Raw genomic sequence first — 137,862 nt, forward strand, 5'->3', positions numbered from 1 at the left:
GCTTATAAAGCCAGTGCTTAGAAAGTGGTTTATTCCTTCTTAAAGATTTGCTGTAGCCATAATGCGGAGATGGTAAAAGCTTGGTGTGATGACAATCTCCTGTTTCAATCAGCCAGCATCCCCGGGGGCACATTTTTCTAGATAATTATGCTTGTTCCTAAAAATAGAACTCTTCATTAAGAAACAATCACTAGCATTACTAATAATTATGAACATTTATTTAGCTTTGTTTCCATTTACCACATAGCCTCTCAACACAGTAACTTAACTAAGGTTTAGCTGTTTTCAAACACTGCTTGCTCTACTGTGAACCTTTTTCAGAATTGGAACTTGTCTGTAGTTCATCCCTTACCAGCGCTATGAAAGGGTTCTAGTTAGCCGGCAGTTCTCTGAATTCTCTCCCTACCTCCCGAGGGACCCCCTCTCTCCTGGCTGGAAGAAAGCATCATCTTGCTCCATAAAGCTGAAGGGCGGGGGACGATGTTCCAGGTTTTGCAAACATTTCTTTCGGTGGCCTGCCTTCTCCTCCCATCTGGTATTTGTCCTGCAGAGCTGCTGGGTATAAGCCAGTACACACACGTGCTCAGCGGGGAATTTGCTCATAGGCTGCCTTGTAAAAAGAGCCTGGCGTTCCTAAAACTCAGCACTACCAGAACCCAACTTTCAAAAATACATTCCTACAGAATTCATTTTATCAGTACTCATGGGGTGCCCACGATGTGCCATGTTCTGGGTGCTGGGGATATAGCATTGAGCCGGTGCCCTCCTGGAGCTCACATTCCGGCTAGGAGACAGCAATTAGACAATTAGGACTGAGTGATTTTTGTAAAGGAAGAGAAAAAAGATAAATTAGAGCAGAGTAAAGGGGCTGGGAAGCGCGGGGCGGGAGATGCCCCAGGCTGGCCGGGCAGGCCTCGCTGCTGTTTGAATTGGGCAGTGGGCGGTCCAGGCGGAGGGCACGGACTCTGAAAGCAGAGAAGTGGTGTTTCTGGGGGACACAAGATCGGGGCACTCTTCCGGTAGCAGCTCGCTCTCTGGCCACCGTCTTCCCCAGCCAACCAGGCCTCCCGGAGGCGGCCGGCCAGAAAGCATCGGCGGGACCCCAGCTTGCCGCCTCCCCTCGGCGGGACCTAGAAACTGCGCGGAACCAAAGCTTGAGGGCGGCTCGAGTTTGCGGACCGCGGGGAGGAAGCGCCAGCCGGAAGCAGTCGCAAGACCTGAGCATGGCGGCCACCAGGTGCCTGCGCTGGGGCCTGAGCCGAGCCGGAGTCTGGCTGCTCCCACCGCCCGCACGGTGCCCACGCCGGGCGCTGCACAAGCAGAAGGACGGCACTGAGTTCAAGAGCATCTACAGCCTGGACAAGCTCTACCCCGAATCTCAGGGCTCGGACACCGCCTGGAGGGTCCCGGTGAGCCGGGAAGGACTGGACGGAAGGGGCGTTTTGTCAGGCTGCTGGGTGACGTTAGGAACCCCAGGCCCATTGGCCGGATGTGGAGTTACGTCGGGGGGCTACGTGATGGTCGCCGCGGGAGGGGGCTGGCTGTCCGCGCTAACCTGGCCGGGAGTGGGGTGCTCGCTGTAGCGCGAGATGTGCAGGAGCCCGGAAGGCCGGCTGGGTATGCTTCTTTCGAGGCTGCCAGCTTTTCTACGTTCGTGTCCTTGGCCCTCAAGACCAAATTCCAGTCCCAAGGGGAAATATGGGCATTCTGGCCCTCCAAGGCGGACAATAAAGGCAAGAGGCTGCCAAGTTGTTTGCTACCCTTTGGGACGTTACAGTGTCCATTGTCTCTAGTAACCCCAGGACGCGCGAATAAAACAGCTTCTCGATCGTTCCTTCAGGATGCATTTATTTAGCCCGCTGTGTGCAGGCATTGAATCAAGCCCCGGAGCAAGAGATATAAGACCCCCCCAAACCCATTGAGCTTCCACTTACAGGACTGGAAAAGAATATCCATTCATTTGTTCATTAATTCACTCACTCACTCAACAAAAGCTGTGCTAGGCTAGGGGATGGAGTAGCAAACAAAATGGAAATTCTAAAGCTTGTGGAGCTTATGTTCTAGTGGAGGGAGACAAGCAGTAAGTAAATGACTAATATAGAATGTGTGAGGTAGTACTTTGCAGAAGATAAAGCCAAGAAGGAAGAAGTAGTGCCAGAGGTAGGAAGTAGGGTTGCAATTTTAAGTAAGATTGTCTAGGAACGCTGTCAATGAGGTGACATTTGAATAACGACCTGGAAGAAGCCAGACAGCAAGTCATGAGAATAGGGGGCAGATGAGCATCCTAGGCAGAGGGAAGAGAAAGTGCAATAACCTGAAGGCAGTAGCAATCCCCAGGTGTGGCTCAGCAGGGGTCAGGAGAGAAAGCCAAAGAGAGGGATGGCTGGGGAAAGGCCTGTTACTAGGACTTAATGGCCTCCAGCCTTTCCTCTGAACGCAAGGGAGACCCATTGGAGAGCTTGAAGCAGAGTGGAATTATCTTAGTTTTACAAGGATCACTCAGAGAGCCTTACAGAGAACAGATAGAGGATGCCAAGATCAGGGAGACAAGTAAGGAGATTGCAATATAGGGCAAGAGATGATAAGCAGGGTGGAAGCAGTAGGAGTCATGAGAATTGGTCAGATCCTAGACATATTTTGGAAAGAAAGCCTGCAAGATTTGCTAATTGATTGGATGTGAGAAGTGAGAATAGAAGAGGAATTGAAGTCTGGGGCCTTTTTTTTTTTTTTTTTTTTTTTTTTTTTTTGAGACGGAGTCTCACTCTGTCGCCCAGGCTGGAGTGCAGTGACGCAATCTCTGTTCACTGCAAGCTCCGCCTCCCGGGTTCACGCCATTCTCCTGCCTCAGTCTCCTGAGTAGCTGGGACTACAGGCGCCCACCACTACAACCGGCTAATTTTTTTTTTTTTTTTTTTTAGTAGAGAGGGGGTTTCACCGTATTAGCCAGGTTGGTCTTGATCGCGGGCGTGAGCCACCGCGCCAGGCCTTTTTTTTTTTTTTTTTTTTTTTTGAGACAGGGTCTTACTCTGTCATCCAGGCTGGAGTGCAGTGGCGTGATCTCAGCTCACTGCAACCTCCGCCTCCTGGGTTCAAGTGATTCTTGTGCCTCAGCCTCCCGAGTAGCTGGGATTACAGGCATGCACCACCATGCCCGGCTCATATTTTTGCATTTTTAGTAGAGACAGGGTTTTCACCATGTTGGCCAGGCTAGTCTCAAACTCCTGACCTCAAATGATCTGCTCGCCTCAGCCTCCCAAAGTGCTGGGATTACAGGCGTGAGCCACCATGCCCAGCCAAGTCTGGGGCCTTGAGCAGTGAAAGGATTGAGTTGCTATTAACTGAGATGAGAGAGTGGCAATAGCATTCATTTGTTTGTTCATTCATTCAATAAAATGTTTATTATATATCTACTGTGTCTACTACTACTTGAGTCTAGCATATACAGCCATGATAAACAAAATACAGGATCTCTCTCCTTCATGGAGCTTAATTCTAATGGAAGGAGCAGACAGTAAACAAATAGGGAAAATATCAGGTAGTGAGAAGTAGTGTAATGAATAGGCCAGGGTGCTGCAACAAAGTGCTGAGGCTACCTCAGATTATTAGTAAGGGAAGTCCTCTGAGGCAGCTTAAGGTTTGAGTCCATTAGACATCTGAGAAGAGACGTTGAGTAGCAGTTGGGTATATGGGTGTGGAGTTGAGAAGAAAGGTTTGAGTTTGAGCCAGAAAGTTGGATGTCAAAAACAGGCTATTTTCTGGCCAGGCGCAGTGGCTCATGCCTATAATCCCAGCACTTTGAGAGGCCAAGGGTAGATCACTTGAGGTCAGGAGTTCGAGACCAGCCTGGCCAACATGGCGAAACCCCGTCTCTACTAAAAATACAAAAATTAGTCGGGCGTGGTGGCACACGCCTGTAGTCCCAGCTACTCAGGAGGCTGAGGCAGGAGAATCGCTTGAACCCAGGAGGCAGAGGTTGCAGTCAGCCGAGATTGCACCACTGCACTCCAACCTGGGCGACAACCTTAAGACTCCGTCTCAAAACAAAAACAAAAAACAGGCTCTTTTCATCAGCATAGATGAAGTATTCTAGAGAAAGAAAGAGGAGAGAGAGAGAAGTATTTCAAGGGCATGTCAGTGTTTAAAAGTTGCAAAGAGCTAGCAAAGGAGAGTGAGAAAGAGTCCTAGGAAGGTAAGAGGAAAATTTCAGAAGGAACAGAAGGAACATGCTTCAGGAAGGAGGGTGTGGCCCATGATCTTCAGTGCTGCAGACAGGTGGAGTAGGATAAGGGTTTCACCCCCAAATAATTCTTTTTCTTTTTCTTTTTTCTTTTTTTCCGAGACAGTCTCGTTCTGTCACCCAGGCTGGAGTGCAGTGTCCCAGGCAGGAGTGCAGTGTCCTGATCTCAGCTCACTGCAACCTCCATCTCCTGGGTTCAAGCAATCCTGCCTCAGCCTCCCCCAGTAGCTAGGATTACAGGTGTGTGCCACCATGCCTAGCTAATTTTGTATTTTTAGTAGAGGGGAGGTTTCACCATGTTGGCCAGGCTGGTCTCCAACTCCTGACTTGAAGTGATCCACCCGTCTCGGCCTCCCAAAGTGCTGGGATTACAGGCGTGAGCCACTGCACCCGGCCAACTCCCAAATAATTCTAAGATAAAAGAAATGAAGACAGGCTGGGTGTGGTGGCTCACGCCTGTAATCTTAGCACTTTGGGAGGCCAAGGCGGGCAGCTCTCTTGAGGTCAGGAGCTCGAAACCAGTCTGGCCAACATGGTGAAACCCCATCTCTACTAAAAATACAAAAAAAAAAAAAAAAAAAAAATAGCTAGGCATGGTGGCATGCGCCTGTAATCCCAGCTACTCAGGAGGCTGAGGCAGGAGAATCACTTGAACCCAAGAGGCGGAGGTTGCAGTGAGCTGAGATCGCACTATTGTACTCCAGCCTGGGCTACAGAGCGAGACTCCATCTCAAAAAAAAAAAAATGAAGGCAGTCAGGGGGAGTGCACCTGAGGATACTGATGCTTTGAGCCTGGAGGGCCAGAAAAGCCTCAGAGTGGGTGGCATTTGCACTGGGCCTTGTGGATACAAAGATTTAAGGCTGAAGGGCGTTGCTGCTTGAGGAACAGCAACAGAGAGAGAGACATGGAGGTGAGAAGTCCTGGAGTGAGTAGTTAGTTTGACAGAAACCCTCAGGGTGCAATTATAGTCACTGTCCAAGGTGGACTGCCTTGTGTGGGAGTCTCCTGTGGCCCCGGAAAGAACAGGGTGGCCCACCAGGCTTGTTGCTCCAGGTTGACAGAGGGTGTTGCTTTTGGAGGTTCCCTGATGCATGTGCACTGTGGCTCCCCCTCCCGCTGGAGCCAGGCCTCTGATGGTGCCTGACACTAGCTAAGGCTAGAGCAGGGAAGGCTGGAGACATCAGATCCATTTTCGTAGAGGAGTGTTTCTGAGGTGGTACCTCTGGAGTCTGAGGGTGCTTTTTCTGTCATCGTGATATCATTTTGCAGGGGACCTGAAAATACTAATGTACAATGTTTGTGTTGTGGCTTTACATCATTTCTTTGTTGCCTTGAACCAGTTAGGAGTCACCCAGCAGGTAATATTTATTTGACACTGTGTACATTACATTACAGGATGGTGCAAAGCAAGCCGACAGTGACATCCCTCTAGGTAAGTAATTTTGTTTTCTGAAAAATCAGTTGGCTGCGTGGTGGCATGTGCCTGTAATCCCAGTTACTTGGGAGGCTGAGGCAGGAGAATCGCTTGAACCCAGGAGGTGGAGGTTGCAGTGGGCCGAGTTTGTGCCATTGCACTCCAGCCTGGGCAACGAGAGCAAAACTCTATCTGGAAAAAATTAAAAATTTAAAAAAAAAAAATCATGCCTGTTGGCCGGGCATGGTGTCTCATACCTGTAATCCCAACAATATGGGAGGCCAAGGTGGGTAGATCACTTGAGGCCAGGAGTTTGAGACCAGCATGGCCAACATGGTGAAACCCCATCTCTACTAAAAATACAAAAATTAGGCCAGGCGCAGTGGCTCACGCCTATAATTCCAACACTTTGGGAGGCCAAGGCAGCTGGATCATCTGAGGTCAGGAGTTCAAGACTAGCCTGGCCAACATGGCAAAGCCCCATCTCTACTAAAAATACAAAATTAGCCGGGTGTGGTGGCGAGGGCCTATAATCCCAGCTACTCGGGAGGCTGAGGCAGAAGAATTGCTTGAACCCAGAAGGCAGAGGTTGCAGTGAGCTGAGATCCTGCCATTGCACTCCAGCCTGGGCAACAGAGTAAGACTCTGTCTCAAAAATAAATAAATAAAAATACAAAAATTAGCCGGGTGTGGTGGTGGGCGCCTGTGATCCCAGCTACTCGGGAGGCTGAGGCACAAGAATCACTTGAGCCTGGGAAGCGGAGGTTGTGGTGAGTTGAGATTGCACCACTGCACTCCAGCCTGGGCGACACAGCGAGACTCTGTCTCAGACGAAAAAAAAAAAAATCAGTCATTTCTCTCATCCCTCACACGTTCCTTCCAGATCTCTCCAGCCCAATTAAAGTAAAGAGACTATCTCGGGTGTACAGAAGTAGAATCTTTGCAGCATTATTTAGAATAGCAAATAAATGATGGTGTGGCCAGTCGCATTGTACTGTGCCATGTGCCACGTGAGTGTAGAGCTCTTAACATTCTCATGACGTGGAGCACTCTTTACAATAGATGAATTGAAAGAGGAAGACACAGGAGAGTTTATAAGCTACCATTTGTTTTTTACATATCTATATCTCTGAAATATCTTTTTTTTTTTTTTTTTTTTTGAGATGGAGTCTCGCTCTGTCGCCCAGGCTGGAGTGCAGTGGCCCGATCTCAGCTCACTGCAAGTTCCGCCTCCCAGGTTCACACCATTCTCCTGCCTCAGCCTCCCGAGTAGCTGGGACTACAGGTTCCCACCACCATGCCCGGCTAATTTTTTGTATTTTTTAGTACAGACGGGGTTTCACCATGTTAGCCAGGATGGTCTCGATCTCCTGACCTCATGATCTGCACACCTCAGCCTCCCAAAGTGCTGGGATTACAGGTGTGAGCCACCGTGCCCAGCCTGAAATATCTATTTCTGAATATCTGTATCAATATATCTCTATCTATATTTATATCCCTATCTGTGTAGAGAGATATCTATATCTGAAAGGAACACCCTGGATACAGTGACTGCCTGAAGGAATAGAGAGATAAGACAAACTTGGTGGCTGAGAGACAAGAGTGAGAGACATTTCCATGTAAATAAACCATTTGCATAACTGTAAAATTTTTTACCTGTCAAGCATAAGGAAGGCCTAACAGTTACAGCCTGTAAAGAAACAATGAGCCTTTTTTAGATTCGGAGAGTGTATGACTTCCATAGACAGTGTGAGGAAGAGCAGCCAAAGGTGCTGGCTCCCTGTGGCCCTTGCTCAAGATGACTCTGAAACAGAGGCCAGATGACCACAACCCAAGGGACAGGACACCCTGTGGCTGAGGAGCAAATACCATGCTGCAGTGAAGCAGTTTTGTAGCTTGAAGCTGTGCCCGCCTGTAGTCTCAGCTACTTGAGAGGCTGAGGTGGAAGGATCCCTTGAGCCCGGGATGTTCGCTTCAGCCTGGGATGTTGAGGCTGCAGTGAGCCGTCATTGTGCCACTGGACTCCAGCTTGGGTGCCAGAGTGAGACGCTGTCTCAAAAAAAAAAATGAAGCTGTGCCCTAAGGGGTGCATGTGTGTAGGGGAGGAGGCAGAAGGCCTCCTATCTCATCAGAACTGGAGGCGAAGAGAAGTGTCTTGTGACAGCCTCCTAGGGGGAGACAGGCAGGCAAGTGGGCAGTAGCTCGGTAGTAGCTCCTCACCAGCCTCCCACACTCATGGATCCCGAAGCGTTCCATTCCTATGAAGACTTTGGTCAGCTGCAGCTCAAGCTTTGCCCATGTGCAAGGTTGCCAGCAATCACCATGGCAGAACTGTTCCCCTGCAGTGGCACGTGTGCCTGTTACCTAGTCAGAAAGTGGATGGAATTCGGTTTTCCCACAGGAGGAAATCCTCTTAAAAGCAGTCCCAAGATGAGTCACTACTGCTCCCTGGGGCCAGCTCTCTGCCACCGCGGTGATGAGTCACCACTGCTCCCTGGGGCCAGCTCTGCCACCGCGGTGATGAGTCACCACTGCTCCCTGGGACCAGCTCTGCCACCGCGGTGCCACAGTTCCTTGCCACCCAAACTTCTTGCAGTTTTTGAAATTTTCCCAATATAATGCCTTCCCTACATTCCTCAGACCCAACAAGACTGCTTTTCATTAATTATAAAAAGGGAAGGATTAAACCTCATTTTACAGATTAAAAACAAAAATTAGACCCAGAAAAACAGTGAGACTTTGCCAAGATCATGGTCACTTCGTGATTGAGCCAGTGTTTGAAGCTAGAGCTCCCAGCTCCTCATATATCCAACAGATGTTTTAACACTAACTGTGAGCTAGGCCCAAGGAACACCTATGAACACACCATGAATTAGACACAGTCCTGCCCTCTTGGAGCTTATAGTCTGTTGAGAGTCCACATCCACCACATCTTGGATGAAACTAACTCTGTCCCTTAGTTTGAACTTTTGAAATAATCCTTGCTTTAAAACAGAAAACAAGCAGCAAAAAGTGAGGGCAGCAGATACAGGTGGAATGTACAGGAGTAGAAGCAGACAGCCAAGTCCTGATTTTACTTTCTTTTTTTTTTAGATGGAGTCTCACACTGTTGCCCTGGCTGGAGTGCAATGGCATGATCTCAGCTCACTGCAACCTCTGCCTCCCGGGTTCACGCCATTCTCCTGCCTCAGCCTCCCAAGTAGCTGGGACTACAGGCGCCCGCCACCACGCCCAGCTAATTTTTGGTATTTTTAGTAGAGACGGGGTTTCACCGTGTTAGCCAGGATGGTCTCCATCTCCTGATCTCGTGATCCGCCTGCCTCGGCCTCCCAAAGTGCTGGGATTACAGGCGTGAGCCACCGTGCCCGGCCCTGATTTTACTTTCTTTGCTGTCTGTGTGACTTTGAGAAAGTTACTTGCTCTAATTTCAGTTTTGACATCTGTGAATAATCTCCAGCTTCACTGATCTGAATGTTACATTTATATATATAGTTGGCCCTCTGTATCTGTGAGTTCCACATCCATGGAATCAACCAACTGTGGATCAAATATATTTGAAAAAGAGGCTGGGCACAGTGGCTCACACCTGTAACCCCAACACTTTGGGAGAATTACTTTAGACCAGAAGTTTGAGACCAGCCTGGGCAACATAACAAGACCCCATAACTACAAAAAAATTTTTTTAAAAAATATTCAGCAGGGTATGGTGGTACATGCCTGTAGTCCTAGCTACTTGGGAGGCTGAGGCAGGAGGATCACTTGAGCTCAGGAGTTTGAGGCTGCAGTGAGCTATGATCGCAGCAGTGAGCTTTGATTGCATCACTGCACTCCATCCTGGGTGACAGAGTGAGACTCTGTCTGAAAAAAAAAAAAATTTTGAAAAAGAACAAAAAGGATGGTTGCAGCTTGTGGAGAATTTTTTTCTTCTCATGATTCCCTAAACAATACAGTATAACAACTATTTACATAGTGTTTATACTGTTTATATTGTATTAGGTGTTATAAGTGATCTAGAGATGGTTGTAAGTATGCAGGAGGATGTGTGCAGGTTATTTACAAATACACCATTTTATATCAGGGACTGTGCATTCACAGATTTTGGTATCCACAGGAGTCCTAGAGCCAATCCCCCACAGCTACTGAGGGATGACTATATATAAAAGTCATTGATTGGGAGGCCGAGGCGGGTGGATCACGAGGTCAGGAGTTTGAGACCAGCCTGACCAACATAGTGAAACCCCGTCTCTACTAAAAATACAAAAATTAGCCGGGTGTGGTGGCACACGCCTGTAATCTCAGCTACTCAGGAGGCTGAGGCAGGAGAATTGCTTGAATCTGGGAGGCGGAGGTTGCAGTGAGCCGAGATTGCGCCATAGCACTCCAGCCTGGGCGACAAAGCGAGACTCTGTCTCAAAAAAAAAAAAAGTCATTGAAGGAGAAAGATATATAATAGCGATAGCTGTGTTGATAGTTAATTAGCAGTATGCACATTTGCCATGAGGTAATCAGTTTTGCGTGTGTACTTTCTTCTGTTTTACAGATCGCTTGACAATATCTTATTGTCGGAGTAGTGGTCCTGGGGGGCAGAACGTGAACAAAGGTACGGGGTGCCTTGTTGCTTTCTTTTGCTTTAAAATGTAGCTGGGAGATGGGCTTGAGGAGCTCTGTGTTTGTGTTCATATGGAATAAAGGGATTTTTCAGCAGAAGCTTTAATACTGCCAGCTTATAATAATCCTCTTTATTCTTTTGAATGTGGTCTGATTCTCAGACATTCAGCTGTGGGTTGCTAGGACTAGGATCGGCTTGTGAGTCTAAACAAAGAGAAATCACAGTGTGAGGTGGCAGCCAGCTCCAAGAACAGGTTTCTTTCATTCTGGTGCAACCCATTCCCTCCATTTTTTTTTTTTTTTTTGAACCCAGTAAAACTGTAAGAGAAGCACTGGGTGCTTAGTTACTGGAAGTCTATTTTTGCCCAAAAGTGCCTCACTGTCTTTGCAGGCTTGTTCATAGCCAACTTGGACATAGGCTACAATGTACATGGTTAGGTGTCTGGCCTCCCTTTGTTTCAGAATGGTCACTGGTCACCCAGGGGTTGATCCTTCCTGGAAGTCTCAGGCACCCATGCTCCCTTCTCCCTTTCCTCCACAGTGAATTCCAAGGCGGAAGTCAGGTTCCATTTGGCAACTGCCGAGTGGATCGCGGAGCCCGTGCGGCAGAAGATAGCCATCATGGTAACCACCATCCCTTTCTTTCCCTAGAAATCCCTCAGTGGCTTTTAAACCTTTACTCTGTAGGACTCCAGTTTTTCATTTGTTCTCTGCAGCATAAAAACAAGATCAACAGGTTAGGAGAGTTGATCCTCACCTCTGAGAGCAGCCGCTATCAGTTCCGGAATCTGGCAGATTGCCTGCAGAAAATTCGAGACATGATCACTGAGGCCAGCCAGACACCGAAGGAGCCAACAAAAGAAGATGTTAAACTTCATAGAATCAGGTACCAGGAAATGCCCTAAGATGCTATAAACTGATTTGTGTGGATGAGAGTCTACACAGGTAAGGAAGGGGCAGGGGAGAGTCCAAGGCCGGCCTTGGGAGAAACTCTAGGAAGAGGAGAGGATGCTGACCTGGGACCGAGGCCTGCGGGCTAGTGCCTGCTGGTGTAACTGCTCGGCTTCCCATTGAGCTCCCAACTCCTCTCACCACTTTGAAAAGCACTGATTGGGCATCTGGGCCTAATTGCAGTCTTTTTGTTTTCAGGATAGAAAACATGAATCGGGAAAGGCTGAGACAAAAGAGAATTCATTCTGCTGTAAAGACAAGCAGGAGGGTCGACATGGACTGAAATCACCCTCTGCAGCTGGGAGGGCTCTTCTGGGCGTGCGGGCAGCTGCAGCTGAGAGGACTTTCACACCATAAGGAGATTTCTGTTTTTCTTTTTGGCTGTTAATGCTTGTCTATAACATTGGAGCCATCACGAGAATGTTCATTTGGAATGAAGGCTGCAGGCACTGGTTGCAGAAGTCTTTATAGGCAGTCACCATGTTGTCAAACCTTAATAATGCATCGAATGTATTAGCCACAATAAAATTCAAAACTCATTAGGTTTCCCTTCTCATTCAGAATGCTTCAGAAAACAATTCCTACCTTTTCTCTCAGTTAAATCAGCCGCACAGTTATCGACACAGCACTGGGGAACAGGAAAGGGTTCTGGTGTCTGCTGTGAAAGAACACACAGGCCAGGCGTGGTGCCTCACGCCTGTAATCCAAACACTTTGGAAGCCAAGGCAGGAGGATCACACGAGGTCAGGAGGTCAAAACCAGCCTGAGCAGCATAGCAAGATCTCATCTCTACAAGAACTACAAAAATTAGCCAGGTGTGGTGATACATGTCCATAGTCCCAGCAACTTGGGAGGCTGAGGCAGGAGGATCACTTGAGCCCCCAGGAGTTCAAGGTTGCAGTGAACCATAATCGCACCACTGCAGCCTGAGCGACAGAGCAAGACCGTGTCTCAAAAAAAAAAAAAAAAACCACCGGGCGTGGTGGCTCACACCTGTAATCCCAGCACTTTGGGAGGCTGAGGTGACCAGCCTGGCCAACGTGGTGAAACCCTGTCTCTACTAAAATAGGTGGTGGGCACCTGTAATCCCAGCTACTCGGGCCGAGGCAGGAGAATTGCTTGAACCCAGGAAGGTGAGGTTGCAGTGAGCCAAAATCACACCACTGCACTCCAGCCTGGGCGACAGAGCCAGACTCCGTCTCAAAAACAAAACAAAAAGAAACTACACACACAACCAGGTAGGAGGGCTGAGACAGGTAAGTGGGCATTTGAGCCGAGCTATGGAAAAGGCATGGGACTTTCATCAGTAGACGGGAGGCGGACATGCCATTTGAAGGGAACAATGAACACAGGAGACAAAAGAGGCTGAGGTGGAGGGGGTGACAAAGAAGGCAAAGGCACTGAATGGTGGATTTGTGCAGGGTGATCCACCATTGCAGCAGGAGGTGAACCCAGAGAGAGGCCGGCTTGATGTGGAGAGCCTTGAATTCAAGTTAAGGAGTTTAGGTTTTTTTATTTTTGAGACAGAGTCTCACTCTGTCACCCAGGCTGGAGTGCAATAGCGTGATCTTGGCTCACTGCAACCTCCTTCGCCCAGGTTAAAGCGATTCTCCTGCCTCAGCCTCCCCAGTAGCTGGGGTTACAGGTGCACGCCACCATGCACAGCTAATTTTTGTATGTTTGTAGAGATGGGGTTTCACCATGTTGGCTGGGCTGCTCTTGAACTCCTGACCTCAGGTGATCCGCCCACTTCGGCCTCCCAAAGTGCTGGTATCACAGGCGTGAGCCACTGCACCCGGCAAAGGGGTTTAGGTTTTAAGAGACGTGGGTAACAGAAAGCTGTTGGGAGAAAAGCTGAGCGTTGGGAGAAAAGCTGAGTGTTGGGAGAGAAGCTGAGGCAGGGCTTGCATGTCTGTTAGACTTGCTGGCTCCTTGCTTCTAGCACTCCCATTCTCTCAAGCAGCCATATGTTTCTCCTTCACTTGATACACTTTCTTTTCAACCCCCACATCCTCACCACCTGTTTCTTTGAGCACCAATAAATACCGTGGGCTCCCAGAGCTGGGGGTCTTCACAGCCTCAACACTGGCGATGGCCCCCTGGTGCTACTTTCTCTCTCAAACTGTCTTTTTCTAATTCCTTTGACTCCGCCAGACTTTGTTGCCCCCATGACCTGGTGTTGGGTCTGATCACCCCAACATTCCTGGCTGCCCAACGTGGGGTGACAAAGACCCTGGTGAAGGAACGCTAGAGCGTGTGAAAGCGGAGAACGCATCGTCAAAGGACACCCAAAGGCGTCTAAAAGAAGCTCGGCAGGAAAGCTGAGCGCTCGGAAGAACCAGGGTAACAATGGGATAAAGTGAAAGCAGACATTCTGCTTATTTAAATTTATTTATTTATTTATTTATTTATTTATTTATTTATTTTGAGATGGAGTCTTGCTCTGTCGCCCAGGCTGGAGTGCAGCAGCACGATCTCGGCTCACTGCAAGCTCTGCCTCCCAGGTTCAGGCCATTCTTCTGCCTCAGCCTCCTGAGTAGCTGGGACTACAGGCACCCGCCACCGCGCCCAGCTAATTTTTTGTATTTTTTTTTTAGTAGAGACGAGGTTTCACCGTGTTAGCCAGGACGGTCTCGATCTCCTGACCTCGTGATCCGCCCGCCTCGGCCTCCCAAAGTGCTGGGATTACAGGTGTGAGCCACCGCGCCCGGCCTTATTTAAATTTCTTAAGGCATTTATTACGAAGAGGGGGAGTGAAAGTTAGTACTCAGAATTTGTTATCACTCTTTAGTACAGTAAAGCAGTTTTGCCCATGGCTTCCGGAACAAGCGACTATGGAGTTGGATGAATGGGAGAGAATCGGCAGAGATTTTAAAAAGGCGTATAAAGAGGGAGCAGATATTCCAGTTTCTGTTTGGTCATGTGGGCGCTAATAAAGGCAGCTCTTGAGCCATTTCAAACAGATGATGAGGCAGATTGAGATGAGGAAGAGGAGGATGAGTGTAAAAAACTAACTTCAGATTCTGAGTGTGAGGAGCAGCTACCAGAGGAGATTAAAGGAAAACTTAAAAAAGTACGTTTTACTAGCCCGTCGGCGCCCCCTGCTAAATTAAGTGAATGGCCACCTCCTCTCTCTCCTCTTAATGGGTGAGAAGATGAATTAGCTGAAAAACTTACTACTCCTATAGTTACAATATTAAAACCTGGAGCAATTGGTGATGCTATAGAAAATTCTATTCATAAAGCTAGAGCCGAGGGAGACCTTGAAGCATGGCAATTTCCTGTTACTATCATCCAGCAGAGAAGACAATACAGTTAACTGGCCACTTTTCCTTTTAAGTTACTAAAGGAATTTAAGCAAGCCATTAGTCAATACGGACCGAACTCTCCTTTTGTGCAAACTCTATTTAAAAATATGGCTCTTGATAATAGATTAATACCATGTGGCTGGGATACTTTGACAAAAATCTGTTCTCACCCTATCTCAGTATTTGCAGTTTAAAACCTAGTGGGCTGATGAAGCTCAAACTCAGGCAAGGGAAAACATACAAGCACAGCCACCTGTGCCTGTTTCCTTTGAACAGTTAATGGGAGTTGGCCCTAACTGGGGTCGATTAGAGAAATCAAGCAGTAATGGAGGATGCTGCCATTGTTCAGCTGCGCTTTGTGTGCTTACGGGCATAGGAAAGGATAAATGTTACAGGCGAAAAATATCCTTCTGTCAGTTCTATCCGTCAAGGACCTAAAGAACCATATATTGATTTTATTGCTCGGCTCCAAGAGGCTGTGTATAAAGCCATTACTGATAAAACGGCTCAGGATGTTGTAATACAGCTTCCTGCATAAGAAAATGCTAATGCAGAGTGTTAAACTGCTATTAGACCCCTGAGAGGGACGGCTCATTTAGCTAAATATATTAAGGATTGCGATGGCATTGGAGGTAACTTACATAAGGCAACTCTTTTAGCTCAGGCTATGGCTGGATTAAGAGTAGGAAAGAATATACCCCATTTCTCAGGCCCTTGCTTTAATTGTGGTCAATTTGGACACCCAAGAAAGGAATGTAGAAAAGGAAATCAAAAGGCAAACATTACTACCATCAGTCAACAGAAAAGTCCCGGTATATGTCTCCAGTGTAAGAAAGGCAAACACTGGGCAAGTCAGTGTCATTCTAAATTTAACAAGGATAGACAACCTCTTTCAGGAAACGGGAAGAGCGGCCCGCCTCGAGCCCCTCAACAAACCAAGGCACAGCCAGTGCCCTTACAAACGTGCAACAATTGTCCCCCACTTCAGCAGGCAGTGCTGCCATAGACCTCTACAGCACAATTCCCATCTCCTTAGGAGAGGTGAAGCCGACTGGGCTTCTGGGTCGGGTGGGGACTTGGGTAACTTTTCTGTCTAGCTAACGATTGTAAACACATCAATCAGCACTCTGTGTCTAGCTAAAGGTTTGTAAACGCACCAATCAGCACTGTGTAAAAACGGACCAATCAGCAGGATGTGGGTGGGGCCAAATAAGGGAATAAAAGCTGGCCACCCAAGCCAGCAGTGGCAATCCGCTGGGGTGCCCTTTCATGCTGTGGAAGCTTTGTTCTTTTGCTCTTCACAATAAATTTTGCTGCTGCTCCCTCTGGGTCTGCACTACCTTTATGAGCTGTAACACTCACTGTGAGGGTCTGTGGCTTCATTCCTGAAGTCAGCAAGACCACGAACCCATCAGGAGGAACCAACAACTCCGGACGTGCCACCTTTAAGAGCTGTAACACTGTGAAGTTCTGTGGCTTCACTCCTGAAGTCAAGCGAGACCACAAACCCACCAGAAAGAAGAAACTCCGGACACATCTGAACATCTGAAGGAACAAACTCCAGACACACCATCTTTAAGAGCTGTAACACTTACCATGAGGGTCCGCGGCTTCATTCTTGAAGTCAGCAAGACCAAGAACCCATCAGAAGGAACCAATTCCGGACACACTTAACTTCCTGGGGAGCCACCAAAGAAGGTCCCCATGGGAGTTAGGAGACCCTTATCCTCAGGAACAGTCGATCTATTACTTGGAAGGTCTAGTCTAAATTTAAAAGGCGTGCCAGGTGTGGTAGCTCACGACTGTAATCCCAGCACTTTGGGAGGCCAAGGCAGGCAGATCATGAGGTCAGGAGATTGAGACCATCCTGGCTAAGGTGAAACCTCGTCTCTACTGAAAAATACAAAAACTAATAGCCAGGTGTTGTGGTGGGCACCTGTAGTCCCAGCTACTCGGGAGGTTGAGGCAAGAGAATGGCATGAACCCGGGAGGCGGAGCTTGCAGTGAGCCAAGATCGTGCCACTGCACTCCAGCCTGAGTGACAGAGTGAGACTCCATCTCAAAAAAAAAAAAAAAAATTAAAAGGTGTTACTATACATACGGGAATAATTGACTCTGATTATACTGGAGAAATTCAATTTGTTATTAGTTCCTTGCCTCCCCAGGAGAAAGAATTGCTCAGTTGTTGCTGTTACCTTACATAAAACTAGGCAGCAGCACAGTGAAAAGAACAGGAAGCTTTGGTAATAGTAATCCAGCAGGAAAGGCTGTATATTGGGTTAATCAAGTGTCTGACGAAAGACTTGTTTGCACAGTAACTATTCAGGGAAAAGATTTTGAAGGACTAGTAGATACTGGAGCTGATGTCTCTATTATTGCTATAAGGCAATGGCCCCTGCACTGGCTTAAACAAAAGGCATCCATTGGTATTGCTGGAGTAGGAGCTGCCTCAGAAGTTTTTCATAGTTCTTTGATTTTACCATCTCAAGGTCCTGATGGTCAGGAAGGGACAATTCAGCCTATCATTATACCTATTCCTGTCAATTTATGGGGTAGAGACTTATTGCAATAATGGGATGCTGAAATATCTATTCCTATGGATCAATATAGTAATAATAGTAGGCAAATAATGAAAAATGTGGGATGTCACCCAGGAAAAGAACTAGGAAAAAATAAAAACGGCCAATCAGAACCTTTAGAAGGACAAACAGATCGGACCGGATTGGGGTGTCATTTTTAGGAGCAGCCATTGTTGAGCCTCCAATTCCCATTCTTCTTGTGTGGCTAACTGCCAAACCAGTTTGGGTGGAGCAATGGCTGCTGAAACAGGAAAAACTGGAGGCTTTAAAAGAACTGGTGCAGGAACAATTGCAAAAGGGACATATAGAGCCTACTTTCTCCCCTTAGAATTATCCTGTATTTGTCATTAAGAAAAAATCAGGGAAATGGAGAATGTTAACAGATTTAAAAGCTGTTAATGCTGTGATTCAAGCCATGGGTGCGCTACAACCATGGCTGACCTCCCCAACAATGATCCCAAAATACTGGCCTCTCATAGTGATAGATCTAAAGGATTGCTTTTTTACCATTCCTTTAGCTGCCCAAGATTATGAAAAATTTGCTTTTACTGTTCCTGCCATAAATAATAAAAAACCCAGCAGATGATCTCATTGAATGGCTTTTTCTACCTCACAATACAACCAAAACACTCACTCTGTACTTAGATCAAATTGCTGTGCTAGTAGGGCAAGCGAGGCTGTGCACAACAAATCTAATGGGATATGATCCAAATCAGATTATAGTTCCATTAACTAAACAACAAATTCAACAAGCCTATATTAATTCCCAAGAATGGCAGGTTAATTTGGCCAGTTTTGTTGGCATTCTTGATAATCATTATCCTAAGTCTAAAATCTTCCAGTTTCTGAAATTAACATCCTGGATATTGCCTTCTATTACACAAAAAGCCCCTATTGAAAGAGCCATTACTGTTTTTACTGATGGATCTAATAATGGAAAAGCCTCATTTGCAAGACCTCAACAGCAAGTTTTTCAAACAGACTGCTTCTTTCTGCTCAAAGGGCTGAACTTATGGCTGTGATAATAGTGCTAAAAACTTTTAAACAGCCAGTAAACATTGTTTCTGATTCAGCCTATGTAGTGCAAGCCATGCAAAATATTGAATGTGCCTTAATTCAAAATGTGACTGATGGAACAACTTAATCTTTTATTTCATTCTTTACAGAAAGCAGTGCAATAAAGGCATTCCCCTTTCTATACCACTCATATGAGAGCAAATACTAACCTCCCTGGTCCTTTAACTAAACTTAATCAAAGGGCGGATGCATTGGTGTCTGCAGCCTTTGCTGATGCACAAACATTTCATTCTTCAACCCATCTTAATGCCTCAGGCCTTAGAAAAAGATATGGTCTATCATGGAAACAAGCTAAAGAAATTGTGCAACACTGTTGTGCCTGCCAAGTCCTGCATCTGCCACATAAAAGAACAGGAGTTAACCCTAGAGGTTTATCTCCAAATTCCATCTGGCAGATGGATGTAACACGTATTCCTGCTTTTAGAAAACTGTACTTTCAGGGCCAGGCGTGGTGGCTCACGCCTGTAATCCCAGCACTTTGGGAGGCCCAGGCAGGCGGATCACGAGGTCAGGAGATCGAGACCATCCTGGCTAACATGGTGAAACCCCATCTCTACTAAAAATACAAAAAATTAGCTGGTCGTGGTGGTGGGCGCCTGTAGTCCCAGCTACTTGGGAGGCTGAGGCAGGAGAATGGCATGAACCCGGGAGGCGGAGGTTGCAGTGAGCAGAGATTGTGCCACTGCACTCCAGCCTGGGCAACAGAGCAAGACTCTGTCTCAAAAAAAAAAAAAAAGAAAAAAAGAAAATTCTCCTTTGTTCATGTTTCAGTAGATACCTATTCACATTTTATTTGGGCCACATGTCAAACAGGGGAAGCTACAGCTCATGTTAAAAGACATCTTTTATCTTCCTTTTCAGTTATGGGAATCCCAGAAAAAAATCAAAACTGGTAACGGCCCAGGATACTGTAGTAAAGCCATGGCTACATTTTTTCAACAATGGAATATTACCCATACTACAGGTATTACATATAACTCAGAAGGACAAGCATTACTGGAAAGAGCTAACCATACTTTAGAAACTCAAATATAAAAGCAAAAGGGAGGGGACCAGGAATATAAGACACCGCATATGCAATTGCATTTAGCTTTATTAACATTAAATTTTTTTAATTTACAAAAAGATCAACCCGTGACTGCAGCTGAACAACACCTGACAGGACAAAAGGAAAATAAAAAGGCTGGACAATATATATGGTGGAGGGATGCACAAACAAAGAGCTGGGAAAAACGAACGATAATTTATGGGGAAGAGGATTTGCTTGTGTCTCTCCAGGTGACAATCAGGTGCCTGTGTGGGTGCCCACCAAACATCTGAAGATCTATCATGAGCCACAGCATCTAGTGGACCCACCTGTACAGTGCAAATTGAAGGTTTAAGGATTGCTTTTATTTATTTATTTTGAGACGGAGTTTCACTCTTGATGCCCAGGCTGGAGTGCAATGGCACGATCTTGGCTCACTGCAACCTCTGCCTCCTGGGTTCAAGCGATTCTACTGCCTCAGCCTCCCGAGTAGCTGGGATTACAGGCATGCGCCACCATGCCTGGCTAATTTTTTTGGGTGTGTGTATTTTTAGTAGAGATGGGGTTTCTCCATGTTGGTCAGGCTGGTCTCGAACTCCCAACCTCAGGTGATCCTCCCACCTCAGCCTCCCAAAGTGCTGGGATTACAGGCATGAGCCACTGCGCCCAGCCTATGGATTGCTTTTAAGCTTCAATTTGCTTTCTCTGTGCCTTCTGTTAGAAGGGGCCTGCTTCTCGTTATCAAGGGTAAGTTTTACCCCATGGTAATTAACCAAAGAGGCAGAAGCTGAGTTACAAATGCTTCAGCAATGGCCTGCCTCCCAGCTGCAGCCACAAAAGTTTTTGCTTCTGTTTCGGTAGATTTACTAACATGGGGGTGAGGGTATGCTTGTGTTTTTGCAGGAGATGAGCAAACCGTGTAGGTGCCCTCAAAATGTGTATGACCATGGAACAGGAGACTGGAAGGAGCCATGGATCCCAATCATGGACCGGGTTCCCCCAGTACGAGCCATGCTGAGAAACTGCTGGAACACCAGGATTTTACCTATAGATGCTTAACGGACCAATGCTTTCTGACTGAACTCCTCTCTACCCTGAATACAAGAGACCCTAATAGGTAGGCAGGAATATCATCACCCCATTCAGCATGAAGAAGTTACAGAAAACGGACCTTCATCCTTCTGCAACCCCTAGGATTAACGGTCCTCTCGTAAAAGGGAAAGGGGAGATATGTGGGAAGCATTCAAACCAGAGCAATTCCATTTTGAAAAAGGCCTAAGAAAAATGAAGCTGGATCACCAACCGGCAATTAAGAGCTGCACAGCCTGAAATTGCCTTGCTCAATTAATTTTAAAAAGAGGCCACCTTATGCTAGTAACAATGATAGCTGTGGCAGTTTTACAAAAAAGAGAAGGGGGGCATGTTAGGAGAAAAGCTGAGTGTTGGGAGAGAAGCTCAGGCAGGGCTTGCATGTCCGCCAGACTTGCTGGCTCCTTGCTTCTAGCACTCCCATTCTCTCAAGCAGCCATATGTTTCTTATTCACTTGATACACTGTTTCCTTTCAACCCCCACATCCTCACCACCTGTTTCTTTGAGCACCAGTAAATAGCGTGGGCTCCCAGCACTGGGGGCCTTCATAGCCTCCACACTCGCGATGGCCCCCTGGTCCCACTTTCTCTCTCAAACTATCTTTTTCTCATTCCTTTGACTCCACCAGACTTTGTCGCCCCCATGACCTGGTGTTGGGTCTGATCACCCCAACAAAACCACTGGGTATCTTGAGTGAGAAAAAGTATTGTGTGTTAGGTGCTGCATTAGGCAGTGGATTTTAGAGGCACGAACAGTAAGTTGGAACTGGAAGGAGATTTTTGCAGTCCTTTCAGGCTAGCATTGCAGTAGTAGATTGCTCTGGCATGTATAAATTTCTTAAACTGTTCTATATGATTTTGATCTATTTTATATGAGTACATGAGTCTAAACAAGGGGAAATTCATCTATAAATGACTTACAAACTACAAAAATTTGCTCACTTCAGCAGCATGCATACTAAAACTGGAATGCCAGGCACGGTGGCTCATGCCTGTAATCCCAGCACTTTGGGAGGCTGAGGCAGGCAGATCACGTGGTCAGGAGATCGAGACCATCCTGGCTAACATGGTGAAACCCCATCTCTACTAACAATACAAAAATAAAATTAGCCAGGTGTGGTGGTGGGCGCCTGTAGTCCCAGCTACTTGGGAGGCTGTGGTGGGAGAATGGTGTGAACCCAGGAGGCAGAGCTTGCAGTGAGCCGAGATCGCACCACCGCACTCCAGCCAGCCTGGGTGACACAGTGAGACTCCGTCTCAAAAATAAAATAAAATAAAATTGGAATGATACAGAGAAGATTAGCATGGCTCCTTTAAAGTAAAGATGTGGTCCCTGTCCTCAAGGGACTCAGAGCCTAGGAGGGGGCTGAGGCTCATATGCAGGATGTACAAAATTTCCTAGTTCATTCAGTAATTCAGCAAATGTTAAGTGAATGCCAGGCACTCACAGCGTGGGGTGGGGAGGAGTCAGAAGTGAACAAAGCAATATTCTTCCAGAGAATTGACATTTGATCAGGTGATAATAAAAGCTGAGAGGAAAAATTGATTCCTCTTACAGTAGCAGGACCTGAAGCACGATGAATGACATAAGAAAGGTCTCAGTAGATTGCTGGAGGCAGAGGAGTGACTAGTTGTAGCTGGAGGGTTGGAGAAGATGTGCTTGAGATGGGCCTGAAGGGAGGGGAGAACTGGCAGGGTAACAGCATGTCACTTGGAGGCTCCAGTGGTGGCCAACAGCAAAGGCTAGGAAAATGGCAACTCCGAGGCCTGCCTGCGTCTGGACAGGAAACTTGTGATTGAGAGAATGGGCTCTGAAGCAAACTGCTCAGGGTCAGCTCCCATCCGTCCACCTCCCCCAGCTGCTATCTAACCTCTGAACCTTAGTTTCCCCACCTATAAACTAGGGTTTCTTTTGTTTTGTTTTGTTTGTTTTTTTGAGACAGAGTCTCACTCTGCCACCAAGGCTGGAGTTCAATGGCGCAATCTCGGGTCACTGCAACCTCCGCCTCCTGGGTTCAAGCGATTCTCCTGCCTCAGCCTCCCAAGTAGCTGGGAACTCAGGCGCCCGCCACACCCAGCTAATTTTTGTATTTTTAGTAGAGACGGGGTTTCACTATGTTGGCCAAGCTGGTCTCAAACTCCTGACCTCAAGTGATCAGCCTGCCTCAGCCTCACAAAGTGCTGGGATTACAGGTGTGAGCTATGGCATTCAGCCTAAACCAGAGGTTATGTTATTAGCGCCTTCCTCACAGGGTTATTTTGGGATTTCAGTGAATAAATACGTGGTTAGTGGCACTGAGCTAGTACTTGGGGAATGTCAGCCATGATTTGTAGCCCAATTTGGCTGGAACCCAGAGGGCAAGGAGCTGTGCAAGATGAGTCTGCCACATTGACTGGGATCCTTAAGAAAGGACTTAAAAGTGACAGCTAAGACATTTAGTCTTTCCCCTACAGAGGCTGTGGCAGGAAGACTGCTCTGCCCATGACAGAACGAGGAGACTGTAGGAAAGTGTGCATGGCTGGCAACTGACCCCCTGTGAGCAGTCAGGGACACGTTCTGGAACTAGGGCGGCGGCAGCAGGGATGGGGAGGAAATACTGGATGCTGGAGGATTATGAGGACAGAAAATTGGCCTGGGTAGTGTGGGAGTGGGGGTGTGACATGGATGATGCTGTGCACTCACACAGCAACGTCATGAAGGGGAGTGGCCTTGGGAGGACAGCTGGATCAGTGTGGTTTTGCCTTCGAGGAGGGGTGCCCAGTGGTGATGCCCAGGAGAGGGAATGGAAACCTGGAGCTGGGAGTGAGGTTGGAGCTGTAAGATCCAAGACCCAGGGAGACAAGAGGACCCTGGGGACAGATAGGAACAGCTGAGCAAGGCAAGACCGAACCCCGGGCGGGCGGGTTGGGGGAACATGCCTAGCTAGAGGGCGGCAGCAGGAAAGCAGAGAAGGCATCCCTGCAGGTTGGCCCTGGGGCAGAGTGCTGGATCCCAGCAACGGACAAGTTAGTTAACTTAAAGGGGGGCATCCTCAAGGCAGTAAACTGGAGCCAAGTGGGTTAAATCCTTTTTGCTGCTATTACGGGGAGGAGACAGGTTTCTGCAGACTCTACATTTTGGAGAGAAACAGAAAAGAATGTCCCCAAGTCTCCTTTGCCCTGCGATGCTGGGGCAGATTGGCAAGGTCCCAAGAGAAGCACAATGGTAACCGACGCTGCCCTTGGCTGAACTTCTTCTGTTAAATCCTTCGGATGTGAGTAGACTTTTATTTAATATATTTTTTCTTTTTTTTCTTTTTTTCAAATGAGACTGCGTCTCGCTATGTTGCCCAGGCTGGTTTTGAACTCCTGGGCTCAAGCAATCCCCCCACCTCACCCTCCCAAAGTGCTGGGATGCTGGGATTACAGGCGTGAGCCACCGCACCCGGTCTGTAGCCTTTAATAATGGATTTTAAATGTGTGTAACATTTTAAAATGTGCTTATTCTTTGTTAGAATTAGGGTGAAATATCTACTTGGCTGATTTTCCTTTCTATCTATACTTGTAGTATCTAGTATATATATATTTCTACTATTACAACTGGAAGAACTTGTTCCCCCTGGTTGTACATTCCCTCATGATAAGCAAGATTTTCAGTGTTTATGTTTCAATATTCATGATTAATACTTGTCTGTTCTCCTTCACTTCCTACGCTACTTTTTCCTAAAATTCCTGGATTTTTTTATCAGTTCTGTAGAGGCGGACAGCAAGGCTCAGGGCGGTAGGAAGGAAACTCCTCCAAACCTCAGTCTTCATACCCCATGGTCCGGGTGTCCAGGCAACCTCCAAGCGGACCCTCGGGGCTCCATGGGGCGTCCCAGTGCCGGGGGCTGGGGGCTGGTGCTCGCTAAGTAAGGATGGGGGCAGGTCCCTGTGCACCGCGGTATCTTCCCGCCCGCTCACCAAAAGTGCGCGCGCAGGGACGGACCCATTCCATGGATCGCGCCTCTGTCAGGCCTTCTCTAGGAAAAGGGGACACTCGCTTATGAGGGGAAGAGATGGCAGAGCCACGTGCCCCAAGCCCCAGTGGCCTAATGGATAAGGCACTGGCCTCCTAAGCCAGGGATTGTGGGTTCGAGTCCCACCTGGGGTAGAGGTGAGAGTTCCTTTTACGGAATTTTTTATTTCTTTTCTCTTCCCTTCTCAGGGATGCTGGAATCGACCTTGGTCTCTAGTTCGACTCCCGTGCAACGTGTTGAGGAGGAGCCACCTCCTCCAAGCACCTAAAGCCGGTAAGCTCGGGTCTTGCCAAGCCCTTGAATGAACAGCTTTCGTCCGGGTAGGGCCCCACAATTTCGAAGCTGGGGAAACTCGTAAGAATAAAGTTGCCCAAAGGGTTCCCAGGACACCCCAGCTCCACCTGGCGGGGCAGCCCCGGAGAACCAGAGGTAAATGACCACCGCGACTGCAAACAGAGGGTCCTGCAAGAGAAGGCGAGGGGCGCAAACAGGGCAGAGGCAAGCAGGTAGCCGGCAGGTGGTGGTGGATTCTGAGGTCTCTGGCTGCCGGCACCAAAAGTAACCTTTCGAGCACAGCTCCTTTCGACACCCCAGGTGGGACTCGAACCCACAATCCCTGGCTTAGGAGGCCAGTGCCTTATCCATTAGGCCACTGGGGCGCGGTAAGACGCTAAACCCACGTGCTCCTTGATAGGCGTCCAACCATAGTGCCCAAACACGGCCCTGCTGTGGGTCACCGCGCTCCAAGCCTGAGAAGCCATGGGGACGACAGGATGAACCGCTGGCTGGGCGCGGCGTCCCCACCGGGCTACACAAGAGCTCCATGCGGTGACGACGCGCGGGGACCAGGAGCCCGCGGTGCCCTGTAACCCCGAGAAGAAGTGCTCGGCGAGCGCAGAGGCCGGTGGAGCATAGCTGGGAGGAATAGGGATGGACGAGGGCGGAGGGAAGAACAAACCCTCAAACTATGCTGGGATTCGGGCACGGGCTGCTCGCTCCAAAAGAGCCCGACCACAAAGGAACCCTCAATCTTATGATCTGACGTCAGACGCCTCATCCCTTAGGCCACGCGGTCGCAATTCCCAGGGAGGCTCAGAGACTAGTCCAGGTGCCGCTCCGCTCGGGGGTGACTAGGCGGGCGGCTGGGGCCAGAGGAAGGGTGAGCGCTTCGCTCAACAGGCGGCCAGGGTGCGAGCAGTGAAGCTGCGGCACGCCGGAGCGTTTAATGGCCATCAAATTGGTCTCTCTAGGAGGTCGCTACAGCAGGAGACCGCGTGGCCTAATGGATAAGGCGTCTGACTTCGGATCAGAAGATTGAGGGTTCGAGTCCCTTCGTGGTCGGAACGTTTTAATCCCTGCAACTACAATCTTCCCTCCGTTGTTTTAGACCCAGAAACGCCTCCCAATCCCTCCACACCGCGGCTCCCGGGATCCGAAGCTGGGGAGCGGCTTCTGTCCAATCAGGTTTTGCATCCCGGGACGCTTCCGGTTATGGCATCATTATGCAGCCAGGGTAAGTAGGGCCCCATTTCTTGTTGTCTCTCTTGAGCTGGTACCTGGAACGAGTTCAACATCCAAACATTCGCCTCGTAAACGTGCTCTACAAGCTACAATCCCACAAGCAAATGACACGGAGCGGGTTATGTTTCAGTCTATCGTTATGAAGTTAAACAGCAGACAAAACTCCAGTCTCTGGCCGGGCCCAATGGCTCACGCCTGTAATCCCAACACTTTGGGAGGCTGAGGCGGGCGGATCACGAGGTCAAAGTTCGAGACCCGCCTGACCAACATGGTGAAACCCTGTCTCTACTAAAAATGCAAAAATACAAAAATTAGCCGGCCAATTGTGGTGGCACGCGCCTGTAAACCCAGCTACTCAGGAGGCGGAGGCAGCAGGAGAATCGCTTGAATCCAGGAGGCTGAGGCTGCAGTGAGCCATGATCGCGCCACTGCACTCCAGCCTGGGCAACAGAGCGAAAGCCGTCTCAAAACAAACAAACAAACAAAAAACTCCAGTCCCTAGCCTCAAGGGCAGTGGGGGTGCTGCCCAACTCTGTGGCCTCAGTCCTGCTAGTGGGCTCTGTCCACACTCAGACGGCACCCACCACCCCACTACCCTGTGCTTGGAGGAAGAGGGTGTCAGGATGCATGTGTGTGCAAGTGTACTTGGACATAGGGGAGAATAAATGCTAATTTTCTTTTTCTTTTTCTTCTTCCCTGAGACGGAGTCTCGCTCTGTCACCCAGGGTGGGGTGGAGTAGCGTGATCTCGGCTCACTTCAAGCTCCACCTCCTGGGTTCACGCCATTCTCCTGCCTCATCCTCCCAAAGTGTTGAGATTACAGGCGTGAGCCACTGGGCCCGGCCAGGGACTGGAGTTTTGTCTGCAGCAGACAAACAAGCTGGGACTACAGGCGCCCGCCACCACACTGGCTAATTTTTTGTATTTTTAGTATAGACGAGGTTTCACCGTGTTAGCCAGGATGGTCTCAATTTCCTGACCTAGTGATCCGCTCACCTCGGCCTCCCAAAGTGTTGTGATTACAGGCGTGAGCCACCGCGCCCTGCCCAATTACCTTTTTAATGTAAAATTAATGCATGTACAACGCAAAAATGCTGAACAATCCAAGAGGGCATAAAAAATAAAAGTACCCCCTTCCCACCCACGTGCCTTTAGCTGAGCCTGTTCCCAGTTGTTTGTTCACTGTTATTTAGCACAGGGAATCTCCCAAAGGGCTCCCCCTAATGCTGGGGGTGCCCCCTTCACATCCCAACACCTTCACGGGGCTCAGCGGTGCTCTCCTTGAACAGCGCGAGCTCTAACTATGCTCCAAGTAAACTGCATTTTTTCTCGAATCCCTGCGCTTTCACTTGGCTGTCGTCTGCATCCTCAGATCCTCAGCGGGATGGCTGAGTGCCAGTTCAGTGACTGCAGTCTCGCAGGGGAAGGGTGTGGTACTTCTGTTACGCACATTAAAGGCCTTGCACAGCTACCGCTCCTCATCTCGGCCCAGTCTTCTTGTTGACTCAAGCAGTTTTGGGGGGAGTAGACTCCGCCCCTCCGCTGCCTTCCATCTTCAACCCGGCCTTACTCCTACCAATCAGGAGCCATGCACCCAGGCTCTCCTCTGCTTATGTTAAGACTACGCTGATTTCTCGAGGGTTGTCAGGCATTGTTGCTCTTCTCCAATATACTCCGCCTGCAAAAATGGGCCAGGTGCGGTGGCTCACGCCTGTAACCCCAGCACTTTGGGAGGCCAAGGCGGGCAGATCACGAGGTCAGGAGATCGAGACCGTCCTGGCTAACACGATGAAACCCCGTCTCTACTAAAAATACAAAAAATGAGCCGGGCGTGGTGGCGGGCGCCTGTACTCCCAGCTACTCGGGAGGCTGAGGCAGGAGAACGGTGTGAACCCGGGAGGCAAAGGTTGCAATGAGCAGAAATCGTGCCACTGCACTCCAGCCTGGGCGACAAAGCAAGATTCCATCTCAGAAAAAAAAAAAAAAAAAAAAATGGCAGAAATGTCACAAGTCTCCCCTGCGTAGACCATGCAGACTTTTCCTACAGGATTTAAGCCACATTAAGTCAGCCTTTGCTTACTTTCTTACCTAGAAACTTCCCAGGTTATCTGATTTAATTCTCATTACAATCCTGATATTTGTAAATGAGAAAATTAAAGTCTCAAGACAGTAAACAATCTAAAATCAGCAATTGGGTTGTAGGCATAACAGGTCCTCTGACTTTAAGGACAATTCTTTCTACCACCATACTTTTTTTTTTTTTTTAAATACTTGCATTACTCTATGATCTACTACCTTGCTTTAAACCATGTCTATTTCCTGACGTTGCTCAGGTCTGCTAACCATAGTAAATAGTGGGGATTTTAAAAATTAAGTTAAAATAATTCTCCATGTTCAGGCCGGATGCGGTGGCCCACGCCTGTAATCCCAGCACTTTGGGAGGCTGAGGCGGGCGGATCACGAGGTCAGGAGATCGAGACCATCCTGGCTAACATGGTGAAACCCCGTCTCTACTAAAAATAAAACAAATTAGCCGGGCGTGATGGCGGGCACCTGTAGTCCGAGCTACTCAGGAGGCTAAGGCAGGAGAATGGCATGAACCCATGAGGTGAAGGTTGCAGTGAGCCGAGATCGTGCCACTGCACTCCAGCCTGGGCGACAGAGTGAGACTCCGTCTTAAAAAATAATAATAAAATAAAATAATTTTCCATGTTCAAATGCAAAAAGCTGTTAACTGTGCAACATAAGTTTCCCTTTTTTTTTAGAGGCAAAGTCTCGCTCTGTCACTCAGGCTGGAGTGCAATGGCACGATCTCGGCTCACTGCAACCTCTGCCTCCCAGGTTCAATCAAGCCTCAAGCTGAGGCCAAGATGCCTCAGCCTCCCAAGTAGCTGGGATTACAGGCGCCCCCCGCCCCACCACCACGCCTGGCTAATTTTTGCATTTTTAGTAGAGATGGGGTTTCACCATCTTGGCCAGGCTGGTCTCAAACTCCTGACCTCAGGTGATCCACCCGCCTGGGCCTCCCGAAATGCTGGGATTCCAGGCGTGAGCCACCATGCCCAGCCCAAAGTTTCCTTTTCTAATACCACTTTTGTGCTCAAAAGCTGAAGCACAGAGAAGTAAATCCCTGCTGTTACACCTAGCCATTTGGACCAGCTGTTCTTGTGACTTACTAATGGACAGGCAGGAGCACTCCCTTGGAACCAGGGGTTTGAAACCAAAGAGGAAGTTGAAGAGAATCAGCAGATAACAATTCTTTACTACATCACAGTGAAATACACTGCCATAGCCCCTAGTGTTATTTGTTGCCATTTCAGCAGTCCTGGGGCCTCAGTAAGTGGCGCCTACACAGCCCGTCAGACAACCAGCCCAACAAACCTGTCGAGGCTCACCTTTCCATTTAAACAAAAACCCCGCTGCCAGTGAGGCCACCTCAGAAGAGAGGCTTAATTATCTCAACCACAGAGAAGAAGACACACCCAGAACTGTATAATTATTATTTTTAATGTCCAGAATGTGTAATACAAGGGCCAGAGCTTCCTCCTGGACTCAATTTTATAAATTCTCAATTGGTTGGTGAGGCCAATAGGGATACTTTTTCTTGTCTAATTTGGTTTCTGGGAAAGCTTCATTCAAGTCCTCAATGGTCATCTGATCAAATGGAATTAAGTTCTTCATCTTCTTCATCTGGAAAGAGGGGGAATGTGTTTAGTTAATGTAAACAGAGACGGAAAGCAGAATATCCAAGGCAGGTTCCTGCCACCAGGTGAAAGATGTGTGGCCGTGAAAGAGAGAAACCATATTATAGGCAACGGCTACCCATCATCCTTACCTCTTTCTCATATTCTACAATCCTGGCCTTTGAGAGAGACACCCACTCAGCACAAGATTTCACCTTTAAGAAGAAAGAGAAATTCAGTTCTGAAACCAGGCTGCATTCTACCCCAGCAGCTGCCAAAGTAGGAGTCGTCCCAGCCCACTCCTGCTGTCCTATTGCTCTATGGAGAAACCGTGGTTACCCTGAGTGGGGGTGCTCACTCTGACAGGCAAACCACAGCTTTTCCTAACACTCACAGAGAAGCCCATATGGAAAACCAGCTTAGGATGGCAGCACCCGGCTGCTTCTGCAAGTTCCTCATCTGAAGACCTACAGAATGCCTGTTTTCACAGGGCTCAGCCACTGAATGGTCAGGACATGCCACCTGAGCACCTAGCCAGACTTCTCTTTGGTGGAGCCACTGAGTTCCATAGTTGGCCTTCAGTGCTTTCAAGCAAATAATTAGGTATTTGAATACTACTTGGGTAATTTTTCTAATTCCAACTCCTTGTTTCTAACAGCTTTGTTGAGGTATATCTGAAATATGATAAAATGTACATATTTAAAGAACACCATTTGATAAGTTTTGATATTTGTATCCACCTGTGAAACCAGCAGTCCCCTCTCAACCATCCCCAGGCAGCCACTGTAGACAAACTACATTTTCTAGAGTCTTACAAAGATGGAATCATATGCTATACTCTTCTTTTTCTTGTTGGCTTCTTTCACTCCGCATAATTATTTTGAAATTCGTCCATGTTGTTGCATTTATTGACAAGTCATTCCTTTGTATGGCTGTTAACTCTTTTCCATTTAATTCACTCTAACTTAACTTAGCTATAATAGAGAGCTGTCAAGATCAAGAGAATTTTAGAATAAGCAGGAGCCTCAACTACTTACATCTTCTTTTTCTTCGGCATCCACCTGGGCAGTATATTTATCCTCTGGCACGGGAACCTTCAGCGCATTAAACTACAAACACAAGGACAGTGAGTCGTCACCAATACACCCAGGAGCTCAAAGGGCTGGAAGCTACGAATCCTTAAAGGTCATACTGAAAGACGTTCTGTGTCCCAAGCGGAAACGAATACGCATCTCAATACTGGGTAGAAAGAATATTAGACTGGGAACAGGAGCTCAAGGGTCTTCTCAGCCCTATCGCTAACTGGGAACCCTAGACAATTCTTTATGATGATGAGCTTCATTTTCTTCATCTGAAAAGGACAGCTGGACTTGATGACCAAAAAATGGCCTCTTAGCACCTTGAATTGTAAAGAAATTCTGATTTCTCTTCTGCATGGAACCCTAGGGAGCTGACTGGTGGAAGGAGCACTGCGTAATGAATGGTCTCCTTAGAAGACTGCTTAGTGTTAGCCGGGCGCGGTGGCTCATGCCTGTAATCCCAGCACTTTGGGAGGCTGAGGCGGGCGGATCACCTAAGGTCGGGAGTTCGAGACCAGCCTGACCAACATGGTGAAACCCCGTCTCTACTAAAAATACAAAAATTAGCTGTGCAAGGTGGCCAGCACCTGTAGTCCCAGCTACATGGGAGGCTGAGGCAAGAGAACTGCTTGAACCTGGGAGGCGGAGATTGCAGTGAGCTGAGATGGCCCCATTGAACTCCAGCCTGGGCGACAGAGCAAGACTCCGTCTCAAAAAAAAAAGAAAGACTGCTTAGTGTTATGGCTCCAGCACTTAACACTACCTGGCACAGAGTAGGCCCTCCATACGCATCTTTGAATGAATAAGCAAATGAACTCTGGATATTGAGACTTGTGTAAATATCAGAGGATAGATGGATGAGAAATTACAGCTATAAGGGACAGTTAAAAAAAGCAGAGGCTGGGCATGGTGGCTCACGCCTGTACTCCCAGCACTTTGGGAGGCCAAGGAGGGTGGATCACCTGAGCTCAGGAGTTCGAGACCAGTCTGGGCAACATGGCGAAACCCCGTCTCTACCACAAATACAAAAAATTAGCCAGGCATGGTGGTGCTGTGGTCCCAGTTACTCGGGGGGATGAGGTGGGAGGAAGGCTTGAGCCCGGGAGAAAGAGGTTGCAGTGAGCTGAGATGGCGCCACTGCACTCCAACCTGAGTGACAGAGTGAGACTCCAACTCAAAAAAAAAAAAAAAGAAGAGCAGAGAGGTGGATTGCCTGAGCCCAGAGTTTGAGACCAGCCTGAGCAATATGACAAAAACCTGTCTCTACCAAAAAAAAAAAAACAAAACGAAAATTTATCAGGTGTGGTGGTGGCATGCGCCTGTAGTCCCAGCTACTCAGGAGGCTAAGACAGAAGGATGGCTTGAGCTTGGGAGGCAGAGGCTGCAGTAAGCTGAGATTGCGCCACTGCACTCCACCCTGGGTGACAGAGCAAAACTCCGTCTCAAAAGAAAAAGGACAGGAAAAGAGTAGAAAAAAAGTCAGTTTGTTCCAAAGGGAGACAAGAAGGAAGCTAAAAGGAACCCAGGAGGTGGGCAAACATTTAACTTGAAAGCCCCCTGGGGCGTGGTGGCGCATGCCTGTAGTCCCCGCTACTCGGGAGGCTGAGGCAGGTGGATTGCTTGAGCCCAAGAGTTCTGGGCTGTAGTGCGTTATGCCGATCGGGTGTCTTCACCAAGTTCAGCATCAATATGGTGACCTCCCAGGAGCGGGGGACCACCAGGTTGCCTAAGAAGGGGTGAACCGGCCCAGGTCAGAAACAGAGCAGGTCAAAACTCCTGTGCTGATCAGAAAGCCCTCTGGCTCCCAGATTAAGGCTACACTCTACTGCTGAATGAACAGAGCCTAAATTCCTGCACCTATTTACTGTTCAATCGACCACAAGGCCTTTGGCCATACGCATCCTTCCTAAGCTTCCTTAGGGATCTGGCTGTCATGCTGTGTATGTAATTATCCGTGTTCCTGCTCCCTACCCACAGGCATGTTACAAGCTCAGTGCTTTAGAGGTGTGAAGTCTCACCTTCTTCTCAAAGTCATCCACCAAGCCAGCCTTGGCCACATTGGCCTTGTAGTAAGCCCAGTCGATAGCTGGTGGATTCTCAGGTAAAGCAGCCAACCTGCCCACAAGGAAAGGCAAAAGTTAGGATTGTTCATAAGCAGTAGAAAATTCACATGGTAATTTTCCTATCCCTTCTTCCTATGGCCTGGAGGGTTACCACACTTTCCTCTCCTAAGATCATCATGAAAATGCAAGGATTTCTTTATATGTTGTCATAAGGGCATCAAGAATTCATATGTAATTCCTTAATACTGTTTTGTTTCTAGATTCAGTGACAAGTATGGGGTTCCCTCTCAGAAACATACTGACCTGGAGGTGAGGGTCTCATTCCAGGATTTCAGGGAACTAGCAATGGCCTTTTGGTTCTGGGGTATGATCTCTGCAAAAGCTACCCAGTCAATGGTTTTTAGAGCAAGTTTTCGCCCAGCCATCTTGGGATCCTGAAAAATAAGTCAAATAAAAACAAGGCTTTTTTATGAGGTGAATTTTCAGTTGGGAAAAATGATAAATAACAAAATAAGAGCTCTTAGAGAGAATCCTTTAAATCTTAGAAACATGCAAGTCTTCACAAGAATCACTTGAACCCAGGAGGTGGAGGTTGCAGTGAGTCGAGACTGCATCACTGCACTCCAGCCTGGGAGACACAGCAAGACTCCAACTCAAAAAAAAAAAAAAAAGACAGTGTGGCTTTTCAAATTCAAGGTAATTCAAGGTGTGCGGCCAGGCGCAGTGGGCTCACGCCTGTAATCCCAGCACTTTGGGAGGCCAAGACGGTTGGATCACCTGAGGTCAGGAGTTCGAGACCAGCATGGCCAACATGGCAAAACCCCATCTCTATTAAAAATACAATAATTAGCCAGCCGTGGTGGCCCGCGCCATAATCCCAGCTACTCCAGAGGCTGAGGCATAAGAATCACTTGAACCCAGGAGGCAGAGGTTGTAATGAGCTGAGATGGCATCAGTGCACCCTAGCCTGGGCAACACAGCAAGACTCCGTCTCAAAAAGAAAAGGAAAGGACAGTGTAGCTTTTCAAATTCAAAGTGTGCAACGTGGCATACAAATACATTCTCTCCCAACTCCTATTTAGCCTTAAAAGCCCAGCTCTCTTGGCCGGGCGCAGTGGCTCATTTCTGTAATCCCAGCACTTTGGGAGGCTGAGGCGGGTGGATCACTTGAGGTCAGGAGTTCAAGACCAGCCTGAGCAATAGGGTGAAACCCTGTCTCTACTAAAAATACAAAGATTAGCCGGGCGTGATGGCATGCACCTGTAGTCCCAGGTACTCAAGAGGCTTAGACAGGACAATCACTTGAACCTGGGCGGCGGAGGTTGCAGTGAGCTGAGATAGCGCCATTGCACTCCAGCCTGGACACAGAGTGAGACTCTGTCTCAAAAAAAAAAGAAAAAAAAAAAAACCCCAGCTCTCTCTATCCCCTCCATGTGCCTCTGGAAAAATTACTAAAAATAACACTCTTATTGCATAAAAGTTAATAAAGACATTTCCACCCAGATTGTGTTTTATTCACTGATTCTCCAGTAGACAGAAACTGACACACACCTAAGTTTCAACAAGCCTTAAATAGAGCACTCTCTAGGCTAAAATTTACTTATGTGTAAAATGGGCATTATCAGTCCTGCTTGCCCCAGGGGGCTGCTAAAAGTATCACATGAAATTGTGCACAGCAACTTGCTCCAGAGTTTTACAAACTTAAAAGGGCTATCCCCTTCCAACTAGATTAGTAATACACCTGCACCTTCTTATTCACATCGGATTATACCCTAGCAGCACCAGCACACGTTGTGCACTTTTTTTTTTTTTTGAGATGGAGTTTCACTCTGTCCCCCAGGCTGGAGTGCAGTGGCATCATCTTGGCTCACTGCAACCTCCACCTCCCAGGCTCAAGCGATTCTCCTGCCTCAGCCTCCGGAGTAGCTGGGATTACAGGCACCCACCACCACACCCAGCTAATTTTTGTATTTTTAGTAGAGACAGGGTTTCTCCATGTTGGCCAGGATGGGCTAAAACTCCTGACCTCAGGTGATCCACCCGCCTCAGCCTTGCAAAGTGCTGGAATTACAGGCATGAGCCACCGCCGCCCAGCCTGCATTTTAAGAGGTATTCAACACATGTGAAAATGTGAGAAAAATACGGAAAATGACTACAGCCACTTAAAAAAAAAAAGTCAGAATATAGGAAAATAGTCCTCTTTAAGTAAGATCAGGGTCAGATATTAAAAGACTGCAAAGTCAAAAATCTCTATAAGCTTGGAGTGGAATGCAAGGGAGGCGGAAGCAATCTTTCTCAGGATCTTCAAGAAAGTTGTCAAACACCTGTCCTGTCCTTCCTTTCTTTCTCAGGACAGCTTGTTTCCTGTTGTGGAGGGGAGGTGTTAAGGCAATTGGCATGTGATTTTAAAGTTACCAGGGAACCAAGCACCCTTACAGACTTTCCCAAACATCAGTGTATCGGGGAACTTGCCCCGATAGTCACATAGGTTTTTTTCTATTTTCCTAAGCGTCGACTGGCTTGACAGAGTACAAAAGAGGGAAATTTTAAAGCTGGGCGTCCGGGGGAGACATCACACGTTGGTAGGATCCGTGATGCCCCACAAGCCACAAAAACCAGCAAGTTTTTATTAGGGAGTTTCAAAAGGGGAGGGAGTATACGAATAGGTGTGGGTGACAGACATCAAGTACTTAACAGGGTAATAGAATATCACAAGGCAAGTGGAGGCAGGGTGAGATCACAAGACCACAGGACCAGAGCGAAATTAAAATTGCTAATGAAGTTTTGGGCACCATTGTCATTGATAACATCTTATCAGGAGACAGGGTATTGAGATCAACCGGTCTGACCAAAATTTATTAGGTGGGAATTTCCTTTTCCTAATAAGCCCGGGATCGCTATGGGAGACTGGAGTTTATTTCACCCCTGCAGTCTCAACCATAAGAGACAGGTACGCCCCAGGGGGGCCAGTTCAGAGACCTACCCCTAGGTGCGCATTCTCTTTCTCAGGGATATCCCATGCTGAGAAAAAGAATTCAGCGATATTTCTCCCATTTGCTTTTGAAGGAAGAGAAATATGGCTCTGTTCTGCCCGGATCACCGGCGGTCAGAGTTTAAGGTTATCTCTCTTGTTGCCTGAACAATTGCTGTTATCCTGTTCTTTTTTCAGGGTGCCCACATTTCATATTGCTCAAACACACATGCTGTACAATTTTTGTAGTTAACACAATTATTACAGGGTCCTGGAATGACATACATCCTCCTCAACTGACAGGATTAAGAGATTAAAGACAAGACAGGCATAGGAAATCACAAGAGTATTGACTGGGGAAGTGGTAAGTGTCCATGAAATCTCTACAATTTATGTTTAGAGATTGCAGTAAAGACAGGCATAAGAAATTACAGAACTATTAATTTGGGGAACTAATAAATGTCCATAAAATCTTCACAATCCACGTTCTTCTGCCATGGTTTCAGCCGGTCTCTCTGTTTGGGGTCCCTGATTTCCCGCAACATCAGTGGAAAATGGAAGTCACAAATAATTTTGTGTGTGTGTGTGTGTGTGTGAGTGAGACGGAGTCTCGCACTGTCGCCTGGGCTGGAGTGTAGTGGCGTGGTCTCGGCTCACTGCAACCTCCGCCTCCCGGGTTCAAGCGATTCTCCTGCCTCAGCCTCCCGAGTAGCTGGGATCATAGGCGCCTTCCACCACGCCCAGCTAATTTTTTGTATTTTTAGTAGAGGCGGGGTTTCACTACGTTGGCCAGGCTGGTCTCGAACTCCTGACCTCGCGATTCGCCCGCCTTGGCCTCCTAAAATTCTGGGATTACAGGCGTGAGCCACCGCGCCCGGCGAAATTTTTTTTAATTCTTAAAAATCTATTGCTTAATCCCCAGCGCCTAGAACAGATCATGCGCATAGGAGGTGCTCAATGAATCTTTCTTGAATGAGTAACCGAACTCTGCACCCGAGGAGCCCTGAACGCTCTATACGTTCGAATCCTGGAAGCTGCCGAAGGGGAAGGGCGCAGCCCCGCAGCCAGCTGAGCCTCCCTCGGCAAGTTAACACTGTCTGCGTAACGTTTCCCCAGTCCCCCCACCAAACTATTGAAGTCTGCCGCGCTGGGAGCGGACTGCACGAGACACGGCTTGTGGCAGCGCCTACATCAGCGGCGCCTGGGACACAGCCGGGCCCCCCTGACCCCGCGCGCCAAGGAGGGCTGAGGAAGGGATCGCGGGGCGAGGAGCGGCAGCTACACAAGGGACACTCTGCCAGCGGGGCAAGCCGAGGGCCCAGCGTCCTTGACGGGGGCGTGACAAGGGTCGGCGTGAGGTTTGGAGAGGGCAGAGCAGAGGAGCCCTCCAGGGATCGGATCCAATGCCCCAAGCCCCACTCACCTTCACCGACCCTGGCTGCCCACGGTCCTCCGCAGCAAGTAACGGAAGTGGGTCACGGGAAGATCTTTCCTCAGCCAACCCCAAAGCCAAGGGGGTGGGCCTTGCTTCGCAGATCAGCCAATAGAGATGAGGGCTGGTTCCGGAAGTATCTTCCCGGGGGCGGGCACAGCGCCTCCCCCGCGCGGGTCCCCGGGCGCTGGTTGGGGGCGCTCCCGTCCCTCTCCCCTCTGCCCCACCCCCGCCGATGGGCCGGCCCGGCTCTCCCTGCCGAGAAATGGGCCGGCCCGGCTGCGCGCGGGCAGCAGCGGCGGCGGCGGCGGTCCAAGATGGCGGAACTGCAGCTGGACCCGGCGATGGCGGGGCTGGGAGGGGGCGGCGGGAGTGGGGTGGGCGACGGGGGTGGCCCAGTCCGCGGGCCCCCCAGCCCACGCCCGGCTGGCCCCACGCCCCGCGGGCACGGCCGCCCGGCTGCCGCCGTCGCGCAGCCGCTGGAGCCGGGTCCCGGACCACCCGAGCGGGCAGGGGGCGGCGGCGCGGCCCGCTGGGTCAGGCTGAACGTGGGAGGCACCTACTTCGTGACCACCAGACAGACCTTAGGCCGGGAGCCCAAGTCATTTCTCTGCCGCCTCTGCTGCCAGGAGGACCCGGAGCTGGACTCAGACAAGGTGTGCCCCGCCCTCGGGCGCGCCCCCGGGCCTTCGAACCCCCTGGTTTCTCGTAGATCGGTCCCCAGAGTCCTGAGACACGCTCCTCACAGGCAGCCCCCTCAGGCCGGGACCCCATCCTCCCCCTCCCTCCCACACTACTCGCAGGGGCCTCAGAGGGACCTCCCACTCCCCTTCTCCCATGCTGAGGCATACTCTGGCTTTCTCCCCGACCCCGCCCTTCGTTCTCCGAGACTCTTTCCCACACTGCGCCCACCTGCACCCACGAGAACGCACTCCACACCCCTTCTCCATATTCTCTGCCCCTGACATCCCACTGAAATCTGCATGAGTTTTCCCTGGCTCCTTTTCAGTCCCCCCACTGCCGGTGCCAGATGCATCCAGAACTGGGTCAGGGTGAGCTCAGGCATCCTTGTAGCTTTCTCAGACTCCCTCTCGGACCCCTCTGCCAAGTTGGGCTTCCACAGCTGCAGGAAGCGCTCCTTGTGATATCACACTGCTTTCCTATAGTCCTGGTCGCAGAACTTTTATCTGTTAACAGTCACTGGTTTAGGTCCATATTTAGATCAAATGCGTTTTTTGGAAAGAGGTTACTGTTTGCCGCTGCAAATCTAGGCTAAGACAGAAGGAAAATGAAAATTTTCCCGGGAAAATTTTGGGCAGGATGCATGGCTGCTAACCAAAGGGTTGAGAGGTGACAAGACACTTAAACCATTTCCAGTTTGAACTGTGTCAGTTTCTTTTTAACTTTACGTATTCACCTTTAAGTTCTCAACTTAAAGGCACTGACCATAACTCACACCATCTTATATCCCATATAGCACTCAGCTGGTGACCTCAAAACAGAGCTGGAGTTGCGTAAACATTTGTTGTTTTCGTTTATTCCTCTCCTCTAAGAAATCTCAGATTGATGGAAACCTATCCTGCCCTAACTTTAAAGAGATTTCAAAACCCTTGCTTATAAAGGAATTATTTTTATCTACTCTATATCCTCCTTGTGGTAATAGAAGCCAGTTTCTTCTTGTTCCTTTTACTGTAAAGATGAGTAGGATTAAAGCTGCTCAGAGCCAAGTCCTGGCAGTACCGAGCTTCCTCTGGGCACAGAGCTGGGGTGTGTGAGATTACAGCTGGCAGTGCAAACTCCCACTGATGTTGGCCTTGAGCTCAGGAGCATTGCCAACTACACAGAGGTTTTCTTGGAATTAGGAATGCAGTTCAGAGGCAGTGGAAAAGTCAGAATGTCCATCTCAAGCAAAGATTTCAATTACACAGCTACGGCATTTTCTCCCTTTCTTAATAACAAACACGCTACAGAAGAATGTTTGTCACTGTAATTATTGTCCAGGCAAAGATTGCGAATTCCAGCCAGTAAGTAAACGCCTAAATGAGTATGACTGTCTGTAACACCCTACCTAAGATGATCTTAATGTACAAGATACATAAAGCTATAGCTTTCTTACCAATAGTTTGTGACAAATGTTTAACAAAACTTGCCATCACTAAAGTCTTTTTTAGCTGATGGAATGAATTGTTGTCTTGGGGCGCTGACAAAGATGGTGAAATCCTGCCCTGCCTTTGTTTAAAATACTCCTCAAAGGTCCACAATGATACCCTTGTGTTTGGTTGGCAGGATGAGACAGGAGCCTATCTGATTGACAGGGACCCCACCTACTTTGGTCCTATCCTCAACTACCTCCGCCACGGGAAACTAATCATCACTAAGGAGTTGGCAGAAGAAGGTAAGAGCACTGTTTGCATTGGGGATTTTCAAAATGCAAGTAGAATCTTTAAAGTTGTTTTACAGATTTCAATTTTGTTTGACATTTTCATCAGGCGCATGTGCAGATATAGTTTCAGGTTTATGAAACAGAGCAGAAACTACCAGTCTTGTCTGAGGGAGTCATGATTAAGGAAGCCTCCTTAGGCTTTGTTCAGCTTCCTGGGTGAGAAGGAAGATAGGTAGCTCCGCTTTGCAGATAACTTCAGGAGTTCTTTCCGAATCTCCAGAATTGTCACGATCCTTTTTTTACATTTATTTGTGTGCTAGCAGTGAGTGTCTGTAGTCTGAAGAAGCAAGACATCTCTGACATTCAGTTATTTATAGTTTTAATTTTGGTTTGAACTCACAGTTGTACAAAAATAATAAAGGCTTGGCCTCATTTCTTTTAAGACTCTGGCCTCATGCTTCCCTGTAAATGTTTGCAGCTGACCTAATTCATTCTCTAGTTCATTGTCAGGTGTATCATCATTTGCCTCATCTTTGTGGTTTGTAGGGCATTGGGACTATAAGTGGGTCTAGTCCACTTTCTACAAGGCTTGGCATGGTCCCACTGAAGGCATTCAGTTGTAAAGGGGACTGTCCCTAAATCCAGGGCACCCTGATCTGGGAGCTTTGGCTCTGAGTAAGAAAGCTTGTAATGGCTGTACTAGTTAATGAAGTGACTGTGAAACAACTCTGTTTCAGCTAGTAGAAAGAGGAATTGCTCTCTCTCTCTTTTTTTAAATGTCCCTTTTTAAACAATATTTCAAACGCATACAGAAGTAATGGGAATAGTACATACAGTGAATTCCTTGCATCCACTATCCAGCTTCAACAGTTACCAACTCATGGGTGATCTTAATCTTATTTATTTTTCTTTTTTAATTTTTGTAAGTACCTAGTAGGTGTATGTATTTATGGGGTACATGAGATTTTTCTTTTTTTTTTTCTTCGCTCAGGCTGGAGTGCACTGGCACAATCTTGGCTCACTGCAACCTCAGCCTCCTGGGTTCAAGCGATTCTCCTGCCTCAGCCTCCCAAGTAGCTGGGATTACAGGCGTGCACCACCATGCTTGACTAATTTTTTGTATTTTTAGTAGAGACAGGGTTTCACCATGTTGACCAGGCTGGTCTTGAACTCCTAACCTCAAGTGATCCACCTGCCTCAGCCTCCCAGAGTGCTGGGATTACAGGCCTGAGCCTCTGCGCCCGACCTGAGATGTTTGGATATAGGCATGCAGTGTGAAATAAGCACATCATGGAGAATGGGGTATCCATCCCCTCAAGCATTTATCCTTTGTGATACAAAAATTCAATTACCCTCTTTTAGTTAAGTATCTTTTCTAATGCCTTTAATTAAAAAAACTTTATTTTGAAGTAATTTAAAACTTCAAAATAAGCAAGAAAAGAGCAAGAATAACACAGAGAACTCCCTATATCCCAGATTAACCAATTTTCAATGTTATTTTTGTCATATTTGGGGTATGGGGAGATCTTTTTGTTTGTTTTTTTAAGAGTCAGAGTCTATCTTATCTTGCCCAGGCTGGTCTCAAACGTCTGGCCTCACATGCTCCTCCTGCCTCAGCCTCCTGAGTAGCTGCGATTATAGGCACGAGCCATCATGCCCAGCTTTTTTGTTTTTTTTTTTTTTTTTTTTGAGACGGAGTCTTGCTCTGTCACCCAGGCTGGAGTGCAGTGGCGCAATCTCGGCTCACTGCAAGCTCCGCCTCCCAGGTTCATGTCATTCTCCTGCCTCAGCCTCCCGAGTAGCTGGGACTATAGGCGCCCACCACCACACCCAGTTAATTTTTTGTATTTTTAGTAGAGACAGGGTTTCACCGTATTAGCCAGGATGGTCTCGTCTGGATCTCCTGACCTTGTGATCTGCCTGCCTCAGCCTCCCAAAGTACTGGGATTACAGACATGAGCCACCACGCCCGACCATTTTTTTTTTTTTTTTTTTTTTTTTTTTTTTGGCGACAGAGTCTCCCTCTGTTGCCCAGGCTGGAGTGCAATGGCACTATCACAGCTCACTGCGACATCCACCTCCCGGGTTCAAGCGATTTTCCTGCCTCAGCCTCCTGAGTACCTGGGATTACAGGTGCATGCCACCACGCCTGGCTAATTTTTTTATTTTTGGTAGAGATGGGGGTTTCACCATGTTGGTCAGGCTGGTCTTGAACTCCTGACCTCGTGATCCACCCGCCTTGGCCTCTCAAAGTGCTGCGATTACAGGCGTGAGCCACCATGCCCGACCTTTTTTTTTTTAAAATCATATTTGCATTGTCCTTCATTCTCTATTCCCTGCTCCCTACCCCCATCCCCTTGCCTCTCCCACCACGGTTATTTCTGAACTATTTGAGAATAGATTGCAGATTTCACCCCTTAATATTTGTATATATTTCCCAAGAACAAGGATACTCTTTTATGTAACCACAGACAGTACAGTTATCAAACTCAGGAAATTTAATACTGATGCTTTTATCTACAGCTTATATTGCAGTTTTGTCAGTTGTCCTAATAATGGCCTTTATAGCAAATTTGTTCCTATAAGATCACAGGTCTCATAGTTGCCCTAAGGCCTTTGAGTTCATTTAGCATGCAAGTCTTTTAAATGGTTGCCTTTTATATTGTTGAAATGATTAGCATCCTATTAAGTTTGGCCCACATAAATTTGTACACACACCTCCACCCCCACCCCCAGTCCTTTTGAGGGCAGATTGGACAAAAATATCAAGTTCAGGAGGTGTCCAACATGACTAGTTCCAGGAACTAAGTGACATATGGGAAAAGTGTCCTGCAGCTAATGGGCAGGTGCCAGGTAGGGAAAGGAGGGTAGAAATGGAGTGAGCAGAACATACCCTGGCGTTTGATTAATTTATGTTGGAGAAAAGGTCATGGGTTTACCGAAAATAGCAAAGAGATATTTCCTAGCAGAAGGAGAGAGATTGGATTTGCATTTAAATAATGCAGTTTTTAGGCCAGGAGCTGTGGCTCATGCCTGTAATCCCAACACTTGGAAGGCCAAGGTGGGCGGATCACTTGAGGTTAGGAGTTTGAGACCAGCCTGGCCAACATGGCAAAACCCCGTCTCTGCGAAAAATACAAAAATTGGCCGGGCGCGGTGGCTTTACGCCTGTAATCCCAGAACTTTGGGAGGCCAAGGCAGATGGATCACCTGAGGTCAGGAGTTCAAGACCAGCCTGACCAACATGATGAAACCCTGTCTCTACTAAAAATACAAAAAATTAGCCAGGCGTGGTGGCAAGCGCCTGTAATCCCAGCTACTTGGGAGGCTGAGGCAGCAGAATCTCTTGAACCCAGCAGGCGGAGTTTGCAGTGAGCCAAGATCATGCCATTGCACTCCAACCTGGGCAACAAGAATGAAACTCTGTCTCGGGCGGGGGGAAAAAATACAAACAGCCGGGTGTGGTGGTGTGTGCCTGTAGTCCCAGCTACTTGGGAGACTGAGGCAAGAGAATCATTTGAACGCAGGAGGCGGAGGTTGCCGTGAGCCAAGATCGCACCACTGAACTCCAGCCTGGGCGACAGAGTAAGACTCCGTCTCAAAAAATAAGTAAATAAATAAATAAGCAGTTTTTAGCAAGCATGTAACCTTCATCCTCTCCTTGGTGTTTTTCTGGCAAACCCTCGCACCTATCTGACTGCAGTTTTGTCCTTGTTCCAGGTGTGCTGGAGGAAGCGGAGTTTTACAACATCGCGTCCCTTGTGCGGCTGGTTAAGGAAAGGATACGGGACAATGAGAACAGAACTTCACAAGTAATGTATTTGGAACTGTTAAGGAGGGTTGTCTCAAGTGGGCTTCTGTCGGTCGGTCTGTGATTTGAAAAGGATGCCTTTACCCTTAGAGCTGGAGGTGTGTGTGGAACACCGTTTGCAGTGCAGGGAATGCACACTCAGCCAAACTGCACAGGAGAAAAGAAGAAACCACAAAGAAAACAGAATAGGCCTATGTCCCAATAGAATGAGAAGATTGTCGCTGCTTACCAGATGGCAGGAGGAGGCGCCCAGGGCACTTTAGGTCTAAAACCTGTTCTCTGCCGGAGTATGTCTCCCTCCTAAAGACCATAGAGGTCTTGGTTCCACCCGTTGGCCGCTCTTTTTTTTTTTTATGAGATGGAGTCTTGCTCTGTCACCCAGGCCGGAGTGCAGTGGTGCAATCTCGGCTCACTGCAACCTCTGCCTCCCAGGTTCAAGTAATTCTCCTGCCTCAGCCTCCCGTGTAGCTGGGACTACAGGTGTGTGCCACCACGCCTGACTAATTTTTGTATTTTTTTAGTAGAGATGGGGTTTCACCATGTTGGTCAGGCTGGTCTCGAACTCCCGACCTCAGGTGATCTGCCCACCTCAGCCTCCCAAAGTGCTGGGATTACAGGCGTGAGGCACTGCGCCCAGCTTGGCCGCTCTTTACGGAGATGAGCCTTTAGCATGTGATCGAGTCACATGCAGCTCCTGTGAACCACTTGAAACCAGTCTCATGGGGTAGGCTTCAGCAGCTGCTTGTGAACCATGGTTTTTTTTTTTTGTTTGTTTGTTTTTTTTTTGAGACAGAGTCTCACTCTCTCCCCCAGGCTGGCCTCCCAAAGTGCTAGGATTACAGAAGTGAGCCACCGCACCCGGCCTGAACCATGCTTCTAAGAACATAATATCAAGCTGCTCTTTATGATGGTGTCTTGATTTTGGCGGAGAGAGGGAGGACAAGGTCTCACTCCCGTTGCCCAGGTTGGAGTGCAGTGGCATGATCAGAGCTCACTGCAGCCTTGGCTTCCCAGGCTCAGGTGATTTTCCTACCTCAGCCTACCGAGTAGCTGGGACTACAGCTGCAAGCGACCATACCTGGCTAATTTTTTGTATTTTGGGTAGAAATAAGCCTTGTTGGCCAGGCTGGTCTCAAACTCCTGAACTCAAGCAACCCGCCCACCTCATCCTCCCAAAGTTCTGGAATTACAGGTGTGAGCTACCGCACCTGGCCTTGATTTTGGTATTAAGTCAGATACAGTAAGAAGAGCGAAAGGGAATTTGCCCACCTAGTTAGAGGAAGGAAAGATGTTACGGCACATCTATTTCACATCCTGCCATTCGTCATATGTTTGTCGTGTGTTTGAATGGCCATAATAGCTTCTATTTGGCCCTTGGGATTCTGTAAGTAATTGAAAGTCCTTGCCCTCAAGAAGCTTGAAGTCGGCCAGGCGCGGTGGCTCACGCCTGTAATCCCAGCACTTTGGGAGGCCGAGACGGGTGGATCATGAGGTTGGGAGATCAAGACCATCCTGGCTAACACGGTGAAACCCCGTCTCTACTAAAAATACAAAAAAAATTAGCCGGGCATGGTGGTGGGTGCCTGTAGTCCCAGCTGCTCGGGAGGCTGAAGCAGGAGAATGGTGTGAACCCAGGAGGGCGGAGCTTGTAGTGAGCCAAGATCGCACCACTGCACCACTCCAGCCTGGGCGACAGAGGGAGACTCCATCTCAAAAAAAAAAAAAAGCAGCTTGAAGTATAGCCAGGAAAATAGACCCCTCTCTTTCATGAGATTAGACTGTTTTAAGAAACTGCAACTACAGAGTTAACAGTAAGAAGGCAGAGTCTTGCTCCACCATGACTACCTGTGTTGTACCATAATTGCCTCTTTTCCCATCAGACACTGGTAGTAGATGCTTTAGGTATAATCTATTGCAGCACAGAATTTTCCTGCCATTAAGAAGGCAGGAAAATTATTCTTTTTTCTTCTTTTTTTTTTTTTTTTTTTTTTTTTGAGACAGAGTTTTGCTCTGTCACCCAGGCAGGAGTGCAGTGGCATGATCTCGGCTCACTGCAACCTCTGCCTCCCAGGTTCAAGCGATTCTCATGTCTCAGCCACCTGAGTAGCTGTGATTACAGGTGTGTGCCACAATGCCTGGCTAATTTTTGTATTTTTAGTAGAGATGGTGTTTCGCCATATTGACCAGGCTGGTCTTGAACTTCAGGCCTCAAGTGATCCACTTGCCTCAGCCTCCCAAAGTGCTGGGATTGCAGGCGTGAGGCACCATGCCTGGCATAAGTTTACTTTTAAAAGTAAAAAATAATGCCTTGGTCTTTCTGTGTTAGATTTAATATATCAAAGTTTTCTGGCTCTAGGCCAGGTATGGTGGCTCACGCCTTTAATCCCAGCACTCTGGGAGGCTGAGGAGGGCAGATCACTTGAGGTCAGGAGTTCAAGACCAGCCTGGCCAACATGGTGAAACCCTGTCTACTGGCCGGGCGTGGTGGCTCATGCCTGTAATCCCAGCACTTTGGGAGGCTGAGGCAGGTGGATCACCTGAGGTCAGGAGTTCAAGACCAGCCTGACTAACATGGAGAAACCCCGTCTCTACTAAAAATACAAAAGTAGCCGGGGTGGTGGCACATGCCTGTAATCCCAGCTACTTGTGAGGCTGAGGCAGGACAATCGCTTGAACCGGGGAAGCAGGCTGTGGTGAGCCGAGATCACGCCATTGCACTCCAGCCTGGGCAACAAGAGCGAAACTCCCATCTAAAAAAAAAAAAGAAAGAAAGAAACCCTGTCTACTAAAAATACGAAAATTGTCCGAGTGTGGTAGCAGGCGCCTATAATCCCAGCTACTTGGGAGGCTGAGGCAGGAGAATCGCTTGAACTAAGATAGCAGAGGTTGCAGTGAGCTGAGATGGCACCACTGCACCCCAGCCTGGGCAACAGAGTGAGACTCCATCTCAAAAAAAAAAAAAGTTTTCTGGCTCTAACTGGAATATTTGGATGAATAACTGACACTAATGATGAAAAATTAACTCTTTTATCCACTTTATCTCCAGCAGTTTCCAAAGTGAAGAGAAGGGCTTATTCATTTAGTTTTCTTCCATCTAGCTGACAGCTCAAAGGCTCCTTTTTGATGTTCAAAGGTGGCTTTGTAGTTGGTTTGCAGATTACCACTTGGAATGTGATCCAGTGTCACCAGTCTCTTTGCTATCTTACCTTTACGTGGTATCTTTCACTATTGTAGATATTTAATAGTTTAGACATTTTGGTAATCTAGCCTTATCCTCAATTTCCCACATTCTAAAAAAATGATTGCTTACTATAGATTTTAAAGTACCATGAATTATGTAATTTGAAATGATTCAAGTCACGGTACCTGAACATTCTCCCTTCTTCGTCATTAGCTAATTCCTGGAGAGCATTATAAGATTTCTGTTTGATGACCACAATTAAATTAATTAGTCTTCTAGATTCTGAAGGCTTGTGGATTTATACCCCTTTGGAAGCTTTTTTGTTCTAGGAATGTCAAGACCTTTTTGATGTTAACTATCTTTCCATCTGTCCTTTTTATGTAGTGAAACTGAAAAATGGATTTGATGTTATTCAAAGACACCCTCTTTTGTACTTGTTGTATGTGGCTCTAAGATGAAGTTGGCTGTGTGTGGATTTTCGTTTTGTTTCATTTTGTATTTTTCTTTATTTTTGTGTGTGTGGATTTTCAAACATGTTACCTCCTTGAACTTACCTGTAGCCCCTCACACATGCAGGATTCAAGCCAAGCCCAAGATGTGGGCCTCAACCCTACCTTCGGTTTCATGATCATGACCTCTTAGCTCTTAGTGGCTGCCACCTAACTACTTTCCTCTGTTTCTTTTTTTTTTTTTTTTTTTTTTTGGAGACAGAGTCTCACTGTGTTGACCAGGCTGGAGTGCAGTGATGCGATCTCAGCTCACTGCAACCTCTGCCTCCTGGGTTCCAGCGATTCGCCTGCCTCAGATTCCCGAGTAGCTAGATTACAGGTGTGCACCACCACGCCCAGCTAATTTTTGTATTTTTAGTAGAGACAGGGTATCCCCATGTTGGCCACACTGGCCTCAAACTCCTGATCTTAGGCGAGCCACCGACCTCAGCCTCCCAAAGTGCTGGGATTACAGGCGTGAGCAACCATACCCAGACTCCTATTTCTTAGAATAGTATTTTTTGTAGGTGATTGATCCTGGTGCATTTCAGAGCACAAGTGGTTTACTTTGGAAGAGAGAAAAAAGAGGCAGTATAATGGCATCTTAAATACCTGGGACTTTGACAGCTGTGGCCAACATCACAGATCTTTTGTGATACTCTGAATTTTGTACTTATACAATTGGTTTCCAAAATAAGTGGTTACAACCAATTAAAATCTTCAGAGGATTTGTACTATATGTAATATGGAAGGAAATCTTTGAAATCCCTAGTACTTTGGTTATTGACAGCTATACCTCTTTTTTTTTTTTTTTCCCTCGAGGCAGAGTCTTACTCTGTCGCCCAGGCTGGAGTGCAATGGCGCGATCTCGGCTCGCTGCAACCTCTGCCTCCCGGGTTCAAGCAGTTCTCCCGCCTCAGCCTCCCGAGTAGCTGGGATTACAGGCACGTGCCACCTCACCCGGCTAATTTTTTGTGTTTTTAGTAGAGATGGGGTTTCACCATGTTGGCCAGGCTGGTCTTGAACTCCCAACCTCAGATGATCCGCCCACCTCGGTCTCCCAAAGTGCTGGGATTATAGGCGTGAGTCACTGCACCCGGCGATTGTTATACCTCTTTTGGGAGAAAACATAGAAGAAAAAATACAGCATTGTCGGCCGGACACAGTGGCTCATGCCTGTAATCCCAGCACTTTGGGAGGCCGAGGTGGGTGGATCGCCTCAGGTCAAGACCAGCCTGGCCATCATGGCGAAATCCCGTCTCCACTAAAAATCCAAAAAAATTGGCTGGGCACGGTGGCTCATGCCTGTAATCCCAGCACTTTGGGGGCCCAAGGCGGGCAGATCACCTGAGGTCAGGAGTTGGAGACCAGCCTGACCAACATGGTGAGACTTCGTCTCTACTAAAAATACAAAACTTAGCCAAGCGTGGTGGTGGGCGGCTATAATCCCAGCTATTCAAGAGGCTGCTGAAGCAGGAGAATCGCTTGAACTCAGGAGGCGGAGATTGCAGTGAGCTGAGATGGTGCCACTGCATTCCAGCCTGGGCGACAGAGCGAGACTCTCTCAAAAAAAAAAAAAAAAGGAAAAAAAATAAAACAAAAATTAGCTGGGCGTAGTGGCACATGCCTGTAATCCCAGCTACTCGGGAGGCTGAGGCAGGAGAATCGCTTGAACCGGGGAGGTGGAGGTTGCAGTGAGCCAAGATCACCCCACTGCACTCCAGACTAGGCAACAGAGCGAGACTCCATCTCAAAAATAATAATAAGGCTGGGTGCGATGGCTCATGCCTGTAATCCCAGCACTTTGGGAGGCCAGGGCAGGTGGATCATGAGGTCAGGAGTTCAAGACCAGCCTGGCCAACATGGTGAATCCCCTTCTCTACTAAAAATACAAAAATTAGCCAGGCTTAGTGGCAGTCGCCTGTAATCCCAGCTATTCGGGGGGCTGAGGCGGGAGAATCGCTTGAACCCGGGAGGCGGAGTTGCAGTGAGCTGAGATCGCGCCACTGTACTCCAGCCTGGGCGACAGAGTGAGACTGTGTCTTAAAAAATAATAATAAATAGGCCGGGCGCGGTGGCTCATGCCTGTAATCCCAGCACTTTGGGAGGCCGAGGTGGGTGGATCACGAGGTCAGGAGATCGAGACCATCCTGGCTAACACAGTGAAACCCCGTCTCTATTAAAAAATACAAAAAATTAGCCGGGCGTGGTGGCGGGCGCCTGTAGTCCCAGTTACTTGGGAGGCTGAGGCAGGAGAATGGCGTGAACCTGGGAGGCAGAGCCTGCAGTGAGCCAAGATTGCACCATTGCACTCCAGCCTGGGCGACAGAGCGAGACTCCGTCTCAAAAATAAATAAATAAAATAATAATAATAAAAAATAATAATAATTTTACCTTATTTTTGACTTGGGGAAATGGATTAAATCTAAGTTTGTTGGCATACTTGCTCAAGCATTCATCCCTCTGAAGTTCAGAATTATTTTACCTTTTTTTTTCTTTCACTCCTTGGATACGTTTTTATTGAAAAGCCACAGTATGCTGGCTTGTGGTCATTTAAAAAGAAAAACATTTTTTAAAGAGAAGGGAAAAAAAGAAACGCCACAGTACTATTTGTAAAAGGGGATAGTGGGTGGCTGCCAAGAAAAGATTTCCAAGCAAACTCCTTTTCAGTGTTTATTCATTTGAAGAGCCTCCTTGGGGCAGCTGCAAACTGTGGTGTCCTTGGTGCTGTTCTCAGTCTGCGCCTGGTCATTGCAGGGCCCCGTGAAGCACGTGTACAGAGTCCTGCAGTGTCAGGAAGAAGAGCTCACGCAGATGGTGTCCACGATGTCCGACGGCTGGAAATTCGAACAGGTACATCTCTTAACAGAGCAGCAATCCCAGGCCCCGTTCAAGGGGTCTGCAGCTCTTCAAACAATCAGTGTGGATGGCCAATTAATAACCACGGGAGACGGCTACGGCCAGGTGGGATCCTATTCCAAAACATGGGCAAAGAGCTATTTGGTGGGCACTGCTGGCCTAGTGGTACGTGAGGAGTTGGGGAAACAGAGGAGCATCATGTCTTAGCTTCACACCCAGACTTTCCAGGGGAGCCAACGAGCAGTTTAGGCTTGAAGTGCCTCAAAGCCTTTGGTTTTTGTTCCCTCACAGGGATTGTAGAATGAGTCCCTAAAGGAGACTGGGATTCGACAACAATCCTTCCATTTCTTTTCCCAGGGTCAGAACTTTTTGGTTCTGAATGTCTTATGTAATCCACCATGAAGAGCTTGGTGAACAGCTGTGCTAGGAAGGATCAGGCGCCATGGGAAGTGTGGTGCGGCCGTTTCCCCTACTTCTGTCCGCCTCGTGCTTACGATTGAGCTATCAAAACAAAGCTATGACAGTTGGAGCTTCACTGTTTTCCTCCATTAGATGGCAGACTTGTTGAATTCTGTTGCCTTCAAAACATAGGAAGGCCAGAGCGAATAGAGTAAATACGATTTTTTTTTTTTTTTTTTTGGAAAGTCAAGTCCCTTTCTTCAGTCCATCCCTTTTAGACATGGCATTTAAAACAGACATTGCTACATCACTAACTTCCCACAAGCTGTGGTGTCCACTGGAAAAATGTAGTCCTTGATATTTCTATTTCACATTCAAGTGATCCTCTGCCACTTATTAACTGGTTCACTTCAATTTCAAAAAGCCAAAAAAGTCCTCTAACATAAGCCTTCCAAGGTGATACTTTCAGAAACCAGGGTTGGAACTAACCAGACAACAGCGTGACAGCCAAGACCAGCTGCTCTTGATGCCCTTTTCACTTCTGTGTTGTCCTGGTTGAAGTTGGCAAAGAGCAGCTGGCCGGCGCCGGCCTCCCCGCTCTGGCTCGCCAGGTTCATGGCTGGGCGCGCGGCGAGTGGGCCCGGCCAGGGAGGGCGCGCGTGCGAGGGCGGGTCAGGCTGCACTCAGGGTCTCGGTCGCCGCCACTCGCCACCCTGGGATCAACCGCCTGAGTAAATATGATTTTATACGGATTATGCCTACTTATGTGTAGAGTTTTAACAGGTCAACAGCTGTCTCACCAGATGCTTACCTTCTAAAAGAAAACTCACACTTTGCATTAATGCTGTTATCTCACAGATCAAGTGCAAAGCTGTCTCTGCCTTCAGAGCCAGCGGTGATTATTTCTCACACTTAGCTTCCACCACGGAATCCACTCTGCCTGTGTCTGTCATCCTGGTTCTTACTGGGCATGGGTTGTAAAACGTTGCCAAGAGTTTAATGCCCTCCACTCCAGAAGTATTTTTCCTAATATGAGCTCTTAAGCAAAGGATTTTTTTAATGTATTCTTTGTGAAACTAAAATGAATAATTTCTTGTTAATTTCTCATCTTATTACTGTCCCGTGGGAAGACGGAGGGTGTTCCTATTGCCTCCCTTCTGGATGAGGAAGTTTGTTTCAGACAGGCGGAGGCGCCCCCAGCCCCATCCTACCACAGTCAGCCATGCCGCCCATGTGAGGCCCCGCCTGCTCACTGGGATGCCCTCACCCTCTGCCTGAGCTGCTCCCCTGCGTGTGTATTTCCTCTTTAGAATTAAATTCTGAATTCCATTATCCAAAAAGGTTAAAAGTACCAGCATGCTGGGCACGGTGTTTCACACCTGTAATCTTGGCACTTTGGGAGGCCACGGTGGGAGGATTGCTTGAGTCCTGGAGTTCGGAGACCAGCCTGGGCAACATAGCGAGACCCCCCTTCTCTATCAAAAATAAAAGAATTAGCCAGGCATGGTGGCATACACCTGTAGTCCCAGCTACTCAGGAGGCTGACGTGGGAGGATCACTTGAGACCAGGAGGTGGAGGCTACAGTGAGCTGTGATTGCACCACTGCACTCCAGCTTGGGTGACAGAGCTAGACCTTGTCTGGAAATAAAAAGTACCAGCAGCATATGACTTCCAGTAGCTGATCAGTGATTGGCTTGGTGCTTTCCAGAGCCTCCTGTCTCCAGTCTAGGGCTTCTGCTGATAGAGGAGCCAGCTGTGTGTGTGACTGAAGCAAGTGTCCATTTTGTTGGCAGATGCGTTCTGTCTTCCCTTGGTGTGCTCGACGGGGCGTGGGCATGTTAATCCTGCCGCTGACTGGGGGGGGACTTCAGAGCTTGGGTGAGGGGACAGGGGAGCTCATACTTTTCCTCCTGGGGAGGCCTCACCAATGATGCCCTGATGAAGAACAGGCCCATTTCTCCCCGGGGGCTTTGGTAGTCACAGAGAACTCATATAAAGAGTTAAACCTATGATAACTTAAAAGTTCAGTCGGAAGAGGGGTGATTTGTGTAGCACTTTCAAAAGTATGTTAAGGTTGCCACATGAATGTTCACTGTATTCTTGGTTCATCAGCTCATCAGCATCGGATCTTCCTATAACTACGGCAATGAGGATCAGGCAGAATTCCTCTGTGTTGTCTCCAGAGAACTAAATAATTCTACCAATGGCATCGTCATAGAGCCGAGCGAAAAGGCGAAGGTAAGGAGCCCCTTCCCTGGGCAGCTGCCTCTGGCTTCCTTGTTCGCACCCCCTCCGTGGGCTTTTCCTGAACTCTTGCTCCTCACTTCTTCCCTGGCCTTCTAGAGCCAGCGTTGCATTTTCCCCTCGTTTTGTTCTTTTTGACTGTTGTAATTTAAATTGGGATTTACGGAGCACTGACAGGTGTTTTTAGTTAGAAAATATGAACCTAAAAAGGGTAGACTTTCTCCATCCTCTGCCAAATCAATGAAAAAGAAAAGCTGGTTGCCACTAATTACTACAGGGTAGGATTTCTGAACTCAGACTTGGAAGATATTTTGCGTTTATTCTTTAAAACTGTGCTTTTTTCACTGCCTCAGGAGAAAAGGGTGTTTTCTTACCTTGGTGACCTTTACCTCCCTTAAGTTCCTGGAAAACTGTTTCTTTTCCCTCCACTGTGCACCCCCCTCACCCCAACACACACACACACACACACACACACACACACACACACACACACACACACACACAGCTTCTAAATCGTGGATACCAGGTAAGCTGGAACCACTTCCTTTCAGTTGGCAAAGCTTTGGTCCAACAGCACATAAGCTTTAGACCCAGCTGTGCCCAGCAAGAGAGTGTTTCGCACCAGAAGCACTGCGGGTGAGGCTGCGGCTGCACCCCTGCTTGCTTCCTGGGATGACAGGACCATCATGCCACTCATCGGGTCCAGTGGAAAGCATCCCCCGACATCTCTGTCTTTCCCTCAGCAGCCTCAGCCTCTCCCCCATCTCCAACTTTCAGATTCTTCAGGAGAGAGGATCGCGGATGTAAACTAAGACCCCGAAAACTCCAGACCTTCAGGAGAGCAGTCAGCAGAGCCCCTCTGTGAAGTGAAACCTCGCTCCTGTCCAGTGACCGAGCCACTGCAAAGCACAGCTGATCCTGGCCCCCTGTGAAGAAGTGTTCTGGTCAAAACTAAAGGAACTCCCTCCCCACCTGCAGGACTCCGAAGACAGTGCGACTTCTGGCTGCAGAATACCTTTTCAGAAACCTGCTTTCATTTGCTTAGCCAGTATTAGAACAGATCTTTACAACAGCAGCTGGGCTGGGTTCCCATTCGGAGCCTTTCAGGGATCTGGGGGATGAGGGCGGAAGGCCTAGCTCCTTGGAAATGGCCTGTACTTTAAGGACACTGGAGCCAAGAGGATTGTTCCCGTGCCGTGCCATGGTTTCACCCTATGTGTGCCACAATGGACGTTAGCAGCTGCTTCGGAACACCGTCCCTCCTGTGCACCCTCCAAGACCTGCAGCAGATGCAAAGGGTTCTAGTTGCAGTTTGTCGAATTGAGGTTTTAGGTAAAGCATAGAGTTGCCAGAGTACCCCGCATTCCCATGAATAGAGCCTCCAAGGAAAGGGAGGATGGGGTGTCCTTTGTTGTGGTTGGAGGTTGGTGATCATTGCTCTGGATTTGGGGCTCCCGGCTGCCACCACATGCAGCTTTGCCTCAGCTTTCTCCAGCAGCCGGGACCCTCTGGAGAGCTTGTTTTCCCTCCAAGAGGAGGTTTGAGACAGGCGGCATCCTGCACTGAGTCAGACAGACAAGTGGGAGCTGTAGGAACTGCACCTGCAGCCTCTTCTTACTCCCCATTGACCCTGTCTTCCTTCCCTGGCTTTTTCAACTGGACCAAAGATGAAGGCACTTATGGACCCTTTGATGGCTTGGAGTGGGGAAGGCTGTTTCTTTGAAAGTTGCCAAATGTGTTATGTTGTTGTGTCTCAGAGAGAGTTATTTCTGTGACTCTCTTGGAAATGCCTTGACTGAATGTGCAATATTTGTGTCTCTTGGTTTCTAACCTTGGCGGACCTGCTCCCCTCTGTACTGTCCCCAGTGGTATGTATGTATGTGCTAGGCAGTCTGGGGACCCCCTGTGTGTCTGACCACCCCCCCGACCCCCGCCATTACTTTCTTTTCTGGAGTGCCATGCTGGCGAGGATCCGGACGCGGCAGCACCCTCTTTCGGGCTGCATCCACAGAGTTGGTGTCCACACTTTCTCTCCGAGCATGTGGGTCTCGCTGAGCAGTCGTGGAATGCGGTGGAGCCAGGGGACCCTGTCTGCCCCGAATAACTTTCAGTAGTATGGCAGATGGCACAGAGAAAGGGAAGGGGCTCTGGGGACTTCTCCTTCTATGAAAGCCTCCTCGAGCCAGGTGCTCCTGGGCACCTTCAGAAGTAATGTCCTGTGTGCTTCACAGCTCACCTGCTTGCCAAGGTACGTCTGGGTAGTAGTTTCTGGAAATGACTGCAGACTGTGCCAAATGTCTTTTGAGCTTCTGACCTGACCATGCCCAGATGGCATAACTTTTCCCTAGGACCCTCACTCTCCTTGTTTCTCTGTATCTGTAGCATAGCATAGAACCCGGTATACAGGGGTTTCTGCTGACACATTAACGTCTACACACCTATGCGCCACATTTTACAGCTGTAAAGTGTTAGATGAACTGCCGTCCTCAGTAAAAGCAGCCACCCCTTCAAGAGTCACAGGCATCCATCCAGTTGTATCTTTCAGAGAAAAAAAAAGTTAGATGTAGCCAAGGAAAGTAGTGATCACGGGAAGGACTGCTCTGAGCCGGGTAGGATGGAGGACTTTGGAAGAGGCGCTCCTTGGCCAGGTCCAATGAGTAACATCAGACTGACAGAGGAAAAGCAGCTTGGTTTGCGGCCTTGTGCCCAGTCTCGTTGAGGCGCTTGTCCCTGTCTGCTTTCCTGGGGCATGCCTGATCAGCGTGGGCTGGAGCTCCTAGGCCCCAGCTTTCTCACCAGGTTCAGCAAGGAGGCCTGGGGGTCAGACACCAATGTTGAGCACCACCTGAGGGCGCCGTTTCCTTCATTCCTCTTAGATTCCATAGTTGCCGCCATGAAAAGACTGCTCTTGAGCCCCAAGGCACAGGCACGTGCTCTGGGAAATAGACAGGAGTGGTATTTCCGCCCTCTCGGAGGGCTGGTGTTCACCAAGTTTCCCTCCTCGCTGCAACCCAATGACACCTGTATTGTTCCAGCGCTCCAGGACTCTGGGTTCTTAAGATTTCTGGGAGCGTTGTTCACCCACCCCCTTTAGGAACCAGGCTGGTGTTCTTGCTTGAAAGCGTTGTGCCCTCTGAGTGTCTGGCTGATCACATCAGAGAGGTCTGCGTGGCAGTTTGGGGCTGTCACGTGACCAGTGACCCACACTCTCTGCTGCCCAGTACTGCCAAGTGGGGAGGGTCCTGCCTTTTTCTCTGCCCCAGGTCTGGGACGCAGGTGATGCCAGCCAGGCCCAGGAGTGCCCAGCATCCCCCAGCTGATGACACAGTAGCACGGATTCTGTCTTTTCCTCAGAATCTGGCCTTTTTCCATGGCAATGAGGTGGGGCCCAGCCTCCTCTAAAGTGGCTTTGTTTCTGCACAGTTGTAACTGCTCTTGGGGGTGTCAGTGAGGCTGCGAGCAGGGAGCCACGGGATGCTGAGAGAGGAGGCCCGAGAGGACACCCCACCCTCCAGCGTGGCCTTTGATCCAGACTTAGGGACGAGGCTGTCACTGGTGGGCACCCTCTGTTCCTGTTTGTGTGTTTGAATAGTCTGAAATGCTGTGACTTTTTTTGTGTGAATAAAGATATGAAACAAACTTCTGAATCTCAAGAACTGTGGTGTGTTTTCCATTACTGCAGTCTCCCGGTTCCCACTGTCACTTCCTGTCGATGGTTCTCACATGGGTTTCAGGAGATGACTTAACTACCTTTCCTACCAGGACAGCTGACCAAGTCCTTTTCTCCTGCTACTGAAACCACCAAAGGGGGTGTTGGGCCTTCTCCCTCCTCCCTTTCATTTTACTGAATCTGAAAAGACCCAGAGAATGCAGAGAAACAGAAGGTGGGACAGATGGGCTGCCCACCAGAGAGCTGGAAAGAGACAAGGGGAGGAGTGTGAGATTTTTTTTTTTTTTTTTTTTTTCCCCGAGATGGAGTCTCGCTCTGTCACCCAGGCTAGAGTGCAGTGGTGCAATCTCGGCTCACTGCAACCTCTGCCTCCCATGTTCAAGCAATTCTCCCTCGGCTTCCTGAGTAGCTGGGATTACAGGCGCCTGCCTGCGCGCCTGGCTAATTTTTGTATTTTTAGTAGAGACAGTATTTTGCTGTGTTGGCCAGGCTGGTCTCGAACTCCGACCTCAGGTGATCCTCCCGCCTCAGCCCCCCAAAGTGCTGAGGTTACAGGCATGAGCCACCATCCCCGGCCGTGAGATGGTTTTTAAGGGACAAGTCTTTCTGGAAGAGAGTGAGTGACTAGGTACAAGGAAGAGGATGAGTGAGGAACGTTTGGTGACAAGTAACCAACAAGTATTGATCACTTCAGCATCAGGCGGGGCATGGGATCCTCAGAAGGTGTTAGTCCCTTCCAGACAGCATTTTCAGGTAGGGAGACAAAATGGACTCATACAGCTTAGTGAACAGGATGCGTGGGTGCATCCGTCAGGGTCCAATTGAGACCACAGCAGTTGTTAACTGGTAGTGGAGAAAGGAAAGGGCAGGAGTGGACACTGAGGCATCACAATGTAGGGATTGCAGGGTGCAGTCCTCACTCCTGGGACCTGAGAACAGTGGGAAGACATTGGGATTATTAGAGTGGAGATTTGGCCGGGCGCGGCGGCTCACACCTGTAAGCTCTTTGGGAGGCCGAGGCAGGCGGATCACCTGAGGTCGGGAGTTCGAAACCAGCCTGACTAACGTGGAGAAACCCCATCTCTACTAAAAAATACAAAATTAGCCGGACCAGCTACTCGGGAGGCTGAGGCAGGAGAATCACTTGAACCTGAGAGGTGGAGGTTGTGGTGAGCCGAGAGCACGCCATTGCACTCCAGCCTGGGCAACAAGAGCAAAACTCCGCCTCAAAAAAATAAAAGGGCTGGGCGCAGTGGCTCACGCCTGTAATCCCAGCACTTTGGGAGGCCGAGGCGAGCGGATCACGAGGTCAGGAGATCTAGACTATCCTGGCCAACATGGTGAAACCCCGTCTCTACTAAAAATATAAAAATTAGCTGGGCATGGTGGCAGGTGCCTGTAATCCCAGCTACTCTACTCGGGAGGCTGAGGCAGGAGAATGGCTTGAACCCGGGAGGCAGAGGTTGCAATGAGCAGAGATCACTGCACTCCAACCTGGTAACAGAGCGAGACTCAGTCTCAAAAAAAAAAAAAAAAAAAAAAAAGATTCACCTGCACTTTGGGAGGCCCAAGCTGGGAGGATTGCTTGAGCCCAGGAGTGTGAGATCAGCTTGGGCATCGTGGTGAGACTCTGTCTCTATGTAAAATTAAATCTAAAGATAAAATAAGGCCAAGTGTGGTGGCTCACACCTGTAATCCCAGCACTTTGGGAGGCCGAGGCAGGCAGATCACTTGAAGTCAGATGTTTGAGACCAGCCTGGCCAACATGGTGAAACCCTGTTTCTACTAAAAATACAAAAATTAGCCGGGCATGGTGGCACATGCTTGTAATCCCAGCTACTTGGGTGGCTGAGGCATGAGAATTGCTTGAACCCGGGAGGTGGAGGTTGCAGTGGGCCGAGATCACACCACTGCACTCCAACCTGGGTGGCAGAGATTGTGTCTCAAAATAAAATGGAGATTCAAGAGGAGGGGACCGATGGAGAAGGACGTGCTGGCCAGTGGCAGCTGCTGCCTCTCAGAGGGTAGAGAAACCACCAAGAAACCAGCACCACTCCTGGAATCAGCTATGCCAGCACACAGCAGTGTTCTGTGGTTTGGCTCACAACAGGAAATACATTGTCCCTCCTTTTTTTCTCTCGTCTTGCAGTCTCCCTCAGCCTGTCCTACCAGGTTGAGCTAGGAGGGGGAAAATGTGGCTTGGAGCAGAGTTCAGAGGGTGGGTTTGGGGCTGAGAGACAACAATGTGGTGACTGGCTCAGTCCACCTGTTTGGTTCCCCTCACATGTACATGCTTCTGCACATACTTGAACTTGCATAGGATGGTGAAAAATGCTGGGTGTGGTGGCTCATGCCTATAATCCCAGCACTTTGGGAGGCCAAGGCAGGTGGATCACTTGAGGTCAGGAGTTTGAGACCAGCCTGGCCAACATGATGAAACCCCGTCTCTACTAAAAATACAAAGAATTAGGCTGGGCGCAGTGGCTCACGCCTGTAATCCCAGCACTTTGGGAGGCCGAGGCGGGTGGATCACGAGGTCAGGAGATGGAGACCATCCTGGCTAACACGGTGAAACCCTGTCTCTACTAAAAATACAAAAAATTAGCTGGGCGTAGTGGTGGGCGCCTGTAGTCCCAGCTGCTCGGGAGGCTGAGGCAGGAGAATGGCGTGAACTCGGGAGGTGGAGCTTGCAGTGAGCCAAGATCGCGCCACTGCACTCCAGCCTGGGCGACAGAGCAAGACTCCGTCTCAAAAAAAAAAAAAAAATTAGCTATGCGTGGGGGCGGGTGCCTGTAATCCCAGGTACTCTGGAGGCTGAGGCAGGAAAATCGCTTGAACTCAGGAGACAGAGGTTGCAGTAAGCCGAGATCATGCCATTGCGCTCCATCCTGGGCAACAAGAGCGAAACTCCGACTCGGAAAAAAAGAAAAAAAAAAGGTGGTGAAAAAACAACTTCATGCCTCCATGGAACAAGATACAACTACCCTTCTACAAGCAAAAATAATCTCTCCTTCCCTCCAAAATAAACACGAAGTGCCAAGTCATTGTATCCCTGTCTCAGAGACAGTCACTATTTCTGGGCTATGTTAATTGCTCCTAATTGCCAGGCTCACACCTGGAATCCCAGTACTTTGGGAGGCTGAAGTGGGAGGACTGATTGAGGCCAGGAGTTCAAGACCAGGATGGGCAACATAGGCCCCATCTATAAAAATTTTTTTTTAATTAGCCAGGCGTGGTGACACATGCCTATAGTTCCAGCTACTCAGGAGGCTGAGGTGGGAGGATCACTTGAGCCAAGGATTTCAAAGCTGCAGTGAGCTGTGCCCTCTAGCCTGAGAGACAGAGTGAGACACTGTCTCTCTTTTTTTTTTTTTTTTGAGACGGAGTTTCGCTCTTGTTGCCCAGGCTGGAGTGCAATGGTATCATCTAGGCTCACTGCAACCTCCGCCTCCCAGGTTCAAGCGATTCTCCTGCCTCAGCCTCCCGAGTAGCTGGGATTACAGGCGTGTGCCACCACATCCAGCTAATTTTTGTATTTTTAGTAGAGACAATGTTTTACCATGTTGGCCAGGATGGTTTGATCTCCTGACCTCGTGATCCACCCGGCTCGGCCTCCCAAAGTGCTGGGATTACAGGCGTGAGCCACTATGCCCAGCCAGAACCTCTCTTAAAACAAACAAAAAAAAAATTGGCCAGGTACCATGGCCCACACCTGTAATCCCAGCACTTTGGGAGGCTGAGGTGAGAGGATTGCTTGAGGCCAGGAGTTCAAGACCATCTTGGGCAACATAGCAAGACCTGTCTCTACAAAAGAAAAAAATTTTTGTTAATTACTCCTAATTCGGTTGGTGTAATACACAACACCTAGTTGGTGACGGGCAGCTCAGGCCACAGGGTCACTTGATGTCCCATGAACTAGGTGTTCCATCTCGGTCAGGGCCCGGTGAAATAGTTACTTGCAAAAGAGGACATGGACCTGCCCAGAACCCTGGAGTTCTGCATGGCCACAGTCCAGCTGGGACTTGCAGGAGGCTCTGATACAGCATCTGTACTGGCAGGAGATAATTTCAGTATCACTGGATCTCCCCAGCCATAAAGCCCAGGTGGCAGCACAGAGCTAAATTTTTAATAAGAGTCATACCACACAGAAAGATTTTCATCAGTAAAGCTTTCCCCTGGAGTAAACTGTTACTCCATGAAGCCAGATTAATTCCTTGATCAATTTTCTATACAGGGTAATTAAATTGCTTCTAAGTTTTCTATTTTTATTTTAATTTTTACTTAAATACTTTCATTAAGATCATGGTTTTCCTAGAATCTTTCTGAACTTACGCTGATTCAGAGGACTGCCCAATTTGAAAAAAAAAAAAGATTGAGGCCGGGCGTGGTGGCTCACGCCTGTAATCCCAGCACTTTGGGAAGCCAAGGTGGGCAGATCACCTGAGGTCAGGAGTTCGAGACAAGCCCAGCCAATATGGTGAAACCCCGTCTCTACTAAAATACAAAAATGAGCCAGGCATGGTGGCGGGTGCCTTGTAATTCCAGCTACTCAGGAGGCAGAGGCAGGAGAATCACTTGAACCCGGGAGGTGGAGGTTGTAGTGAGCCAAGATCACGCCACTGCACTCCAACCTGGGCAACAGAGTGAGACTCTGTCTCAAAAACAAATAAACAAATAAAAATAAAATATCGGCCAGATGTGGTAGCTCATTCGTGTAATCCCAGCACTTTGGGAGGCCGGGGCAGGTGGATCGTATTCGAGGCTGCAGGGAGCTATGATTGTGCCACTGTACTCCAGCCTGGGCAACAGAGTGAGAAACCCTGTTTCAAAAAAAGAAAAAAATATATGCTTGGCCAGGAGTGGTGGCTCATACCTATAAACCCAGGTACTTGGGAGGCTGAGGTGAAAGGATTGCTTGAGCCTGGGAGGTCAAGGCCTGCTTGCTTGCTTGCTTGCTTGCCTGCCTGCCTGCCTGCATGCCTGCCTGCCTGCCTGCATGCCTGCCTTCCTTCCTTCCTTCCTTCTTTCTTTCTTTCTTTCGAGGCTGAGGTAAAAGGATTGCTTGAGCCTGGGTGGTCAAGGCCTTTCTTTCTTTCTTTCTTTCTTTCTTTCTTTCTTTCTTTCTTTCTTTCTTTCTTTCTTTCTTCCTTCCTTCCTTCCTTCCTTCCTTCCTTCCTTTCTTTCTCTTTCTTTCTTTCTTTCTCTCTCTCTCTTTCTTTCTCTCTCTCTCTTTCTTTCTTTTCTTCTCTCTCTTTCTCTCTTTTTTTTTTTTGATGGAGTCTTGCTCTGTTGCCCAGGCTGGAGTGCAGTGGCACCATCTTGGCCCATTGCAACCTCCACCTCCCAGGTTCAAGCGATTCCCCTGCCTCAGTCTCCCGAGGTAGCTGGGATTACAGGCGCCCGCCACCACACCCGGCTAATTTTTGTATTTTTAGTAGAGACGGGTTTTTGCCATGTGGGCCAGGCTGGTCTCAAACTCCTGACCTTAGGTGATCCACCTGCCTCGGCTTCCCAAAGTGCTGGGATTACAGGCCTGAGCCACTGTGCCCAGCCGTGTGAGGGTATTTTCAACCGTCCATCTGTCAGCTCTTAGGACACATTCCCAGAAGAATGGAAAGATAGTTTATGTAGAAATACATGTGAAGTGTCATTAGTGGAAAAACATATTTTTTTAAACAAAGTATGTAACCATATTTAGCTGTATAAGAGAAATTTATTTGTGCACACAGTATAAAGTTAATTTTTCTTTTTTTTTGAGACAGAGTTTCACACTTGTTGCCCAGGCTGGAGTGCAATGGCACTATCTCGGCTCACTGCAACCTCCACATCCTGGGTTCAAGTGATTCTCCTGCCTCAGCCTCCTGAGTACCTTGGATACAGACATGTGCCACCATGCCTGCCTAATTTTGTATTTTTAGTAGAGACAGGGTTTCACCATGTTGGTCAGGCTGGTCTCGAACACCTAACCTCATGTGATCGCCCACCTTGGCCTCCCAACGTGCTGGGATTACAGGCCTGAGCCACCGCATCCAGCCTAAAGTTAATTTTTTCAAGGATTTAAATACATCTTTTGTAAGGTTTTTAAAATAAAGGCAGATTGAGTCAAGTTTATTGAAACTTTACATGGAGGGAAAGAATATGCTAATTTGACATTTTAGAGAAGTTTAAATGCAAGCGTTTGTTGTCCCAGCTTAGAGATTGGTGGGTGAGGTCTGTGTGTGTCATTTTCATGTTCCAAAACGGTGAGCTTTATCTTATGTTATTTTTGGTGGATGTTGACTTAGTTCATGAATGTTGTCACTTCTAAATGTGGACAGTTGGGCTGGAAGATAACACAGCCTCTTCCGGAGCCTAGTAATCCCTGCCAAGCCCCCATCAGTCATATTTCTAAATGAAGACATTATTTTGTTCACATTTCCTTGGAAGAAAATTAAGCAGCTATTAAAGTCATGGTCACCAGGGTCATGTTGTGACATAAAAAGTACTAGTGAGTTAAATAAGGATTCAGAATTGTATGTATGAAACCTCTATCAACATATCAAAATCCAAGCGCATCACTTTAGGTTGTGTGACTCTCCCCCTTTCCTCCATTTTCCTTTCTTTTTTTTTGAGATGGAGTTTCTCTCTTGTCGCCCAATCTGGAGTGTAATGGCACGATCTCAACTCATTGCAACCTCTGCCTCCTGGGTTCAAGCAATTCTCCTGCCTCAACTTCCCAAGTAGCTGGGATTACAGGCACCTGCCACTTCGCCCAGCTAATTTTTGTATTTTTTGTAGAGACGGGGTTTCACCATGTTGGCCAGGCTAATTTTGAACTCCTGACCTCAGGTGATCTGCCTGCCTCAGCCTCCCAAAGTGCTGGGATTACAGGCGTGAGCACTGGTGCCAGGCCACCTCCATTTTCAAATTGTGTTTAAGGCTGGGAGCGGTGATTCACACCCGTAATCCCAGCATTTTGGGAGGCCGAGGCAGGCAGATCATTTGAGGCCAGGAGTTCAAGACGAGTCTGGCCAACATGGTGAAACCCCGTCTCTACTAAAATATACCAAAAAAAATAAAATTAGCCAGACGTGGTGCCGCACGCTTGTAATCACAGCTACTCAAGTAGCTGAGGCATGAGAATCAAGAATCGCTTGATCCGGGAGGCAGAGGTTGAAGTGAGCCAAGACTGCACCACTGCACTCCAGCCTGGGCAACAGAGTGAGACTCTGTCTCAAAAAAAAAAAAAAACAAACCAAATTGTGTTTAATATGCTGCATATATATATATATATATATATATATATATATATATATATATATTGAGTCTCTGGATAGCAGTAACTCAGTCTCAGCTCACTGTAACCTCCACCTGTCAGGTTCAAGCAATCCTCCTGCCTCAGCCTCCCAATTAGCTGGGATTACAAGCATGCACCACCACGCCCGGCCTATATATATATATACTTTTTTTTTTTTTGAGATGGAGTCTTGCTCTGTCGCCCAGGCTGGTGTGCAATGGGGTGATCTTGGCTCACTGCAACCTCTGCCTCCCAAGTTCAAGCTATTCTCCTGCCTCAGCCTCCTGAGTACCTGGGATTACATACAGGCGCGCGCCACCACACCCAGCTAATTTTTGTATCTTTAGTAGAGACGGGGTTTCACCGTGTTGGCCAGGATGGTCTCGATCTCCTGACCTCAAGTGATCTGCCCCCCTGGGCCTCTCAAAGTGCTGGGATTACAGGCGTGAGCCACCTCGCCCGGCTGACACTTTTTTCATTGCAAGATTTTGTAGCCTCAGCTACTCAGGAAGCTGAGGTGGGAAGATGGCTTAAGCTGGGAATATGGCTTCAGCCAGGGAGGCAGACAGAGGTTGCAGTGAGCTGAGATTGCACCACTGTGCTCCAGCCTGGGGGACAAAGCGAGACACTGCCTTAAAAAAAAAAAAGACTTTGTCGTGAAGGAAGGACTACATTGATTTACAACCTGGCATGAGCTTCTTATGTTGCTAAGAGCCAGCAGTGGTTCATGGACAGCACTTGGAATTGCACTGTTGTGTAATATAACAATGAAAATCCCCGTTACTGGGATAGGTGGAGACTAAAGGCTTATGTGGGACTTGGGCCTGGCAGCACTGCCACAGGGCGCCCACATGGCTGTATACCTGCTATGCCCCTTCTGGCCCTGCCGCCTCCTGAGCTCTCCAAGGCCCTTTCCTGTGGCCTGAAACCCTATGATCATCACTGTTAGGAGCAAGTAACCTGATTCCTTCGAATTAGAGACAGGCTCTCAGGGAGTGGGAGCAGCCCTCCAAGCAGAGGGCTAGGCCGTGGGCCATCCAGCACTGCACTCTCATTCTCATTAAGCTGAACAGAAGAATGAATGAGGGACATCTCTTCTGGGCTCGGACATGGGCCTGTTTGCAGTAGGGCTTCTCTGAGGCCACCTCTCTGAATCAGGGGCCCCTCCTCCTCTCCCCCAACACCTTACCCCAGGTCGAGGTTCAAAAGGTCCAGGACACTGTGGGGAAGCAGATGCTGATCATCGCTGCTGACAGCCAAAAGCACCAGGGTCGGGTGGCCTTTCTCTCAGTAAGGTTGGCCCACCCCACCCCAGGCCCAGGCTTCCCCAGTGCCCTGCATCAGGCTGCAGGGACCTCCCAGGACTCTGAGTGGATGGCATGGGACCAGGCAGTCAGGGACAGGATGCCTAGGTGGGCTCCAGGCTGTGACAGTGGTGGTGCTGGAGTGGAGCTCACGGACGCCTCTCTACACACCCCACAACCTCCAGAAACTGATCCAGACAATGCGAGGTGAGGCGAACACCCACTTCTCGGAGATCATCAGGAGGTCAAACAGCTGCAGATGCAGATCTTGGATTTCGTGGAGAAAGAGGAAGCAGCCGCCCTGGGGATGCTGAGCAGCTCCATCCAGCAGAGCTGCAACCGGCTCCTGAAGCTGGAAGGAGACAGCCTCTGGCTCCACACCCTGCTCATCAACCAGAGTGACCAGCAACGTCTGCAGGCAAGGTCCCACCCCTCTGCCTCTGGCTCAGGCCCCATCACAGCTTCCACTCTCCCTCCACCCACAAACACATCAGATCTCGGTCGGGAGTGGTGGCTCATGCCTGTAATCCCAGCATTTTGAGAGGCCGAGGCAGGCGGATCACCTGAGGTCAGGAGTTGGAGACCAGCCTGACCAACATGGTGAAATCCCATCTCTACTAAAAATACAAAAATTAGCCAGGCTTGGTGGCAGGCGCCTGTAATCCCATCTACTCGAGAGGCTGAGGCAGGAGAATCGCTTGAACCTGGGAGATGGAGGTTGCAGTGAGCTGAGATCATGCCATTGCACTCCAGCCTGGGCAACAAGAGCACAACTCTGTCTCAAAAAAAAAAAAAACACACACACAAAACACACACACACACACACACACACACACACACAGCCGGGTGTGGTGGCTCACACCTGTAATCCCAGCACTTTGGGAGGCCGAAGCGGGCAGATCACCCAAGGTTGGCAGTTCGAGACCACCCTGACCAACATGGAGAAACCCCGTCTCTACTAAAAATACAAAAATTAGCCGGGTGTGGTGGCACATGCCTGTAATCCCGACTGCTCGGGAGGCTGAGGCAGGAGAATTGCTTGAACCCAGGAGGCGGAGGTTGCGGTGAGCCGGAGATTGCGCCACTGCTCTCCATCCTAGGCAACAAGAGCGAAACTCCGTCTCAAACACACACACACACACACACACACACACACACACACATAGATCAGCCTTTAGGGTGCATCACTGTGTCCATTCCCCTGCCTCAGGGAGCCTCCCCATTCCAGGTCTTCTGTCTTGAGCTTGCACCAACACCCTTGGCTTTCTCCACTTCAGAGCTCAGCCTTACCCTAACTTTCCTGCCTTGGTTTTCCTGGAACACATGGGATTCCAGGCATCTAACACAGTCTAAGTTTCTCCAGACTTCCCTGGATCATGGCTGAGAGTGAGACCAGAACAATCTACATAGCCTGGATTGAAATCCCTTTTCCACCCCAGGAGGTGGAGGTTGCAGTGACCCAAGACTGCACCATTGCACTCCAGCCTGGGCAACAAACTAAGACAATGTCTCAAAAAAATTTAAAAAAAAAGAATCATGAAATCCCTTTTCCTTCCCCAATCCTGGCCTGGCCCTGAAGCCTGGACTGATGCTGCTGTAAGTAGCGGGTGGGGCCAAGCAGCAGCCTTTTCTGGACGGTGCCTGGAGTTGCCCAAACCCTGTGCTTGGGAACTCCAGCTTCCTTTAAGCTGCCATCACACCCTGGGCAGACATCTAGGGCAACTGCTCACCTTGTCCCCTGTGCACAATGGGAAGCATTTGGCAATGGCTTTTACTAAGCAGTTCAAGGCACAACAAAAATCCTCCCATCATTTTCTGAAAATCCCCTTTGCCTAATGCACACTAGGCCACAGTGGCCAAGCCCTTGGCAAAGCCCTGACCTCTGATGTCCAAATAGCTAGGAGGAGGGAAAGGAGATGCCCAGGTTTGGAAAGGGGAAGCTTCTGCTCCACCGGCCCATGGTTCTGGAGGCCTCTGGGCCTGTGGCATCGGCCTAGGTCCTGGCTAACAGGTGGTACCTCTGGCCCCTCCCTGCATCCAGGGGTTCCTCCGACTGAAGCAGTTCTCAGCCTGCATGGAACCCCTGATGGGCATCAAGTGTGAGGAAACGCAGAGCTTCCCCCAGCTGCCAGAGACCCTGGCTGAGCTCTGGATGCGGCTGCTGGACATGGGCCTCAGCTTCTTCAACCAGCTCTCAAAGTTCTGGGATTACAGGATTACAGGCGTGAGCCACCGCGCCTGGCCTTTTTTTTTTTTTTTTTGAGACAGAGTCTCGCTCTGTCTCCCAGGCTGGAGTGGAATGGCGCCATCTCGGCTCACTGCAACCTCCCCCTCCTGGGTACAAGTGATTCTCCTGCCTCAGCCTCCCGAGTAGCTGGGACTACAGGTGCCTGCCACCATGTCTTGCCAATTTTTTTGTATTTTTATTAGAGATGGAGTTTCACCATGCTGGTCAGGCTGGTCTCGAATTCATGACCTCAAGTGATCCGTCCGCCTTGGCCTCCCAAAGTGCTGGGATTACAGGCGTGAGCCACCTCGCTGGGCCGCCACTCAGTCTTGTGTGCCTGAACAAATACAAAGGGAGACGATGTTAGGGTCTGATGGCAGGGGGAGGAGGGCGACCTGGGGCAGCACCCACTCACCGTCCAGGCTGTGTCTGAGCAGCGGGCTGAGTTTGGGGACAGGAGCGTGGGTGGAAGCATCCCGTGACTTGTATGCAAATGCCTTGCAAGCCAGCGTCCTGCCCTGGAGGCTGCTGACCCTGCTTCTCCACCTCCACCCTCCAGGTTACTGCAACCTGAACTTTGACCCCACCACCGCCGGCGATGAGCTGTTCCAGCTCTTGGAGACCCGCTGGGTGCTGAACCTGGGGATCCTCCTGGAGCCCCTGACAGGGGGCGGCCCCTTCCCGGGCTTCAAGCAGTGACCGCAGATGCTGTGCTCGCGCGGCCTGTCCGAGGGCCGCCACTAGGACGGGAGGTGGAGGTGTCCAACTCGTGGGTGTGCCTGGGCGTCACCTACCACCGCAGCTCCCCGCTCGGCGGCCGCCCGAGCCGCAGCGTGGTCTACCTGCTGGGCCGCAACCCCTACTCGTGGTGCCTGGAGTGGGACTCGCTCAAGTTATCGGTGTGGCACGACAACGCGCAGACCGTGCTGCACGGCGCCTACCACCGCACGCTGGGCGTGGCGCTCGACTGCGACGCCGGCGGCTTGTCCTTCTACGGCCTGGCGGGTGGCGCCAGCCTCTTCTACCGCTTCCTGGCAGCCTTCCTCGAGCCGCTCTACCCCGCGGTCATGGTCAGCAGCGGCGCCTCGGCCACGCTCAAGCGGCGCCCGGAGCCCGCGCCGCCCGTGACAGCACCCCATAAATAAACCTGGACTTATCTAAGCGCTGGCTGGCGCGCCAGGAGGGTTCCCGGCCCTGCGCCATCCCACCTCCCAAAACGCAGGCGACCCTTTCTCGCCACAGCCACAGGAGGGCTCTAATCCGGCTAGAGCTCCCCCAGGCACTGGGGACAGTCCCGTGGCCTTGTGGGTGGGGGATTCCTGACTGCGGTGCACAGCCCACTCCCAAACCCCATCCCAGCAGCGTCCTCTGGCCTTGGTTCTCCAGGCTGGTCTTGGCCGCTTGGCGCTGGGGCCTGTCCCAAAGGCCTTGTCGTCTGAGAGTGGGCAAGGTTTGGGCCAGGTGGTCAGACTGAGAGGTGGCGCCAGCTGGATTGGGGTAGGCTGTCTGAGTGGCTTCATTGTCGCCTGAGAGGTTAAACTGGAGGAGCCCAGGCCTACCTCAGATCCAAAAATGTTGGGCTGGGGACCCAAGCCCAGGCAGGGGTGGGGCTGCTGCCCAGAGCAGAGCTGCTCACTCAGCTGGTGTTTTACAGCCCAGAGGGGGTGTGACGCTGTCGTGGGGGGGTAAACCTTAATCCCCCTCCACCCTGCTGAATGCTGCTGAAAGCTGCTCCCCCATCCCCAGCCATCACCAACCCACTCAGCTCCCAGAAGGTAGCACTGCTCACAGCAGAGGGGCTACGTCCATATCCAGGCCTCTGCCATCCGACCGGAGGCTGAATCCAGGCCGAGACCCTGCCAGGGGACCTTGGCCAGGCCATGACTGAGAACTCAGCTCCTCTGTCTGGGGAAGCGGAAGATTTGGGTGCACCATGGAGCCACCTCCACATTTCCAGCCTCAACCAGCCACTTGTTCCTGTGGCTTCTCAAGCAAGGGTTCTCAGCGAGGTTAATGATTGGCTCTGAAGAGGAACTGATACAAATCACTGAAGAAAAAAATCCCAAGGGCAACGCATTCCAGAACCAGCCCACGCGGTGCCCCAGGGGTGTTCCTGAATTCCGTCTCCACCTGGCCTGTTCCGGGAAAAATTAGTGACCCGGTTTTTCCTTCAAGGTGGTCATTTTGGAGCCAGGAGGGCACAGGAGGAGCAGAGTGTTCTCTGAAGGTTGGTGGGGGCGGGGGGGCTCCTCTGAGGAAGCCCTGGCTACAGCCTCGTGGTGGCCTTTCTCCCTGGAGCCTTCACTCAGCTCCGAGCCCAGTGACTCATTCCCCACAGGCTGCTGCCCCTGTGAAGTAAGGAATGAGCTCGAATTCTTTGCCCCTTATTGAAAGACCTTTTACCCAAAACCCACATCTTGCCTCCCCACCCCACAGTCTTCCTCCTGGCACCAGTGGCCACAGGCTTCTGCAGAGGAGCGCTCAGGTCAGGAAATGCTGAAAAGGTGAGTCCATGACCCAAGCGGGTAGCAGCAGCCGCATACATCTCAGAGTCTTCCCACATCACGGGGCTGGCAAGGACAGGGGCTTCCTCGCCAAGTCCTCCCAGCTCTGAAAGACACTTGGTGGCAGGATGGTGCGTGACACCCTCAGGCACACATCCAAATGTCCCGGGGATGATACTTGCTCTCAAACAGCTGTTCCTTATTTGGGGGAGTCCTGGGCCCCCATAGGTCCACAATGGTGGTCCTGAGGGTCCTGAAACTCTTTTCAGTATTTCCACGAGCCAGATGGCAAGCAGGCCTGTGCTTTCAAGGAGGCAGGTTAGCAAACCGAATGTCAGGGTGTCTGGTCTCTGCCTGGCCTGTTCCTGGAGAAATTAGTGACCCAGGTTTCAGCCTGTGCTTCATGGGGGAAAACATCACAGGGCGGCCAGGCGTGGTGGCGCATGCCTCTAATCTCAGCATTTTGGGAAGCTGAAGCAAGAGGATCACTTGAGCCTAGGAGTTCCAGACCAGCCTGGGCAATTAGCTGGGTGTGGTCACACATCTGTGACCAGGCCAGGCTGGTCTTGAACTCCTGACCTCGTGATCCACCCGCCTCGGCCTCCCAAAGTGCTGGGATTACAGGTGTAAGCCACCGCACCCGGCCGGAAACGTTTTTCAAATAATCCTTGGAGGCAGATTTGTTTACAGCCTGTTTGGATTTAGCCTGAGTGCTAAAGCAGGACCGGAAGAGTGAGTGGGTGGCATTCAGGGACAGTCCCTGCCCTGGGCCCCACAGTGGGGGAAAAGGGAGGGGCAGGGTCCACTGATGTGGGTTATTCATGAGCACTGGCTGAACTTGCTGCCCCCAAAGAGCCCTTCTGTGATTTCTTTTTTTTTTTTTTAAGCAGGCTCTCCCTCTGTCACCCAGGCTGGAGTGCAGTGGCATGATTACAGCTCACTGCAGTCTCAACCTCCGGGCTCAAGCGATCCTCCCGCCTCAGCCTCCTGAGTAGCTGGGACCACAGGCGCAGGTCACCATGCCAGGCTAATTTTTCATTTGTTGTAGAGATGGGGTATCACTATGTTACCCAGGCTGGTCTGCACTTTCTGACTATAAAAGTAATTCTGCATTTATGTAATGTACTTCCATAGTGCCTACAATGTGCCAGCCACCGTTCATAGCAAATAGAATGTTAATAAGTATAAACTTGCCAGGCAAGGTGGTTCACGCCTATAATCCCAGCACTTTGGGAGGCCAAGGCGGGCAGATCACCTGAGGTCAGGAGTTCAAGACCACCCTGGCCAACATGGTGAAACCATATCCCTACTAAAAATACAAAAATTACCCGGGCATGGTGGCGTGTGCCTGTAATCCCAGCTACTCGGGAGGCTGAGGTAGGAGAATCGCTTGAACCCAGGAGGTGAAGGTTGCAGTGAGCCAAGATCACGCCACTGTACTCCAGCCTGGGGACAGAGGGAGACTCCAGCTCAAAAAAAAAAAAAAAAAAAAAAAGTACGAACTCATTCAATTCTCATAACCCTACGAATATGTATCATTAATTATCCCCATTTGTATGGATGAGGAAACTGAGGGATGAGAGGATAAAGGACTTGCCCGAGGTCATGAAGGTATGCAAGTTAGGAAGCCAGGATTCAAACCCAGGCAGTCTGCTTTTTTAATCACTGTACTACACCGCTTCTCTTATAATGCATACATTGTAGAAAATCTACACAACATAGAAACACATAAAATAAAACCTGCTGGGCATGGTGGCTCATGCCTGTGACCCCAGCACTTTGGGAGGCCGAGGCAAGTGGATCACTTGAGGCCAGGAGTTCAAGACCATCCTGGCCAACATGGCGAAACCCCAACTCTACTAAAAATACAAAAAATTAGCTGGGTGTGGTGGCGTGCACCTGTAGTCCCAGCTACTCAGGAGGCTGAGGCAGGAGAATGGCGTCAACCCGGAAGGCAGAGGTTGCAGTGAGCAGAGATTACATCACTGCACTCCAGCTTGCGCAACAGAGTGAGACTCCCGTCTCAAAAAAGAAAAAAAAAAAACACTCATAATCCTACCCCCAAAAGATAGCCTCTCCTGCAGTATTTCCTTCCAGTCTGTAATAGACAGAGCAATGTATCAGCTGCAAATGTAGGAAGCTAGAAGACAGAGTAACAGGTCATATAGTACTTTTTTTTTTTTTAAAGAGATGAAGTCTCACTATGTTGCCTAGGCTGGTCTCGAACTCCTGAGCTCAAGTGATCCACCTCAGCCTCCCTAAGCACTAGGATTACAGGCATGAGCCACCATACCCAGCCTGAGCCACCACACTATATGGTACATTTTTACCAGTATCCATACTGTGCATATTTTCCCAAATTACTATCAAAATAGAAAAAGGGCTTGTTTATTTTAATCATGAGACAAAAACGGGCTTGTTCACTGGCAGCATATTATTAATACATCCTACAAATCTGTCCAATAGCTTTGTTTTGTCCTTAATCTCTTCCCTAGTTCCCACTACAAGTGGGTGACAAGAGGCAACCCAGTCAAAGCCATATATGTTGCTTCCTGGATGTTACTCCAAGTTTGACCCAGACTCGGGAGGGTCCAAGTAGAGCCAAAGAACCTGGAGGCATCCCATCATCCCATTTTCACAGGCGGGAGGAAGCAGGCAGCAAGACCAGATGGCAGGAGACTGGGGAAGGAGCCTTTAACCCTTCCCTTCCCACAAGGGCAGTGTGCTCAGGGCTGGGCTGGAAGGGAGAGGGTGTCTGTGGGAACCTCAACAGAGGCCCTGCCTGGCATACCATGGGTACCCGATGACTGTCAGGAGCATCTTTCCCAAGAGAACATAAGCTCACCTCTGCACTTTTCCTGGGATGGAAGGCAGCTGATGGCAACCCGGACCAGGCTCCACCAGCTAAGGAGAGGTGGGCCATCTTCAGCCCGCCCTGCCAGCCCAGTCCTTCCCCCATTTCTTTCCAGCTCCCTACCATGAACACCTGTCTCCATAACTCCCATTGTCTTCATTACCAGCCCCCTTCATCCCCACTCTTACCCCACTCCATTCCACCCCCAAAGCATCCCACCTCCTGGCCTTTTTGCTCATGCCATCCTCTCTGCCTGAAGCACCCTTCACACCCACCCCCTGCTTGTGTTATTCCCACTCATTCCCTAAGACTCAGCTAAGTGTTCCAGGAAGTCTCAGTCTCCACTCTCCAAGCCAGGCGGGTTTCCCTCGCATCTGCTTCATAATACCCTTTGCACATGTGCCCCCTGCCACCCACGTTGTCCTGTTTCATGTGTGAATTCACCATCAGACTCAGGGGTCAGCTGGGTATGTCATGCCTATGACTCCAATGCTTCACGCGTGCCTGACACACAGCAGATGCTTAATAGTAGTGGACCCGAGAACTAAGGAACCCTTCCAGAGGTTGGAGGTTGGGGACCACTGCAGATCCCTTCCTGGGCCAGGCTGGGTGTGGATGGCCCAGGCATGCTTGCTTCCCTCCTTCCTTCCCCTCTCGTGCCATCCCCTTCGTCCCTTCTGAAGCTGAGTCCATGTACCCACTGCATCTAGGCAGGACAAAGAAACTGCCTGTCTCCTTCTGTGTCCATTTTGACCTCCCTGTAGCCTGAAGATTCTTGAGCCTGAGGACCCTCCTGAGCAGGTGGGTCAGGGGAGAGACACGTGCCTCTCCCAGCCTGTTGCCTGATGTGTAAAACAGCATGCATAGGGATGCCATTCATATTGACTGAGGCTTATATGACTCCAGGGCTTCTCAGATGACTAGGGGGTTGGGAAACACAGGGCGTAGTGAGCGGGGCAGTGACCAGAGTGAGGGAAGTGAGACAGTCACCTGGAGTGCAACATTTAAGGGAAGGCATCAAAAACTTAGCAATCAAGATAAATTAAATAATATTGGCCAGGCGTGGTGGCTCATGCCTGTAATCCTAGCACTTTGGGAGGCCGAGGCAGGCAGATCTCCTGAGGTCAGGAGTTTGAGACCAGCCTGGCCAACATGGTGAAACCCTGTCTCTACTAAAAATACAAAAATTAGGGAGGCTGAGACAGGAGACTCACTTGAACCCGGAAGGCAGAGGTTGCAGTGAGCCAAGATCACGTCATTGCACTCCAGCCTGGGCAACAGGAGTGAAACTCCCTCTAAAAAAAAAAAAGAAAAAATTAGCCAGATGTGGTGGCGCATGCCTGTAATTCCAGCTACTGGGGAGTTTGAGACAGGAGAATTGCTTGAATCCAGGAGGCGGAGGTTGCAGTGAGCCAAGATCGTGCCACTTCACTCCAGCCAGGGCAACGGAGCAAAACTCGGTCTCAAAAACATAAATAAAAAAATAATAAAATAAAATAAAATAAGAACAGATCGCTGGGTGCAGTGGCTCACGCCTGTAATCCCAGCACTTTGGGAGGCTGAGGCGGGTGGATCACAAGGTCAGGAGATCGAGACCATCCTGGCTAACACACTGAAACCCCGTCTCTACTAAAAAATACAAAAAATTAGCCGGGCGTGGTGGTGGGTGCTTGTAGTCCCAGCTACTCGGGAGGCTGAGGCAGGAGAATGGCGTGAACCTGGGAGGCGGAGCTTGCAGTGAGCCAAGATCGCGCCACTGCACTCCAGCCTGGGCAACAGAGCAAGAATCTGTCTCAAAAAAAAAAAAAGAACAGATCTGACCTGACCTGACCTGACACTTGCACTCCCTGCCAAACTCCTCTCAAAGGAATTCTCTCGCTGGTTCCAATGAAATTTTATTCACAAAGCCAGGTAACTGCCCCAAGGCCCATGGATTGCTGATGGGATTTTCTAACAATATTGCATTAACTTTTTGTCTTAATTACTGAGCTTTTTTGGTGTCCCCTAATATTCTGAGCCGGAGGCGAGTGGCTCAGTCACCTCATCCTAGCAGGGGATGTCACAGACAAGGAGGGGGTGTCAGGGATGCCAAATGTTCTGCAATGCTCAAGTCCTGCCCCCAACACAGATAGCGCCCCTGTTGTTGGTAATGTGTTGGTATAGCAACACTGTGTGAAAAGTGATGAAAAGTGAAATAACATTCCTGGAGCCAGTTGCTCACTCTTGCCAAAGTAAATTAGAATCAAAGTGTCAGAAGTCAGTGTCAGGGGCACTGGTTAAAAGGCTTTTGGGTCCTTGCCAAGTGTTTCTGGAAGCTGCATCTTTCTCGTTGACATTTCCTGTCTGGAGGTCAAAGGCCTTGTTGCCTTTGAGTTTCACACAGCGAACCACACAGCCGGAGATGGTTCGATTTCTGCCCGGTTTGCTTCAGTGCTCTGTAAGTGTCCCGTGAGTGGCTCCTGTGGGCCAGGCACAAGGCTCCGCAGGGTGGGGAGCAACGTAGATCCATTCCCTGCCCCCACCGCAGCTCAGGGGTTTGGGGGAACAGACCCTAAGGTTGGTCACAGTGGTGCCCACACTAAGCTACACACTGAGATAAAGGCTTTTCAGGGCTGGGCGTGGTGGCTCACACCTGCAATCTCAGCACTTTGGGAGGCCGAGGCAGGCAGATCACTTGAGACCAGGAGTTCGAGACCAGACTGACCAACATGGTGAAACCCTGTCTCTACTAAAAATACAAAAATTAGCCAGGTGTGGAGGCGGGCACCTGTAATTCCAGCTACTTGGGAGGCTGAGGCAGGAGAATTGCTTGAACCTGGGAGGTAGAGGTTGCAGTGAGCTGAGATCGTGTGGTTCCACTCCAGCCTGGGCGACTGACTGAGACTCCGTCTCAAAAAATATATATATATATATATTTCCATCCTTAAAGTAAACAAAGATAGGACACAAAAAGAATGAACTGTAGGAAAAAAATATATAAACTGGACTTCATCAAAACTAAAAACTTTTGCTCTTCAAAAGATACTGTTAAGAAAATTGTGCTGGTGCCGTGGCTCACACCTGTAATCCCAGCACTCTGGGAGGCCAAGGCAGGCGGATCATGAGGTCAAGAGATCGAGACCATCCTGGCCAACATGGTGAAACCCTGTCTCTACTAAAAATACAAACATTAGCTGGGCATGGTGGCACGCACCTGTAGTCCCAGCTACTCAGGAGGCTGAGGCAGGAGAATCGCTTGAACCTTGGAGGCGGAGGTTGCAGTGAGCCGAGATTGTGCCACTGCACTCCAGCCTGGTGACGGAGCAGGACTCCATCTCAAAAAAAAAAAAAAAAAAAAATTAGTTGGGCGCAGTGGCTCACACCTGTAATCCCAGCACTTTGGGAGGCTGAGGTGGGTGGATCACTTGAGGTCAGGAGTTCAAGATCAGCCTGGCCAACACGGTGAAACCCTGTCTCTACTAAAAATACAAAAATTAGCCTGGCATGGTGGCATGAGCCTGTAATCCCGGCTACTCAGGAGGCTGAGGCAGGAGAATCGCTTGAACCTGGGACACGAAGGTTGCAGTGAGCTGAGATTGTGCCACGGCACTCCAGCCTGAGTGACAGAGTGAGACTCTGTCTCAAAAAAAAAAAAAAAAAAGAAAGAAAGAAATTGCGGTTTAGGGGTCATGCAGCCCCTGGCTGCAGGAGTCTGAATCTTCCCAGATTGCTCCTGGGGATAACATCATTATTGCAAAATCTAAGATCAGTGCTTGAGATATTTTGTAGACTCTGAACTCCATGGATCAGCTGACACCACCCAGACTGGTAATCTGACTCAGCCACTTCTGCCATCCAACCCAGGAACAGAGGACAGCAAGAAAACCTCACTTCAACCCCTTATGAGTCCATCTCCAACCTGACCAATCAGCACTCCCCACTTCCCCAGCACCTACCCACCAAATTATCTTTAAAAACTCTGATCCCCAAATACTCAGGGAGACTGATTTGAGTAGTAATAAAACTCCCGTCTTCCCCGCAGCCAGCTCTGCATGAATTAGTCTTTCTCTATTGCAATCCCCCATTTTGATAAATCGGGTTTGTCTAGGCAGCGGGCAAGGTGAACCCACTGGGTGGTTACAGTGGCTGAGGTCAGTGAGTGAGGAAGAATGATTTGAGGCCAGAAAGGTGGGTAAGCGCCAGGCTTGGAAGGGCCCTGTAGCCACCCCAGGGGCTCACCTTCATCTCCAAGGTCTGCAGGGTTTCAGTTTTTTGTTTTTGTTTTTTTTTTTTTTGGAGACCAAGTTTCACTCTCATCACCCAGGCTGGAGTGCAATGGCACGATCTCAGCTCACTGCAACCTCCACCTCCTGGGTTCAAGTGATTCTCTTGCCTCAGTCTCCCAAGTAGCTGGGATTACAGGCATGCGCCACCACACCCGGCTAATTTTTGTATTTTTGGTAGAGACCGAGTTTCACCATGTTAGCCAGGCTGGTCTCGAACTTCTGACCTCAGACGCTCCTCCCGCCTCAGCCTCCCAAAGTGCTGGGATTACAGGCATGAGCCACCGCGCCTGGCCAAAGCCTGCAGGGTTTTAAGCAGGGTTGGCAGTAGGGCAAGATCAGGCTTAATGGATCCAAAAGATCAGTCACCTACAGTGTTGAAAAGGAATCTGAGGTCTGAGCTGGACAACGGGTGGCGGTGGATGGTGTGGGGATGGAGATGAGGGTAAATGGTCAGGTTTGAGAAACAGTAAGGGGGTAAAGTGAGTGGGACTTGGTTGTGGATTGGTTGTGAAAGAGGCAAAGGTCAAAGAGACTCATGGGATTTGGCCCAGGCACCTAAGTAGATGTGGTGCTGTAATTTGCTCAAGCATGGAGCACATAAGGTATCCCAGGTTTAGCAGGGGGCGGCAGAGGACAGTGTCAATGGTCAGTGTTGAGTTTTAAAGGCCTTTGAGGCACACAAGGATAGGTTCCAGGTTGAATATCTGGACTGGACATAAAAGGCACCGGATCGTGAGTATACAGGGTGTGGTTGGAGTCACCATGTGGAGTGAGAAGAGGGAGGGTGAAGGTCTGAGGCTGTGAAACTCCATCGTCCACAGATCAAAAATAAACAAGGCCGGGTGCGGTGCTCATGCCTGTAATCCCAGCACTTTGAGAAGCCGAGGTGGGTGGATCACCTGAGGTCAGGAGTTCAAGACCAGCCTGGCCAACATGGTGAAACCCCATCTCTACTAAAAATACAAAAATTACCCGGGTGCCGTGGCCTGCACTTGCAATCCTAGCTACTCAGGAGGCTGAGGCAGGAGAATTGCTTGAACCCAGAAGGCGGAGGCTGCAGTGAGCTGAGATCGCGCCGCTGCACTCCAGCGTGGGCAACAGAGCGAGACTCCCGGCCAACTGAGTACATTTCAACTAATGCACATCAAGGACTACCCAGGTAGGGGAAGAGGGAAAAACCTGAAAAGGGCCTGTAGTTCTGAGGGCCACATGCAGAAGTGGTGGGTGTCCTCTCACCTGCTCCCAGGGCTGAGGGGTCTGCCTGCTCCCCTACAAGGGACTGCCTGGACTCCCACCCGCAGGCGCAGCCCTCAAAGCTCGAGGCTTTCATTGGAAGGGCTCCTGGGCAGGGAAAACGCAGAAAGAAGGGATCCTCAACCTCGGGCTCTGCGCCTTCCCCACCCCACTTCCTGGGAGGTGTGGTCTCTTTATGGCATGTTATCTCCGCCCCAAGCCCGGGGCCCTAGACCCTGAGCCGGGAAAACCAGAAGCTAGAAAGAGGGCATCCGGGTTGTGCAAATTTCAGACACACGGATATCCCGTGGCGCCTGCGTCCGGAGCCCGGCCCTGCTGCTGGACTGTCCCCGGCCACGCCCGCCGCCCCTCCCGCGTCCTGGCCCCTTCCCCACCCGACGGAATCCCGGGGAGGCTGGAAGGTGGGTCCCCGCCCACGCCGCCCTGGGCCCGCCCTGCCTGGCCGCGGCGCTTGGCCCAGTCCCGCGGTCCTCGTCGCTACCGGCCCGGGCCGCAGGACGCCGCGCTCGGGGGAGCTGAGCCACCTCTCCGCCAGGCCCGTGCGAGCGGGTGAGCGGGCTCCCTGGGCCCCACTGCCTCGGACGCGTCCCCTCCTCGCCCAGTCCCCTCTAGCGCTGTCGCAGACCTCCTGCCAGGGCCCCAGGTCTCCTCCCGCCTGGGCGGGCTCGGTGGCGGTGAGGATCTAGAAAAGTCTTCCTGTCCTGGTTCTGGGCTGCCCCGGGGCCTGGGGTGATGACCCGCAAGCCCGAGGGCGCTCGGACTCCTGGCCCGAAATTCCAGGGCGGACACAGCCCGGGATCCCAGCAGCCCCAACTCGGAGGAGCTCTGCCCCGGGGAGGGAGGGACAGCGGAGTGGAAACCAGATTCCGGGGCAGCACTGCGGGGATGGGCAGGGCGAGAGTACGGCATGAGGTCTCAGTTGCCTGTCCCAAACCCTTGCTGGTTTTGCAGTGAATATGGGGGGATAAGGGGAAGGGAGAGAGTGATTTGCCCCAGCCACCCCACCTCTGGGGCTGCCTCCCTCCTCCCTAGGCCAACCACAGGGTTGAGGGTTCCTCAGCCCCAAGCTCAAGCCTGCCCTTGCTGCTCTCTGCTGGACGGGAGCCCTTCTGCTGCCTGCCTGGGTCCAGGGCTCCAGCCCAGGAGCCTACTTGATATGGGAAGGAGGGAGGGGTCCCCAGGGCCTGCCTCATTTCCAGCCCGGGGCTCTCCCACCATGGGAGGAGAGCTGGGAAGAAGAAGAGGAGGCCCCCTCGACTCTGGACACCAGGCCCCTAACACGAGACCCCTGGATGAGAGCATCCGCTCTCCCGTGACCAGGCGTTCGAGCTCCAGGGGCAGGGAAAGGATTCCCAGGGCCTAGTGAGGCCCCTGTTATCAGATGAGGCGCCCTGAAAAGATAGGCTGGGCTTGTGTGAGATGGGAGAAAGACCAGAAGTATCATCTAAACTTCTCCCTGCCCACACATCCAGCTTCATGGCACTGGGCTACGAAGCTGGTCTCATTGGGCCTAGGGGTCTTTGAGAGCTGAGCTTGGCAGCCCCTGGGGCCCAACCTCACCCCTAGTCCCAGCAAGTGAGAGCGAAGCATCTTGCCCTGTCTACCTCCTTGCCCAAAGCACACACCAGGCAGTGACCATGACTCATGGTTCCCAGTACAAAGAAAAGAGCACTTCCCTGCTGGGGCAGAGGCCAAGCCAGAGCCCTGGCCCCATCACCTCTCTGCCCTGCTTGAGTCTGGAATGGACCTCCCTGCCTGGAAGCTGCATTGCCCTTGGTCCTGGGCCTGCCTGCCCCCTGGGGAACACAGGTGGGTCACATTCATCTCCTATTTTGTGCTCAGCCAGAGGCTGGGTGAGGGTTCATGAACAGGTTCTTGCTTATAGTGTGGAAGGGGTAGCAGGGTGGGGGGTGACAATAAAGAAGGGAGTGATCCACTCCAGTGTGGTGTGAAGACCACTATTAAGGTGAGAAAACAGGCCAGGTGCGGTGTCTCACACCTGTAATCCCAGCACTTTGGGAGGCTGAGGCAGGCGGATCACTTGAGGTCAAGAGTTCAAGACCACCTGGCCGATATGGTGAAACCCCGTCTCTACTAAAAATACAAAAATTAGCCAGGCATAGTGGCGTGTGCCTGTAATCCCAGCTACTTCGGAGGCTGAGGCAGGAGAATTGCTTGAACCCGGGAGGCAGAGATTGCAGTGAGCTGAGATTGTACCACTGCACTCCAGCCTGGGAGACAGAGCGAGACTTCATCTCAGAAAAAAAAAAAAAAAAAAGGCGAGAAAACAGGAAGGAGGTGCAGCCCAGCCTGGGGTGGGAGTCAGGTTAGCTCCCAGGGATGCTGCTAGGGCTGAATCTTCTTTTAAGACTACTCAGGAGTGGTAGTAAGAAGGAGGGAAAGAGTAGAACAAGGAGATCGATCTGTACCTGCCTGTGAACAATTAACTGAAATTACTCACTACCTTTGCACCCGCCTAAGGGGTGAATTTTTTCTTTTTTTTCTTTTTTTTTTTGAGACAGAGTCTCACCGTCACCCAGGCTGGAGTGCAGTGACGTGATCTCGGCTCAGTGCAAACTCCGCCTCCTGGGTTCAAGCGATTCTCCTGCCTCAGCCTAGTTTTTTATTTGTAGTAGAGACAGGGTGTCACCATGTTGGCCAGGCTAGTCTTGAACTCCTGACCCCAGGTGAGCCGCCTGCCTTGGCCTCCCAAAATGCTGGGATTACAGGTGTGAGCCACCGTGTCTGGCAGGGCTGAATTTTGAAAGACCAGTTGACTGGAGAAACCGCTCGATGGGAGGGGAGGCTGGAGAGCCGACTGGGCATCCACACCGTGTATGTGACCTGGGACTTACTGGGAGTGGGAGAGGAGACAGGGAAGGCCATGTCTGCAGTGGGGGTCCCAGAGAGGCGGGGGAAGGGGGTCCTCAGACCTTGGTGGCAGGGTTTCTTTTCTTTTCTTTCTTTTTTTTTTTTGAGACGGAAGTCTCACTCTGTTGCCCAGGCTGGAGTGCAGTGACGCGATCTTGGCTCACCACAACCTCCGCCTCCCGGGTTCAAGCAATTCTCCTGCCTCAACCTCCCGAGTAGCTGCGACTACAGGCGAGCCCCACCACGCCCGGCTAATTATTGTATTTTTAGTAGAGACGGGGTTTCACTATGTTGGCCAGGCTGGTCTCGAACTCCTGACCTCGTGATCCACCTGCCTCAGTCTCCCAAAGTGCTGGGATTACAGGTGTGAGCCACCGCACCCGGCCTGGCAGCAGAGCTTCTAGTGTGCAAAGGTGCATAAGGGTTCCTGGGCTTGGATTGGCCTGGGGCCTGGAGAGAGGAGATGTTCAGGAACAGCCAGCTCCACTGAAAGGTTCCGGAGGGAAGGTGGGATTCAGAGTGAAGGTCACAGGAGCCTGGGCAAAGTCCCCAAAAACACTGCCCCAAAAAGTGGATGCCGAGAAGAGCTCTTCTCATAGAAAGAGACTTCTCCATAGACTTCTTCCTGGCAGAGCAAGAAGGGACCAGAGCCAGGCAGTGGGGAGAGGGAGCAGGGCTGGGGTCCAGCCTCCAGGCCTCCCAAATGCTACCAGGGCCTCGGGGCCTGGGAGTGCCAGGGCTAGGTGGCAGGGAACAGGGAAAGGCAGGAGGAAGCCAGGAAGGCTGTGGCCTTTCTGGGAGGAAGAGGTGAGAGTATCAAGTGGGAGAGTGGAAGAGCTGGGGAGGAGAGGCGAGCTATGGAGCAGGGCTGGAACCTTGACATCGGGGCAACACAGAGGATCAGGTGGCGCCTGTGGCCTTTCCGTTTGCTGAGGGAACAGAAATCCTGGGAGAGGCCAGGGCTAGTTTGCTGGAGAAGCCCCATCTGTGATATTGCCTGGCCTGGAGCTGGGCCAGGAGGAGGGCCAGGCTGGGAGTATCTCTAGCCAGAGGTCGCATGCAGAGGGCAGGAGGGCAAGCAGTGCTCCGCCCTGCACATGGGTCACACACCCTCATACCCTGAGGCTGCGATGAATGGGACGGTCACCTTGGTGGGGCTCCCAGGGTCCTCTGGGAGGGCGGAGGATTGGAGACAGCAAAGGAGGCAGTTCAGAGTGGAGCCGGCTTAGGTGCTGCTTTAAAACTCCTAGGCCTGGAGGGAAGCACTGGGGTGCTGGGCTTGGCAGGAAGAGGGGGTTTCATATTTCTGGTAGTTGTCCGAGTTTCCCCAGAGCTTCCCAGGACCTGGGGTGAAAGGGAGGGAGGCTGTGGGAACAGCAGCTCCGGGATGCGTGGGCTTCACTGAGGTGGAGGCTGCTCCCTCGCAGTGCCTGCTGCAGCCTAGAGCCCCCAGGCGGTGAGGTCTGAGGGGGTTGGGGGGCCAGGGCGCCAGGAGGCAGGACAGGAGGGGGTTGAAAAAGGGGTCCAAACTTGGTGAGGGGACCTTGGGACTTTGGAGGCCTGGTTATGGCAGCTTCTGTGATGAGGGGAGTGGCCTGGGTGGTGTTGAACTAAGATAGGACTGGCTGCACCTTGCTAAGCCAAAGATGTGAGGTGTGTGTGTGTGCATGCGCACACGCAGATGTGCATGTCTGCACTGTGTGTGTCCGTATGTCTGTGTAGCATGTGTGACTCTGGGCACGTATGCATGTGTGTACATATGCGTGTGTCTCTCTGTGTTTGTGTGTAACTGTGTGTCTGCTAGTGTGTCTTGTGTACCTGTTTGTATGCCTCTGTGTGTGAGTTTGTATGTTTGCATTGTGTGTGACGGTACATATCTCTGTGTTTGTGTGAGTGTCTACGCATCTGTGTAGTATGTGTCTGTCAGTGTCTCTTCGTGTCTCTGGACTTTTTTGAGTGTCTAAGTGTGTGTCTTTTTTTTTTTTTTTGAGACAGAGTCTTGCTATGTCACTAGGCTGGAGTGCAGTGGCATGATCTCAGCTCACTGCAACCTCCGCCTCCTGGGTTCAAGCGATTCTCCTGCCTCAGCCTCCCGAGTAGCTGGGATTTTTGTATGTTTAGTAGAGACGGGGTTTCACCACGTTGGCCAGGATGGTCTCGATCTTCTGACCTCATGATCTGCCTGCCTCGGCCTCCCAAAGTGCTGGGATTACAGGCGTGAGCCATCGTGCCCGGCCAAGTGTGTGTCTTTATATGAGTTTGTGTGCCCGTGTGGTCTTTGTGTGGGTCAGTGGATCTCTGTGTGTGTGACTATCCAAGTGTGTGTCTCTGTGTGTGTGCGTGTGTCTGTATGTTTCTGTGCTTGTCTGTGTGAGTGTGTGCTGTGACTGTGTTAGTGTGTGACTGGGTATGTGTCTGTGTCTGTGTGCCACTGCGTGTGTGTGTGTGTGTGTGTGTGTTTATTATTCAGTGTGATTGCGGAACTTGAGTCTTGGCCTTGAGCTCTGTTTGAAAGGAGTGTTGCAGGGTGACTGCAAAGGGGCCGATGGGAAAGGCCTGGGGGTGTGGGGGTGGATGAGGCCCATGCTTTCTCCAAAGCTGCTGGTTGGGTGCTTGTTAAACTCTTTTGTGTATGCTCTGTGGCTGCGCCTAGCACCGGCCTGCTCACTCGGGCCTTCACAACAGCACCAATAGTAACTTTGCTGCTTCTGAGGCATTGCGAAAGTCTGTGTTTGTATGCAGGAACCCTGGGCAGGAGTGTCTGAAATGTATCCTTGGGTGCATTTGGGGGGCGTTGGGACCACACTGACCCCAGAGGTCTGCTGCATTCTACAAGCAGTGACTGAGTGGGCTAGGAGGTCCCCCTGTTGACTTCTAAGTGATGTAACAATTAGAAACAATTGTACACCATTGCCTGGTGCCACCTGCCCTGCCCTGTCCCTCCTATCCCTCCTGTCCCTCCTGTCCTTCCTGCCACCTCCTGCCAGGCTGGCTCTGGGAAGTGGGTGAAAGGAGATGCCAAGGCCAACGTGTGGGCCTCTGGCCACCTCCTAGGGGCGGTGCCCCTCTGTGACACCTGGTACTTGGGTATGAGGAAGGGATGGCTTAGCTGCCCAGAGAAGGTGGCAGGTGGGCCAGGAGAGACGGACAGCCTGCTGACCACCAGGCTCCATTCTGTCCCCTCCCCAGGCAGCAGCCACATTGGCAGTGAGGCCGTGGCAGCGTCGGCAGCAGAGGATGCCCCAGGCCCTGGAGCGTGCAGATGGCAGCTGGGCCTGGGTGGTGCTGCTGGCCACCATGGTGACCCAGGGCCTCACCCTGGGCTTCCCCACGTGTATCGGCATCTTCTTCACTGAACTGCAATGGGAGTTCCAGGCCAGCAACAGCGAGACCTCTTGGTTCCCCTCCATCCTCACGGCTGTGCTCCACATGGCAGGTGAGCGGCCTAGGGAGGGGCTGATGAGAAAGTCCTAGGGGTTGCGGGGAAGCCACAACCTCCCTGGCCTTCTGATTCCCTCTCTCTGAGGCCACAGGCTTTGCCTCCTGGGTGAATTCCTAAGGTTTCACCAGATTTCACCAGGGGCCCCTGGCTGGAATCCAGCTGGACTGGGCTGGAGCCGGGGAGAGAGTGGGGAGGTGCCTGGGTTGCAAAGCCAGGTGGAGCCTTGCGTCCTTTCTGTGGGATCCATTCCGACACAGGCGTAGGTGTGCTGGGGCGCTCAGTGCCAGGCTGGGAAGAGCGCTGGGGCCAGCCCACCAAGACTCTCCTGCTTTCCAGCTGGCCGGTCTCTCTGAACCTCGGTTGCTTCCTCTGCAATCTGAGGGTGATGCCCAGCATCCTGCCCAGCTCCCACATGGAATAGCAGGGAAGACCACTGTCTTCCCTGGAGGTGCTGGGAGCTGGGAAATGTATGCGGCTGTGAATTATTAATATTTTGGAGACCCTCACTAGGGCAGGGAGTGGCTTCAGGATAGGAAAGGGGACGCAAGGAAGACACCAGGAATGGCCGGGCGCGATGGCTCACGCCTGTAATCCCAGCACTTTGGGAGGCCGAGGCGGGCAGATCACCTGAGGTCGGGAGTTTGAGACCAGCCTGACCAACATGGAGAAACCCTGTCTCTACTAAAAATACAAAATTAGCTGGGCGTGGTGGTGGGTGCCTGTAATCCCAGCTACTCAGGAGGCTGAGGCAGGAGAATATCTTGAACCCAGGAGGCAGAGGTTGCGGTGAGCTGAGATGGTGCCATTGCACTCCAACCTGGGCAACAAGAGTGAAACTGTCTCAAAAAAAAAAAAAAAAGACACCAGGAACAAGAGGGGGACAAGGCAGGAGCCCCAGCTCTCCCGGGACTCCCTGCAGAGAGGAGGTTGCTAAGTGGGGGTGAGGGAGGAAGGCAGCCGCTGTCTGCCCCTTCTCCTGGCTCTGTCACCATAGGCCTCAGAGGCCCGTGTTCCTGGCTGGCTTTTCCAGGAGTGTGACTGCCTCACCCTGACCCCAGCGTTGGGAGCAGGGCAGAGGGAGGGTTCTCTGCAGTCGCCATGGACACAGGGACCTGCCCTCGGCTCCTGGGAGCTCTCCAGGGAGACTGCAGAGACCCCGGCCTCGGAGGGGCCCGGTGGACAGGAGCCCGAGCTGATGGCCCACAGGCCTCTGCAGGCGTGTGTCTGCTGGCCACAGCTGCCCATCTCCCAGGCTACCTCCTGGCTACTCCCTCCACTTGCCACCAGCAGCCTGCCTATTATTCCAGGTCCTGCCCTCAAACTGGGAGGGAGGTGAGGCTCGGAGAAAGCGCCACCCTCCTGGGTGAGCTCTGAATCTGCCACATGGCCTCTGGCCTGCAGGGTTGGGGCAGGGAGTGGGAATCCCAGAGGGCTGCTTCTCACACAGGCAGAGCAGGGTTCCTGGGCCAGGGGCTAGGAACCGGGCACCCGGCGGGGAACCTACCCCCAGCTGACTTGCGGCTCACCACCCCCGGCAGGCATCTCAGCATCTCCATCAGCATGGGATTCCTGGCTGGCCATCTCTCTCATGTACACATACACGTGTATGAGCCCGTGCTCATTCAGAGTACTGTAGACATTTTATTTTATGTTTATTTATTTATTTGCTTATTTTTGAGACAGAGTCTCACTCTGTCACCTGGGCTGGAGTGCAGTGGCATGATCACAGCCTATTGCAGCCTTGACCTCTCAAGCTCAAGCGATCCTCCCACCTCAGCCTCCTGAGTAGCTGGGACCACAGGTGTGCACCACCACACCCAGCTAATTTTTTTTTTTTTTTTGAGATGGAGTCTTGCTCTGTTGCCCAGGCTGGAGTGCAGTGGTGTAATCTCAGCTCGCTGCAACCTCCGCCTCCCAGGTTCAAGCGATTCTCCTGCCTCAGCCTCCTGAGTAGCTGGGACTACAGGTGCGCACCACCACGCCTGGCTAATTTTTTGTATTTTTAGTAGAGACGGGGTTTCACTGTGTTAGCCAGGATGGTCTCGATCTCCTGACCTCATGATCTGCCGGCCTTGGCCTCCCAAAGTGCTGGGATTACAGGTGTGAGCCACCGCACCCAGCCCATACCCAGCTAATTTTTTTACTTTTTGTAGAGACGGGGTCTCACTATGTTGCTCAGGCTGGTCTCAAACTCCTGGGCTCAAGTGATCTACCTGCCTGGGCCTCTCAAAGTGCTGGGATTACAGACATGAGCCACGGCACCTGACCACAGTATTGTAGAAATTTTTAAACATGATGAATCATGGATACTTTCACTGATCCTTTCAAGTGCCCCTGCCCCTACCTACGCCTTTTAGAGGTAAGGAAAGCAAGCAGGCACAGAACACGAGACCTGCCCAAGGCTAAAGAGTGAGTTCATGGCAGAGGAAACACCCTGTGTCCCGCCCGGCCACACCACCCTCAGCTATGCAGCTCTGGCCTGCAGCCCAGTCCCCACCCCCAACCCTGTGACTAAGGGCTTTCCCCAATGTCACCTTCCCTAAGTCAGGCCAGAGTCTCTGGCGTGAGGAAGCTCTGTGGGTCAGTCCTCTCCAGAGCCACCTCCCCCTCTACAGGGGCAGAGACACCGGGCCACCAGCCTCTGCTTGATTATGTCTGCGACGGGCTGCTCACTTAGTCTGTCACTTTCTTTTTTCTTTTTTTTTTTTTCGGAGATGGAGCCTCCCTCTCTCACCCAGGCTGGAGTGTAGTGGCACAATCTCGGCTCACTGCAACCTCCACCTCCCGGGTTCAAGCGATTCTCCTGCCTCAGCCTCCCTAGTAGCTGGGAATTACAGGCATGAGCCACCACACCCGGCTAATTTTTGTATTTTTAGTAGAGATGGGGTTTTACCATGTTAGCCAGGCTGGTCTCGAACTCCTGACTTCAGGCGATCCACCTGCCTCGGCCTCCCAAAGTGCTGGGATTACAGGCGTGAGCCACCATGCATGGCCACTCCATCACTATTTTTTTTTTTTTTTTGAGATGTAGTTTCACTCTGTCGCCCAGGATGGAGCGCATCGGGTTCTGCCTCCCAGGTTCAAGCGATTCTCCTGCCTCAGCCTCCCAAGTAGCTGGGATTACAGGCACGCACCACCATGCCTGGCTAATTTTTGTATTTTTAGTAGAGATGGGGTTTCACCATGTTGGCCAGGCTGGTCTCGAACTCCTGACCTTAAGTGATCCACCCACCTCGGCCTCCCAAAGTACTGGGATTACAGGCGTGAGCCACCACACCCAGCCTACTCTGTCACTTTTATACTCACACTGGCTCACACCACACATCCCCCCTCCACCGCAGACACACACAAGCATCTCATGCGCACACACTTCCCTGTCCCTTTAGTTGCACTCTCGGAGAGTAAGTTAGAGAAGCTCCACATGTGCTTGGGTGAATGGGGCCCCTGTGAGGTGCCAAGGAGCAGTCTGCAGCTCTTTTCTATTTTTTTGGGGTGTGGATTGGTGAGAAAGCAGCTGGGAGCCAGGCAAGGAACAGGCCCCCCTCCACATTGAGCCAAACCTCTAGGTGCAGACTTTGGTGGTGCTGGAGGTGGTGTGGGAGGGGAGAACCTACCCTGCCTGATTGTCTGCAGAACACTCTAGAGGCCAGTGCAAGGAGGCGCAGAGGGGCCCAGGGTTCCCCTCAGCTGTAGGGCTGGGAAGGTGGTGGGAGGGTGGGAGGGATCTAGCCAGTCTTCCTGAGGATGTTGGGGGTGGGGGTGGGGCAGGTAAAACAGGATCTGAAGGTGCACACTGTAGTCTAGATGTCCTGGAACACTGCCCCGACTCCTCCCACCAACAGACCCCCAGCGAAGTGGGGGAGGTTAAACTCATGAACCAATCATGTTTCACCCGGATAGAATGAGCAGCCTCAGGTCTGTGTAGTTCAGGGTCTTGCTCCACCTTTCAGGGAATCCTCATCAGGGTCAAACATCGCCCAGTCTGAATCCTCACTTTGTAGGGGAAAAAATTGAGGCACGGAGAGGGATCAGGCTTTGCTCAGGCCACATGGCCAGTCCATGGCAGGTGGGTATCAGAATCCAGGCCTGCTCGTGCCCTTGAAACCACCTGGCTAGTTCCAGCTGGAACTGCCCTCTCCAGCCACTCTCCTCCTCTCCCGCCACCTCCTCATTCAGCTGCTACCTGCTGGCTGTCTTCTCCCACAGGGCCCCTGTGCAGCATCCTGGTGGGACGCTTCGGCTGCCGAGTGACCGTGATGCTGGGGGGCGTGCTGGCCAGCCTGGGCATGGTGGCCAGCTCCTTCTCTCACAACCTCAGCCAGCTCTACTTCACAGCAGGATTCATCACAGGTGACTATCACTTCATCTCCAGAATTTATAGGCACCTGCTAGAAAGTGCCAGGCACAAGTGGACAGGGCAGGCAGTCCTCTTAATCTTCTGGAACTGCTGGCTGGGTGCGGTGGCTCACACCTGTTATCCCAGCACTTTGGGAGGCTGAGGCGGGCAGATCACCTGAGGTCAGGGGTTCAAGACTAGCCCGGCCAACATGGTGAAACCCTGTCTATACTAAAAAAAAATACAAAAATTAGCCAGGCTTGGTGGCGGGCCCCTGTAGTCCCAGCTACTCGAGGCTGAGGCAGGAGAATCGCCCGGGAAGTGGAGGTTGCAGTGAGCCAAGATCGCACCACTGTACTCCAGCCTGGGCAACAGAGTAAGACCCCATCTCAAAAACACAAAAAACAAAGTGCTGGGATTACAGGTGTGAGCCCATCATGCCCAGCCCTTTCACGGCATTTTGTTTTAAGGGGACTGGAGGAACAGACTATACCCAGAAGTGGTTATGAGGTCAAGAGAGGTTTTTTTTGTTTGTTTATTTGTTTTTAATGGGAGAAATAATGAAGGAGAAGGATCTAGGAAAGAAGAGAAAAAGGATGATGCAGGAGAGAGGGGACTTGCTAGAGGGGTGCCTCTGAGTGGAGAGGATGCAGGGCAGAAGGGAGGGACAGCCACTGGGGGAATGGGCAAGCCATTGTCACTGGCTAGCAGGCATGTGGGCAGCTGAGCATAAGGATGGGGAGGAGGTGTTGGGGTGCACAGAGGAAGACACCGGTAGTCACCTAGCAGGGCAGGCAAGGCATGATTGAGGGAGCTGTAGTGGCATCACAGGCAGCCTGAGGGCCTGCCTGAGGCCACGGTCACACATGATGGAGAACTTTTTCTCCAGCATGCCCAGGTGTGCAGGTGCAGACACTGAGTGGGTGGGGAGCTGGGAAGGCCCCTCTGGAGAGGTGGCGTCTGAACTGAGAGGAGAGTGGAAAGTCTGGAGGAAGCAGATTCCAAGAAGGAACAGCAGCTACAAATAACCCGAGGTAGGGGCAGCTTCATGTCCAGAGGCAGAGAAAGAAGCTCCTGTGGCTTGATCCTAGTGAGTGACAGGGAGCAGCCTGAGATGGCATCTGAGAGGCGGGCTGGAGCCGGACCACAGAGAGCCTTCCAGGGCATTGTGGAGACTGTGGACTTTTTGTCAAGTGTGATGGGAAGTCTTTGGAAGGTGTTAAGCCAAGAGAGACTTAATCCAATTTGGGGTTTGTTTGTTTTTGAGACAGAGTCTCACTCTGTTGCCCAGGCTGGAGTGCAGTGGCACAATCTCAGCTCACTGCAACCTCCACAACCTCAGCTCACTGCAACCTCCACTTCCCGGGTTCAAGTGATTCTCCTGACTCAGCCTCCTAGGTAGCTATTACAGACTACAGGCGCCTGCCACTAAGCCTGGCTAATTTTTTGTATTTTTAGTAGAGATGGGGTTTCACCATGTTGGTCTCGAACTCCTGACCTCAAGTGATCCGCCAACCTTGGCCTCCCAAAGTGCTGGGATTACAGGCGTGAGCCACCGCGCCCAGCCCAATTTGGGTTTTTAAAAGATAACTCTCGTGCTACACCTAGGGGAACAGGGATGCCCTGGCAGCCTTGGGAGGGCAGATCTGGGGTGGGGTGCCTACAGGGAGGTGGCGAGGCCAGCTGATTCCATGGTCAGTCCCCGGGGACTTGGAGCTGGGTATGGACTAGAACCAGAGGAGGGCAGGTGTGTGAAATGACCACTGACCCCACCCCCGGGTGCAGGTGGAAGGCCCTAGTGCGCCTCCAGGCTGGTTTCCCCTCTTGCCCCGCAGGCCTGGGCATGTGCTTCAGCTTCCAGTCAAGCATCACGGTGCTGGGCTTCTACTTTGTCCGCCGGCGGGTGCTGGCCAATGCGCTGGCCTCGATGGGCGTCTCCCTGGGCATCACCCTCTGGCCGCTGCTCTCCCGCTACCTTCTGGAGAACCTGGGCTGGAGGGGTACCTTCCTTGTCTTCGGCGGAGTCTTTCTCCACTGCTGCATCTGCGGGGCCATCATAAGGCCTGTGGCCACCAGTGTGGCCCCTGAGACCAAAGAATGTCCCCCGCCACCTCCCGAGACACCTGCACTTGGCTGCCTGGCCGCATGCGGCCGGACCATCCAGCGCCACCTGGCCTTCGACATCCTGCGGCACAACACAGGCTACTGCGTGTACATACTGGGTGTGATGTGGTCCGTCCTGGGCTTCCCACTGCCACAAGTCTTCCTGGTGCCATATGCCATGTGGCACAGCGTGGACGAGCAGCAGGCAGCCCTCCTCATCTCCATCATCGGCTTCAGCAACATCTTCCTGAGGCCCCTAGCCGGGCTGATGGCAGGACGGCCGGCCTTTGCTAGCCACCGCAAGTACCTGTTCAGCCTGGCACTTCTGCTCAATGGGCTCACTAACCTGGTGTGTGCGGCATCAGGTGACTTCTGGGTGCTCGTGGGCTACTGCCTGGCGTACAGCGTGTCCATGAGTGGCATCGGCGCCCTCATCTTCCAGGTTCTCATGGACATCGTCCCCATGGATCAGTTCCCCAGAGCCCTGGGACTCTTCACTGTCCTGGACGGCCTTGCTTTCCTCATCTCCCCGCCACTGGCCGGTGAGGAGCTGGGAGGGAGGGCAGCCAGATAGTGTGGTAAAAGGGGAACAGTTTAGACAGATCTGGGCCCAGTCCAGCATCTCCAGAGGTTGTGCTACAGCTGGTTTCCAACCTGGCACTCAGAGTATGAACAGTTAAAAACATGAGTTTGGCCGGGCGCGGTGGCTCATGCCTGTAATCCCAGCACTTTGGGAGGCCGGGGCGGGCAGATCATGAGGTCAGGAGATCGAGACCATCCTGGCCAACATGGTGAAACCCCGTCTCTACTAAAAATACAAAAAAATTAGTCGGGCGTTGTGGCGGGCGCCTGTAGTCCCAGCTACTCGGGAGGCTGAGGCAGGAGAATGGCATGAACACAGGAGGCAGAGCTTGCAGTGAGCTGAGATCGCACCACTGCACTCCAGGCTGGGCAACAAAGCGAGACTCTGCCTCAAAAAAAAAAAAAAAAGCATGGGTTTGTGACCAGGTGCAGTGGCTCACGCCTGTAATCCCAGCACTTTGGGAGGCTCAGGCGGGTGGATCATGAGGTCAGGAGATCGAGACCAACATGGCTAACGTGGTGAAACCCCATCTCTACTAAAAATACAAAAAAATTAGCTGGGTGTGGTGGCGGGCACCTGTAAGTCCCAGCTACTCGGGAAGCTGACACCAGAGAATCGTTTGAACCCAGGAGGCAGAGGTTGCAGTGAGCTGAGATCACGCCACTGCACTCCAGCCTGGGTGACAGAGTGAGACTCCATCTGAAAAAAAAAAAAAAAAAAAAAAAGGCATGGGTTTGTGTACCAAACCTCAGTCCTCCATCATCCTCCCTGTACCTCCTTTTTCCTTTTTGTTGAGACAAGGTCTTGCTCTGTCACCCAGGCTGGAGTGCAGTGGTGCAATCACAGCTCACTGCAGCCTCAACCTGCCAGACTCAAGTGATCTTCCCACCTCAGCCCCCCAAGTAGCTGGGACTGCAGGCACATGCCACCACACCCAGCTAATTTTTATATTTTTTATAGAAATGGGGTTTCACCATGTTGCTCAGGCTGCTCTCAAACTCCTAGGCTCAAGTGATCTGCCTCCCTCAGCCTCCCAAAGTGCTGGGATTACAGGTGTGAGCCATTGCGCCTGGCCACCTCCTTTTTCCTATCAGTAAAGTGGGGATAAATAGAATCTACCTCCAAGGAAAGAGCTTAGGAGAGAGTCTGGTGTGCAGTCAGCATCCTGCAGAGTTTCCTGTAATGATCATCCCAGTTCTCCTGCTTCCTGCCTGTGGGACCCAGGCAAGTCTTTTTCCCTTTTTGAGCCGCGGTGCCATCTGCAAAATGCGGACGAGAGCACCTGCCCTAATCATTTATTCACCTCTGCCAGCCTCTGGGTGTGCATGGGGATCAAAAGGTCTCCATTCCCAGCCTGACCAACATGGTGAAACCCCATCTCTACTAAAAATACAAAAAATTAGCCGGGTGTGGTGATGTGCGTCTATAATCCCAGTTACTTGGGAGGCTGAGGCAGGAGAATTGCTTAAACCCGGGAGGTGGAGGTTACAGTGAGCCAAGATCACACCACTGCACTCCAGCCTGGGCGACAGAGTGAAACTCCAACTCGAAAAAAAATAAAAGGTCCCCATCCCGTGGGGGATTACCTTCTAGGGCAGGAGTCAGGAGTGAAAACAAAGAGACACATCCGCAACCATCGTGGTGATTTATGATGCGAGGGAAACCAAATAGGGAAGTAGAGGTGCACGTGAGAGGCAGCTGAGAGTGAGATTCTGAGCAAATGAGGGCAGGTTTGTAAAGCCCTTGGTACCGGGGAGCAGTCAGACAACACAAGGCGGCAGTTATTAGAGTAGATCCGGGAGGTTGAGTTCAGCCCAATGGGGACTCCGTCCAAGTGGCGTTGGAAGGCCCAGTTTCCAAGGGAATTCTTTTTTCTTTTTTTTTTTTTGAGGCAGAGTCTCGCTCTGTCATCCAGGCTGGAGTGCAATGGTGTGATCTCAGCTCACTACAACCTCTGCCTCCCAGGTTCAAGCAATTTTCCTGCCTCCGCCTCCCTAGTAGCTGGGATTACAGGCACGCGCCACCACGCCCGGCTAATTTTTTTTTTTGAGACAGAGTCTCGCTCTATTGCCAGGCTGGAGTGCAGTGTCGTGATCTCAGCTCACTGCAACCTCTGCCTCCTGGGTTCAAGCAATCCTCCTGCCTCAGCCTCCTGAGTAGCTGGGACTACAGGTGCGTGCCACCACACTCGGCTAATTTTTGTATTTTTAGTAGAGATGGGGTTTCACTGTATTGGCCAGGCTGGTCTCGAACTCCTGACCTCGTGATCTGCCGGCCTCGGCCTCCCAGAGTGCTGGGATTACAGGTGTGAGCCACCGCTCCCTGCCTTAGTTTTTGTATTTTTAGTGGAGACAGGGTTTCACCATGTTGGCTAGGCTGGTCTCGAACTCCTGACCTCGTGATCCACCTGCCTCAGCCTCCTAAAGTGCTGGGATTACAGGCGTGAGCCACTGTGCCCATCCAAGGGAATTCTTTGTTTTTTTTTTAATGGAGTCTCACTCTGTTGCCCAGACTGGAGTGCAGTGGTACGATCTTGGTTCACTGCAACCTCTGCCGTCCAGGTTCAAGTGATTCTCCTACCTCAGCCTCTCAAGTAGCTGGGATTACAGGCACCTGCCCCCGCGCCTAATTTTTGTAGTTTTGGTAGGAACAGGGTTTCACCATCTTGGCCAGGCTGGTCTTGAACTCCTGACCTTGTGATCTACCCACCTCAGCCTCCCAAAGTGCTGGGATTACAGGCGTGAGCCACCGTGTCAGGCCCCAAGGGAATTCTTTAAGCAAACAAGTGGGGAGAGCTCTTCAGAAGGAGGCATAGGTGAGACCTGGAGGGTGGGTGAGCAAATATCCCAGACTCCACTAGTTCCCTGCCACCACATGCCCTTAAGTTCTCTTGCAGCCTGAGGACTCTTCCTGCCCAGGCCAGAGGAGGTTGTGTTTCTTCCCCTCCTTTCATTCTTCAAGTATCTGTTGAGTGTCTACTGGGTGTCAGCCACAATTCCTAGTACAGCAGAGACAAAAATAAAATACCTGCTGTCAGGGAACACACAGCTGAGTTGGGGGGAGGCCTGGTAGCACTGGCCTAACTTGATCTCTGTTCCCCAGGGTTGCTCCTGGACGCCACCAACAACTTTAGCTATGTTTTCTACATGTCCAGCTTCTTCCTCATCTCAGCTGCCCTCTTCATGGGTGGCAGCTTCTACGCCCTGCAGAAGAAGGAGCAAGGCAAGCAGGCTGTCGCGGCGGATGCCCTGGAGCGGGATCTTTTCTTGGAAGCCAAAGACGGTCCTGGGAAGCAACGGTCCCCTGAGATCATGTATGTAACCAGCGTCTAAGACCCAGGGGTCACCTGTGTGACCAGTGTCTGAGTCCTGGGATCACTGAGTGAACACTGTCTCAGCCCAGCCCAGGAGGGGGACCTCTAGCTCCTTCACCAGGGGCTTGGGTGAAGAGTAGCCCAGGAAGCCCGGGCTGTCCAGGCTCTGCAAGCTGGGACTCTGCCAGGAGCTGGGACTTTGGAGGCTGGCCTCTGAAGATGCCCTGAGAAACTCTTTTTTTTTTTTTTTTTTGAGGCGGAATTTCACTCTTGTTGCCCAGGCTGGAGTGCAGTGGCACCATCTCGGCTCACTGCAACCTCTGCCTCCCAAGTTCAAGCGATTCTCCTGCCTCTGCCCCCCAAGTAGCTGAGATTACAGGCATGCGCCGCCACACCCGGCTAATTTTGTCTTTTAGTAGAGACGGGGTTTCTCCATGTTGGTCAGGCTGGTCTCTAACTTCCGACCTCAGGTGATCCGCTCACCTCAGCCTCCCAAAGTGCTGGGATTACAGGCGTGAGCCACCGTGCCCAGCCAGAGGAACCCTTTTCTAACAACTAGCGGAATCCAGGAGCAGGCCCTCCGGACTTTTTTCCTTGGGTACCAGGGTACTCGGGGCCCAGGAAGCTGGGTCTGAGCCCTGCTCAGGTTTGTCCCGGCCGGCTCAGCGCAGCTGGCTGTGTGTTGCTGCTCCTACAGCTCAATGCACTGGACCTTCTCGTCCAGCCTGGATGCCTCCATCATTTCTCTTTGTCTTTCTCCGGCCTCCATACAGTTCTGAAGAGCTCACCTTCCTCTAGGTTCCTCCTGCCCTGCTCTTCCCAAGTGACCCAGCCCTCACCTGTAGGGCAGCCAAGGCTGGTGGTGCAGCTGCCCCCAACGAAGGTCACTGGGCCTCGCACTGGGCAGTGCAGAGGTCCAGGCTGAGGAGTTGAGTGGCGCGCCCATCCTGGCGCCTGTGCAGAGAACGGGAGGGGGGCCCCTGGCTTGGATCCTAGAATCGGTGAAGTCTGAGGGCCCCCCTGCAGTCTCAGCAGGACCTGCTCTATCTAGGGGCTTCCTCCTTCCTTTCCCCACCCTGTCTCCTTGGCGGGGAGGATTAGTGCCAGGTGGGGGAAGCCAGACATTTGACTGACGGGAGAGGAAGGCTTGCCAGGCAGCCCGAAGACTGTTGTGAAAATGGGGCTGCTTTTGCAAGGGAAGCTCTTTTACTCCCCATTCCTGTCCTCCAGAGGCCCCCCTTTTCCCTGCCGCGTTATTGGTGTCAACCCTGGGGTAAGTGGCTGGCTGGACTCACCCCTGCTCCCCATACACCTGTGCCTGTGACCTGGCGGTCCGAGCTCCCCACACACACATTTTGCTGGTGCCTTTCCCTGAAGTCACCACCCAGGGGCTGGCTGTCATCAGCCCATTCTTGTCCCAGCAGGGTACCGAGGGAATGAGAAAACAGAATGTGTTTGAATTACACACAAAAATGTTCCCTGCAGCAGGTCATAAACTCTGTGAACTAATGAAGCTGAAAAACAGAGCTGGAGTACGTTTCCCCTCACCCTTCCTTTCCTCCCAGCTCAGCAAGGGGTGCTCAGGTTCAGGATGTTTGTTGATTCAGGCTCAACCAGGCTCCGGCAAGAAAACCTTATCAGGAGATTTTATTTTCATGAACAGGTGCCAGTCTTCCCGCCAGCCACGTCCAGCTGGCGTCAATAAGCATCTTTGGGGATGTCCTGCCTCCTCCAGGACCAGCCACGAGTGGCTCTTATGGCCAAAGGCGGTACTGCAGGCCAAGCAAACGGCTCTGGGCTGGAATAGCCCTACCTGAGTGCCTGTTTGACTCCGCCACTATCTGCCATGTGAGTTGGGCAAATTGTTGACCACCTCTGAGCCTTGAAAAAGTAGGAGGTTACTTTGTTAGAGCAAAATAATAAAATTTAATTTTAAAAAAGAAAACGTAGGAGGTTCGTTTGGATGAGCTAGTCTCTTCCGGTTGAAAAGTCTGACTCGGTGAGCATCCTGACGACTCCATTTCCTTCTGGCTCCCCACCCAGTCTTACACTTGGCTGCCATCAATACCACATGCTCTGAAGGGAGAGTGCTTGCATGTACTTTGCCAAATCCTGTCTGCTCCATCTCAGTTGAATGGAAAAGGAGGGAGGTGGGGCTGGTAGATAGGTGCTTTTGGTGCTAGTATCCACCAGGTTTTGTGTGCATCCCGTAATGAGCCCACTTCCTGAAAACATTTAAAGAAAAAAGATATCAGCTGGAGATGGCAGTGCGCACATGTAATCCCAGCTACTCGGGAGGTTGAGGTGGGAGGATCACTCAAACCTGGGAGTTTGAGGCCAGCCTGGGCAACACAGCAAGACCCTGTCTCTTTAAAAAAAAAAAAAAAAATGCTGGGTGTGGTGGCTCACGCCTGTAATCCCAGCACGTTGAGAGGCCAAGACGGGTGGGTCACTAGAGGTCAGGAGTTCAAGACCAGCCTGGCCAACATGGCAAAACCCCATCTCTACTAAAAATACAAAAATTAGCCAGGCGTGGTAGCAGGCGCCTGTAATCCCAGCTACTTGGGAGGCTGAGGCAGGAAATTTGCTTGAACTGGAGAGGAAGAGGTTGTGGTGAGCTGGGATCACGCCACTGCACTACAGCCTGGGTGATGGAATGAGACTCTGTCTCAAAAAAAAAGCAAACAAAAAAAACACTTTGGGAGGTCAGAGCAGGAGGATCGCTTGAGACCAGGACTTCAAGACCAGCCTGGGCAACATAGAGACCCTGTCTCTACAGAAAAATTAAGGAAAGGGAAAAAAAAAAGCCAAGTGTGGTGGATCATGCCTGTAATCCCAACACTTTGGAAGGCCAAGATGGGAGAATCACTTGAGAGGCCACCCTGGGCCACATAAGGAGACCTCCATCTCTACAAAAAATTTAAAACTTAGCTGGACATGGTGGCACAGGCCTGTAGTCCAAGCCACTCAGGAGGCAGAGGTGGGAGGATCCCTTGAGCCAAGAAGTTCAAGGTTGCAGTAAGCTGTGATCACACCACTGCACTCCAGCCTGGGTGACAGAGACCTTGTCCCCCCCTTCCCAAAAAAAAAAAAAGGTATCAATGAATGTTCTGCATAGGAAACTTCCATCTCACCTGCTCCTAGGCAAGAATAGCAATCATCTCTGGGTAGAATTCCTTCAATAAATATTTATTGAGTATCTACTGTGTGCCAGAGACTGGGCAGAGGTAAGACCTACCAAGGGCTGAGAATTCCACCCCAAGGAGGGCCCCTCCCTGAGGCCTTAAGAAGGAGAAGACTGGCTGGGTGCGGTGGCTCATGCCTGTAATCCCAGCACTTTGGGAGGCTGAGACAGGTGGATCAGGAGGTCAAGATATCGAGACCATCCTGGCTAACAAGGTGAAACCCCATCTCTGCTAAAAATACAAAAATTAGGCCGGGCGCGGTGGCTCACGCCTGTAATCCCAGCACTTTGGGAGGCCAAGGCGGGTGGATCACAAGGTCAGGAGATCGAGACCATCCTGGCTAACACGGTGAAACCTCGTCTCTATTAAAAATACAAAACATTAGCCGGGCGTCGTGGCGGGTGCCTGTAGTCCCAGCTATTCAGGAGGCTGAGGCAGGAGAATGGCGTGAACCTGGGAGGCGGAGCTTTCAGTGAGCCGAGATCGCACCACTGCACTCCAACCCGGGTGACAGAGCGAGACACTGTCTCAGAAAAAAAATACAAAAATTAGCTGGGTGCAGTGGTGCGTGCCTGTAATCCCAGCTACTCGGGAGGCTGAGGCAGGAGAATCACTTGAATCTGGGAGGCGGAGGTTGTAGTGAGCCGAGATCGCACCACTGTACTCCAGCCTGGCGACAGAGCAAGACTCCATCTCAAAAAGAAAAAAAGGGAGAAGACCAATGAGGGAAGATGGGGTGGCCCATCTGATTCTGCAATCCCCATCTAGCTGATTGCCTGCGAACCTCTAGAGAAGGTCTGAGGCAGTTCCTGGGCAGGGAGGGATGGAGCTGACTTCCATCCTCCCTGTTTCTGGGCTCCTATTTGCTGCTCTATCCAGCAAGAGGCAGAGAAACCCCTTGGGCACCTAGGGGCAAGATGGACTTCCCAGGCTGCAGAGGCTCCCAACAGAAGCCAAAGGGCTTTGGTGAGGGTCCTGGGGCCTAGGTACCCAGACTAAGAAACTCCTGCGTCAGAGGGTGTACACAGGGCAGGGGCTGACCACAAGGACCTGAAACCTCAGAGGTGAGGCCTGCTTCCAATGGGGCTGCAGCTGGCTGGAGTGTGACGGCCACTCTGCCTTCATCCGGGCCCAGGGCTTAAAATAATGGTCCTTGCCTTTGTCAACCTAAATAACAGAGAGGCTCTCTCAAAGAAAATGATACCTATTTGGGCATAGGGCATTGCAATGGTAGTATCCATGCCATAGTAAACTATATGGGTATTCAGGGAGGTAAAGGAAGACAGGCTTTAAGGGAAAAAATAGGATTACATAATTGTTTTGAAATATTTATCCTTAGGTAGAAGGATTAATAACAAGGGTGACCACTCAAGGTTGGACAAGCGGTTGCTGGGCAGATGGCCATTCAAAAGTATGTTTTGTGCAAGGTTGTGACGCCCTTTGTGCAAGGTTGTGGTTTTTGCAGAGTCTTTGTGATAGTTTTCATTATCAGGTATTTATGCACGAGAACCCTCTTGTCATGGGTTTCTTGGGCTGTGTCCGGGTTTTTTTGTTCTGTTTTTTAACACAAGTGACTCCATTTAGATTAACAACTTTTGCACTCTCAGGACACTCACAGCCTAAGCCACCTCTACCCCTACGTTGTCAAATGCGATGGGAGTGTGGCTAGACCACCTCCTTCCCTGGTGCTTTGTTCCCTGTAACCACGAGCAATCTATCACACACCCGCTTCCTGATAATCGAGAAGGAATCGGCCGAAGGGCTTCAGCATCCAGAAAGCCCCGAAAGCGCCACAATCAAGGCTCCTCCTCGGGCTCCCCCGTGCTGCCCCGGGCGCGCGCCATCCACCCGGCTGACAAAAAGCACCAGGACATGACCCAGTACCCTTTGATTTCTGTCCAGAGGTGGCGGACCCACCTCGGGGCTGGGATGGAGGGCGGGTCGGGGTCGCTAGGCTTTTTGCAAAAGGGGCAAAGGACTGATGGGGGGCGTAAGGAGCTGACGCCCGCGCTCCAAAGGGGCGTCCTGGTCAAGGAGGATGGGCCGCGCCCCCGCCAGCCGTGGGGACCCTGGAGGTGCTTCTGCCTCGACGTCCTCCAACATGGGTGCTGCCAGACTCTGCTGCGCTCCTGAGTTGCTCCTCGCGGAATTCCAGCCACCCGACATGGGTGTCTCATTTTCGGCTTCTGGGCCATGTCGGGACGGCGGGAGGACCCCGGGGGACCGGCGGGAGAGTGGGAAAGGTGGGGCGGGAAAGCCGAGCGAGGCCCTCACCCGCCCATCTGTTGGCGGGGGCGGCAAGTGGGTTTCTTTCTTGCGTTCAGATTTTGCAGTAATTTGCATCTGGACATGGGATACGGGAGGCCAGGCTGCTCCTCGCAGTACACCCACCCACGCCTGCACCTGCCTCAGCGAAGCGGCTCGCCGCTGGTTCCAGCACAGGCTAAAGAGCTTCGGTATCCAGAAAACCAGAAGCGCGCCGCGCACGCGCGCCAAGGAGTTCGGCGACGGCCCCGCCCCTCGCCTGCCTCGTCCCGCCCCTTCGGGGATAGGGACAGCGCGGCTTCCGCCGGGAGCCCGGAACCGAGCCGGGGACGGTGCGCCAGTGCCCCTCCGCGAGCCCCAACCCGTAGACGGTTCCCTCCCGCGCCCCAATTTCGATTTTCAAACGCAACTCCTACAGGATTCTGAGACCCCGTCCCATCTCCCATATCCCATTTCCAGCTGCAAATTACTGCAGAATCTGAACCCAGGAAAGAAACCCATTTGCCGACCCCCTCTTCCCTCTCCAGACAGGTGGAGAGCGGATGAGGGTCTCGCTCGGCTTTCCCCCTGCACCTTTCCCACCCTCCCGCCCGTCCCTGGGGGTCCTCCGTCACCGCGGCCATGGCCCAGAAGCCGAAGGTGGACCCCCACGTCGGGCGGCTGGGATACCTGCAGGCGCTGGTCACGGAATTCCAGGAGACCCAAAGCCAAGGTGAGAGCCACGGTGGGATCAGGTGGCAGGGTCCGCTGTGACCGCCGCCCGGACCTGGCTTCAGTGCCGCTTTCCCGTTGCAGACGCCAAGGAGCAAGTCCTCGCCAACCTCGCCAACTTCGCTTATGACCCCAGCAACTACGAGTATCTGCGGCAGCTGCAGGTCCTGGATTTATTTCTCGATTCGCTGTCGGAGGAGAATGAGACCCTGGTGGAGTTTGCTATTGGTAAGGGCGGGGCCCGTTCCCTAGATGCCTAAATGGGCCAGCGTGAGATAAGTGAATTAGAAGTGAGTCCTTGGGGCCGGGCGTGGTGGCTCACACCTGTAATCCCAGCAGTTTGGGAAACTAAGGCGGGCGGATCACCTGAGGTCAAGAGTTCGAGACCAGCCTGGCCCACATGGCGAAACCCCGTCTCGTACAAAAATTAGCTAGACGTGGTGGCGAGTGCCTGTAATCCCAGCTACTAGCGAGCCTGAGGCAGGAGAAGCTTGAACCCAGGAGGCGAATGTTGCAGTGAGCTGAGATCGTGCCACTGCACCACAGCCTCGGGGACAAGAGTGAGACCCCGTCTCAAAAAAAAAAAAAAAGCCGCACACAGTGGTGTGCACCTGTAGGCCCAGCTACTCTGGAGGCTGAAGCAGGAGGTATTGCTTGAGTCTGGGAGGCAGAGGCCGAAGTGAGCTGAGATTGTGCTACTGCACTCCAGCCTGGGCGACAGAGTGAGACCATGTCTCAAAAAAATATGTTTTAAAAAGAGCAGTTTTGTAGCCGGGCGCGGTGGCACACACCTGTTAATACCAGCACCAGCACTTTGGGAGGCTGAGGTGGGCGGATCACCTGAGGTCAGGAGTTCAAGATCAGCCTGGCCAACATGGTGAAACCCCATCTCTAACTAAAAATACAAAAATTAGCCGGGCATGGTGGTGGGCGCCTGTAATCCCAGCTACTTGGGAGGCTGAGGCAGGAGAATCGCTTGAACCCGGTAGGCAGAGGTTGTAGTGAGCCAAGATGGCACCACCGCACCCCAGCCTGGGCAACAGCGAGACTCTGTCTCAAAAAAAAAAGCAATTTCAGGCCGGTGAGGTGGCTCACACCTTTAATCTCAGCACTTTGGGAGGCCGAAGCAGGGAGATCACTTGAGTTCCGGAGTTCAAGACCAGCCTGGGCAACATGACAAAACCCCATCTCTGCTTTAAAAAAAAAAAAAAAAAAAAAAAATTAGTCTGGCGTGGTGTCCCAGCTACTCAGGAGGCTGAGGTGGGAGGATTGCTTAAGCCTGGGAGGTCAAGGCTGCAGTGAGCTGGGATTGGGCCACTGTACTCCAGCCTGGGTGACAAAACGAGAATCTGTCTCAAAAACAAAAATAACTCATATTTAGTGTTTTCATATCAAGAGAAGCAGAGATGGCTTGCAGTCTGTAACTTATGGCTTTTGTCGTTGTTATGATCTTAAGACCTATTGAGTTATTCACTGGGTAGATATTTATTGCGCATGTGCCGTATATGTAAGCTACTGCTCTAAATGCTGGAGTATGGTGAACAGCTTAGGGAAAGGTCTTTGCCCCTCAGGAGCTTACATTCTATTAGGGGGGACAGGTGGTTAGCAAACAAAAAAGATGATGCTCAGAAGGAAGTAAATGGGGTGATGAGAGACAGCAGTGGAAGGTGGGGGTTACTTCAGTTTTGGCCATCATGAGAAAGGCATTTTAGCCGGGACACAGCATGGGCAAAGGCCTTAAAACAGGAAGGAGCCAGACGGAAGGCTGATGTGGGAGGATCGTTGCAGTGAAGTGGAGAATGGCACAAAAAGAATTTAGAGAGTTCAGTGGCACCAGAGCTTGCAGGAGCTTAGATCTAGGCCGTGGGAAATAGTTTGAAGCAAACAAAATTTTGAGAACAAACAAAAATTCCTTTTTCAAGCAATGCACAGTGCCCACCTGTAGTCCCAGATACTCAGGAGGATCGCTTGAGCCCAGGAATTTGAGGCTGTAGTGTGTGTGATTGCACGATTGCACCTGTGAATGGCCACTGCACTGCAGCCTGGCCAACACGCGCGTAGTCACCTGGCTGAAGTCTTGTCAGGCTTCTCCACTGTAAAATTACTCTTTCTTTCCCCTCTTTACGTATTATACCCATTGGAAGGAAGTCACTACATAAATTATCTTAAATCTCTCTTTTTATTCTCTTTTTCTTTTCTTCTTTTTTTTTTTTTTTTTTTGAGATAGGGTCTCACTCTGTCACTTAAGCTGGAGTGCAGTGGTGTGATCATAGCTCACCATAAACTTGAACTCCTGGGCTCAAGCAGTCTTCCTGCCTTAGCCTCCCGAGTAGCTGTGACTACAGGTGTGCACCACCATGCCCAGCTAATTTTTTTTTTTTTTTAATTTTTTGTTGTGACAGGATCTCACTGTGTTGCCCAGACTGGTCTTGAACTCCTGGCCCCAAGAAATAAATCCCTTGTAACCCTAAACAGACCCTCATTTCATAACACTGATACTTGAAGGCCCCAACCAGGAATGCAAATGTTCCCCCTTCCGGTTTGTCTCATTGCCTCTTTGTGGTTTCTTTATCCCCTTTATTTCCTATAATCCAGAAATTGGGTTGAATGTCTTGATAGGATCAAATAACACATTTTTTATTTTATTTTATTTTATTTTATTTCATTTTATTTTATTTTTTGAGATGGAGTCTTGCTCTGTCGCCCAGGCTGGAATGCGGTGGTGCAGTCTCAGCTCACTGCAACCTCTGCCTCCTGGGTTCAGACAGTTCTCCTGCTTCAGCCTCCCGGGTATGGGATTATAGGCGCCTGCCACCACGCCCGGCTAATTTTTGTGTTTTTAGTAGAGACGAGGTTTCACCATGTTGGCCAGGCTGGTCTCAAACTCCTGACCTCAGGTGATCCGCCCGCCTCAGCCTCCCAAAGTGCTGGGGTTACAATCGTGAGCCACCACACCTGGCCCAACTAACACATTTTTAAAAATACTTTTTATTTATTTATTTTTTTTTGAGATGGAGTCTTGCTCTGTCGCCCAGGCTGGAGTGCAGTGGCGCGATCTCGGCTCACTGCAAGCTCCGCCTCCCGGGTTCACGCCATTCTCCTGCCTCAGCCTCCCAAGTAGCTGGGATTACAGGCGCCCCCCCACCAGGCCCGGCTAATTTTTTGTACTTTTAGTAGAGACCGGGTTTCACCGTGTTAGCCAGGATGGGCTCAGTCTCCTGACCTCGTGATCCGCCTGCCTCGGCCTCCCAAAGTGCTGGGATTACAGGCGTGAGCCACCGCGCCCGGCAGAAATACATTATGATAAGTGTGATTCAAATTTTTCAAACACCATCCAGGTCTCCTCTAAAGAGGAGAGGAGATTCCTGGGGCCAGACTACAAATGAGGGTCTTCTCTCCATGAGGGGGCTCCAGCACATGTGTGTACACATTCACACCCCCACAGACAGCTGCCCCTTGGCCACTCCCTGGGTTTGGAAGTGCACACACCAACAGTGGCATTCACTCCTGGGAGTCAGGATCCAAGAGAGAGGCCCATGCGGCCGTGGGAGCAGGTTTAGGGCCTGGAGCTCCAGGTGCAGGGGAAGGACGGCTGTGGGCTTTGGGTGAGCTCCCTGGACTTACTGCCCCACAGAGGACCAGAGTGGGGCCTGCTAAAGCCAAGCCAGGGCAGGAGCCCTAGTTGCCCAGGTCCCCGAGTGATGCCAGCTCCTCTAGAAGATTATTATGCCAAACAAATATTCTAAAAAGTTGGTGTCTAAAACGTCCTCCGTCCCGTCCCTTTTCGTGCCTCTGCCCCCCACGGCTGCTGCAGTCTGAATGGTGACGGTGGCCCCTGCAGAAGCATGTGGCTAAATCTCCACCAGGGGGCGATAGAGCTCCTCCAAATCAAGCTGCTGACCCTGGAGAAAAATCGGCGGAAGTCACAGAGCAGTCCCCACCAAAAGTGTTTACCAAGTGGAGTCTTTCCTGCTGGCGTTTCCTCAGGGTCAGGAAGCAACTTTCCCAGGACAGGGGCACCCTGAGGTCCGGGTCCACTGAGCTATGGGGGCGGCGTGGGCCTGGGCTGGGTTCTTGCCATCCTGGGCAGCTTCCCGGCGTGGGTGACTGAGCCCGGGTCCTGGAGTCCGCGGTCCCAGCGTCTCCACTTCTCAGCTGATTCCTAGAAGCTGAGTCCCGTCCCTTCTCCGAGCGTGGTTTCCTCTCCTGCCTTGCCTGCCTCGCAGGCAGTTGTGGGAGCAGAAGTGTGTCTGTGCATCTGTGTCTCTGTGCAGGTATTTTAGAATTGTTAGGATCATTATCACCAGCTTTACTTTTCCCAACCATTTTTTTTCCTCCTTTTTTTCTCTTCCTTCTTCTGCCACAGCAAGACCCCCCGCCCCAAGCACAGTAGCTTTCTCAGCGTCGAATCCCTTCGTGGGACCCTCTGCAAATGAAATTTCTCGAAATTTCTCTTGTATTTATTATGCATGACTGAGAAGGAGAGCCCCCGCGTATTTTCTTACTGCCGTCGTTTCCCTTTCTCTTAGTGTCTCTGCTTGGGGATCCCCGACAGGCACTTAACTCTGCTGTTTCTGGAGAAGGCTCTGTGCTGCGCTTTGGAGCTTTGAGTCTTTTATCCGATGTGGCAGCCCTGAGATTGTGATCTCCCTGAGCCAGAGCCAGCCTTACTTCTGTCTGCATGGTTTGAGTGCTTAGGCCTTTTGGCCTAGGGAGGAGGAAAGAAGGGGAAGAAAAGGCAGGAGATCTTCACTTAATAGGTGTGGAGTCCTGGCCATGACTTGGTGCAACACCCCTGAGCAGGGTTGGTTCTGGAAGGACTGGCAGAGTGGAGAGCTGGGTCAGATTGCCCATGGCTGTGGCTCGCAGAACCAAAACCAAGCTGGGTGTGGTGGCTCACACCTGTAATCCCATTTGGGAGGCCGAGGGGGGGTGGATCACTTGAGGTCAGGAGTTCGAGACCAGCCTGGCCAACATGGCAAAACCCCGTCTCTACTAAAAATACAAAAATTAGTTGGGTGTGGTGGCGCACACCTGTAGTCCCAGCTACTCGGAGACTGAGGCAGAAGAGTTGCTTGAACCAGGAGACAGAGGTTGCAGTGAGCCAAGATCACGCCACTGCACTCCAGCCTGGGTGACAGAGCGAGACTCTGTCTCCAAAAAAAAAAAAAAGGAACCAAAACCATTGTCTGCTTGGTTGAGCAGGGTGGTTCATACCTGTAATCCCAGCATTCTGGGAGGCTGAAGCAAGAGGATCGCTTGAGCCCCCAGGAGGTCAAGAGCAGCCTGGGCAACATAGCAAAACCCTGTCCCTACAAAAACAAACAAAACAAGTATATGCTTGTTGGCAGGCAGCACAGTGAGTTGGATGAGAGCTGGGCCTTGGGGTCAGGCAGGCATCTGGGTGTGGGCTCTCTCTCCTCCATCTGTCAGATGGGGACAGTGCCAGTAGCTGCTTCACATCAGTTGAGGGAATTAAATGAAACACCACAGTGCTCTTTTAGGGTTAGTGTCTGCAGCCATAGATAGGATTCCCTTGGTTGCCATCCAAAGACAAATAGCCAAAACCCTTTGAGGGTGAGCTGTCGCCCCTTGTCCCAGAGAGGTGAGGTGCGGGATGGGATAACGTCCTATCAAAGGAATCACTCATCTACTCCAGGAATTCTTACCTTCTGGAAAAACATCACGGAATGACAGGAACACCGATCCTCAGCCTCCCAGAGGGTGCCCAGGCAATGTCAGGTGGGGAGAGCCTGGCTGCAGGCCCGGTGCTGTTGTGCCCCCATCACGGATGGCATTAGCTCACACTTGGGGAGCACCCACTGCATGCCAGGCGCTTGCATCTTGTGCATTGGACATAGTACTAAAGTAGATGTGCTTACACTGCCTTCTTTCCAATCAGGACTCTGAGGCTTAGGGAGGTTCCGTGGGCTGGCCAAAGGTTTAAAGAGTACCAGACCTAGGCCAGGCATGGTGGCTGACGCTTGTAATCCCAGCACTTTGGGAGGCCGAAGTGGTCAGATCACCGGAGGTCGGGAGTTCGAGACCAGCCTGACCAACATGGAGAAACCCCATCTCTACTAAAAATACAATTAGCTGGGTGCGGTGGCACGTGCCTGTAATCCCAGCTACTCAGGAGGCTGAGGCAGGAGAATCGCTTGAACCCAGGAGGTGGAGGTTGAGGTGAGCCAAGATCACGCCATTGCACTCCAGCCTGGGCAACAAGAGTGAAACTCCGTCTCAAAATAAATAAATAAAGAGTAGCAGACCTGAGACTTAAACCCAAAGCAGTCAGAGTCTACAAGCTAGTCCCTTGGCCCTTTTCCTGCCCTTAGAGGAGTTCCAATTCCTAGGATTGTGGAGCGAAAGCGAGAAAGGAGTTTACTCCAAATTGCTCATTTTATCAATAAGGAAGCTGCGGTGCAGACAGCTGCCCCTCGTCTGGCTGTCGCAGGCCAGGATGAGAATGCAGGCTTCCTTCCGTCTGTCCCTGCAGCCACCACACTCACAGGTACCCTTCCATGCTGGCTTTGCTGTGGCAGCTCTGAGTGAGGTCTGCTTTTTGGCCCAGCACTTCTGCCTCCTCTCTGAGGGCTGGAAGCTGGATGCTATCCAAACAAATGGATTCGCTCACCCTGCACACTAAAGCCAATTACTGACAAGAATTGCAGTGAGAAAGTGAGGCTTTGTTTTTGTTTTTGTTTTTGTTTTTGTTTTTTTTGAGACAGAGTCTCACTCCGTTGCCCAGGTTGGAGTGCAATGGTGCAATCTCGTCTCACTGCAACTTCCGCCTACCTGGTTCAAGCAATTCTCCTGCCTCAGCCTCCTGAGTAGCTGGGATTACAAGCACCCACCACCACACCCAGCTAATTTTTGTATGTTTAGTAGAGATGGGGTTTTGACATGTTGGCCAGGCTGATCTCGAACTCCTCACCTCAGGTGATCCGCCCGCCTCGGCCTCCCAAAGTGCTGGGATTACAGGCGTGAGCCACTGTGCCCAGCCAAAAGTGAGGCCTTTATTGTGGGGCGACAAGCAAGAAGAATCCGGCAGCTCATGCTTAAGACCCAAATTCCCAGATGGCTTATGGGTAAGGGTGTTCAAAGGCAGGAGGCAGAGGTTACAGACAAAGTTTTAAATCAACACCGGGAGGCTATATATTGGTTTGGCCTAAGAAGGCAGGATGTCTCCAAGGGAATGGGGCACAGATCATAGGTGGCTTCAAAGATTTTCTGATTTGTGAGTGGTTAAGGAGGTGAAGCTTTGTCTACAAATTTGGCATCAGCAAAAAAGAATGTTAGCTATAACCTGTGGGCATGTCCTCCAGGCCCCTCAGGAAGTCTAAAGAGTGGTCAGAGTGTAGTTTTCAGTTCCCCTTATCTGAGGTCTCAGTGCCAGGGGAACTGTTTGTTGAGGGTCCAGATTTCTGAAAAGCAACTCAAGGACAGATATTAAGATGTTATCTTTAGGCCGGGCGTGGTGGCTCACACCTGTAATCCCAGCACTTTGGGAGGCTGAGGCGGGTGGATCACTTGAGCTCAGGAGTTCAAGACCAGCCTGGCCAACATCGTGAAACCCCGTCTCTACTAAAAATACAAAATCTAGCTGGGTGTGGTGGCAGGAGCCTGTAATCCCAGCTACTCTGGAAGCTGAGGCAGGAGAATTGCTTGAACCCAGGAGGCAGGCAGAGGTTACAGTGAGCCAAGATCATGCCACTGCACTCCAGCATGGGCGACAAAGCAAGACTGTCTCAAAAAAAAAAAAAAAAAAAAAAAAGGTTACCTTTAGTTTCTATGGGGAAACCAGACATCCCCTGATTCTGACTTCCTTGGCTATTGTTTTAAGCTAACTATTACCTTCTTGCTTATCAAGTTGCTCATTTGCTTCTCAGGGCTAGCTAGGTGCCTGGAATTTCATGAAGGGACTCAAGATTTTCCTTTATTTCCATGCTTGGGGGCCTGCAGGCCCCTAGAGAAGCCCCTGCTCTCTCTCCATGTCAGCCAGGGCTTCAGTCTGGCCTCAAGTGTTCCCATCAGCGGTGGCAGTGGAACTACAGTGGCAGCAACCACTCGCCAACAGGGGCCTGGCCTCACTCACCGTCGTCTCTGTGTGGCGATCTCTTTCTCCTGTGGCTTCCTCTCAGTTGCCCGCCGTCGGCACCGCCACAGCCATGAGGAAGGATCCGGCTACAGCAACCGCGGAGAACACGCACGGGTTTTCAAGTCTCTGGCCTCTTTTGTGGCTTCTTGTGGATTTGCCCATTTAGAGCAATTGTAGAACTAGTTTATTGATCCTTTCCTGTGCTTCTGGCTGCCTTTTCTGCCCAGGGTCCAGGGCTCCTGTTTGGGTGCTGTTGGGATAAAAGCTGCCTCTCCTGGATGCCCGCCCAGTGCACACCATGTGCTCGCCACACGCCCACCTGAACCAGCCCTGTCCACAAGGCCTCTGAATCGGTCATGAACGGCAAGGCAGATGGTTCTAACCCCTTTTTACATATCAGGAACCCCCACCACCAAGTGAGGGCAAGTCCACTGCCTGGGGCTCCCGCTGTTAGTGATAACTGGAGCCAGGACTTCGCCAGTTCATCCAGGATCCAAATTCTGTGCCCCAGGAACCCAGCTGGCACCAGGCTCAGACTCTAGTCCCTTGTTCTGGCCTCAAACTCCTGGGCTCAAGTGATCCTCTGACCCCAGCCTCCCAAAGTGCTAGGATTACAGGCATGAGCCACCGCACCCAGCCCCAGTGGCAGTTCCTCTATGACACTGGTACACTGTGGCCCTGGACTGTGGGCACTACCAGTCGCAGCAGAAATTACTTCCCACCAGAACTCACTCAGGGATGTGGCAGAGACAGCAAGGTGCGGTAGAGACAAAGAACAAAGGAAGAGGCCAGGCAGGGTGGCTCATGCCTGTAATCCCAGCACTTTGGGAGGCCGAGGCAGGTGGATCACTTGAGGTCAGGAGCTCTAGATCAGCCTGGCCAAGATGGTGAAAACTCGTCTCTACTAAAAATAACAAAAAATTAGCCGGGCATGGTGGCAGGCGTCTGTAATCTCAGCTACTTGGGGGGCTGTGGCAGGAGAATCGCTTGAACCCGGGAGGCAGAGGTTGCAGTGAACCATGATCACACCATCACACTCCAGCCTGGTGGGACAAGAGTGAGACTTCGTCTCCAAAAAAAAAAAAAAATATATATATATATATATATATATGTATATGTATATTCACAGGGGATTATTTGTTCTTGGGTTTTCCTTTAGTGTCTTGAAAATGGCTCTTTCAATTTCAAGTCTGAAGGACAGACAGTACATAGAGTAAGCTACCCTTTGTGTGAGAAGGCAGGGTGGAGATGAACACACCTCTGTGTATGCACTCACGCTGGCAAGACACAAAAGTGTAATAAGGAAATGGGTTAGTACGAGGCAGGGAACAAGGTAGAAGGGACCAGAATGGAGGTGAGACTTCTGAAAATACCCTGTGATACAGTTTTTTTTTTTTTTTTTTTTTTGAGACGGAGTCTCACTATGTCACCCAGGCTGGGGTGCAGTGGCGTGATCTTGGCTCACTGCAAGCTCCGCCTCCCAGGTTCACGCCATTCTCCTGCCTCAGCCTCCCCAGCAGCTGGGACTGCAGGTGCCCGCCACCACGCCCAGCTAATTTTTTTTGTATTTTTTTTTTTTTAGTAGAGACAGAGTTTCACCGTGTTAGCCAGGATGGTCTCGATCTCCTGACCTTGTGATCCGCCCGCCTCGGCCTCTCAAAGTGCTAGGATTACAGGCGTGAGCCACCACGCCCAGCCTGCTGTGAAGACTTTGACCCTGGGCTGCTTCAGCTCAGCATGGGCGAGTCCCCAGATGTAGCTGTATTTTGAGCTGCCCTTGCCGAGGGCCTGCCCAGCCACCAGGTGCCAGGTGCCAGCTAAGCACTTGTCAGAAGCATCACCTCGTTTTGTTTTGTTTTTGAGATGGAGTCTCGCCCTGTTGACCAGGCTGGAGTGCAGTGGCATGATCTGGGCTCATTGCAACCTCCGCCTCCCAAGTTCAAGCCATTCTCCTGCCTCAGCCTCCCAAGTAGCTGGGACTACAGGTGAGTGCCACCATGCCCAGCTAATTTTTGTATTTTTAGTAGAGATGGAGTTTTGCCATGTTGGCCAGGGTGATCTTGAACTCCTGACCTCAGGTGATCCACCCTCGGCCTCCCAAAGTGCTGGGATTACAGGCATGAGCCCCCACGCCCGGCCAGCATCACCTCATTTAATCCCTGGGACCATCCTTCAACCTTCCCTTCATGGTCCAGGTTGTCCCTCCCTGCACCAGTGCCCAACATGGCGTGTGAGCTGAGGTCACCCACCTGACCTCCCTGAGTCTCCGGCTTTCTCATCTTGCTTTCATGTGGGGTTTCCTCTTTTGCCTCCCCCAGGGTTCTCGTGTAGAGTTCCTGTGTGTCCTGATGTCTGGAAGGCCCTGCCCTTGCTGCTTGTTTTCTCTGTCTTGTGCAGAGCATGTTCATCAGGAAGTCGGAACTTGTTCTCCTTTCTGTTTTATAACAATTTTTAAGACTGCAGTATGGTGGCTGGGCACGGTGGCTCAGGCCTGTAATCCCAGCACTTTGGGAGGCCGAGGCAGGCGGATCACGAGGTCAGGAGATCAAGACCATCCTGGCTAATACGGTGAAACCCCATCTCTACTAAAAATACAAAAAATTAGCTGGGCGTGGTGGCGGGCACCTGTAGTCCCAGCTACTCGGGAGGCTGAGGCAGGAGAATCATTTGAACCTGGGAGGCGGAGATTACAGTGAGCCGATATCACACCACTGCACTCCAGCCTGGGCGACAGAGCGAGACTCGGTCTCAAAAAAAAAAAAAGATTGCAGTATGATCAACAGAATAAAATGCACATATCTTAAGTGCCAGTTTGGTGAATTTTGAAATTCATTGAGCTGTGTGTACATCCATGTAAGCAGCTCCTAAACCAAGACGTAGAAACTCCCTTCACACCCACGCTGGGTCAGTATCTCCCACTCCAAGGCAACCACTATTCTCACCTCTATCCTGTGGATTTGTTTTGCCTGTTCTTGAACTTCATACAAACAGAACCATGCAGGATCTACTCTCGTATCTGATTTCTTTCACTCAACATTATGTTTTTCAGATTCATCCAAATTATTGCAATATCATCCATTCCTTTGGATGTACCACAATTTGTTTATACATCTGCCTGTAGACGGAGAATTGAGTTGTTTCTAGTTTAGAAGCTTTATGAATGAAGCTGTTAGGATCATGTTCATACAAATATGTACTCATTTCTCTCACCTAGGAGTGGAGTTGCTCAGTCCTAGGGTAGATGTGCGTTTAACGTCATGAGAAGCTGCCAAATCACTTTCCACGTAGTTACACCAGGTTATGCTATATGCTCCACTTCCTTGCCAACACTTAGTATTGGCCATTTTTTTTTTTGTTTTTGAGATGGAGTCTCACTCTGTCGCCTACGCTGGAGCACAGTTGGCACGATCTCATCTCGCTGCAACCTCCGCCTCCTGGGTTCAAGCAATTCTCCCACCTCAGCCTCTGGAATAGCTGAGGTTGCATGTGTACGCCACCATGCCTAGCTAATTTTTGTATTTTTAGTAGAGACAGGTTTTCGCCATGTTGGCCAGGCTGGTCTGGAACTCCTGACCTCAAGTGATCCACCCTCCTCGGCCTCCCAAAGTGCCGGGATTACAGGTGTGAGCCACTGCACGCAGCAGCAGTGTTTTTTATTTTTGCTATTATGTTGAGTGTGTAGTGGCATGTTCTTGTGGTTATAATTTTTACTTCTCTGATACGTAATGAGCACAGTTCCATATGTTTTGGCCCTTTTGCAAAGAAGACTTTGTTTAAGTCTTTTTGCTCATTTTCAAAATTGGGTTGTTCATCTTTTATTGATATGCAGGAGTTCTTGATGTGTTCTGGATACCAGGGTTCTGTCAGATGGATAGTCAGTGAATGTTTTCTCCTTTTGCCTTTTTACTGTGTTAATGGTGTCATTTGATGAGTTATTCTCCTATCTCAGTGAAATTCAGCTTTTAAAAAAGAATAACATCTGGCCGGGTGTGGTGGCTCACGTAATCCCAGCACTTTGGGAGGGCGAGGCAGGTGGATCACAGGGTCAGGAGTTCAAGATAAGCCAGGCCAAGATGGTGAAACCCCATCTCTACTAAAAATATAAAAGGAAATTAGTCGGGCATGTTGACGGGCGCCTGTAATCCCAGCTACTCGGGAGGCTGAGGCAGAGAACCCCGGAGGTGGAGGATGCAGTGAGCCGAGATTGCGCCACTGCACTCCAGCCTGGGCGACAGAGCAAAACTCCGTCTCAAAACAAAAACAAAAAAGAATAATATATTTTAAAATTATTATTATTATTATTATTATTATTTTTGACGGGGTTTCACTCTTGTTGCCCAGGCTGGAGTGCAGTGGAGTAATCTCGGCTCACCGCAACCTCCGCCTCCTGGGTTCAAGCGATTCTCCTGCCTCAGCTTCTCGAGTAGCTGGGACTACGGGCGTGTGCCACCACGCCCAGCTAATTTTTTGTATTTTTAGTAGAGACGGGGTTTCACCATGTTGGCCAGGCTAGTCTCGAACTCCTGACCTCAGGTGATCCTCCTGCCTCACCACCCAAAGTGCTGGGATTACAGGAGTGAGCCACTGCGCCTGGCCCTGGCTTTTTTAATGTTTAAAAGAATATCTGTAGAGATAACGTTTTCCTATTTATTAAACACCTGCTAATGCGAGGCTGCTGATAGAGAATGAGACAAGGTAGAGTCCCCATTCTCACGGAGTTTATAGTTTAGTGGAGCAACAGCCAATAAACATTTTGACAAATAACTACTGTAATGTCAGTAAGTGTGAAGGAAAGAAGCAAAGCCTGATGAGGGGGGCGTGGTGGGGGGGCAGGTTAGGTGCTCACAGAAAGCTCTTAGAGGAGGTGGCGTCTTAGCGGGCCTATCTTATTGTATGTACAATCTGGTGTCCTTCTTCCCTCCTTCATCTTAAATTACAGGCATTTTCTAACATGAATTATTCTTTGGACACTTTTTTTTTTTTTTTTTGAAGTGAAGTCTCACTCTGTCGCCCAAGCTGGATTGCAGTGGCACAATCTCAGCTCACTGCAACCTCCACCTCCCGAGTTCAAGCAATTCTCTTGCCTCAGCCTCCCAAGTAGCTGGGACTACAGGGACACACCATCAGGCCCAGCTAATTTTTTTTTTTTTTTTTTTAACTTAGTAGAGACGGGGTTTCACTATGTTGGCTAGGCTGATCTTGAACTCCTGACCTTGTGATCCACCCGCCTCGGCCTCCCAAAGTGCTGGGATGACAGGCATGAGCCACCACACCTGGCCTTTGAAGACTTTTTTTTTTTTTTGAGACCGAGTTTCGCTCTGTCGCCCAGGCTAGAGTGCAGCAGTGCGATCTCTGCTCACTGCAAGCTCCACCTCCCGGGTTCAGGCCATTCTCCTGCCTCAGCCTCCCGAGTAGCTGGGACTACAGGCGCTCACCACCGTGCCTGGCTAATTTTTTGTATTTTTAGTAGAGAGGGAGTTTCACCGTGTTAGCCAGGACGGTCTTGATCTCCTAATTTTGTGATCCGCCGCGCCCAGCCTGAAGACATTATTTTTAAGAACTGTAAATATTGCCAGACACAGTGGCTCACGCCTGTCATCCCAGTACTTTGGGAGGCCAAGGCACGAGGTCAGGAGTTCGAGATTAGCCTGGCCAACATGGTGAAACCCCCGTCTCTACTAAAAATACAAAATTAGCTGGGCGTGGTGGTGCATGCCTGTAATCCCAGCTACTTGGGAGGCTGAGGCAGGAAAATCGCTTGAACCCGGGAGGCGGAGGTTGCAGTGAGCTGAGATCGTGCCACTGCACACCAGTGTGGGCGACAAGAGCGAGGCTCATACTAAAAAAAAAAAGTACTGTATACTGTTTCATCATATGCATGTACCATAATTTAGCCATCTGGCTATTACCAAGCATTCTAGGAAGCTCCCAGTTTCCACGTTGCTCTTTTTCCATGGCCCTTCTCAGTTCTTCAGGGCAGGTTCACACAGGTAGACCCAGGGAGAAGCTCAAAGCAGCTGTTGCTGTGGCCTCTTGTGGGTCCTCTGGCGCCATCTTGGCTCATCTTTCTGCTCCAGCTCAGACTTCCTGCCCTGAAACTCTGTGCCCTTTTCTTTTCTGGCCCTCACCCCCTTCTTCATCTCTAAGGGACACTACCCGCCAGGCAGAGGAGCTTCAGGAGTTCCCTGCCACTGCGGAGAGGGTCCAAGCAGCTGGTGAGCTCTGGCAGGCACCCGGTCCATCCTTGGAGACTCCTAGGCCTCTGTGTGGGGAGGGAGGGAGAGGGTGGCTCTCCTGAGGCCTCCTCCTGCCCCCACCCTCTGGTTTTCCGCAGTCTGGGTGGCAGTGCCCTGCCCAGGCGCACCTGGGTGTGGTGATGACTCAGCTGCCAGGCAGTGACTCAGGCTTCATCTTATCACACTTTACATGGAGAGAAATCCCATCACCCCACCCGCAGTCCAGTGTGCACAGGAAGGCCGCTCCCCTGTCAGCTCGGGAGACATGCCGCGGGTGTGTCTGAGCAGAAGAGTCTGACCACAGCACTTCCACTGCCCCTGCTCCAGACTGAGCCTGGCATCTGCCCAAGGCCGGATTTGTTGTCCTTACTGCTTCCAGAGGGCGCCATTTCCCATGGGAGGGCCGAGGGGCAGAAGGCTCCCATCTCTTTAGCGTTTTGGGCAGCTCACTTAGTCTCTCATAGCCTTGACTTCTCCCATGGAAATGGGGGTGATGTTAGCACTTGTTTCTAGGGTTCAGTCATGTGTCCAGTGCGTGCTCAGTGAAGTGTCCACGGTTCTAGGAACTTGAGCCCTGCCTTATAGCTCCTGGTGGAAGGGACAAAGCAAGGACAAAAGGCAGTCTACAGAACGCCACAGCCACGCTAGGGGCCACCCTGTGCTTTAGCAAGTGCTGAAGTGGGACTGGCAAGGGAGGCTCCAAGGGCCCCATGGGGAGAGGCGCTCAGTCAGGGCCTGCTTGCCCTCTGCTGCTGCTACTCTTTCTCAGGACTCCAGAGAGACCAAAGAGCTCCTTCCCTCCCTCAGATGTGTCCTGCCTGTGAGCTGCAGCCCAGATCTAAGAACTACAGAAGTCCAGGGTGGGCAGGATGTCAGGGAGCCACACTGTCCAGCCCCCTGACCATCTGCGGTTCTTTGAACCCTTTCCCCCCCGGGTCAGTGCTTAAAGGATCAGGTGATGAAGGGCTGCCCTGACATGGTAGAGCGCCTAGTCGGGTATCCCAGGAAGACGCCACTTGCAAGGAGAGCAGTGGAGGGCTTGTTACCAGCAAGAGGGTGTCAGCGTGTGACAACCGGGGGCTGAAAGGTCTCAGAGATGGACTGAGGTTGGAGACTGCAATGAGTGCCAGGGAGAGGGAAGAACAGACAGGACGGCTCAGGGGTAAGGAGCACACGGACGTCTGGAATTTACTCCACATGCAGTGGGATCCTTTAATAATGTTCCCCCAGCTGGGCACGGTGGCTCACGCCCGTAATCCTAGCACTTTGGGAGGCCAAGATGGGTGGATCACCTGAGGTCAAGAGTTTAAGACCAGCCTGGCTAACATGGCGAAACCCTGTCTCTACTAAAAATACAAAAAAAAATTAGCCAGGCGTGGTGGCATGTACCTGTAATCCCAGCTACTTGGGAGGCTGAGGCAAGAGAATCACTTGAACCTGGGGGGGCGGAGGTTGCAGTGAGCCGAGATCGCGCCACTTCACTCCAGCCTGGGTGAAAGAGTGAAACTCCATCTCAAAAAAATAAAAGGTTCCCTCAAAGCAGGACCAGCCTGACCCAGGTGCTGCTTGGGAGCAGGCAGCAGAGTGAAACCTTGGCAGACTCCTGCCCCAGTCAGTGGAGGAGGGTCCTTGGCGGGGGCACCATGGGCACCTGTCCCTCTGGCTGGGGAAGATGTCTTAGTTGGGTTTCAGGTTCAGGTAAGTCTTCTCTTTGTTAGTTTCCAGAAAAACAGGGGAAGTGGGTAGAGCTGTGGCCTTCACTGATTGGTCACTCAGGACACTGGGCATGTTTTGCAAATGAGCTGAGAGGTGGCTTCCTCTACTGAGCAGGAACCAAAGGGAGGGGTACCGTGATGACAGGAAGCTCAGGATGCACAGGAAGTCATCTTCCCGCAGGGAGCAGCCAGTGCTGAGCAGAGTGACCTCCAAAACAAGGTAGCATCTGTCCCCAAGGCTAAGAGGTCATTACATTGAGGGGGCCTGACTTGAGGGAATGGGAGTGGGATTCCAGCCACATTACCTGAGCACGTGAGTTCTTTGATCCAGAACCACTGATCTGTCACTGTTGCCTTTTCTGTTTTCCCCCAGAATCCTAGTAACGGTGACATGGAAATAACATTAAAATGCTCTAATCTCTTAATTACACTATATCTGTCAAATGGTACACTCCTTACCATTAATCTACAATCACTGCATAGCCATGAATGTGAATTTATTGGCATGGAAAGATGTTCACAATACATTGTTGTTGTTTTTTGGTTTTTTTTGAGATGGAGTTTCACTCGTTTGCTCAGGCTGGAGTGCAATGGCGCAATCTCAGCTCATTGCAACCTCAGCCTCCTGGGTTCAAGCGACTCTCCTGCCTAAGCCTCCCTAGTAGCTGGGACTATAGGCGTGCTCAACCATGCCCCGCTAATCACAATATATTGGTAAATGAAAAAAGCTGGGCGGGGCACAGTGGCTCATGCCTGTAATCCCAGCACTTTGGGAGGCCGAGGCGGGTGGAACACCTGAGGTCAGGAGTTCGAGACCAGCCTGGCCAACATGGTGAAACCCCGTCTCTACTAAAAATACAAAAATTTAGCCGGGCATGGTGGCACATGCCGGTTATCCCAGCTACTTGGGAGGCTGAGGCAGGAGAATCACTTGAACCTGGGAGGCGGAGGTTGCAGTGAGCGGCGATCACGCCACTGCACTCTAGCCTGGGCAACAGGGCAAAACTGTCTCAAAAAAAAAAAAAAAAAAAAAAAGCTGGCGTAAGCCATGCACAGTGGTGCATGCCTGGAGTCAGTCTTAACTCCCAGGGAGGCTGAGGCAGAAGGATGGCTTAAAGCCGGAAGTTCAAGACCAGACTGGACAACATAGGGAGACCCCACCCCATCTCAGAAAACTGACCAAGCAGCAAGCAGAGTATCCCATTTTTACTAAATACTTACATATATTCACATATTTCAAATTGTAGAATGAAAAACAAATGTTAGGTCAGCCGCCTAACATTGAGACGTAGTATTTGCTCTGTTGCCCAGGCTGGAATGCAGTGGTGCCATCTCGGCAACCTCTACCTACCGGGTTCAAGCTATTCTGCCTCAGCCTCCCAAGTAGCTGGGATTACAAGCATGTGCCACAGGCCCAGCTAATTTTTGTATTTTTAGTAGAGACGGGGTTTCACCATGTTGGCCAGGCTGGTCTGGAACTCCTGACCTCAGGGTGATCCACCCACCTCGGCCTCCCAAAGTGCTGGGATTATAGGCATGAGCCACCGCTCCCAGCCATTTGTTTGTTTTTGAGACAGGGTCTCACTCTGTCGCCCAGGCTGGAGTGCAGTGGTGCGATCATGGCTTACTGCAGCTCCACTTCGTGGGCCCAAGCAGTCCTCCCACCTCAGCCTCTCAAGTAGCTGAGACTACAGGCGTGTACCATCATGCCTGGCTAATTGTGTGTGTTTTGGTAGAGACAGAGTTTTGCCATGTCGCCAAGGCTGGTCTCGAATTCCTGGGCTCAAGGGATCCTCCTGCCTTGGCCTGCCAAAGCACTGGAATTACAGGTGTGAGCCACTGTGCCCAGCCCATTCTAGTATTTTAACAGTTTTATTGCTATATGATGGACATAATAAACTGTACATATTTAAAGGGTACAATTTGATAAATTTTGGCATAAGTATATACCCATGAAACCATCATCTTATATTTTTATAACTTTTATAAACTGTTCTAAGGTGATGATACATTACAGGGCTTTAGTTTTTTATTTATTTATTTATTTATTTTTGAGACAGAGTCTAGCTCTTGCCCAGGCTGGAGTGCAGTGGTGCAATCTCGGCTCACTGCAACCTCTGAGTCCCAGGTTCAAGCAATTCTCCTGCCTCAGCCTCACAAGTAGCTGGGATTACAGGCACCTGCCACCACACCCGGCTAATTTTTGTATTTTTAGTAGAGACAGTTTGACCATGTTGGCCAGGCTGGTCTCGGACTCCTGACCTCAGGTGATCCACTCACTTCAGCCTTCCAAAGTGCTGGGATTACAGGCGTGAACCACCGTGCCTGGGCCGGCCTTGTTTTAGGTTTTTACATTTAAGAAAGGGGAAAAAAAAAAGCATATCAGCCATTGAACTTGCTGAACTGAGAGGGAAAGGGATTTGTGCCCACTTCTGGAAGGGTGGGCTGTGGCAGGCTGGAGCAGGCGGGCAGGCCTTTCTGGAACCTTGAGAAGGCAGGAGCCGGAATGGGCTTTGGATGCCTTGTGCTGGGGCCAGCTTCTCAACAGCCTGGGCCCCTACCTGGGGCTCACGGGCAGGGGAGGTGGGAGGAGGCCCGGGGCTACAGCATCCAGACTCTTCCTTGCTCTCCCACAGGAGGCCTGTGCAACCTGTGCCCAGACAGGGCCAACAAGGAGCACATCCTGCACGCAGGAGGTGTCCCACTCATCATCAACTGCCTATCCAGCCCCAACGAGGAGACCGTGCTGTCTGCCATCACCACGCTCATGCACCTGAGCCCGCCGGGCCGCAGCTTTCTCCCAGAGCTGACCGCCACGCCCGTGGTGCAGTGCATGCTTCGCTTCTCCCTCTCGGCCAGCGCCAGGCTCCGGAACCTGGCGCAGATCTTCCTGGAGGACTTCTGCTCCCCCCGCCAGGTGGCCGAGGCCCGCAGCCGGCAGGCTCACTCTGCCCTGGGTATCCCACTGCCGAGGAGCGTGGCCCCACGGCAGCGCTGATCCATGGAGACTGCGAGACCGTGGCACCCCTACTGCTGGAGACCACGGTCCTGATGTGGACGCAGGGAACAGGGGGAGCACATACTGCCCCATTGGTGCCTTTTCAGCCATCTGAAAGGCGGGTTCTTTCAGCAGGACGGGCATTTACACTGATGAAACGCCACTGGGAGTGAGGAGGCCAGACTCCGGAGACACAGAGAAGATCAAACTGGAGCTGCGTTCATAGGCTGGCACTCTCAACCCTACATCTGGTGCCACCACCAGGCTCAGGCCCTGGTGTAAGAAGCGGCCAAGTGCCTGGACCCAGAAGCTTTGCAGGACAGTGTTCTCAGGAGCTGGGCCTGAGGCTTAGGAGAGCTGCCTTCGCTGCAGGAAATCAGAGATTATCCCTTAACAGAAGTGTCTGGAGTAGTTTTCAGGGATAGGAATGAGATGCCTCGTGGTGAAAGGATCTCACCCTGGGAAGATGTGCCCCCTCCAGGGCTCTGGAGGATGGATGCCTCCCCCAGGGGCTCTCCAAGCTGGGCATTTGGGCCTGGTGGATGCCAACCTGGATAACCTGTGGCCCAGCATTGACTGTCCACCCAGCCCTGCTGTTAGGCACCATGACTCCAAGATGAAGATGTGGTCCCTGCCCTTGAGTGACAGCTCAGGGACTTAATGTGGCCATCGGGCATCAAGCACAAGGCCATGCAGGTGATGATACGTCGGAATAGAGGCACCAGCCCTGGTAACTGCATCTTCTCCCCTTGCCACCCCATGGCCCCAACTGAAAGCTTCGGCCCTCCTCCCCCACTCACCACCCATGGCCCCGGCTGAAAGCTTCGACCCTCCCCCACTCGCCACCCCATGGCCCCGGCTGAAAGCTTCAGCCCTCCTCTGCTGTCACTCAATGATGGGGAGCCCTACCCCAGAAGTGTATCTCACGAGGGCATCAGGGACGCAGTGAGAGTGTTGCTCAAGGGAGTCAGGAAGAGACGGCAACGTAAAGGATGTGGCTCCATGTCCATGGTGCCCCCTGGTCAACGGAGCGTGGGATCCGATGGAAAGGTGGAGCTCAGGGAAAATGGGGGTCCTTGCCTCTCGTGTACCCCTCAAGGCTGACCCCCCTAGATGGCCCAGGAATGGCAGGTGCTACAAGAATGGTACCCACGTGGGCATGGAAATGGGGCAAATTAGGGGACCACTGGACTCGGAGGGAAGGGTTCATCAGCACCCGCTCAGGGAGCCTGTCCCTTTATGTTCCCAAATAAAGGGTCCTAGAAGACTAGAAAGCCAAGGTCTTTTATTAAAGGTCCCGACTGGTTTTCCCACTGTATTTCCATGCCAGCCAGGGTCCAGGGACAGCCTCTCGGGAGGTACCGGGTGGCTGGGCCCGGGGCCCGGTAGCACAGCGCTTAACGGTATCTGCCTGCTCCACTCCACGGGGCCAGAGGCACCAGTACGATGCCGCCCCGACTCGGCTCTGCGGTGGCCCCTGTGGGCCTGCCCTTCCTTCAGCTCCGGCTGCTGCCCGCGGCATCCCCGCTCATTCCCGCTGCGCAGCTCCTCGCTTGCTATCTAAGATCTCCCTCCAGTTGTCACTCCAGGAGAGCATCCGTCTCCTTGTCGGGGGCAGGACCAGGTGCCGATTGTGGCAGCAGGTGAACAAGATGTGCTCCCAGCTTGGGGTCTTCTCCTGGCCTAGGACAGGAAAGACAGCGCGCTGCCATCTGTCATGGGTATTATTACTCCCTCTCCCTAATCCGGGCAGGCCAGAGGCCTGGAGGCTGCCAAGGATAACGGGTCCAACCTCGAATTGTGTCCTTGTCATCAATGAGCAGGTCCCCCAAGACCACCGTCTTGTCCCTTGTCAGGATAATTCGTTCTACGAACTGGGGCCCCAGGTGCTGCTCCACCCAGCGGTACTGTGTAGAAGACACAGTCTGTGAGTAGGGCCTGATGGAAGCCGGAATTCAGGGATAGGGAGTTGCGTCTAAGCCCTTGAGAGCCCCCCACCCCCACCTTCTGGGTTTCTGGTGGTTTCTTTTTAAAATCAGGATTTAGGCAGCTCCACGTGCGGAGTAGGGGCGGGGCAGCCACACCTTCTCACCCACACAGTGGTGGTACTTCAGCAGGGGGCTGGTGCAGATGAAGACCTGCGTGCTGCGGAGAAGGACGCGGTTACCGCCGGGAGCCAGGAGCCCGCCCAGGACTCCGCCCGCCCCCCTCTCTCCTTACTCCGGTAGGTCGTTCATCTCCCGCACAGCGTCCAAGGCTCCCGGGATGGGCTCCAGGTCCAGGAAAAAGCCCGGGGCTTCGTACACACTGGCCACTTTATCCTGAAAGACAAGAGTTCTGGGTCCCGGCTTCCCGTTCCCGCGAGGACCCGCAGGGAGGCTCCTGGGGGCTCCGGGCCCGAGCTCAGAGGGGCGGAGGGGGCGTCGGTCAGGGGCACGCGCCCAAAGGCTCCTCCCCAGGGTGCGCTGCCCGCGGGTTCCAGGGTGAGAGCTCTGCGCCCTTCACAGAGAAGGGGGAGACCCCCGGAACGGAGCGAGCGGGCCCTGCCCGGGTGGGGACCCCGCGCCCCCTACCGCCAGGTCAGGCCGCAGGGCGCGGTACTGCTCGCGGGCCAGGAAGCCGCGGCGCTGCTCCAGCGGCACGTGCGGCTCCTCAGGGAAGCGGCGGCGGAAGCCCCGCAGGAGGCCGGCCTCGAAGTCGGCCAGGACGCCGTCCATGTCCACCAGCACGCGCACGCTCCGCGCCATCGCCGCCGGGCCGGAGCTGCGGGCTCTCGGGGTCTGGGGGGGCGCGGGCTCGGCCGGAAGCGCCGGAACTGGAGGGAGCGCTGCTTCCGGAGCCCGCCGGGCTGATTTGCATAGAGCCTCCGGGCCGCCCCGCCCAGGTCGTAAACCAGTGCCGATGGCCTTGCGGTTGCGCGAGGCCTTCCTAGGGTTCGGGTGCAGGGACGGCTTTGGGGGGCACTTTTCTGACCCTGCGCTTCTTCGGGACCCAGCCTTTGTCCCCATCAGCCGCCTCCCACTTTACGGCAGACGTACCCCCGTTCACCCCACGTTACTAGTAGGGGACCGACCTTCCGGGGGCCCAACAAAGGGATGCTCTGAAATACTGGGAAGCATCTAACGAGGAGTCAAGGGTCCTAAACCTGTGGGGCTAGCTCCACATTTTTTTTCTTTTTTTCTTTTTTTTTTTTTTGTTTTGAGACGGAGTCTGGCTCTGTCGCCCAGGCTGCGGTGCAGTGACGGCGCGATCTCGGCTCACTGCAGCCTCCGCTTCCCGGGTTCAACCGATTCTCTTGCTTCAGCCTCCCGAGTAGCTGGGATTACAGGCACCCGCCACCACGCCTGGCTAATTTTTGTAGTTTTAGTAGAGACGGGGTTTCGCCATGTTGGTCAGGCTGGTCTCAAACTCCTGACCTCAAGTGATCTGCCTGCCTTGGCCTCCCAAAGTGTTGGGATTATAGGCTTGAGCCACCGCACCTGGCCAGAGTCTTTTACCGCAGTACCGTGGTCTCAGTGGATTGCTTTCGTCTGTGCAGTGGAGCAGGAACAATCCCTCGAGGACTACAAAATGAAATGAATCTGTTAACTGGTTTGTGTAAGTCTAGCTCGTTAAGAGACTAATTCACACTAGAGTTGGCTTGAAACATGGGAGCTTCAAGTGTGGTTTCCCCCGGAAAGATGATTTTGATCAAGCACAGGTAATCAGGACTGTCCTCAGGACTTTATGTGGAACTGACATCGCTTACCTAGTCCCGTCTAGAAAATGCTGAGCAGGGCCAGGTGCGGTGGCTCACGCCGATAATTCCAGCACTTTGGGAGGCCGTGGCGGGCGGATCATTTGAGGTCGGGAGTTCAAGACCAGCCTGACCAACATGGAGAAATCCTGTCGCTACTAAAAATACAAAATTAGCGTGGTGGCACATGCTTGTAATCCCAGCTACCCGGGAGGCTGAGGCAGGAGAATCTCTTGAACCCAGGAGGCAGAGGTTGCGGTGAGCCGAGATCATGCCATTGCCCTCCAGCCTGGGCAGCAAGAACAAAACTCCTTCTCAAAAAAAAAAAAAAAAAAAAAAAAAAGAACATGCTGAACTGTGATACATTTTGTTGACTCTTCTTTTTGTGGATGTCATGAAACTTCCTGACTCCACTCAAATCTATTTGCCTACAAACTATAAAGCCAGGCGCCGTGGCTCAGGCTGGTAATCCCAGCACTTTGGGAGGCCCAGGTGGGGGACAGCTTGAGCCCAGGAGTTCAAGACCAGCCTGAGCAACATAGGGAGACCCTGTCTCTACAATAAACAAATCAATAAGCTGGGTATGGTGGCGCATGCCTGTGGTCCTAGCTACTCATGAGCCTTAGGTGGGAGGAACCCTTGAGCCCAGGAAATTGAGGCTACACAGCCTTCATCCTGCCACTGCACTCCAGCCTGGGTGACAGAGGGAGTCCCTGTGGGGGGAGGGGAGAGCCAAAATTATAAACACAGATTTAAGTGGCCCATCTCGCCATTGTTCCCCATCTGATGAACCCACTGCTTCCAAATATATGTAACAGAGGCTGGGCACGGTAGCTCACGCCTGTAATCCCAGCACTTTGGGAGGCTGAGGCGGGCGGATCATGAGGTCAGGAGATCGGGACCATCCTGGCTAACACGGTGAAACCCTGTCTCTACTAAAAATACAAAAAAAAAAAATTAGCTGGGCATGGTGGCGGGTGACTGTAGTCCCAGCTACTCGGGAGGCTGAGGTAGGAGAATGGCATGAACCCGGGAGGCAGAGATTACAGTGAGCCAAGACCACGCCACTGCACTCCAGCCTGGGCCACAGCGAGACTCCGTCTCAAACAAACAAACAAACAAACAAAACATGTAATAGAAGCATCACACACACAAAAAAACCTGACAGGGCTGGGTGCAGTGGCTCACGCCTGTAATCCCAGCATTTTGGGAGGCCAAGGCAGGTGGATCACAAAGTCAGGAGTTCGAGACCAGCCTGACCAACATGGTGAAACCCCATCTCTACTAAAAATACAAAAACTAGCCGGGCATGGTGGGACATGCCTACAAATCCCAGCTACTCAGGAGGCCAAGGCAGGAGAATTGCTTGAACCCGGGAGACAGACGTTGCAGTGAGCCGAGATCATGCCACTGCAGTCCAGCCTGGGTGACAGAGCCAGACTCCATCTCAGAAAAAAAAAAAAGCCTGACAAACCAGTCTAAGAGGGGCTCAAGTCAACATGCATATGACTCATAGATATGCAGACATTTTGGAGGCCCAGACTTGCGAGTTATCTCAAGGGGAAGCAGTCTTGGGGGCTGAGCCCTCAACTTGTGGAATCGAAGCTATCTCCAGGTAACTGATTGTCAGAATTGAATTGGAGGGCCAGGTGAGGTGGCTCATGCCTATAATCCCAGCACTTTGGGAAGTCGAGGTGGGCAGATTACTTGAGGTCAGGAGTTCGACACCAGCCTGGGCAACATGGCATAAACCCTGTCTCTACTGAAAATACAAAAATTAGCTGGGTGTGGTGGCACATGCCTGTAGTCCCAGCTACTCGGGAGGGTGAGGCAGGAGAATCGCTGGAACCCAGAAGGCAGAGGTTGCAGTGAGCAGATTGTGCCACTGCACTTCAGCCTGGGCGACAGACTGAGACACTGTCTTAAAAAAAAAAAATTGGAGGACACCTAGCTGGTATCCACTGCAGAATTGCTTGCTTGTGGGGAGAAATCCCCGCATATTTAAAGTTGGAGAACTTTTTTTGAGACAGGGTCTTGCTGTCACCCAGGCTGGAGTACAGTGGTGCGATCATGGCTCACTGCAGCCTTGATCTCACAGGGTGAAGCAATCCTCCTGCCTCAGCCTCCCGACTACAAGGCGTGTGCCATCACACCCGGCTATTTTTGGTAGAGACGAGGTTTCACCATGTTGCCCAGTCTTGGAGAACACTTTAAAATGTTACTGCCCAGAACAAAGGGGAGGTAGAAGAGTCTAACCTGCTCATCTTTAGAGCCTTCTTCAGAAAGAAACCCACTCCTCTCTGGGTCTTCATCTGTTTTAAGATTTTGTTTGTTTTTTAAGGAGGTCTCGCTATGTTGCCCAGGATAGTCTCAAACTCCTGGGCTCAAGCATCCTCTTGCCTTGGCTTCCCAAGTAGCTAATTACAGGCACATCTGGCTATTTAACTTCAAATGACTCCTCCAATCAGTAGGCAGGATTTATAGTGACAAACAGAAAAGCATCTAACCAGGGAGAACACTGAAACCATCTCAAAAAGAAGACACAGTACACAATGTTTCAAAATGTGGATATTGTTTACTTGAAGCAACAGTCCAGGATTGTGAAGTACAACACATTTTAAGGATGAGACTTTCCTTTCATGGTCAAGCACCAGCATCATGCACACAGCATCAGGTTATTTAAAACAACACGCCTGTGGGACCCCGTTCCTGGAGGAAGACCCGCTTCAGTGTGATTGCCTCCCTTGCTTCACTGCTTTTAGTTCCAGGCAGTTTCATTGTACATCCAAGCCTTCCTCTGCGTGAGAGCAAAGGCTTTGCTCATCAGCCAGCCAGTCTTGTTACTATCTGGCTACTTTTTAAGGTTAAAAAATAAAAGGCAGTTTCTTTGCTTTGCAGGCGGCAAGGCAGGAGGCGCAGGCCTCTTCATTGTTCACATGTCACAGGAGGAGGCTCTGAGCAAAGGCCACTGGCAAGTTAGGGCAACACCAAGAAGGCTCTGCGGAGAGACTCCCTGTGGGTTGGGGCCTGGCAGGAACAGTGCCTGTGGACTGTTTATGGTCTGTCCAGTTGAGGCTTGGTAAACCCAAGTAAAGTGTTAAAAACCTCAGTACAAAAGATCCTCTAACACATCTGGAACCAAATTATTTCTTCTTAAAAACACAGTACTAAGTGTCACAAAGCTTTCCCTCCAATCTACCACTAGAAAACACTCATGCCACGGCCCACAGACCCAAGAGTCAAGGACAGAGAGAAACCTGTTCTTCAAAAGAAAAAAAAAAAAAGACAGCAGTACATAAAGTGCTTCTTTTTAATGAAACAAATCCAAGAGATGTACAGTCAGGCTCAAGTTGTGCAGTTCACAAGCATGGAGGAAACAGACAGAACGACAGCGTTCAGGACAGTCAGAGCTAACCCAAGACGAGGCTGGACTTGCCGCCAGGGGGATTTCTTCTGGATGGCACTGGGGCCGGGGCCACCGGGCTGGGCACAGGCGCAGCAGGCACGGGCTTCTCTTCACTCTGCCCCAGGCTGCCTGGCAAGTCTGTGTCCACATTTTCTATGAAAACAGGGAATAGAAATACTCATAATGACAGCCATTTCCTGTTAAGATCAAGGATCTGTTTTTCTTTTTCTTTTTTTTTTTGGTTTGATGGTTGGAAAGATACCTAAAAGCATAAACAAAATAATCACCCACCATGCTCCCACTCCACAGAATTAACCATTGTTCATCTTTTCCCATATTTGTTGTTTATGTTCTTTTCTAAATTACACAAATATATGAGGACATGAAGTTTTTTTTTTTTTTTTTTTTTTTTTTTTTGATGGAGTCTCTCTGTTGCCCAGGCTGGAGTGCAATGGTGCGGTCTTGGCTCACTGCAACCTCCACTTCCCAGGTTCAAGCAATTCTCCTGCCTCAGCCTCTCTAGTAGCTGGGATTACAGGCGCCTGCCGCCATGCCCGGCTAATTCTTGTATTTTTAGTACAGATGGGGTTTCACCATCCTGGCCAAGCTGGTCTTGAATTCATGACCTTGTGATCCACCTGCCTCGGCCTCCCAAAGTGCTGGGATTACAGGCGTGAGCCACCGCGCCTGGCCCAAGGACATGAAGATATTGAAATAAGAACAGGGAACTCTAGCTCTACGGCCCCTTCCAGCTCCAGGTGGATCCTGCTCCCCCTATTCCCAGAGGTCCTACTGCAAGTCCTGTGCAGCCTTCTAGTCCACTTGTTTTATGTATATTTATTTACATGTAGCCAGATAACATGTAACATGTTTTGGTTACATTTAACATAAATGGCATCAACTTCTTTTTTTCACTCTTGGAAATGTATCCATATTTACAAACAGGGTAGTAATTCGCCTTGCTTATTAACTGTATGTTTTCAAATCCCTCACCTCACTGTCAAGCTTCATTGCTTTATAGTAATTATCACATGATATAGGCTATTTATCCAATTCTCTGACAGCAAAAAAACTGGAACCCATCCAACTTTCCAAATGAATTGTCTCATTAGGGTTGTTTCTAAACCGGGAAAAAACTGATTCAAAGTGCAAAGTGAATGCAAAAATTCTATATTTTCTATGAAAGGAAACTTTTACTAAGAGCTTAATAGTATACATATTTTTAGTTTTGTTTGTTTGTTTGTTTTTTGTGGAGGGGTGGGGTGGCAGGTGGAGGATATTGAGACAGGGTCTCACTCTGTGGCCCAGGCTGCAGTGCAGTGCCTCAATCACAGCCCACTGTAGCCTCAAACTCCTGGGCTCAAGCAATCCTCCTATATCAGTCTCCCAAATAGCTGGGACTACAGGCGCGCACCACCACAACTGGCTATTTTTGTATTTTTTTTTTATTTTTAAAAGATGGGGTCTCCTTATGTTACCCAGGCTGGTCTCAAATTCCTGGACTCAAGTGATCCTCCCATCTCACCCTCCCTAAGTGCTGGGATTACAGGCATGAGCCACCTTCACCCTTCACACAGCCTAGTTTTCCTTTTTTTTTTTTTTTTTTTTTTGAGACAGGGCTCAGCCTCCCGAGTAGCTGGAATTACAGGCATGCACCACCATGCCTGATTAATTTTTGTATTTTTAGTAGAGACGGGGTTTCGCCATGTTGGCCAGGCTGGTCTCAAACTCCTGGCCTCAAGTGAGCCACCTACCTTGGCCTCCCAAAGTGCTGGGATTACAGGCATTAAGCCACTGCACCCGGCCTAGTTTTCCTTTTTTTTCTTTAGTTGAGATGGAGTTTCACACATGTTGTCCAGGCTAGAGTGCAACAGTGCAATTTCGGCTCACTGCAACCTGCGCCTCCCGGGTTCAAGCAATTCTCCTGCCTCAGCCTCCCAAGTAAGTAGCTGGGATTATAGGTGCCCGCTACAACGCCCGACTAATTTTTTGTATTTTTAGTAGAGACAGGGTTTCACCATGTTGGCCGGGCTGGTCTTAAACTCCTGACCTCAGGTGATCCAACCTGCCTTGGCCTCCCAAGGTGCTGGGATTACAGGCGTGAGCCTCCATACTGGGCCTTAGTTTTCTTTTTAACAGCAAGTTTATTTCAGTGTTAACCAATCAAATTCAGTTGCATATTCTAAGACATTTGTAAAAATATTTCATAGAATCCCTTTTGCCTGAAAAGGCAGTAAGGGCAGTTAATAATGCTCCTATATTAATGGATTTTTTTTTTTTTTTTTGAGACTGCGTCTCATTCCATCGCCCAGACTGGAGTAAAGTAGCGTGATCCTGGCTCACCACAACCTCCGCCTCCCAGGCTCAAGCAATTCTCCTGCCTCAGCCTCCCAATAGCTGGGGTTATAGGCGCCCGCCACCATGCCCAGCTAATTTTTTGTATTTTTGTAGAGACCAGGTTTCACCATGTTGGCCAGGCTTGTCTCAACCTCCTGACCGCAAGTGATCCACCTGCCTCAGCTGCCCAAAGTACTGAGATTACAGGCGTGAGCCACCATGCCCGGCCAAGAAGAGGTCTTTAACACTTACTCTCAATTCATGTACTTATCTCATGATAGGCTAGAAGCAAACAAACCTCCCTCTTCTGTGGCCGCAGTATTTCTGATTGGACAGACATTTATTTTATTTATTTATTTTTCATGCTTTGTTAATGTTAACATAGTACTGCTGCTTTTAACATTTCATGAATTTCTGGAACATTCTATGGAAGTAACATAAAATGTTCTATACTATTTAACTACAAGCAAAAATAGAGTATGAAGCTTTTCAGAATGACAGCTGTCACAATTATGAACTAAAACTCAGAGAGGGTCACCCATTAGTTTCCTTGGTTACATCCATTGTAAAAGAAGCAAGATCAAATGCACTGGATCAGACACACAAGTCCTACAATAAGTGTCCCTGAAATAACCTAAATATAATTGTAAATATAAAAGAAAAACAAAACTCCACATTTAAAATATTCAAGATAAAGAGAATTCGGACTGAGACAACTTGTTAGTTCAAGCAGTTTCATTTCTGCTGGTGGGACATGGCCTCCTGCTATACATACAGGATCTACTGAAGTCTTCATCCTCTCTCTGAATCCAGCAGTTAATGAACATTCTGAAGAACAAAAAATTATCTTGCAGTCCTGCCATAGTGGTTTATTTTCATAAAATCCTCTTCAGATGAATCAAGCTCAATACTACTAATCTTTTATTTGTCTTACATTATTACTAGAACTGTTTTGTTTTTCACAAATACATAACATACTAATAAAGAAGAAGAAAAAAATAAAAAAGCACCTATGGCGACTAAACAAGCAGCAGTAGGCCTTACTTTAAATGTCTGTCCAGGCCAGGTGCAGTGGCTCACGCCTGTAATCCCAGCACTTTGGGAGGCCAAGGCAGCTGAATAATCTGAGGTCAGGAGTTTGAGACCAGCTTGGCCAACATGGTGAAACCCCGTCTCTACAAAAGTACAAAAATTAGCTGGGCGTGTGTGCGCGCCTGTATTCACAGATACTCGGGAGGCTGAGGCAAGAGAATCACTTGAACCCGGGAGGCGGAGTTTGAAGTGAGCCAAGATCGTGCCACTGCACTCCAGCCTGGGCGACAGAGTAAGACTCCGTCTCAAAAATAAATAAATGTCTGTCCAGTCAGACGTACTCCACCCACAGAGGAGGGAGGTTTGTTTGTTTCCAGCCCATAATGAGATAAGTACAGGAATTGAGAGTAAGTGTTCAGAAACTTTATTTTTTCAGATGGAGTCTCTCTCTCTTGCCAGGCTGGAGTGCAGTGGCGCAATCTATCTCCACCTCCCAGGTTCAAGCGATTCTCCTGCCTCAGCCTCCCAAGTAGCTGGGATTACAGGCACGTGCCACCACGCCTGGCTAATTTTTGTATTTTTAGTAGAGACGGGCTTTCACCATGTTGGCCAGGATGGTCTTGATCTCTTGACCTCATGATCCGCACACCTCAGCCTCCCGAAGGGCTGGGATTACAGGCATGAGCCACTGCGCCCAGCCAAATGTTTAGAAACTTTTATGCCAATTTGACACAGAAAGCTTTTGTCCGCTGAAGATAATTTTTTTAAAAAAAGGGCTTTAAATGAAATTATTTCTACCAAAATATACATTTTAGACACTCCTGGTCTCTTTTCTTTGGCACATCAATAAGATAACTGAACAAAGACATCTCTATCTGAATAGAAAATGATTCATTGTAAGCATCAAAGAATCAGAACTGGAAGAAATGTAGCCGACCATCTAACTTGCCCGCAGTCAGGGAGACTTCTCTGCCTGAACTTCCTGGACCTTCTCCCTCTTAGATTTCTCAAGATGGAAACTCCAAAGTCATTCCTGTAGCCATTCCTGCGTTTAATTGCCCAAGAGGTAAAATAAATTTCCCGTATATCCAAAGGGAATCTATCTTATTTAAACTGAATTGGGGTTGACCTTTAATCCTCCAGATGTATCTTATTACTGTACCTCAGCCAGGCACAGCGGCTCACACCTGTAATCCCAGAATTTTGGGAGGCCAAGGCAGGAAGATCAACATGAACCCAGGACCAGCCGGGGGAAACATAGCAAAACCCTGTCTCTACAAAAACTACAAAAATTGGCCAAGCACGGTGGCTCACGCCTGTAATCCCGACACTTTGGGAGGCCAAGGCAGGTGGATCACGAGGTAAGGAGTTTGAGACCGGCCTGGGCAAGATGGTGAAATCCTGTCTCTACTGAAAACACAAAAATTAGCTGGACACAGTGGCGGGCACCTGTAATCCCAGCTACTCGGGAGGCTGAGGCAGGAGAATTGCTTGAATCAAAGAGGTGGAGGCTGCAGTGAGCCAAGATCATGCCACTGCATTTCTAGCCTGGGCAACAGAGCAAGACTCCATCTCAAAAACAAAACAAAAACAAAACCACAAAAATTAGCCAGGCATGGTGGCATGCAACTGTAGTCCCAACTACTCAGGAAGCTGAGGTGAGAGGATGGCTTGAACCCGGAAGTCAAGGCTGCAGTGAGTGGTGATTGTGCCACTGCACTCGTGGTTCAGGCAACAGTGAGAACCTGTCTCAGTAAAGAAAACAATATTATTGTGCCCCTTTTCATTTTAAGACAGATGAACTAAAGTTGCAGCAGTCAGCCACACAGAATATATCAGATCAGAAACTTAAAAAGGCCGGGCACAGTAGCTTACACCTGTGATCCCAGCACTTTGGGAGGCCAAGGCAGGGGGATCACCTGAGGTCAGGAGTTTGAGACCAGCCTGGCCAACATGGTGAAATACTGTCTCTACTAAAAATACAAAATTAGCTAGGCATGGTGGTGCATGCCTGTAGTCCCAGCTACTCGGGAGGCTGAGGCAGGAGAATCACTTGAACCCGGGAGGCGGAGGTTGCAGTGAGCCAAGATTATGCCACTGCACTCCAGCCTGGCGACAGAGTGAGACTCCGTCTCAAAAAAAACAAAAAGGAAAAAACAACAACAGGTAACCAGATAACCACTGGGGGGAAAAAGAAAGGACTTAGGAGTTTGCGACCAGCCTGGCCAACATGGCGAAAACTCCGTGTCTGCTAAAAATAAAAAAAATTAGTTGAGCGAGGCTGGGCGCAGTGGCTCATGCCTCCCAGCGCTTTGGGAGGCCAAGGCGGGTAGATCGCTTGAGGTCAGGAGTTCGAGACCAGCCTGGTGAATATGGTGAAACTCCGTCTCTACTAAAAGTAAAAAAAATAGCCAGCTGTAGTGACGCACACCTGTAGTCCCAGATACTCAGGAGGCTAAGGCGGGAGAATCGCTTGAACCTGGGAGGCGGAGGTTGCCTTGAGCTGAGATCATACCACTGCACTCCAGCCTGGGTGACAGAGCAAGACTCTGTCTCGAAAAAACAAAAACTGTGAAGGGGACTGAAAAGGGAACAGAATTATTAATTATGTGGTAGGACTATTGACACATTGTTGACATACTTCTCCAAGTTCCCCTAACTTCTAGTTGTATTAACTGACCAAAATAATTGAATAAAGATTAGCTGATTCTTGTTAAATAAGGTCTGACAGTGAAAGTATTCAGAATATAGAAAGCAGTAGAACCAGCCGGGCCTGGTGGCTCACGCCTGTAATCCTAGCATTTTGGGAGGCCAAGGCAGGTGGATCACCTGAGGTCAGGAGTTCAAGACCAGTCTGGCCAACATGTTGAAACTCTGTCTCTACTAATAAAAAAAAAATTAGTCGGGCGTGGTGGCAGCCCTTGTAATCCCAGCTACGCAGGGAGGCTGAGGCAGGAGAATCACTTGAAACCGGTAGGTGGAGTTGCAGTGAGCCGTGATCGTGCCACTACACTCCAGCCTGGACAACAAGAGCTAAACTCTGTCAAGGGGGGAGGGGAGGGAGGGAGGGGAGAGGGAGGGGAAGGGGGAGAGAGGAGGGGAGGGAGGGGAAGGGGGAGAGGGGAGGGAGGGGAAGGGGGAGAGAGGAGGGGAGGGAGTGGGACGGAGGGAAGGGGGAGGGAGGGGAGGATGAGGGAGGGGGAGGGAGGAGAGGGGGGATGGAGGGAAGGGGGAGGAAGGGAACGGGAAGGGATGAGAAGGGAGGGGAGGGGAAGGGAGAGGAGGGAAGAAGGAAGGAAGCAAGAAGTGGAATCAAAAAACCTAGATTTTACCTCCAGAAGTCTTTCCAGAACAGTACAAATAGAACACAAACAGTAATTAATACATACATCTTCGGTCCAATGCAAAAGTAACTGGTCCTGTGATATTATGATATACATACGTATATGAAAATACACACACACACACACACACACACACACACACACACACACACACAATCTGTTTTTGTCCACAGCTACTGGCTGGTAACTCCCATAGCCCTTAAAAGTCTTTTGAATGGGGTGCATTAAGCCTCAGGAGCAGCCCTCAGGAAACAGAATCTCTTTGTGACCTCCTGTCCTCCTTTTACCTGCCCAGGGCAGGACTGTAATCTGATGGCAGGTCAAAAGACCCTTAATCCAGAGGGTCCTGCTCCATACCCTGGAGGAGGGAATGCTACACGGAGAGGCCAAGAAGAATCTAACAGACGGGCCTTCTGAGTTTCCTTGTTCAGTCCATTGGTATGAAATCAAACCTTTTTTGTCTAATCGTATTTCTGTACAGTTGTCAATCATGCTTATGTAATGAAGCCTCCATAAAAAACCAAAAGGGGCCAGGTATAGCGGCTCATGCCTGTAATCCCAGCACTTTGGAAAGCCAAAGCAGGTGGATTACTGGAGGTCAGGAGTTCAGTATCAGCCTGGCCAACATGGTGAAACCTCGTCTCTACTAAAAATACAAAATTAGCCAGGTATAGTGGCGTGCAGCTGTAATCTCAGCTACTCAGGAGGCTGAGGCAGGAGAATTGCTTGAACCCAGGAGGCAGAGGTTGCAGTGAGCCAAGATCATGCCATTGCACTCCAGCCTGGGCAAAAAGTGTGAAACTTGGCCAGGCACAGTGGCTTACACCCATAATCTTAGCACTTTGGGAGGCTGAGGAGGGTGGATCACCTGAGGTCAGGAGATCAAGACCAGCCTGGCCAACATGGCGAAACCTTGTCTCTACTAAAAATTAAAAAATTACCTGGGCATGGTGGTGTATGCCTGTAATCTCAGCTACTCAGGAGGCTCAGGAAGGAGAATCGCTTGAACCTGGGAGGCAGAGGATGCAGTGAGCTGAGATGGCACCACTGCACTCCAGCCTGGGTGACAAGAGAGTGAGACTCCATCTCAGAAAAAAAAAAGAGCGAATCTCCATCTCGAGAAAAAAAGAAAAACCCAAAAGGGGCTGGGCACAGTGGCTCACTTTGGGAGGCGAAGGTGGGAAGACTGCTTGAGTCCAGGAGGTTGAGGCTATAGTGAGCAATGAGATTGTGCCACTGCACTCTAGCCTGGTTAAGACCAAAACCCAGTCTTAAAAAAACACCCAGAAGGATGGATTCTGAGGACTTCTGGATAACTGAACATGTGGAAGCTGACAGGAAGATGCAACAACTCATCCATGTGCCAGGAGGGTGGCACACCCCAACTCCAAGGCACAGGAGCTCCTGTACTTGGGACCTTTCCATACCGGGCCCCAAGTATCTCCTCACTGGGCTGTTTATTTGTATCCTTTCAAATATCCTTCGTAACAACCCAGGTACAGTGGCTCATGCCTGTAATCTCAATACTTTTGGAGGCTGAGGTGGGAGGATCACATGACTGGCCTGTGTAACATAACATAGTGAGACCACATCTCTACAAAAAAGAAAAAAAATTAGCCTGGCATGGTGGCATACACCTGTATCCCAGCTACTCAGGAGGCTGAGGCAGGAGGATTGCTTCAGCTCAGGAGTTTGAAGTTGCAGTGAGCTGTGAGGGTGACACTGCACTCCAGTCTGGACAACAGAGCAAGATTCAGTTTAGAAAAAAATAAAAAAAAATGTATCATATATTCATAATGAACCTGTAAACATAAGTGTTTCCCTGAGTTCTTTCTGTGAACCTCTCTAGCAAATTAATCAAAACCATAGAAGGGGTCACAGGAACCCCAATTTGAAGCCAGTCGGTCAGAAGTTCCAGAGGCCCAGACTTACAACTGGTGGGAAGGAAGGGGCAGTCTTGTGGGACTGACCCTCAACCTGCTGAATCTGAGGTTATCTTCAGGCAGAGGGTGTGGAAACTGGATTGGAGGACTCCCAACTGGTGTCCACTGATTGGCGTGTGGGGAGAAACCCCCCATATTTGGTCACAGGTGTCGTCTTCTGTGTTGATGATTGTTGTTGTGGTGTGAAAAAAAGAGGAAAAACATGTTTGAGTGTTTTCCCCCTAAACAGGTCCTATAAGGAAGAACCCAGGCAATGCTCCCAAAGACTCAGGAGCTTCTCCTCTAAGCCCACCAAGAAACACTGTGAGGCCGGGCGCAGTGGCTCATGCCGGGCATGGTGCCGCGTGCCTGTAATCCCAGCTATTCAGGAGGCTGAGCCAGGAGAAGTGCTTGAACCCGGGAGGCAGAGGTTGAAGTGAGCTGAGATCCTGCCAGTGCACTCCAGCCTGGATGACAGAGCCAGACTCCATCTCAAAAAAAAAAAAAAAAAAAAAAAAACAAACAAAACACTGTGTGAGAAGGCAGGAGAGGAATCTGCTTCTTCAACCTTTCCGTGTGTACTTGTAAGCACACCACAAAACATAAGGGTAGGAAAAGGCCTTAAGAGGAGGCTGCTGCTTCCGTCTAGACCAGAGGGCCTTGTGACTGCTGCACTTCACTGCTACTGCCTGACACTTACAAACCTTGCACTCATCGGCAAATCTTTAGCACTTGTTACAGAAATGCCAATAAATACCTCCAAGATTTAAGATAATTAAGTCAATGATTACAGCTCATTTCCACCTATAATTCGTAATATGGTTGGTTAGCTGAAAATTTACATCTGCCCCCTAAATCATCATTTACAAAATCAGCAAGCAGGTAACCAATGTCTTGCTGAATAAGCATCTCCCTATAAAAACAAATGAACTTTGTAAAGTGGATGCCGTGAGCTGAGCTTGAAATGGTTATATTAAAAAGCTCTCTCTGGCTGGTAGTGAGTTATCTTGTTCATAGTTACAGATCAACCTCCTTGTTTTACTCTTTCCCCTCTTCTCAATACTGCACTTGGCTAGTCTGTGATAAATAGCTACATAAATACAAAAAGCTCTCAGCTGGGTGCTGGGACTCTTGCCAGTAATACCAGCACTTGGGGAGGCTGAGGTGGGAGGATCACTTAAGCTCAGGGGTTCGAGACCAGCCTGGGCAACATAGTGAGACCTCATCTCTACTAAAAATAAAAACAAATTAGCGAGGTGTGGTGTTGTACCCCTGTAGTCCCAGTTACTCGGGAGGCTGAGGTGGGAGGATCACCTAAGCCCAAGGAAGTCGAGGCCACAGTAAGCTGTGATTGCCTACTGCACTCCAGCCTTGGCAACAGAGAGACACCTACTCTCAAAAAAAAAAAGCTCTCATTAAGTAAATACTGACCTGATTAATATGTATGTGTGTGTGTTTAGATATATTTTGGTTTAGTTTATTTGTTTCAGGCAAGGTCTCACTCTGTCACCCAGACTGGAGTATAACGGTGTGATCTCTGCTCACTGCAACCTCCACGTCCTGAGCTCAAGCAATCCTCCCACCTGAGCCTCCCGAGTAGCTGGACTACAGGCATGTGCCGCCATGCTAGGCTAATTTTTGTACTTTTTTATGGAGACAGGGTTTCGCCATGTTTCCAGGCTGGTCTTGAACTCCTGGGCTCAAGCAATCCGCCTGCCTCAGCCTCCCAAAGTGTTGAGATTACAGGCGTGAGCCACCATGCCCAGCCAATATATGTAATTTTAAAGGATTCTCTGTTTTTTCCCTTCTATTATGTTTCTAGCATTGATCGCGTTACTGGCAGATTAGAGTATGGCGGCACTTGGGGCATGGCCAGGTTTCACTCCCCAGTCTCTTTCCCCAAGACATGATTTAAATCAAGATTCAGATCTGTCCTAAAACCATGGACAGAGCCAGAAATTCGGTCTTCAGAAGTACTTACCATGAATATCACCTTCTCCCTAGAAAAGAAAAAAATTCAAAAATTTACTTCCTATTTTAATTTTGGAACACGCGAAACAGTCATAGTTCATAGCAGCTAACATCTACTTGAAACCGAATGTGACATTTCATTGTGTTGCAATCAAGCACAGGGTCAGTCTGCTACCTCTATCCAACTCAGGACAACGCTATGCAAAAATTCTGCATGATAAATTGCTCTAGTGCCAGTACCACGTCTACAACAAACCCCAACATTTCCTCTGAGGACCTAACACCAACTAGCACTTCAGAGATCTTTTATTAGAATGGAAAACTGGTAAATCTCTCCTTTCATTTCTCTCTCCTTTCCCCGATAAGGGGAAACTAGATAATAGTTATGGAAGGACCCCTATCAGTTCCAAAGCCCTTCTCCAGTTCTCTCCCCACTCAGACAGGTGATGCCTCACTGTGTTCTGAGGGCTTTAGTGCTTAGTCGGGCGGGGTCTTTCCAC

General features: G+C 50.6%; 7 protein-coding genes, 2 long non-coding RNA genes and 3 other non-coding genes across 26 annotated transcripts in view; 8 read left to right on the plus strand and 4 right to left on the minus strand.

Moving 5' to 3' along the window:
* The first annotated feature begins 732 nt into the window (after nt 1–732).
* On the plus strand, nt 733–11,750 carry MRPL58 (mitochondrial ribosomal protein L58). 2 transcript variants are annotated; one of them, XM_014342226.5, is made up of 6 exons: nt 733–1,409; nt 5,634–5,670; nt 10,193–10,252; nt 10,802–10,884; nt 10,977–11,146; nt 11,415–11,568. In XM_014342226.5, the coding sequence occupies exons 1-6, from the start codon at nt 1,224–1,226 to the stop codon at nt 11,566–11,568; spliced, it is 690 nt and encodes a 229-aa protein (XP_014197712.3). In that variant the 5' UTR covers nt 733–1,223. The 2 variants fall into 2 exon arrangements, with proteins under 2 accessions (XP_014197712.3, XP_003813363.3); XM_003813315.7 differs by having other exon boundaries at nt 763–1,409; nt 11,410–11,750.
* Nucleotides 11,751–23,030: 11,280 nt separating this feature from the next.
* LOC103785209 (uncharacterized) lies at nt 23,031–29,162 on the plus strand. Its single transcript, XR_610900.4, has 3 exons — nt 23,031–23,545; nt 24,478–24,562; nt 25,677–29,162. It is a non-coding gene; the product is annotated as an uncharacterized LOC103785209 (long non-coding RNA).
* TRNAR-CCU (transfer RNA arginine (anticodon CCU)) lies at nt 24,351–24,423 on the plus strand. Its single transcript has one exon. It is a non-coding gene; the product is annotated as a tRNA-Arg (tRNA).
* TRNAR-CCU (transfer RNA arginine (anticodon CCU)) lies at nt 24,876–24,948 on the minus strand. Its single transcript has one exon. It is a non-coding gene; the product is annotated as a tRNA-Arg (tRNA).
* TRNAR-UCG (transfer RNA arginine (anticodon UCG)) lies at nt 25,558–25,630 on the plus strand. The gene has a single exon. It is a non-coding gene; the product is annotated as a tRNA-Arg (tRNA).
* A 134-nt stretch (nt 29,163–29,296) lies between the features above and the next one.
* ATP5PD (ATP synthase peripheral stalk subunit d) lies at nt 29,297–37,186 on the minus strand. The gene is made up of 6 exons (XM_003813312.4): nt 37,030–37,186; nt 32,939–33,069; nt 32,591–32,687; nt 30,531–30,602; nt 29,646–29,708; nt 29,297–29,500 (listed from the first exon to the last, which is right to left on the minus strand). Exons 2-6 carry the CDS (start codon nt 33,058–33,060, stop codon nt 29,369–29,371), a joined length of 486 nt encoding a protein of 161 aa, XP_003813360.1. The 5' UTR covers nt 33,061–33,069; nt 37,030–37,186; the 3' UTR covers nt 29,297–29,368.
* Nucleotides 37,187–37,260: 74 nt separating this feature from the next.
* KCTD2 (potassium channel tetramerization domain containing 2) lies at nt 37,261–56,051 on the plus strand. The gene is made up of 6 exons (XM_003813364.5): nt 37,261–37,694; nt 39,325–39,433; nt 43,142–43,233; nt 49,659–49,754; nt 52,273–52,398; nt 53,182–56,051. The coding sequence occupies exons 1-6, from the start codon at nt 37,356–37,358 to the stop codon at nt 53,209–53,211; spliced, it is 792 nt and encodes a 263-aa protein (XP_003813412.3). The 5' UTR covers nt 37,261–37,355; the 3' UTR covers nt 53,212–56,051.
* A 21,995-nt stretch (nt 56,052–78,046) lies between these two features.
* SLC16A5 (solute carrier family 16 member 5) lies at nt 78,047–100,282 on the plus strand. Of its 11 annotated transcripts, none has more exons than XM_003813308.5 (7): nt 78,047–78,307; nt 79,414–79,567; nt 83,819–84,065; nt 88,278–88,421; nt 90,243–91,052; nt 94,196–94,406; nt 96,070–96,351. In XM_003813308.5, exons 3-7 carry the CDS (start codon nt 83,867–83,869, stop codon nt 96,221–96,223), a joined length of 1,518 nt encoding a protein of 505 aa, XP_003813356.3. In that variant the 5' UTR covers nt 78,047–78,307; nt 79,414–79,567; nt 83,819–83,866; the 3' UTR covers nt 96,224–96,351. The 11 variants fall into 11 exon arrangements, with proteins under 11 accessions (XP_003813356.3, XP_063455454.1, XP_063455455.1 ...); XM_063599384.1 differs by having other exon boundaries at nt 78,181–78,307; nt 79,377–79,567; XM_063599385.1 differs by having other exon boundaries at nt 78,219–78,307; nt 94,248–94,406.
* ARMC7 (armadillo repeat containing 7) lies at nt 100,125–120,888 on the plus strand. 2 transcript variants are annotated; one of them, XM_003813311.5, is made up of 3 exons: nt 100,125–100,568; nt 100,652–100,795; nt 119,253–120,888. In XM_003813311.5, the coding sequence occupies exons 1-3, from the start codon at nt 100,478–100,480 to the stop codon at nt 119,612–119,614; spliced, it is 597 nt and encodes a 198-aa protein (XP_003813359.1). In that variant the 5' UTR covers nt 100,125–100,477; the 3' UTR covers nt 119,615–120,888. The 2 variants fall into 2 exon arrangements, with proteins under 2 accessions (XP_003813359.1, XP_014197710.1); XM_014342224.4 differs by having other exon boundaries at nt 100,478–100,568; nt 100,652–100,731; nt 119,253–119,393.
* Nucleotides 120,883–122,950, minus strand: NT5C (5', 3'-nucleotidase, cytosolic). 2 transcript variants are annotated; one of them, XM_034942859.3, is made up of 5 exons: nt 122,188–122,918; nt 121,835–121,935; nt 121,699–121,759; nt 121,407–121,521; nt 120,883–121,297 (listed from the first exon to the last, which is right to left on the minus strand). In XM_034942859.3, exons 1-5 carry the CDS (start codon nt 122,620–122,622, stop codon nt 121,143–121,145), a joined length of 867 nt encoding a protein of 288 aa, XP_034798750.2. In that variant the 5' UTR covers nt 122,623–122,918; the 3' UTR covers nt 120,883–121,142. The 2 variants fall into 2 exon arrangements, with proteins under 2 accessions (XP_034798750.2, XP_034798751.2); XM_034942860.3 differs by lacking the exon at nt 121,407–121,521 and having other exon boundaries at nt 122,188–122,950.
* Nucleotides 121,521–137,862, plus strand: part of LOC134729530 (uncharacterized) — an 18,219-nt gene continuing 1,877 nt past the window's right edge. Inside the window, exon 1 of the long non-coding RNA XR_010110714.1 lies at nt 121,521–121,838. This is a non-coding gene — a long non-coding RNA (uncharacterized LOC134729530). The remainder of the gene's footprint in view (nt 121,839–137,862) is intronic.
* The window catches only part of JPT1 (Jupiter microtubule associated homolog 1), a 21,870-nt gene continuing 10,654 nt past the window's right edge, over nt 126,647–137,862 (minus strand). Inside the window, exons 4-5 of one of the 2 annotated variants that reach the window (XM_003813310.5) lie at nt 137,373–137,391; nt 126,647–126,909 (exon numbers count right to left, since the gene is read on the minus strand). In XM_003813310.5, the coding sequence (XP_003813358.1) occupies nt 126,761–126,909; nt 137,373–137,391 (168 nt within the window). In that variant the 3' untranslated portion in view covers nt 126,647–126,760. The remainder of the gene's footprint in view (nt 126,910–137,372; nt 137,392–137,862) is intronic. The other variant, XM_008965885.4, reaches the window with a different exon arrangement.

The sequence above is a fragment of the Pan paniscus genome, chromosome 19 (assembly GCF_029289425.2).
Source record: "Pan paniscus chromosome 19, NHGRI_mPanPan1-v2.0_pri, whole genome shotgun sequence".
Lineage (NCBI taxonomy): Eukaryota > Metazoa > Chordata > Mammalia > Primates > Hominidae > Pan > Pan paniscus.

Bases quoted from the DNA above. Each gene is read 5' to 3' on its own strand.
- NT5C (XM_034942859.3), bottom strand. From the start codon at position 122,622: ATGGGGACAAAGGCTGGGTCCCGAAGAAGCGCAGGGTCAGAAAAGTGC. The intron at 121,936-122,187 runs GTAGGGGGCGCG...CTTGTCTTTCAG, and splicing joins CCCTGCGGCCTGACCTGGCG to GATAAAGTGGCCAGTGTGTA. The intron at 121,298-121,406 runs GTTGGACCCGTT...TTCCTGTCCTAG, and splicing joins TGACAAGGACACAATTCGAG to GCCAGGAGAAGACCCCAAGC.
- ARMC7 (XM_003813311.5), top strand. From the start codon at position 100,478: ATGGCCCAGAAGCCGAAGGTGGACCCCCACGTCGGGCGGCTGGGATAC. The intron at 100,569-100,651 runs GTGAGAGCCACG...TTCCCGTTGCAG, and splicing joins CCAGGAGACCCAAAGCCAAG to ACGCCAAGGAGCAAGTCCTC. The intron at 100,796-119,252 runs GTAAGGGCGGGG...GCTCTCCCACAG, and splicing joins CCTGGTGGAGTTTGCTATTG to GAGGCCTGTGCAACCTGTGC.
- SLC16A5 (XM_055101477.2), top strand. From the start codon at position 83,867: ATGCCCCAGGCCCTGGAGCGTGCAGATGGCAGCTGGGCCTGGGTGGTG. The intron at 91,053-94,195 runs GTGAGGAGCTGG...TCTGTTCCCCAG, and splicing joins CATCTCCCCGCCACTGGCCG to GGTTGCTCCTGGACGCCACC. The intron at 94,407-99,915 runs GTATGTAACCAG...TCTTGCGTTCAG, and splicing joins CAACGGTCCCCTGAGATCAT to ATTTTGCAGTAATTTGCATC.
- MRPL58 (XM_014342226.5), top strand. From the start codon at position 1,224: ATGGCGGCCACCAGGTGCCTGCGCTGGGGCCTGAGCCGAGCCGGAGTC. The intron at 1,410-5,633 runs GTGAGCCGGGAA...ATTACATTACAG, and splicing joins ACACCGCCTGGAGGGTCCCG to GATGGTGCAAAGCAAGCCGA. The intron at 11,147-11,414 runs GTACCAGGAAAT...TTTTCAGGATAG, and splicing joins GTTAAACTTCATAGAATCAG to AAAACATGAATCGGGAAAGG.
- KCTD2 (XM_003813364.5), top strand. From the start codon at position 37,356: ATGGCGGAACTGCAGCTGGACCCGGCGATGGCGGGGCTGGGAGGGGGC. The intron at 43,234-49,658 runs GTAATGTATTTG...TGGTCATTGCAG, and splicing joins ATGAGAACAGAACTTCACAA to GGCCCCGTGAAGCACGTGTA. The intron at 49,755-52,272 runs GTACATCTCTTA...TTGGTTCATCAG, and splicing joins ACGGCTGGAAATTCGAACAG to CTCATCAGCATCGGATCTTC.
- ATP5PD (XM_003813312.4), bottom strand. From the start codon at position 33,060: ATGGCTGGGCGAAAACTTGCTCTAAAAACCATTGACTGGGTAGCTTTT. The intron at 30,603-32,590 runs GTGAGACTTCAC...TTGTGTTTGTAG, and splicing joins TGGATGACTTTGAGAAGAAG to TTTAATGCGCTGAAGGTTCC. The intron at 29,709-30,530 runs GTAAGTAGTTGA...TTCTTCTTAAAG, and splicing joins ATGCCGAAGAAAAAGAAGAT to GTGAAATCTTGTGCTGAGTG.